Source organism: Oryctolagus cuniculus, chromosome 9 (genome assembly GCF_051225735.1).
Source record: "Oryctolagus cuniculus isolate XC-2025 breed Fujian yellow rabbit chromosome 9, ASM5122573v1, whole genome shotgun sequence".
NCBI lineage: Eukaryota > Metazoa > Chordata > Mammalia > Lagomorpha > Leporidae > Oryctolagus > Oryctolagus cuniculus.
Window position 1 is genome coordinate 42,484,298 of NC_142875.1, and position 144,179 is coordinate 42,628,476.

Below are 144,179 nucleotides of genomic sequence, written 5' to 3' on the forward strand. Positions count from 1 at the left end.
TGTGATAGGATTTTAAAACAAAATAGAAAAACCAAAAATGCATTAAAAACCTAGTTTCAAAATGATATTTGCCTTTTGGGCGAATCAATAAATTATTAGGTTAGGATATTTTCATAATATTTGCACATATTTCATTTTGTCTGATTTGTGTTGTTAATCACCAAACAAAAATTTACTACTTAATAAAACCAATTACATACAATTGGCTTTGCATAATTGTCTTAAAGGTAGTTAAGTTATATTTCTTGACTTTGCTTACTTGTTTTCAGGATAAGTAACTAAGTTGTAACTGTAATTTATAAATTATAAAATACATTTTGTCCACTTAAATAATATAATGAAGAATGAAATATATATTGAAATATAATGGAGAGCATGCTTTGCATTGAACTATGTATTAAAATTTACTTATCTAGGCTCTGCCACTATGCTGAGCTAATTATGAGTGTCATTTCCATAATTATGCACCATATTCATTTCACAGAGCAACACTTAGGATGGAAATGACACAATTTAGCATATCCACTTCAGTAAACTGTACAGTTGAAAATATGCATGAATAAATGCTAGGGTGTATGACTTCTTGGATCAGCAGCATCACAAAATGCCTAGGAAATAAACATTAATATCAAAAAATTAGTTATTTCAAACAACCTAGAGCTTATGGTTTTACATAAACCTTTTTTAAATTCAAAGCACCTAAATATGATTAATGCAAATTTCCCTACTTTGAAATCTGTGTGATTATAGAGATAAAAATTTGTTTTAATGTTGTTCTATCAAGAAGATACTGATTTAAATATAAACATGGTCTGCATTTCAAGAAGAATGCTTTTTTGATAAAGTATTTAAAGCACTTATTAAAAGGTTGATAGGAATGATTTTTTTTGTGACAAAAAACCAAATAATTTAGTATGACATTTAGTAAGCAACATGGTAGGTCAGAAACAATCATTTCCTGAACTGGAGATTTATGAGCATAACTTACAGAGGAAAAAGTATGCATTTACATTTATCATATTATTTATTCCAAGAAAGAATCTTGAGGCATAGGAATGGATATCATTATTTCAAAAAGAAAAAATAATAAATCAAGTACTGGTGAGTTTATTTCATTTGTAAAAATGACCCAGAGAATAAGTGCTAAAGAATACCACCTTGGACTTTATGGTTCCAAATCTTGTGAGTACATCAACTTGACATAACCCTATCATTTCATTAAATGTTTTCCTTGATAAAAAGCACATTAATTTTTTATTTTACAATTAGCACAAATTAAGAGCATGGCAGAGGCTCACAGAAAAAGTGAATAACTATTTTGGGAAATAAAGTTTGAGAATAACTAAGTTTCTTCTCTATTGTAAGCTCACCAAGATGTTGCAAGCCATTATTACAGCTTTTTATCTCATGACCATGAAGAATGAGGAGCACAGACAAAGAACAGTGTGTAAAGCAGAAATGATTTATTGAAAGAAAGCAGAGAAGTTAAAACAAAAATAGAAGAAAAATCTTCCAACAATGCCAAGAGGGGTCCTTGAAGGACAGAACCCTTGGGAGGTGGTTGTCTATTAGTTTCTATAAGCATAAAAAGGAGCCGTTTTCATGACTGGTCCAGAAGAGGGGTGGTTTTAATTGATTATTTGGATGATAGTTCCAATTAGGACTCAATGAAAACAACAGAACACATGTGACACTTTCCCACAAGATGCAGAGAATTCTCATTACCTACATCAGTTACAGCAGCACAGAAAATCCTTGATTACAAGGGCTAGCACATGACATCAAGGTCCTGCACAGAAGCTAGTTTCTTGACTTTTCACAGGTTCTTCTAATCTCCAAATAATGGAGGAGGTACCCTGTTGTTCTTGTCTACCTAGTCAGGAGTCTATCTCTTGATCAATTCCTCCCTCTTAAGAGGTACCCTCTAACTGCCATTAAGAAGGGACAGTGACTGCTCTGGCTGCCTTAAGCTGTAGAGGGACAACATTGGAGACAGCAGCCAGGGTTCCTCTTCAGGTCTCACCATGGGTACCTAGTAGAAGGTCAGCATCTGTGGTCCCATTTGCAAGACCATCTAGAATCTGATAGCCTCTACACAAGAAGAGACAAGCCATTCAGAATGTAAGAGGGGATTGTCAATGGCATGCTCCCAGAAATAAAGGGAACACTTGTAAGCTCTCATTGTGCTACATACAGTCAACAGTGTTGAAGCCAAATAAAATCTACACAGGCCACTGTAACATTAGTGGAGTTAAGCAGGTGACTACTCAGATGAAAAGAGCTAGTACCCTGAGTAGCAAGGCTATTCCCAAAATAACTGCAGCTTGAGGGATAATGGGATTGAGGGATGAAGGCTGAGGAGGAGTATGCATGACCAGTTTACTTATATTTTTGAAGATGAATTTGAGGCCTTCAGTGTCTTGATAGGAGTATCCATCTTCTGGGATCAAATCTGAAACTTGTTCAGAAACCCAGGCCTTCACTCAGGAATGGTGGATCCAGAAATCCAATCTTGGCACTATTAGCACAGTGGGAGCACACAAAAATTTAGACCATAGTACAGGGGAGGAGTATTTTAATTTTGAAATCAAAATACATTCCCAAAATAATATTGCAGTCTATGGGACTCAAATGATTCTATATATGGCTGATCTGTAATCAATTCAAAATATGAATGAAAATGTTTAGCAATTAATCAAATTCCATAAAATAAAATTTGTACTTCTTCACTTCCCTGTGTTAGAATTATTATTTTAAACTTACTTGAAATTTTTTAAAATGTTATTTAAGGTATACAATTTTCATGCATTTCATATTTACAGATTTATGAACATACTGATACTTCCCATCCCACCTTCCCTCCCACCCATGCTCCTACACTTCTTCCTTCTCTCTCTCCTATTCCCACTCTTAATTTTTACAAAGAACTATTTTCAGTTTACTTCATGCTCCTAAGAATAACCCTATGGTAAATAAAGACTTCAAGAAATAGTATGTGGAAAAACAAAACACTGTTTCTCAGCAGTAGAGACAAGATCTTTACACAATCAACAAATCTCAAAATGTCAATTTAATTCCTATATATTATATTTTATATACTCTATTGTTTACCACAGATCAGGGAAAGCATATGATATTTTGTCTTTTTGGGACTTGCTTATTTCACTAAGTATAATGGTTTCCAGTTGAATCGATTTTGTTGCAAATGACAGTTTTCCCAGCACCATTCGTTGAAAAGATTGTCCTTGCTCCAGGGATTGATTTTTAGCTCCTTTGTCAAAGATAAATTGATTATAGATGCATGGATTGATTTCTGGAGTTTCTATTCTGTTCCATTGGTCTACCCATTATTATTATTATTATTTTGCCATATCAAGCTGTTTTTGATTATAACTGCCTTGTGTAAGTATAGTCCTGGAAGTTTTTGCCAGAGTCATTGGCAAGAAAAAAATAAAAGGGGTACAAATTGAAAAGGGGGATGTCAAACTATCCCTATTTGTCACATGATATGATTCTAAATATACAGGAACCAAAAGACTCCACTAAGAGACTTGGAACTCATAAAAGAGTTTGGTAAAGTGTCAGGATATAAAATTAACATACAAAAATCAATAGCCTTTGTTTACTTGACATTTTGAGTTGGAAGGATAGTGATTAGTTGTTGAGGTTTGCAATTTGGATGTAACCTTTGAAATTTATGTTAGTAAATATCATATTTAAGACATTTAAATGATAAGTTTCAGCGAAAGAAAACCAAGTTTTTGAAGAATTCAAGGAACAGCAAATGCTGCTTCTCCATTACTCTTCAAGTGATATAATCTAAGCTATATATTTCAGTTTTTCAGTCTAAGTGTTAAAGATGGATATATTTGTTTTACCCATATCAACTAGATGCTATTAATGGAACACATTCCATTGTCTAAGTCCTTATACCTCTATGACTGCATTAATATTAACCAGTCATTAACAAAGTCATTTTCTCAATGGAGTAGTTAATTTTGTTTGTAGTCAGATCATTCTGCAGTTAGAAAGTTTGGATTATTGGATGTAGATGGAGAACAGTTAGTGAGCTATCTATTTTCAAATTGTTGGGGTTATGAGCAGAATAAAACCAATCAGAGCCTGCAGTCTTTATTACTAGCCTGGCTAGCTAGCTTTCTTTTCTTTTCTTTCCTTTTTTTTTTCCATTGACTTAACAAATGATGGCTGGCTTTCTTTAAGAATAAATTCCATTATCTCTAACTACCTCCTAGTTGCAGCTCTCAAAACATCTTTTAGTCCGAATTTCCTAATTTTATAACTGACCATATTTCATACATATTTAAGGTTTATTTTTTCAGTGTCTTTCTTTTTTCAATTAGCCCTCTGCAAAAGAGAAATTCTTCCATTGTTCTTTCCAAACTCCCCCTGTTTCACAACTGTAATCAATGCAGTAGTATGAATGACAGATTTAGATAAAAGACATGCACTCTGAAATTTTACATTAACTCTCTAATACCTAATACATGTGAGTAGGAAAAACTGTGTTACTTGACAGTATAATTTCCTAAAGAATTGTATTTTTAAGCTTCCTAAATTAAACGATTTTGAACAAAACTCAAATGTTCAATTTGCCAATGGCACAATTATTGTATCAGTGTCTTAAATATCTATATACTATGAGGACATAACAAAAATATTTGCCCTTTAATGCAAATATGAAAAGTTTATATTCTCAGAGGAGATAAAAACATATATGGGCCGGTGCCGTGGCTCAATAGGCTAATCCTCCTCCTTCAGCATGGGCACCTCGGGTTCTAGTCCTGGTCGGGGCACAGCATTCTGTCCCAGTTTCTCCTCTTCCATTCCAGCTCTCTGCTATGGCCCTGGAAGGCAGTGGAGGATGGCCTAAGTGCTTGGGCCCTGCACCCGCAAGGGAGACCAGGAGAAACACCTGACTCCTGGCTACGGATCAGCGCGGTGTGCTGGCGGCAGCGGGCCAGCCGCAGAGGCCATTGGGGAGTCAACCAACGGAAAAAGAAAGACCTTTCTCTCTCTCTCTCTTTCTCTCACTGTCCACTCTGCCTGTCAAAAAATAAAAAAAAATATATGAACTAGAAATATGTAGACTATTGTGTGGATTTAAATGTGATACATTTTGTTAAGAACATTTAATTTTATTTTTCTATCCATTGATTATTCATCTAGGTTTAGTATATTTGTAATCCAATTCAGGTATGAAGTGAATCCCAAAGACAAAATATACAGGAAAACACAAACAATGTGTCAGTAATCAATTTGAGAGGCAGAGTTACAGAGAGAGGGAGTGACAGAGAGAGAGAGAGAGAGAGAGAGGGATCTTTCACCACTGGTTGACTCCCCAAACAGCCACAATGGTTGTAGATAGGCTCATCAGAAGCCGGGAGCTGGGAGCTTCTTCTGGATCTCCCACGCAGGTGTAGGGGCCCAAACATGCATGCCATCTTCTACTGCTTTCCCAGGCCACAGAAGAGAGCTGAATCAGGATAGGAGCCACTGGATATGAACCAGAGTCCAAATGGAATGCCACCACTGCAGGTGGAGGTTTAGCCCACTATGCCACAGTGCTGGCCCCACTCCTAATAATTATTAACAAAACCAGTTATTGGTTCAAGATCAAAGTTATATAGCTCACATCACCACCAACCAAAATGTTCTTTTTTGTTTGTTTTTTATTTATTTTTCTTTCGAAATGTTTTTTGTTCCTAATCTTTGTAGTGGCCAGAACCAAGACAATTTTTGCTTCAACTTTTTTTATGGTAGTTATTATTTATCTACCATTGCTATAGAAGACTCATAATGCAATCTTTCAATGTGCTGTTTTGAGAAATAAAATTTTCTAGATATTTGCAATGATCCTAAAATGTGCTGATTTAAAAAACAATACCATACTAAAATACACAAAAATCTTACAATACAGGGGGATTATAGTTGGGCTACACTTTGGAGTCGATTTTTTTTTTTTTTTTTTTTTTGATAGGCAGAGTTAGACAGTGAAAGAGAGACAGAGAAAAAGGTCTTCCTTCTGTTGGTTCACTCCCCTAATGGCCGCTATGGCCGGCGCTGCGCTGATCCATAGCCAGGAGTCAAGTGCTTCCTCCTGGTCTCCCATGCAGGTGCAGGGACCCAAGCACTTGGGCCATCCTCCACTGCCTTCCCGAGCCACAGCAGAGAGCTGGACTGGAAGAGGAGCAACTGGGACAGAATCCAGTGCCCCAACCGGGACTAGAACCTGGGGTGCCGGCGCTGCATGGCAGAGGATTAGCCTAGTGAGCCGTGGTGCTGGCCTGGAGTAGATTTTTAAAGATAATTATTCTTTATTATTATAATATACAGTGTTATAAATCTTTTTCAAGTATTGTAGCCTGCGATTCATTTTATTTTGCAATGACTTAATTCATGAATATAAAGTCTTATGTACATATGGAATCAAAAGAGATGTTAAATAATATGAACAAAAGTGAAATAGATTGCTGGAATGTTGATCTCTCCACTAAGATTTCTATTTGCTTTTTTCAGGATTGGAAAAGAAGAGCATTATTCTATCATCCCTTGCTCTCAAAGTATTTTTAAAATTCAAGTCAAGACATGCAGTATTGGGCAGAATTTTATATTGAGTTAGTATAGATTAGGCAGTAACTAGTTTCTGCCCACAGAGTCAAAAGCCAATGAGAAATCAATAAAAGTCTCAATTACCCTTATATTATCCTTGATGAAATTTTCCAGAAATTGAGTGTACAGCCTGCTTAAATAGTTGAGGTTGTGTCTGAAGTCCCACTAAATTTTATTATAAAATGGTTGCATAAAATATCTGAGTGTTTTTTTTTTAAATTGGCATCATTTCTTGGTGAACTTTAATGTAAACAATGTGTAAATACATTTTGAGGAGTAGTAAAATTTCTCCTTTTCAAACAGAAAATAGACATGGTCTATGCTTTTAATTTATCTCTTTGACAATATAGTCACAGAATAATTTTAAAAGGGAGTTTAAATTCTTTCATGTTCTCTTAATATCTAAACTTAAGAGTTCTCATATCCATTCCTGCAAGTAAAATGGCTAGTGAGAGAAAAGCACCTTGGAAATACGTATTTTACAGTGATTCTCAGCATATTTGAAAGAACTCTCCATCCCCCTACCTCCCTTGTAAAACACTGTCCTAAAGAAATGAGGCATCTATATAACAATTGAACAGGAAAATTCAGCACAGAGGTATTTTAAAACAATGTCACAGAAATAAAAAAACAAATGTTTGAGTAAAAGATGATACAGGGGGCTGGCATTGTGGCACAGCAAGTCAAATCCCTACTTGCCACACAACAGCAACCCAATGGAGTGCCAATAGAGTCCTGGCTGCTCCATTTCCAACTCAGCTTCTTGTTAATGTTCTTGGGAAAGCAGAGGAAGAAGGCCCAAGTAATTGGACCCCGACACTCACTTGGGGGTCCGAATGAATTTCCTGGTTCCTGTCTTCAGCCTCCCCAACTCTTGCTATTGTGACCACTTAGATAGTGAACCAGCAAATGAAAAATCTCTTAGTTTCTCCCTCTCTTTCTCTTTCTTGTTCTTTTCAAGAAAATCTTTTAAATAATGAGCAGGATATATTAAGGGATAGCATGGAAACTGTTATCTGAAAGAAGAAGTGGAAAATGTTGATTTATTCAGCAAGAAAAAAAAAAAAAAAACACAACAACTATGGAACAAAGCATGAGTTTCCAGTCTTCTGTTGAGCTGTAGTAGGAGTCTTCTGTGTGGTCCAAAAGACATAGTCCAGAGAGTCTTTTATTTACAAACGTATTGTGCTTATCTATGTGGATTTACTTTTATGTAACATTTTCATATTCTAAGGTAGAGGATTGCTTGCCTTAAGCAGGCTCAGACCCTTAACAATTAAAAGGAAAAGATAAAATGAATGTTGGGCTTTGGCATCAAAAACAAATTTCTCAGCCTACAGAATGCAATGGTCATGAAAGTACACATTGTTTAGCGGGAAAAGAATTTACTGTTAAAATATTATCACTTTAGGAATCAAAAAGGGAACTTGGACAATTTAGGAATGATATAATTTGAAATCAATTCTTAAATTAGAAGGACAGGTGGGGACTGGATCCATGGCTCACTTGGTTAATCCTCCGCCTGGGGCGCCAGCATCCTATTTGGGTGCCGGGTTCTAGTCCCGGCTGCTCCTCTTCCTGTCCAGCTCTCTGCTGTGGCCCAGGAGGGCAGTGGAGGATGGCCCAAGTGCTGGGGCACCTGCACCTGTGTGGGAGACCAGGAAGAGGCACCTGGCTTCTGGCTTTGGATCGGCGCAGTGCACCTGCTGTCATGGCCATTTGGGGAGTGAACCAATGGAAGGAAGACCTTTCTCTCTGTCTCTCTCTCTCTCACTGTCCTCTATCTGTCAAATAAAAAAAAAAGGAAGGACAGGTGGATATGTCATGTAGAGAGTTTATAAAAATAGGAAAAAATTAGTTTTTTTTCTGATTCTGAGGGTAAGTAGAATATTATAATGTTCATATGAGATAGTATTGAAGTTCTTTGATGTATGCTCTGAATGTTTAATGAGTGTCAAATTATGGATTTGAAGAAATATGCTTAATATTTCAACGACTGATCTGTGGGTGGGCATTTGTTTCAGCCATTAGATACTTGATGGTACTCCCATCTCATACTCAAGTGTCTAGGTTTAACTGATTCCAGTTTTTTGCTAAGACACCTAGGAGACAGCAGGTGATGGCTCAAGCCCTTGGATCTTAGCCACTCACATAGGAAGATTGAGTTTATTTATTTATTTTTTCAGATTTATTTATTTATTTTAAAGGCAGTTATAGAGAGAGGGAGAAATAGAGAGATCCTCCATCTGCTGGTTCACTCTCCAAATGGCTCCAGCTTCCAGAGCTGAGCCGATTTGAAGCCTGGAGCTGAAGTGGGCAGGCATACAGGCATACAGGCATACAGGCATACAGGCCCTGGCCTCTTGCCAGGAGGGGGCTTGCTGTAGCCCTGCACTTCCAGGGCTTATGGCCTTTGGGCCACCTGTCCTAGGCTTCCTGGCCTAGATGCTTCTCCATGTGGCTAGTTCCTGGTGCTCGGTATGAACCCAGATTTACCTCTCTCTCTTAAATAAAGCTCTCACTCACCTATGCATCTTTCTCACTAAATAAAAGCCTAAAATGTACCATGCTGCCTCATTTATCTGAGCCGATATTTAAAATTTTTCTCTAAATATTAGGCAAGAACCCTCTTGGGCTTATTAATAATGGGGATTTATTAATAAGCATATGGTGATATTGCATGACACCCCAAATTCTGGTAGCATATGTGGCATCCTAGATGGCGCTTCTGGGGAATTTTAAAGGGCCACATTTGCGTATAGATTTTAGGGGGTCAATCCCGATTTCAGAGCCACGAGCTTTTTCCAGCTTTCCCAGGTGGGTGCACAGGCCCAAGCACTTGGGCCATCCTCCGCTGATTTCCCAGGCACATCATCAAGGAGCTGGAATTGGAAGTGGAGCAGCTGGGCCTTGAACCAGCACCCATGTGGGATGCTGACACTGCAGGTAGCAGCTTTACCTGCTAAGCCACATGCCAGCCCTGGCAACCTGGGTTTAAAACTGCTCCTGGATTCAGCCTGCCTGGGCACTGACTATTATGGAAATTTGGGGAATGAATGAACAGATGGAAATTTCTTCCCTCCCCCAATTAAATACAGTCAATCAATAAATAAAAGCTTTAAAAATGAGTGGCCTGCCTAATAAATCTAAAAACACGGGGGTGAAAGAACTGATTGCCTATCCTAGAGAAAAGGGAAAGCTTTGAGTGGAAATCTACATCTCACTCAATTTCCCTTCCAGAGTGTGACAGCAAAACTGTATCATTTCTGGCCAGCGCCGTGGCTCACTAGGCTAATACTCTGCCTGCGGCACCAGTATCCCGGGTTCTAGTCCCGGTTGGGGCGGTGGATTCTGTCCCGGTTGCTTCTCTTCCAGTCCAGCTCTCTGCTGTGGTCTGGGAAGGCAGTGGAGAATGGCCTAAGTCCTTGGGCCCTACACCTGCATGGAAGACCAGGAGGAAGCACCTGGCTCCTGGCTTTGAATCAGCACAGCACACCAGCCGTAGCAGCCATTTAGGGGGGTGAAGCAATGGAAGAAAGACCTTTCTCTCTGTCTCTCTCTCTATTTCTGCCTGTCAAAAAAAAATGTATCATCTGAAAATTTTCACTTATTTAGCCTAATACAGCCAACAGTTGCACATAGTTCTCAGATTTTCCACTCCTTGGGAATGGGCAAAGTTCTGAGAGAAGGGGCAAAACATCAAGCATTTGGAAGATAGATCTCTTGAACGTTGAGAACTTTACAATCTTTAGGTTATTCATATTCAGTAGGAGCAAAGGTCAGAAAATACATAAAGAACTTGTGAAGTCAATTACATTACCAAGAGATTCAGTTTGGTCAGAGATCAATTCAGAGGGAAAAAATAGGAAGAAATGTCAATAAAAAATGGACAATATCAATCAAAAGGCCAGTGTATGTTACTGTCAAGTGAAAGTACATAATATTGCAAGTTATGTAACTGGTAAAATGTCAGAGGGGAGAGGATAACAGCTATAAAAATTATATCAAAGCATTGGGAATGTTTTTAACAAGATACCTACTAACAATAAAGGGAAGTGAAACAGTAAGCGATTTTAAAAAATATTCGTTTATCTGGTTTATTTAGAATGGAGCAACAGATTTGGTGAAACAACTCAATAATATCATTGAAGTTCTATCAAGGATATAAGCATTTTCTCTTTCCTGTTTGGCTGCTCTGAATGTGTTGTCATGACATCTGATGACATCAAGATGTCCATGAGTCAACAGGCACAGTGTCATATTCAAGGCAGGAAGGAAAGCAACAAGTAATTGAAGGAAGTATTCATTGGGCAAATGTCTCTTTGTTTAGGAGTTTCTCCCCCAGAAGCTAGACACACAAACAAACACACACACACACACACACACACAGAACAAACTTCCTTTTCTTTCCTCAAATAAAAGCAAGAAAGTCTGTCAAAGTAAGTTTCTAGATACGGAGAATAGAGTTGAAAATGTTTAGCTTAAGTCCATCATGATTTACACTTTAAAGCTAAATATATTGTTACCCACCCTTCATATGGGAACTTTAGTAGCTTTAAAGAGAACATTTGGCTTTTGAGTAGCCCGTGGCTGAATATGATACAATCAGCATTTTCTCAAAAGCTCTGTGGATATTTTGTATTAAATAAACTACATTTCCCTTAAAATATTAGCAGATTTTCCCACTTGCACAATCTATGGCTGCTTCTATGAGAGATGAAACCCAGGATAATGAAACATTCTCTTCACATTTATGTGTCACCTGTGACCTCTGACATCATTCTCAGCCAAAGGTCACATATCTGTACTTCCATATGAGTTTATATTTTGCTGCCATGCAATTTTTAATTAGTTTCTGTTTTTTTTTTTGTTTTTTTTTACTTTGGGCCAAGTTATATGTGATGATCGATATTATATCATTTTCTATCAATATATGAATACCAAGGGTCTAAAAAGTCTGAATACTAAGAAACTGCTAGAAGCGAATAACTTCATGGTTTTTATATGGAACAGAGCTTACAGTGAGAGGAGATGCTTTATCTACTGCAAGAAGTAAAGTAAGATTAGGATGAGAATTAATAGTTAATGTGGGCAGTTCAAGATAATGCATTTACCAGAATACATAGAACATGATAGAAGGAACCGGCCAAGGGGGAGGTAGAGAAGAATTGTGGCTGGATAGGCAAAATCTTAGAGCAGGGGCAAGGCAGATTTTGTGGTCCATTGGGCTAGACCACTGACTGGGATATCTATATCCTATACTGAGTAGCTTTTGAAATAATATTTTAATTTACATTACAGTCAAGGGCTTAATGCTCCAGTAAACAAAGAGCTCAATAAGGAAAAACAACCCCAGTTCAGTGGAAATATAGGCAAGGGCTTTAAGCAATAGTCAAATGAGAAGATGGCCATTTCACTCATGTACAGTGAATTTTAAAACAAGCTTAGATCATTGTAATTGTTTTTAAGTTAATCACTATTTTGTGCACAATTGTAAATGCTGAAGCAAACAAACTAACATGCAGATTATCATTCTTTTAGAACTGGAAGCCAGGCTTCTTAGTCTGTCTATTCTATCATGTCAGTCAATTATCTCCTGAAAATCTGCTGTGCTCTGAGTCAGTTTGGTAAATATCCTTATTTTTCTACTTTTCAAAAAAAATCCTCTAATTTCAAATGCTGGAAAGAGTGAGCACTGCATTTCTTTAGATTAACCAGTGTCTGTCCTTTAATAAAAATTTTAAATAGATTTTTTTTCTTATTTTTTTCCCTACAAGAAAAAATATTGCCTTGTGAGATATGGGAAGCAAGAGTGGCAAAAAAATGTAAAGAATGGTGTTGAGAAAGCATCACCATTTGCCAGTGGCCTTTTGTCAGTATCCAGTGTCTTGAACTGAAGTTAGGCTGCTGCTCAACTTTGTTTCACCAAGCGTGCTTCCAACCATGAATCATTTTCAACTTGACCTGAAAGTCTGCAAAATATTCTTCTATGCATTTGCATGGTGTCTTGGAAATAATACTGTAATAGGAAGGAGTTTTACTTTGAGGTATAAAACTTTATAGCTCTGTAGCTTTCAGCAAGTTACTCAACTTCTTTAAATTTGTTTCCCCATGGATGCTGATATTTGCTTCTAATTTTCTTTCAAGATTGTTTGAATAAAGAACATCATCATTTCTTGCAAAGTGTTTTTTTTTTTTTGGTCACTATTAAAGACATTGCAATTTGTTATGTATCTTCTATGTATTCATTTTCTATTACCTTTGAATATTATTACTCTAATATCTCAGGGACTGATTATGCTGTTTACTTCCAAAGGCAATGGCTGATATTATTTCACTAGAGACTGTATCAGAATTGTAAGTGAATCATTTTTGTAAATTACGTTTTAGTAATATGCTGGAGGTTCTCAATTACTTGAAAATATAAAAAATTTAAAAATCACTTGATATTTTTTCAGGTAATTGCCCAAAGACTAACTTAAATTTTTAAAGATAACTGTGTTGAAAACATGCTATAAGATGCATAGAAAGATGCATAGAAAGCATAGCAACATGTTCAAATTATAGCAATTTATTTGGAGGTATTTGTTAAATATTTTACCTATGAAAATAAGTTCATTTCACAGCTACATAATTACATTCAGGCTTTCAGAATGTAAATTCTGCTGTAATAGTGATAAAATAACTGTATAGTATTTTCTTTCTTTCTTTTTTTTTTTTTTTTTTTTGACAGGCAGAGTGGATAGTGAGAGAGACAGAGAGAAAGGTCTTCCTTTGCCGTTGGTTCACCCTCCAATGGCCACCGCAGCCGGCGCATCACGCTGATCCGAAGGCAGGAGCCAGGTACTTATCCTGGTCTCCCATGGGGTGCAGGGCCCAAGGACTTGGGCCATCCTCCACTGCACTCCCGGGCCGCAGCAGAGAGCTAGTCTGGAAGAGGGGCAACCAGGACAGAATCTGGCGCCCCGACTGGGACTAGAACCCGGTGTGTTGGCGCCGCAAGGCAGAGGATTAGCCTAGTGAGCCGCAGAGCCAGCTAGTATTTTCTTTACATATACACTAAATATAGAATTAAATAAATGACCCCTAAATAGATTATTTTAGAAAAAAATCTTAAATGAAAATTTATACTTAAAGCTAAGCTTTTAAAACATATATGAACTCACTTCTTTAATATTATGCCTACTTTATTGGAAATAAAAAGTATTACCTAAGAATATCAGTTAGACTCCTTATAAGACAGGTATGTCAAGCAGTATACTCATATAATCCATCCAAATTGTATAATTAGCAAGGAAAACATTCACGTTTACTTATGATTGTTACCTGACTTGGTAAACTCATCTATTTCAAATAAAACTCAGAGTTTGTTTGTGATTAAGGTTGAATATTTCAAGTAGCAATTTCTCCAAGTATTTTCTATTGCTATTATTACAGGTTTATAAAATTTTATCTTTATTTTGGAAATCATAAGGATGCTAATAAATCTTTAGTTGTTAAATATAAAGAATTGAATATATTCATATAAGCATACACATCAATTCTTATAATTATTTGAACTTTTTCTCATTCAGGGTTTTTTTAAACTATATTTTAAAAATTTAAAAGACATAAAATTGTATATATTTATGGTATACAACGTACCATGTGCTATTTCAATACATGAATACATTGTGTAATGCCCAATCAAGGTACATATATCTATGTCTTCAGTTAAATTTTTTTTTTTAAATTTATTTATTTGAAAGTCAGAGTGGGCTGGCGCTGTGGCTCACTTGGTTAATCCTCCTCCTGCAGCGCCGTTATCCCAAATGGGCACTGGTTTTAGTCTCGGCTGTTCCTCTTCCAGTTCAGCTCTCTGTTGTGGCCCGGGCAGGCAGTGGAGGATGGTCCAAGTGCTTGGGCGCCTGCACCAGCATGGGAGAGTAGGAGGAAGCACCTGTCTCCTGGCTGCAGATCAGTGTAGTTCCAGTTGTAGAGGACATTTGGGGGGTGAACCAATGGAAGGAAGACCTTTCTCTCTGTCTCTCTCTGTCTCTCACTGTCTAAATCTATCTGTCAAATAAAAAAAAAAAAAAAGAAAAAGAAAGAAAGAGTTACACAGAGAGAGGAGAAGCAGAGAGAGAGAGAGAGAGAGAGAGAGAGAGGTCTTGCATCTGAAGGTTCACTCCCCAACTGGCTTCAACGGCCGGAGCCCCGCCGATCCGAAGCCAGGAGGCAGGAGCTTCTTCCGTGTCTCCCATGCGGGTGCAGGGGCCTTCTTCTACTGCTTTCCCAGGCCACAGCAGAGAGCTGGATTGGAAGCAGGGCTGCCAGTTCTGGAACCGGTGCCCATATGGAATGCCAACTCTTCAGGCCAGGGCGTTAACATGCTACACCATAGTGCATGTCCCTTCAGTTCACTTTTCTGATGAAGACATTAAAAATCCTATCTTATTAGTTTTTTAAAATACAGTACTATATGGTATATTAACATATACTATACTATAATATATATAACATAAATATACTGTACTATATAGTATATTAACATTATGTGTAATCAGCCTACTGGGCAATAGAATAGCAGAATTTCTTATTCCTATTTAACTGTAACTTTATGCCTGTTAATCTACCTTTATCTATCCCTCCTTCTCCTCATCCCTCCTCTCCTCTGGTAATGACCATATAATTTTTAGTTCTATGAGATCACCATTTTATCCACATATGAGTGAGATATTTTGGTACTCATTTTTCTGTATTTTGCTTTTTCACTTAACAAAATGGCTTCAAATTCTATGTGTGGTGTTGCAAATGACAAAATTTTGTGACTGAATAGTATGCATTTGTGTATATTTGCTACATTTTCTTCATACACCAATCACTGGATAGATATTTAAATCATTTGCATTGCTTGGCTATTGTGAATTGTGTCACAATAAACCTGGCAGTGCACTTGTCTCTTTGACAGACTGACTGATTCCATTTCACAGAATGATTGCTAGATTATATAGTAATTCTATCTTTAGTTTTTTTTTTTTTTTGGGGGGGGCGGGGAGGAACTCCATACTGTTTTCCGAAATGACTGCACTTTATTTTATTTACTAATACATACCAAGTAACCATGGAGTTAAAAAATGGAAAAGCAAAAACATGCTTATTAGGTTAGGCCCACCTGGAAAATATTTCCATTTTTCGTCCAACTATTCTGCATAATATAACCAAGGGAGTAATTATAAATGAATAAGGGAAACGTGGAAAATCTTGAGAGTTATTTTAGAATTCTGTCTACCATAATTGTTACTACACCAGTCCAAGGAGTCTTCTTGCCACACTATTTTGGCCCTTGAAACTAGGCTGTTTTGTTGGATCCATCTTTCCAGACCATCTGCAGTGTGGCAAGGAATTTATTTTTTTACAAATGCTAAAAGGCATTGAACTGTTAAGGCAAACATTTACTTAATCATTTATTTGCAGAGAGAGACACACAACAAAGAGATATAGAGACAGAGATGGTGTGGGGAGATAGAGATAGAGGAAAAGGAGAGAGAGAAGGAGAGAGAGAGAAGGAGAGAGAGAGAGAGAGAGAGAGAGAGAATAAGTATGGTAGAAAATTCCCATCTGCTGGTTCACTTCCTAAATGCTTGCAACAGCCAGAACCAGGCCAGGTCAAAGGTAGGACCCAGACACTCAACTCAATTTAGGTCTCCCAGTTAGTTACAGGGTCCTGTAACTGTTCACCCTGAGTTGCAGGGTCTAAAGTAACTTGAGCCATCACCTGTTGTTTTCCTGGTTGCACATTGTCAAGAAGCTGGAATCAGGAGTAGAATTGGGATTCAACCTTAGGCTCTTTGATACGGATGCAGGTGTTGGCCAAATGTCAATCTCTTTAGAAGCTGAGTTTTCTCTGATTGGTGGGAGAAGAAGAATTCAGAGATGTAAAGCATGGAGATACCATATCCTTTCTGGCTTGAAGGTGGAAGAGGTCAGGAGTCCAGGAATGTGGACCAGAGGAGCTGAGAGTAGTCTCAATCTAGGATAAGGAAAGGAAAGAGGAACATCAGTGCTACAAACACCAGGAACGTTTGTATCAAAGAAGAATAGGAATAGAAGTAGTTTTTCTTCAAAATGTCCAGGTAAGAAGTGAACCTGTCTTATATCTTGATTTCATACTTGAAACATCTTAAGAGAGACTTCTATAATGCCAAGGCAGATTTGTGAATTACAGAACTTTGAACTAATGAATTACTAATGCATTGTAATGTTTTATTTGTGGTGATTTGTTAGATAGCATCTAGAAACAAATACAACTGTGAAGACTGAAAAAGTGCCCAAACTTGGAGGCAGTTATTATGGCCCCAGGTATGGATAGCCATGATCTGGGCAGTGAAGATTTGAAAAACAGTTTGATTCCAGTTAGTATCATCAGAGAGAGATCTTCAGTTTGGCTGTCTATTTGAGTGACCCAGAAAATCCATTCAGCAGCTTTATGTTTTCTTGTTAACTTACAGTCCCAAATAGAATATGTTTAAGCTACCATTGTGTGATCTTTCAAGTGGCAGCCCAATCGGCTAGGCCATTAGCAATAATCCAAGATTAGTACAAATGTAACCATTTGTGAATGGTAATACTTGCCAGAGGTGTGAAAATAATCTTTAGCTCTGACTCGTGGCCAGAATAATTGTGTCCAAATTTGTTTTAGATCATTGGCTCTAGGGTTGAATAACAGATGTAACATATCACTGTCAAATTTTAATATAGCCAAACCAGCAGTGAATTATGGTCAGGCATTTAGGGAAATCTCTGTCATTCAAGGCCTATGTAGTCAGTGGCTTTGCTTCTAGCAGTGGAATGCGACATGAAGTTGCCTTCAAAATGCTAGCTACCACCAACTTAAACAAAATTAAGATGATTCTAGGAGCAGGACATATGAACTGTTGGATTTTTATTTGAAAGGTGAGGCTATTTGTCTCTTTTCATCTTAAAAACCTTTAGTCAGAGTTTATCTATCTCAGACTAGTGAATTAGTCTAGAGAGCCACAAGGTCTTCATGGGTCAAATGCACAGTTTCACCAAGAGACCAGTAACAGCCAATAGCTGCTTTGTAACAAGAAGTTTTCCTGGTAGCTGTCTTAGGGAAGTGGGGTATACAAAATCCCAAGGAATGCCTGTGGGAGAGGTTGCCTACTTTTGCCAGAGGTATCAGTCAGCACTGTAGCTTTAAGAGGAGCTTCTGGAGTGTAAGACCCAAAGTTAAAGAGCAGGCCACAAGTTTCAGGTTGGATCTGATACAGTCTGTCAGTGCCAGCACCAAAGGGAAAAAGCTGAGGCATGTACCATCTCTAATACTTAAATTATTCTATAGGATGCTAAACGTCTTTTTGGTACTGGGAATGTCAATGTTATAACAGAGGTATTGAGACATTCTCCACAACTATACATGATCAGCAGAAACCTGCATTTTATCAGGTTTTATCAGCGACCCTCATGGGTGGAGATGTGACCATACTGATCCCAAAGCTAAGTAAGGCTTCTGACTAGTCATCTATGTGTACCTCTTCAACATGGTAAAAACTTTATACCACATCTTGAACCCCTCTGCTAGTGGCAAAAGTTAGGGAAGTTTAAGTGTCCTTAGATGTGGTGGAATGAGAAGGCCATGCCAGGATGGTCGCTGGCAAGTGAGCATCAGTTACTCAGGAATGGCTTCAAACCCACCTGCAAAGGAACCTACCTGGCAAAAGGCAGTAATTGGTTAGGGCATAAACTGCCCCTTGACCAGATTGTCTGCCTCAGCTATATATGATGCTGTACCAACTGAAATAAATGAGTCTGCAAGCTGCTCGCCTCTGGCCTGATTTCACCTGACTCCGGGCTCTGTGTGGTGACTCCATGCCTCTCGCCCCCACCACACTCCTCCTCTCAGAAGGAATCCACAGCAACATCTGGCACCCAGCATGACAGAAGAGACAGCATGTCGGACTTGGCAAGGTTCCCTCTTGATTTCAGCAAGTAGGCCCCTTAGTGTTTTGTGTGCTGTTCGATTCTGTGAGGGTGAGCACAGAACCCCCTCCTACACCCCTTTCCTTTTCCTTGTCCTCAAAGTGACCCCAGGTTAGGCACACACCACCCAGAAGCTTAACGCCGCTTCACGGCCCCTCCTTTTACTTTTGGTTCGCCAGGCGAATTCACCTAAGGGACTGATCATCTCAGAATTCAGAACCAAGTCATCTTCCCTCACTCAAGAGAGGTGATGCTCTGGAGACATCGTGTGGACATATGGCCTTGACCTAACAAATCAAGGAAGTCCCCTGCTAAGCACAGGACATACGTATGATCTGATACACCACTGTCTATTTGTCTAATGTAGGAAACCCCTGCATAATGCCATCAGCCGCTGAGTTGCTAGGAATTTGCTTTGTTATGGCAGCAGTGCTGTGAGTGCCTTTCCTTTGGCTAGAGTTGGTGTGGCGTGCTGCTCTTAAGCTCTCAAACATGGGAAAGATACCCCCTCTCAGAAGCCCACACAGATTACCTAACATAATGAATCTGTGAGTGATAAGAGGCTGCTGCCTCAGAGGTAACAGTTGGTGACTTAGGGAGAGAGCTCTGACACTGAAAATGATGACAGCAGACAATGCAGCAATGCCTAGACATCCACCCCCCAAATATCCGTGGGATCAAGTTAGATGACCTCAAGGCAATAGCCTATGGAAGGTCATCCCATCCCCACCAGTGAGGACCCCCATGTTTGTGGCAGTCCCTGGGCACCCCAGGCTCTCAGGGCAGCCGCTAGAGACCCCATCCCACCTGCATGTTTGCCATTAATGTCAGAGTGGACGCAGAATTCAGGCCCTGGATTCCAACAGCTGTAAAAAGGCTTCTGCTAACCAAGGGCTGAGGATATGTTTGTGTCTTTCCAGAGAATGCAGGACAGCCCATTTTGGTACCAGCCAGAAACATCAAGCCTGCAACTGACAGTCAACCAGAATCAGCTGAACAAGACTGAGAGTCCACCTTGTTAGCGGACACAGCTGCTACTGATTATCAAGCTGCTGCCCTATCATCCTGCCTGAGGAACTGGCTATAGCCATATCTGCTACTGCTTTATACCCCACTTAGCTGCAGTCAGCCATTCAAACAGCCAGCAGCCTACGTGCGGTCACACCGTTCCTGATTACCCTTGTTCCTCATTCCTACCCCCATCTGAGCAAGCACACCTGTGATCTCCCATTTTTGAGGGCTGGTTATTCAACGATGGGTAAGATCCCCTGTGGAACAACCTAAGACAGGCACAGCTGCATGAGGAGACCACATGGAAACGTGGTCAACAATGGTATGGCCAAGGATCATGCCTCCCATTGCTCAAAAATAAATGAAAAGGGGGAAATGTGGTGGAATGAGTAGGCTGTGCCAAGATTGCTGCTGCCAGGCAAGCATGTTACTCAGGAATGGCTTCAAACCCACCTGGCAAAGGAACCTGCCTGGCAACATGCAGTGATTGGTTAGGGCATAAACTGCCCCTTGACCAGATTGGCTGCCTTGGCTATATAAGCTACTGTACCAACTGAAATAAACGAGTCTGTGGGCTGCTCGCCTCTGGCCTGCTTTCACCCGACTCCCGGTATCTGTGTCATGACTCTGCGCTTCTTGCCCGCACCACACTCCTCCTCTCAGAACGAATCCACAGCAACACTTACAGGTACATTGCAGACTTTACTGGCATTATTTTTAATAACCAGCATTATTCTCTTGACAACTATATATATATATATATAACATGGCCTAGAACAGCTTGAGGAAACATGAGTCAAAACAGAATTCATCTGATGGTATTCCACCATCAGCAGTGCATCTCTTATTATTGCTGTTACCTTCAATTTCTTAATCCAGACTATGGTTATCCTTTTATTCTCTACATTGTTTCTGCTCCCCTGAATTCATCTCTACACGTGCATCAGGCACTAAATGGGAGACTCTTTGGCACATTATGAGAACATAGCACTACCCAAAACATATAAATGCCAATTACATATTTCCATGACAGTACACTGTGTTTGACACTGAAAATGCTCTTTATGTAACATTTGAGTTGAGTGGAAGTGTGTGTGTGTGTGTGTGTGTGTTACCCTACAAGAGCACAAATTGTAAACCTCTACTACAAGAGACTGGGAAACAGGAAGTCACGGGAGTTTAATTTGTGGAAAACAATTAGAGAGCCTTTTTATCTTTTGAGTTCTTGCTTTGGAGACCATGCTGCCTTTTCTGATGAGTATTCGAGGGTTTCTGCCAGCACTCACACCTAAGGACTCATTTTGCCCTCACTTCTTTTGATTCCTGCTTTTAACAGTTCTGCACATGGGTTCTCATTAGTCCCAATTGTATTGACTCAGCTGGGGAGTGAAGTTCGCTGTCCTACTGTCCTTGTAATTTCTTTTCATCTTCCCATACCGAGGATAGTGAGCAAAAATCAAAGCACCATTCTGCGATTTGCTTTGTCCTAACTCACATTGTGGAGCCTTTAAAACTTCATTCACAGGTAGAGCTGGGGACATCTGTTCTTCAGCTGAGTCTTGTGGGGTAAGAAAAGAGTTGGTCTGGTGTTCCATCTCCAGGTGTACTTCATGAGAAAGTCATATTGAAGCGGACATTTACTTACACCTGAGAAATAGAGCTGCAGTTATCTAGAGCAACTTATTTTCTGCCTCTGGGTGTATTTCAAAACCCACGGGTTCTACTGATTGATAGGATGTGAAGTGTAAGAACAAGCATGGGGAAGGAAAGAACTGCAAGCTTTTTATATTTGTGCTAACAGGGTAGCGTTGACTTTTCTCCTGATTTTTCTTCTAATTGTTTAAAAATTTGATTTAATTTTTATTTTAACATACATAAATTAAGCACATTTATGTTGTACTATATGATGTTCTGATACAAGTATACATCGTAATGTTTAAATCAGGGTCTACATAGTCATCTCTTCTACCACTTATCATTTCTATATAGTGAAAACATTCAAAATCCTTTCTTCTCATTGTTTAAGAAAACATTTACATTATTTTATCATTATCTGTAGTCACTGTACTGTGAACTATGGGGTTGTTTTCGTTTAATTGATAGGCAGAAATAGAGACAGATAGACATAGAGAAAGTTCACTTCTTCATTCCCCATATGCCTGCAAAGGCCTGGGCTAGGTTGGGCCCACAAAAATTTGGAGGTGGAAATCCCATCTAGGTCCTCCAATTTAATTTGAGAGTACATTTACAGGAAGATAGTCAGGACTGGGGCCTACACTTGAACCCAGGTATTCCAGTGTATGACATGGGCATTTTAATTGGCATGTTAATAGCTAGCCTCTGAAGATGTTTTTAAAAGTTGGCAAACATTATGGAAGCATTTCATTTATAGGAATTTGATTTTTTTTTTTGTTTTTCCTCAGACTTCTCTTTTAACTTCCCCCTAGTCATACTAGGTATAATAGATAAAAATGTAAATATTTACAGTGTATATTTTAATATAGGTCAGGATTGATATTGAGAGTGGCTCAAGAAAATTGAGGGAGATTTGTGGCTATAAAGATTAGTTGTGGAACCCAAATGAACAGAGAAGGGGAGAATCTGAAGATTTTGAAGAATGAAGAGATTAGAAACAACAGTTTGCAGATTGTGTTAGAACTGAAGAATTATAGGTCATGGAATGGCAGAGGAAATTATCTAGAATGAGTGCTGTTAATTAGGACGGAATGACTAAAAATGTGTCTTCAGAGTAGTTTCAGTAATGACAATGACTAGGATATTTGTGTCCCGCTACAATCATTTTTTTTTTTTTTAAATTGATCCACAACAATCACCACAAAGGTAATGGCTTACAAACAAAGCCACGTTTCTTAACTGAGTTGCCACAGATCAAGAACCCGGGCATGGCCTTGCTGGGTCCTCTGCTCAGGGTCTCGCAGGGCTGAAATTGAGGAGTAGAGTGGGTTATGGTCTCATGTGGAAGCTCAGCATGGGGATAATCTGCTTCCAATTTACTCAGGTCATTGGCAGACTTTATTCTCTTATGGTTAAATGACTAAAGGATTCAGCTTTTTACTGTCTTGTTTTGAAGGCTGCCCCAGGTGACCTACTCTATAGGTAGATTGCACCATGACTGTTAGCTTCTTTGAAGCTATCAAAAGGTTCTCTCATGGCAATCTACAAAATGGAGTTCTATATAATAAAATGTGATCATGAAAGTGACATGCACTCACCTTTGCCGTTTTCTATTACTTAGAAGCAAGTCTCAGTTTCCACACGCATTCTAGGAGAAAGGATCCTTATGTATCACACTAGAGGACATGATGCTACATAACATGGAGATTTTATTTATTTTTAATTAATTGATGGTTGATAGAAAGATGAGATATCATCAGACATTTAAGTCTTCGATTTTTCCTTCAAACACTAGGAATAGTATATATTTTTCTCATTGTTATTAAATTTTTATATTTACTCTTCACTAATACTAGTGTGTAATCAATTGATATCATATCTACACATGAGATTCTTAGTCTATCAAGTGGATAAGGTAAACCTAACTATTATTCTGTTATAAAAATTTTGATTTTGTGTCTATAAATAAATTTATGATTCTAATTTGCAGAATTATATATTGGAGACTGATGTGAACATATACCTTAAGAGTAAGAATAAGGTTGTGGGCCAAGCCTTCATAAGGCTTTCCTTTTGTGGGAACAGTCTGAAAAGGAAATCTCTACCTAAATTTGACTTAAGAAAATGCCCTAATTTTTCAGAAAATTTCAGAAATCTGACTTTATTTAGAACTGTAATATATTTAAATATTTTTCTTGTATACTTAGATGTCTATCAATACTATATTGCAAGATACTTAAAATCCTCAAATTAATTCATCTTAAAATATTTCCAGATTTTCAGATCCTGGTCCTAAAATTTCTTTCTAGTTTCCTCATTTTCACTTAAGTGAATAAATGCTTCAGAGGAACATTAAATAATAAACTATAATTTTACTTTAGACATCTCTGTAACGTGTGCAGTAAATTAATCATTTAGCACTTAGGCCATATATTCAAAATATACATACAAATTACATCAGTCAAGTTATACTGATGATTGCCTTTCTTAATGAAAATGAAGTCATTTTTCTACAATTAATCTAATCACTTTTTGGAACAAAATGTTGAGTTCTGTTAGTATGTCCATTTTATAGATACAGAAACTGATTCTGGGAGGTTAAGAAATGTGCACAAACAGACAAATAAGTGATGGTGAATGTTTGAACATCAGTAGTATGATTCTAAAGGCTGTATTCTTAACACACTGCATAGAAAAACCAAAAATTATCAATAAACTCTTTTTACTGTCATCAACTATCAGGAGCTAGCATTGAGTGTTGCTGACAGCTAGTGTCTAGATTATTAGTGGCTAGATTTGTACTTAGTTTAATTATATTGTTCAGTTACATGCATGAATGCATACACATTGCATTTAATTTTACTGAATATGAAATTGAAAAAGGCTAGAATTTTAAATTTTCTTTTAGTAAGTACTTCTGTATTTGATTTCTTATTTAACATTGAATAAGAATGGAATGCCCAAACCCCTCACACCACTTAAAATCTGGATAAATTTGTTATTACTTGCACAAGACAAGTTTACGAAAAGTAGATTTTAGGTTGGCGCTGCAGCTCACTTGGCTAATCCTTCGCCTGTGGTGCCGGCACCCCGGGTTCTAGTCCCAGTTGGGGTGCCAGTTCTGTCCTGGTTGCTCCTCTTCCAGTCCAGCTCTCTGCTGTGGCCCGGGAAGGCAGTGGAGGATGGCCCAAGTGCTTGGACCCTGCACCCGCATGGGAGACCAAGAAGAAGCACCTGGCTTCTGGCTTCAGATCTGTGCAGTGTGCCGTCTGTAGCGGCCATTTTGGGGGTAAACCAACAGAAGGAAGACCTTTCTGTCTCTCTCACTGTCTAACTCTGCCAGGCAAAAAAAAAAGCATATTTTAACTATTAAGTAAATATAATGTTAACAATAAAGAATTATTAATAGAAATCCATCCAGAAAAATGCTGAGAATATGTCTATGAAGAGCTATAGGATATGTGGAGAATACAAGAAGCTAAGATGTTTCAGAAAACAAAAAGCAGCTGAATGCAAAGACAGATCTCACAAATTAAGAAAGGATTGGAAAAAGCATATTTCTTATATAAATATATGTGACTATTAATTAAAATATATGCAGATTCATACATAGTAAAGCAAAATATCCACATATTGTGTGAACCGGAAATTGGTTTCCTCCAAAAAGATCCCAGAATTTATGACAACCTGAAGTTCCTTATGAACTGAAAACTGCAGTACTTTCTTCATATATATTCAACAACTGTCTAGAGTTCAATAGATTCATATGACCCAAGAAAGAAGTGAGGCTAATAAAACAGGAAACTCATTGAGTTTTGAAAGGTGATGACCATGGAAATAGAAGTGCAGTGTTTCAAACTGACAGGATAGTGTAAATCTAAGCTACTACCTCTGGATATAGACTTGTCACAAGATAAAGCTGGGGGCCTAGAGACTGCCCGCAGTAGTCTCATCAAGGGAAAATGAAAGGAAGGCAAAGAGAATTGTGTGAAAAGGAATTCCTTTTCTTTTAAAGTAAGGATGCACACATTTATTATTAAATCAGTAAAGGAAAAACAGTCATTTGATTTTACTATAGATTTTACCATTGCCTAATTAACCTACTTATATAATTGTTTATTTGAAAGTTCGTTTTATTAGTTTCAGGCTAAGTTAAAAGTTAATTTAATGCTATCTGAATTTCAGGTAGAAATATATACCTTTGCTTGTATTTCCTGAGCTAAAAACATATTGATTTTAAAAATAGATTTTGAATACTTGATTTTCTTTTTTAAATTTTCTTTCAGAGCAAGCATGTAGCCTAGGAGTTAAAATGATGATTGAGGCACCTGCATTCCATTGGATATATCTGATAACCAGCTCCAGCTCCTAACTGCAGCTCCCTCCTAATGTAGATTCCAGGAGGAAGCGGGTGAAGGTTCAAGTAACTGGAGTCCTGCCACTCACGGTGGAGAGTTTTGGCTCCCAATTTCTGCTAGACCAGCCAAGTCCCAACTGTTGGGACACTTAGGGAGTAGACCAGCAAATGGGAGCACTTTCTCTCTCTCTCTCTCTCTCTCTCTCTGTGTATGTGTGTGTGTGTGTGTTTATCTGTCTCATTTTTTTTGTTTCTCTGCCTCACAGATTAACAAAATTCTTTTACCTTTCTGTAGTCAGCAAGTAATATATAGAAAAATTATATGATTTTGTACATGTACTAATTCTTAACATAGTAGTTTTATTTAAATCTGACAGTGTGTATCTGTGTTTATACTTAATAAGAGAGAAAGGAGAAAGAGAGAAGGAAGAAAGGATACTCTAGTTCTAATTATCACAAAAATTATATCATGAAATGACTACAATTTCATATTGTAAAATGTTCCACATTAGAAAGTATTACTAGCCAGCGCCGCGGCTCACTAGGCAAATCCTCCACCTTGCGGCACCAGCACACCAGGTTCTAGTCCCGGTCGGGGCACCAGATTCTTTCCCGGTTGCCCCTCTTCCAGGCCAGCCCTCTGCTGTGGCCAGGGAGTGCAGTGGAGGATGGCCCAAGTCCTTGGGCCCTGCACCCCATGGGAGACCAGGAGAAGCACCTGGCTCCTGCCATCGGATCAGCATGGTGCACCGGCCATTGGAGGGTGAACCAACGGCAAACGGAAGACCTTTCTCTCTGTCTCTCTCTCTCTCACTGTCCACTCTGCCTGTCAAAAAAAAAAAAAGTATTACATATGCTTAGTTTTAGTAAAATATTCCAGAAGAACAAATGCTATGTATAGGACTTCAGTTTGTGTTATGGAAGAGTGTGTATTAGTTTCCTGCTATCATCATAGCAAATTATAGCACAAAGGGACTGGCGCTGTGGTGTAGCAGGTAAAGCCATGGGCTACTGTGCCAGCATCCTATATGAGCACCGGTTCAAGTCCCGGCTGCTCCACTTCCGATCCAGGTCTCTGCCATGGCCTGGGAAAGCAATGGAAATGGCCCAAGAGCTGGGGCTCTTGCACCTGCATGGGAGACCAGAGAAAGCTCCTGGCTCCTGGCTTCAGATCAGCCTAGCTCCGGCCATTGTGACCATTTGGGGAGTGAACCATCAGATGGAAGACCCCTCTTTCTCTCTGCCTCTGCCTCTCTGTAACTGCTTTTCAAATAAATAAATATATAAATCTTAAAACACCAAAAATATTATCTTAGCTTCTGGGGGTCAGAAGTCCAACTAAGGTTTCACTGGGCTGAAAAAAGACTATCCTGATAAGATAGAGAAAAATCCATCTGCCTGCTCTCTAGAGCTATATCGCTTGCGTTCCTTGATCAAGGTCTTTTCCTCCATCTTCAGTGTCAGGAGTGTAGCATCTTCACATGTTTCTCTGCTTTTGCCTTCTCGATGGCTGCTCTATCACACAAATTCCCTGTGGTTACATCATGCCACCCAGGTCACTTAGAAAATCTTTTCATGAATGCACATATTCATCGTCTTAATCTTCAACATATTGGAATCTACAGTGTCCCTTTCATAATTTTGTAATACAAGGAATTCAAGGTTCTGGGGATGACAGCATGGGTGTCTTGCAGTGGGTGTGTAGGGGGTGTTAATTCAATTTACAACACAGTGTTATATATAAATTAGATATGTTTCTAGTGTGACTAACATTTAATTTACTAGGTCTATAACTTTTAAAGAATTATAATTAGGTGCTTAACAGAATGCTCTTTTCTTATTTCATGTAGATTGTAAGAGCTAATATTTGCCTGTTAAATTTCTTTTCAATCTTAAAAGAGTTTTTGCTTTCACTTTAAGTATTTATAGAAAATATTTTACTCCTAGAAGCATTTCAACAAAAACAGATTAACATGATAATAAAAAGTATATGAAAGGGCCGGCACCACAGCTCACTAGGCTAATCCTCTGCCTGCGGCGCCAGCACCCCGGTTCTAGTCCTGGTTGGGGCGCCGGATTCTGTCCCGGTTGCTCCTCTTCCAGTCCAGATCTCTGCTGTGGCCCAGGAGTATAGTGGAGGATGACCCAAGTCCTTGGGCCCTGCACCCGCATGGGAGACCAGGAGAAGCACCTGGCTTCTGGCTTCGGATCAGTGCGATGTGCTGGCCGCAGCACGCCGGCCGTGGCGGCCATTGGAGGGTGAACCAATGGCAAAAGGATGACCTTTCTCTCTCTCACTGCCCACTCTGCCTGTCAAAAAAAGTATATGACAGAAGAAAGATTGGAATGAACTTGTTTTTATATTATCATTTTGTAAGTAATAAGCCAAATTTGTGACTGCATGAAAATATAAGTACATAAATTTTTCAAAGTATAGCCTTCAATGGAATTATCACAAAGTTATTCTCAAGCCTTTCCATAATTAACAATTATACTAATTATGGAAATCCTATTCAATTGCATGCCAGTATCACATATATTCATGCATGAAGGGAATATAACTATTAGAAACATATGAATACAAGGCACAAAGCAAAAGTTTCAGAACTAACAGAAACCTGTATCTTCCAAAGTAAGATGTACTTATTTAAACATTTAGTGTTTAAGAATAGCCAATGTGCATACAAAATTTAATTCATTTGTCTAGGAGTTTCACTTAGGGAGTACATGATAGGCATAGCAGTTAATACATTTACAACTCATATAGGAATGTCTGGTTCCAGTCCTGGCTCCTCCACTTTCAATCCATATTCCTGCTAATGTACATTCTGGGAGTCAGAAATGGATGATTCAATTCCTTGGGTTCTTGTCACCGCCGGGAAGAAATGCAGATTGAGATGCTGGCTTCTGGCTTCAGCTTGGCCCAGTTCTTGCTGATGCAGGCATTTGGGGAGTAAACCAGTGGATGTAAGATTTCTCTCCGTCTGTCTCTGTGTCTCTCTATCTTTCAAATAAAATGAAAATTCAACAAAATTAAAAGTTTCATTTGAGGCACAGCATAGTCAGAATTCAAACATTATAGGCTGGTGAGGTATCAATATAACAACGAAACTGTGATAGAAATATGACTCTTTAAAAGTTATTTGTTTATTTTCATTTAATTTGAAAGAAAGAGACAGACAGATGAAGAGATCCTCCATGTTCTGGTTCACTCTCTATTTAGGCATTTGCCCACAACAGCCAGGGATGGGATGAGGCTGAAGCCAGGAATCCATAACTCCATCAGGTCTACCATTAGTATGAAAGGGACCAAAGTAATTGAGCCATCACCTTCTTCCTTCTAGGAAATTCATCAGCAGGGAGATGAATCAGAAGAGGAGAAGTTGAAACTTGAGCCAGATACTCTAATATGTGACATGTGCATCTCAGGCGGTAACTTAATCGCTGCGTCACCAGCCTGCCCCTACAAATACCAATCTTATTTGAAAAAAAGTGAATTAGTCTATTAGCATAATTTGTAGAGTAAAATACCTCAAGTTCAAAATCAGTACAGGGATGAAAAGGCAAGTTTATAATCTTTCTGGCATCAAAGGCATCCAATGGAGATTCATAATACACTTTATTTTCTTACAAAATACTTTCGTGAGCATATTATTAGTAAAATCACAATCAACTTTACAATTTAGGAACCTAAATTCATATTTTTATGACAATGAATTTCATACTTAGCATATTTCTTTGTTTTACAGAACCACGTTCTGTCTTAATGCAGCAATAAATTGCAAGGTCCCTGGAAAAGAAAACCTCTAACTTGCATGGTGTTTCCACTAAGAAGATGGTGAGTCAATGCTAGATGAACTACACTGAAGTGATGCAAGTGATCAAGTTAGCTCAGATTTCATGATGAAAATCAATTTAAAAATTTCTGCCTAATTCTATTTTCTAGATTTAAAAGTAAACAAATCTCCACAGGACACTAATAGTTTTTAAATCTTCAGCAAGTATAGATATACCCTATTTTAAAACTGTATCATATTAGAAATATAATTTTAATAGTATTTCCTTAACAACAGAGGTTTTCCAAGTTTTCTAGTTCATAACAAAATAAAAGCTGAGTTATATGTGCTGAATTATTTTCCCCCTTGTTCAAATTCAAATCAATAACTTTACTTGTCATCTTCATATTTATTGGTTCCATCAGTATCTTTTGAATAATACTCTTGTAAAGAAAATTTTAAAATGCCTCAAAATACATAATTGAAATAAACCCTAAAAAGCCCTATACAGGCTTTCAAGAATGAAAGATTTAGAGATAAAAATAAACACTAGATTATGTCAACACCATACATAAAAGACATTCATTTACTCAACAGAAAATTATTAAGTCCAATACTTATAATTTGAAAAAATGCAAACCCAGATCACAAGAGCAAAAATGCAAAATTACTCAAGTAAGAGACAATATTTCTAATGAGTTTATTACGTAATATTATATAACTTATAATAAGTATGCATTTATAGGTATGTATCCATATTTAATATATTTATTAAATGGTGTGTATACATGTAAGATTGTGGATCCAGTTGTGAGTGTAGGCGTGTGTGTGTGTGTCTGTGTTTGTGTTTATACTTGTATCTATGTAGAAGATGTAGATACGAGTGAGTATATTTGGATGCTTAGATGGCTGTGGAAATTAGTGATATTGCATGTGTGCATGTGTGTATTCACACGTGTATGTAAGTGTGTCTGCTGTGAGGAGTAGTTTTGTGTCACTGGGTTTCAGCCAGGAGCAATTTTGTCCCTCAGAGTATATCTGGTAGTATCGGTATTTGTTTTTCATTATCAAAACTGGAGGGAAGGTGGGCAAGTGATTACTAGTGAGTAGAAATTAAGTAGCTACTCATTAGGTCTGCTTAAAGATGTGCAATATGCAATGAAACTCAACACAACAAATCCTGCAGAGCTAAATACAAATAGTGCTGAACTATGAAACATTGCTATGTGTGGTGGTGATTTTAACAAGGGTGTTATAAAGCTTGCACAGAGTGAAAACTCAGTAACTTTGTGATTCTGTATTTCATGTCGTAGAAGAAACTTGAGGGCATATCATCATGCTTCTTTTCATTATTGTTATACAACGTCCCTGAGAAAGTTCTTGTTAGTCTTGCTTGACAAACTATCTGCTTAGGAACATTTAGCATCTCTTTAATGCATGAACTATTTCTTCTAAACAACACACAAATGTTTTCTAACAAAGTTTTCTTTAAGAGACCATCAGAGAAGCAGCTTCTTATTTTTTAATTAAAGAGACACCTTTGGATTATGTTACCAAAACAGTCATGTGTGGCTAAATAAGAATTCTGGCATGTGTAAGAGTCTCTATGGGGCCGGCGCCCGCGGCTCAGTAGGCTAATCCTCCGCCTTGCGGCCTCGGCACACCAGGTTCTAGTCCCAGTCGGGACACCAGATTCTGTCCCAGTTGCCCCTCTTCCAGGCCAGCTCTCTGCTGTGGCCAGGGAGTGCAGTGGAGGATGGCCCGAGTGCTTGAGCCCTGTACCCCATGGGAGACCAGGAGAAGCACCTGGCTCCTGCCTTCGGATAGGTGGGGTGCGCTGGCCACAGCGTGCCGGCTGCGGTGGCCATTGGAGGGTGAACCAACGGCAAAGGAAGACCTTTCTCTCTGTCTCTCTCTCATTGTATAACTCTGCCTGTCAAAAAAAAAAAAAAAAAAAAAAAAAAAAGAGTCTCTATGGGAATGGTTGATTTATTATTAGTATTTGATTTATTACGACATGGATAATTTAATTTCTGAGTTATTCAAAAAGTTCATAGAACATGCATATTATGAAAAAATTATGCATGGATTTCAAAATTTTTATACCAAATCAAATATCTTTTTTTTAATTAAATTTTCATTTATTTCACGGGTAGGAAAACAGAGAGAGTGAGAGCAACAGAAAGAGACATAGCTCACATCCTTTGATTCGTTACTCATGCACTGACAACAACCGACCCCAAAATGAGGTTGTAGCAGGAGTCAGAAGCTCAATCTAGAACTCCCGTATGAGTTGCAGGAATTCAATTATTTGAGCCATTACTGCTACTCATAAGGTCTGTTACTAGCAGGAAAGTGGAGTCAGGAGATAGGTTCAGATATAGAACTGTGATATGAGACATGGACCAGACCGATGTCAGGAGCCCAAAACTCTATCCAGGCCTTCCACATGGATGAACACTAGGGTACTTCCTGCTACTTTCCCAGCTGCATTAACAAACAGCTGGATAGGAAATGGAGCTGCTGGGGCACCAACTGATGCTCATATGGGATGCTGGCATCACAAACAGCAACTTAACACACTTTTAACACAACATAGATCCCCTGTTTTATTTTTAATCGATAAATAATAATTGTACATATTTATGGAGTATGTTGTGATACATGTATACATTGTAAAATATCAAATTGGTAATTTACATGTCTATCATCTCAGATGTGTGTCAGTTCTTTAAGAGATAAAACTCAAAATCCTCTCTTTTAACTATCTTGAAATATATAATGTGTTACAGTCCATGAAATATTTTCTAGTATTCAAAATAGTACCATTCATTCTAAGCTATGAAGCAGTTAGATGATTTAACGCCACCCTTTTGTTATGATATCTATTTTTTCATTTTCTGGATTTTTCAGACTCATCCTAGTAGAAGAAATGACGGAGATGCTGTCTCCAATATATCACCACTTTTGTCTGGGGGCATTTTTCTGATTGAAATGGCACTAAATCCACTGGGAAGAGAAGCTATGGATTTGATGAGGATGTCACCCACACATCCCTGATTAAACCTTTGACTCTGTTACTATAGCTGTCAAAATAAACTGATGTGAAATATGGAGGGAAAAACTTCTTTTTTAACTGCCAAATGCACTCATATCACTCTCAAAAATTTTTCTGTTCATTTTATACAAAAGCATAATTCTGTCATAAAATTGTAAAATGCATACAATATGGAGATTGTGTGTGTGTCATAGCCAAGGTTAATATCAAAGGACATGCATCCAGCAATTTCATACATATGTTTGTTTCTGGCAGCCTACATACGATTAATTTAAAATATATTTATAGTAGCTAGAGGCTGTAATTTTTCCCCAATAGTAATATAAAATGTCAAAGTTAATATTTAAATATTTTTGCTACACACTTTATATATATATACACATATTATATATATAGTACATATTTATAGAGTATATACACATATATATACACATGTGTATATATACATATATTACACACACACACATATATATGTATACTCCTTGAGTTTTGAAGAACACTAAATATATGCTTTTTGGAAGCTCAGAGGAAAGCTGTATCAGTTTAGTCAATTTGCACTTCATCTTCCATTTTTAATGAGATCAAAGTGGAAATACAACACACAGCCATTGGGTTAGTCTTCCTTCTTTGTTCTAAGAAAATTACTGTTATCTAAAATAAGCCAGCTAACACTTTAATATACTGAGTTTGAGTGTTTGGTCTACCTAAAATGTTGAATTTTTTTTCACTTTTTATAAAAACATTTTACAATTGTGTTCAATAGCAACCAGCACCAATGGACAGAAAAACTGGACTAATCTTTGGCCTGTGGACTCATCTGTTTTATATTATCTGTATAGTTTTTCATTTTGATAAAACAATCTAGAAAATGCCATTTACCTCTTTAGGCTACAACCAATACATAGTGTTTTCTGTGATGAGCAAACATACTCTCAGGAAGGAAAGACACACTGACATTTTAATTCAGGTTAAATAGGATTAGACAAAAGATATGAACTGTCAACCACCTATCATGGGGAATAAAAATATCCTGGTTTTATCTAGTAAAAGTTTCTGGACTTAGACTTGTTTAAAGGTTTTGAACTTTGGTATCAATATGGGATAGCAATCATCCTATTTTAGTGGGGATAATGTTCAGGGTTATGTAAATGAATATTGAAAAATAATGATGTAAGAAAAATGTTTTTTAGCTAGCAATTATCACATACAGAATTAGATAATTCTGGAGTTCCACTCTTATTCCCAAATACTTTTCATTTATTGTAACAAAGTATTAATTGTTGCTAAAGAAGTATGTAATTCATGTTTTATGTGGAAAGTTTCACAGACATTTTCTTCTTTCCTAGAATTAGTTTAAATAGAAAATTGGACATGCCAAGAAATTCCTTGAGGTTTAATTTCTTTTTTTTTTTTTGGCAGGCAGAGTGGACAGTGAGAGAGAGAGACAGAGAGAAAGGTCTTCCTTTGCCGTTTGTTCACCCTCCAATGGCCGCCGATGATCCGATGGCAGGAGCCAGGTACTTATCCTGGTCTTCCATGGGGTACAGGGCCCAAGCACTTGGGCCATCCTCCTCTGCACTCCCTGGCCACAGCAGAGAGCTGGCCTGGAAGAGGGGCAACCGGAACAGAATCCGGCGCCCCAACTGGGACTAGAACCCGGTGTGCCGGCGCTGCAAGGCGGAGGATTAGCCTACTGAGCCGCGGCGCGGGCCACCTTGAGGTTTAATTTAAAATGAGATACAAATATGAAAGGCGATAATTCCTTCCATATTAATAATGTATCTAGAGGCCGGCGCCGTGGCTCAATAGGCTAATCCTCCACCTTGCGGCGCCGGCACACCGGGTTCTAGTCCCGGTTGGGGCGCCGGATTCTGTCCCGGTCGCCCCTCTTCCAGGCCAGCTCTCTGCTATGGCCAGGGAGTGCAGTGGAGGATGGCCCAGGTGCTTGGGCCCTGCACCCCATGGGAGACCAGGAAAAGCACCTGGCTCCTGGCTCCTGCCAGGATCAGCGCGGTGCGCCGGCTGCAGCGGCGGCCATTGGAGGGTGAACCAACGGCAAAAGGAAGACCTTTCTCTCTGTCTCTCTCTCTCACTGTCCACTCTGCCTGTCAAAAAAAAAAAAAAAAAAATGTATCTAGATTAATATTGGAAAAAAGTATTATTAAAAGTAGCTTAATTGCACTTGGGATATATTTAAATATTTAATGAGAACAACAAGTTAAGAAAAGTATGAAGGTCAGTTTCATATATTTTTGGCAGGCAGAATAAATTGAAAGTGATTAAATTTTTTTATGATCACAATCAATATCATGAAGCTATTGGTAGTTATTTCAGTTAATATATATGTATATCATATTAATAATAGAAAGTCATTAATAATTGAATAAAGTTTATTGTGAAAATGTCTTAATGTTTAAATCTGTTGGTATGAATAATTATAATGGCTTAATTGCATACTTTTTGGATTTAGAAATGAAGAATGTGCATATTCTCAGTTATATGTCAGAGGTAGCATGAAAAAATAACTGATTATTTTAAAGTATAAAATAGCAGAATTTGTGGTAAACATTTTCAGGTACTGAAATACTTTGAATTTTAATGAGTATTTATTAAAGTCAATCTATGAAGCAGAAACCATGTGACACAGTGGGAGAAAACAGATGAATTACAAGTGGTTCTTACCTTTAAGTAAACTGATAATTGAGATATGCCTCTCTGTTTCCCAGAAGCAGTTGTTGCAGTTGATTTCAACTCTTTCCAAAGGTTCTTCAGCAAAGAAATACTATATTTTATTTTTTTAAACATTTTAAAAATGTATTAAATTTATTTATTTGAGAGAGGTTGAGGGGAGCAGGGAGAGATAACTTCTATCTGCTGATTCTCTCTCCATTTGCCTGCACAGACAGGGTGGGCCAGGCCCAGGGCAGGAGCCTGCGGTCATCATGGGTCTTTCCTGTGGGTGTCAGGGATATCACCTGCCGAGTCATCACCTGCTGCTTTCTAGGATGTGCAGTAGCAGGAAGCTGCATCAGAGGCAGAGTTGAGACTTAAGTAGGAATCAGACTCTCTTTTAAAGGACTACAATTGTCCCAAGTGATGCCTTAACCACTGGATCAATCCTCTGCCTCTTTGTGTCTTTGTTTTCATTTGTAATCTAAATTTTAATCATATGGCATGGTAGAGACTGTGGCCTGCCCTCAGGCTAGAAGTAATGAAAAGATAAACACTCCCTTCTTCCTATTCCCTTGTTCTCAGAATCTGCCTGTATTTGGATTCTTTCAGGAACATCAAATAGTTTCATGTTTTTAAAATGTTTGTAATAGCTTATAGTTGTTTGCAGTGTGCTTTGGCTAATAGTATCTTTTTTTTTTTTTTTTTTTTTTTTTTTTGACAGGCAGAGTTAGACAGTGAGCGAGAGAGAAAGAGAGAGAGACAGAAAGGTCTTCCTTCCTTTGGTTCACCCCCCAAGTGGCTGCTATGGCCAGCGCGCTTAGCCGATCCGAACCCAGGAGCCAGGTTCTTCCTCCTGGTTTCCCACGTGGGTGAGGGGTCCAAGGACCTACGCCATCCTCCACTGCACTCCCGGGCCATCGCAGAGAGCTGGACTGGAAGAGGAGCAACTGAGACAGAATCCGGCGCCCCAACCGGGACTAGAACCCCCAGGTGCTAGCTCTGCAGGCGGAGGATTAGCCTAGTGAGCCACGGCACTGGCCTAACAGTATCTTATGCAGACAAAATGGAATTAGAAATCCTTCAGCATCAATGTTAGAAATATTAATGTTTTGGGGCCAGCGTTGTGGCAGGGCAGTTAAAGCTGCTGCCTACAATGCAGGTATCCCATATGGGTGCCAGTTCATGTCTCAGCTGTTCTATTTCTGTGCCAGCTCCTGAGTGATGGCCTGGGAAAAACAGTGGAAGGCATTCCAAGTATTTGGGCCCATGCTACCCATGTGGGAGACCTGGAAGAAGCTCTTAGCTCCTGGCTTCTTCCTGGCCCAGTCCTGGCCATTGCAGTCATCTGGGTAGTACATCAGAAGATGAAAGATCTCTCACACTCTGTCTCTCCCTGTGTCTCTAAAACTTTCAAACAAATAAAAATCTTAAGTTAAAAAAAGATATTATTTTTTCATTTCAGAAGATATAAGTAAAATCTTCAATGTTACTTGGAAAGCATAAAATTAATATTTCTTTGCTGTGGAATGGAATGCCTCTTACATTCAACAAAATGCAGATCAAAAAAAATCAGATGCATTAGCAATTTCTTGACTCACTGTCCTCCAGAAAATTATAGTGTAACAACTACCATTACAAAAGAATACTCCTATCATCAACAAAAATTGTGAGGCATATCTGTCTCATCATGAAGCTTGGGTTAGCATGAAGACCTTAAGAGTTTACAGAGAGCTCTTTAAGGTTGTGAATGGTTCATTTGCTTTTTATTTGTTGATTTTTCCTGACTGAAGTATTATTACATTTGATACTTCTGAATAAGCCTCTTCATGCAAGCCAGAACTGATATTTTGTCATACACAATAGTGCGATTATATTGTATATTAAAATACTGAAGTGCTTCAGAAACTCCTGGTAACAGTATATTTGCTGTGGACCACAAGCTGCTTAGATAATGGTAAACTCTCCCATAATTATGTTTTTTGGTCTTGTCTTAAAAATTTACTGAAATGTAAAATGCAATAGGCTATAACGAATCACAAATTTAGAAATAAAGAAGCAATGTTAAAGTAAATGCATCTATGCAAAATCACTGGAATCTAGGAAATAACGGGCATTACTGGTGCTTCCTTCCCCAGTGCCAACCATTGTCCTGACTTCCAGGACAGATCAGACCAATGTCTGCAAATACTAATTGATAGAATTAAAAAGGAGAGAATAAGGAGAGAATGATCCTACATGGGAAGCAGGATACACAGCAGACTCATAGAATGGCAAATGCCCTAAACAGCACTTTGGCCTCAGAATCAGTCCTTAAGGCATCTGGATCTGGCTAAAAAGCCTCTGAGAGTTTTGCAGGCATGGAAAGCCAAGACACTGTGGGGGAAAAAACAAACAAACAAACAAAAAAACCTGCGAGTGAGATCCCAGCAGAAAGAAGGGGCCATCAAAGAAGGCAGTACCTTTCTCTGGAGGGAGGAGAAAACTTCCACTTTGACTGTGGCCTTGTCTAAATAAGATTGGAGTTTGTGAAATTCTTAGTTTTAATGATATTTAATTTATCAAACACTTCTGTGTGGATAGGATTTTTTTAAAAAAATATTTTATATGCAGAGTTACACAAAGAGATGGAGGGGGAAAGAGAGAGAGAAGGAGAGAGAGAGAGAGAAAGAGAGAACTTCCTTCCTCTGGTTCACTCCTCAATGGCTGCAACACTAGGGCTAGGCCGGGCCAAAGCAGGAGACAGGAGTGAACTGGTGCCCTTCTGAGATACTGGCATAGCAGGTGGTGGCTTAACCAGCAAAGCCACAATGCCATCCCCTGGACAGTATTTTTTTAAACTTTTACTAATGTAAATTTAAAATTAATTGTTTTCCATTGATTTATAGATTTTTACACTATATGGAACTTATTTTTGTTGTTGCTACGTTGTGAGTTCTATGTTTCCTAAAGAGCTAAACATTTAATTTACTTTACTATCTTATATAAATCTTAGAATGGGGAAGAAGTGTTTTTCAAGAATTCACAATATTCATAATTTTATACAGCATTTGGGTAGGCAAATTTCATCATACCAAGTGAATTTTCTTATACTCACAAAATAATAAAGTTTTTTTTTTTTTTGACAGGCAGAGTTAGAGAGAGAGAGACAGAGAGAAGGTCTTCCTTTTTCTGTTGGTTCACCCCCCAAATGGCCACTACGGCCGGCACCCTGTGCTGATCCGAAGCCAGGAGCCAGGTGCTTTCTCCAATGCAGGTGCAGGGCCCAAGGACCTGGGCCATCCTCCACTGCCCTCCCAGGCCACAGCAGAGAGCTGGACTGGAAGAGGAGCAACCGGGACAGAATCCAGCACCCCTACCAGGACTAGAGCCCGGGGTGCCGGCGCCGCAGGTGGAGGATTAGCCTAGTGATAGTGAGCCGCAAAGTTTTAAGTTGTGGGTTGATGTTGGATATTATCACAGGTTTTCTCTGCTTCCTTGGAGGTCATGAGACATTTTCCTTTAGTTATTTTGAGAGCTTTTTTTTTTTTAATATGTATTTGGTTTGTAGCAGGTTTTTCTGTTTGTATGTGTATTTGTTTTTGTTTATTCCAAGTTACTAGGTATGATTTTCTCTTTATTTTTTTCTGTTTTTAACTCATAAAAGCTTTTTAATCTGTGACTTAATTTATATATATATATAGATTTAAATTTCCTTAAATCTGTATTTAAAATATATGATTTAAAATTGTTAACTTGAAGTTTTAAATTAGCATTAGGAGTACATGTTTTCCTATATAGTAAACTATGTTATTTACTTTAAATGTGCTTTTTGTTATTTAAAAATGTATTTCTGGTAGTGGGGAAGAAGTTTGGCTGAGGGTTTGAGATCCCTGCATCCCTTTATTGGATTACCTGGGTTTGAGTCTCAGTTCTGCTTCTGATGATTCCAGCTTCCTGCTGAGACTCACCTGGGAGACAGCAGGTGATGGCACAAGTGTTTGGTCCCCTCCACCCACATGGGAGACTTGGGTTTAGTTCTAGTCTCTTTGCTTCTGCTTGGCCCAACCCTGGTTGTTGTGGGCATTTGGGGACTAAACAACCAGATGGAACATCTCTCTTTGTCTATCTCTCTCCATCTTGCTCTCTCTCTCTCCTTTCTAAATAAATAAAAAATGCATTTAAAAAAGTATTGCTATGATGTTTAAGCTTAAAACTTAATCCACTCATTCTTGCTTTATAGAAAGACAGATGGATCTGCAGGAGGAGCAGGATTCCTGTCTAATGTTTCTGATCCTCCCTTCACATACTTTGTACCACCCTCATCAGACAGCCATCTAGTGGGGCTGCCCCATCTTGGCTTGTGAACCTCCGAAACTGTAAGTGAAAAAAGGTCTTCTTTTAAAAGAAGCTTCTCTTAGACATTTGTTATAGTGTTGAAAATCTGACTGATAAGCAATTTTAATTTCTAAGTGATTATTTTCCTACTTATCTATATCCCTCTCAGAGCTTATTATTTTCTGTGTATTTGATGGCTATTGGTATCAGACTATTTAAGGAATTAAAGCTTGAAAACTTTAAATAAATTGCTCAAAACTATACAAAGAATATCCTAAAACCAGGCCTTGAAAATTCTTTTGCATGTTGTTTATATTACATATTATTTCTCTAATTAATATAAAAGTGCATATCTTTAGGTAATGTAGCACAACCTAAATTAACATTGATTTAGGTAACATTAGAAACTCTTGAAAGTATAGTATTGTGAAAAATGTAAAAATAAATTAATATTTACGAGGCTTTTTTTAGAATTTTTAAAATCTATTTTTACATCACCACCTCTTTTTTAAATTTATTTTATTTATTTGAATACAGAGTTACAGAGAGATGTAGAGCCAGAGAGAGACACAGAAAAAGGTCTTCCATCCACTGGTTCACTCCCCCTATGGCTGCAATGGCCAGAGCTGAGCTGTTCCAAAGCCAGGAGCCAGGAACTTCTTCCAGGTCTTCCACATTGGTGCAAGGGCCCTAAGACTTGGGTCATCTTCTACTCCTTTCCCAGGCCATAGCAGAAAGCTGGATTATAAGTGAAGCAGCCAGGACTTGAGAACCGGCACCCATGTGGGACGCTGGCACTGAAGGCCAGGGCTTTTAACCTGCTGCGCCAGAGCACTGGCCCCTATGAGGCACTTTGATAAGATATTTTCAACTATATAGTCTCATAATTACAAGAAAAACTTTTAGAAATAGTAATTATCATCCCAATTTTAATGAACTGGTGCCCATATGGGATGCTGGCATTGCAGACAGCAGGTTTACCTGCTACATCACAACAGCCCCAATCATGAGGTCTTATAGAACTTATTTTTGTGTTGTTCCAATTGCTCTTCCTTTTAATATGATGTTGAAGCAAATATTTATGTGGCCTGGCAAGCATTTTAGGAAACTCAATGATAGTTTGCACACAGATGATCTTGCCAATTTTATTTTTTTCAAAATTGGGGAAAAGTAAAATCAAATATCCGTTAGAGAAAATAAAATGTAATTCATGAGCATCAAATGACAGAAATAATTTAGAGGTAACAAGCAAAAATTTGCAGCCATCTGAAACAATACTTACAAAGAACTTAATTTCATGTAAGAGATTTTTAAAAAAATTTTTAAAAGTGTATTATAAACAATGGGAGTAACAGAACGGTTTGGTGAAGAGAAAAAGCTCTACTAATGGGAATATAAAATAACATTTTAAACATTTAGCCGGGGGAACAGCTTACAGAAATCCCTCTCTTATTATCCCTGTTTTTTTTTTTTTTTTTTTTAACATCTTTTCTAGTTTGTGTTCTTCTTTTCCCTTTGCTTAAATTAAGACTTTCCATCATCCTCTCACTCACAAAACCCAGACCAGCAACAGATTTCAAGCTGTCCCCCTCTGGCTTGATCATTCCTAGGAAATATTCTCTGGAGACACAGTAGATCATTTCTGTAGGAAAAATGAAGTGGATGTGTCATCTGGGACGAGGCTGTCAAACAGAAAGTGCAGAGAAGTCCCTTCTCTCAGTTTGATGTCAGTTATTTTTACTCCCTATGCGGGGTTTGTTTTAAGGTTTTCAGCAAGTATATTGTGAACAGTAAAAATGCAAACTGTTTTCTCTTATGTATGTTTTATTTTAGACTTTGTTACAGCAGATTGTGTCCTTGTAGTTAAACATTCATTTGTTTATTTCAGTGAGATGTTTTGATAGAACGTTTGCTGCATTCTGCCTCAGGCGATAGGTTATTATAGGGCAGTACTCTAAGGAGGGGGCTCTTTACTCAAGGAAATAGCTCACTAATTGACAAAGGATCTTTACCAAGCTTTAGTCAGGCTTCTTTGAGCATTCTTCCCAACATCAGTCTCAGGTTTGGACTCTAATGTTCCAAAGGCTTCACACAATTGTGCAATATGAGCACTCTTCTCACAAGACTCCTTTTAAGACATTTTAGCTATAATCTCGCTGCCTCAGAATCTTATCATCCCCAATGTATGGCCAAATTCCTTATGTCCCAGCCTTTCCAACGTGCTCACTGGCTACTTTGACCTGCCTTCAGCAAGAATTTCCTTTGATCAGTTTAACCAACACTTGTCCTTCCCACTTAGTCTTTTACCATTCGTTGACCCCAATTCCTGGCTCTTGTCTGTGACTTTCTGCTTTTCTTTTTTGTATTCAGAATTGAATCGAGTTCTATACCGAGGGCTCTTTAATTGCGGTAGTCCTGAATTAAATCTGCTTTTACTGTTTTAACTACTGTCCAGCTCTGGTTTTCTTTGACAAAGCTAATCACAAATCAGATATTTTAGTAGTGAGGAAAAAGTTGGAAATGTACATTTTCAGTTTTAATTGTTTTGTTATCGGGAATGACCCCCTAAAATCTATACAAAAATGTGGCCCCTAAACGTTCCCCAGAAGCGCCATTGGGATGCCACATATGCTACCAGAATTTGGGGTGCCATGCGATATCACCATATGCTTATTAATAAATCCCCAATGGTAATAAGCCCAAGAGGTCTCTTGCCTAATATTTAGAGAAGAATTCTAAATCCTGGCATCCATAAATGAGGCAGCATGCTACATTTTAAGCTTTTATTTAGTGTGAAAGCTGCATAGGAGAGTGAGAGCTTTATAAAGGGAGAGAGGGTAAATCTTGTTTCATACCAAGCACCAGGAACTAGCCACGTGGAGAAGCATCTAGACCAGGAAGCCTAGGGCGCAGGGCTACAGCAAGCCGCCTCCTGGCAAGAGGCCAGGGAAGAAGAGAAGGGTGGGACACACCTTGTCCCAGGTTTTTAACCCACTTCCAAAGGGGAGTGGTTAATTAACCTGATTGACTGGTGGGCACCCAGATGTGGCCAGGTAGGGGCATGAGGTCAGACAGGGGCGTGGCGAAGGCGTGGTCTTCCAGCTCAGAAACCTAATCAGTTTTAGCCTGTATGCCTGCCTACTTCAGTTTCGTGGTGCAGATAAAGCAACCTCACATCTCAAGTTTGTAAATCAACAAATAGTTATTTCTTGGTCATGTAACATGAAGTTTGTGGACAACTTCAAATCTGCTGTGTTCAACTGGGGTTTAGCTTGTCTTGTTTTGACTCCATATATCTACTCTATTCTCAAACCCAGGCTGCAGAAATAAGTGTAGAGATGAAAGAAATAAAAGTGTGATTTTTCTCACTTTTCAGAGTAAAGGACTGGAATCTGGAATAAAAGATTGAGGCTTAGAGAAAATAACTGAATAGATGAGGTTTCCCTTGAAATATGGGTTTATATCTCAAAGGATGGTATATGAAACCCAATCCAATGGAGATAGTTTTTTATATCTCAGAAGATTATAGGTGACTCAAGAGCAAATGTTTCTCTCCTCTTAGCAATGGAAAGGAGGTAACTGTAACACTATTATGCTAGCCACCAGGTTCAGAATTTCAGAGTTCAAACCCATGACAGGAAACCTACAGTTTACATGTTGATCTAGCCATGTGCTTTTCCTGCATTATTCCAGAAGGAGAGAAACTGGAGTGTGACAAACTTTTGCAATTATTGCTATAGGTGATAATTTGTTCTAATTCAGGAAACCTTCTGTGTACATTCAGGTTAATATGAACACATATGCATACATGTATACATGTTTAGACATTGTATATTATGTGCTATGTGTGTTACATATGTATATATAAAATGTATATAACGCAGTTGCATTGCTCTTATAATGAACAGAATGAGCATATATACAGCTGTCGCATCATTTACATTCCATTGGGCCAAGCTCGTCAAGTGTCTCAGCACAAAGTTATCAAGGCCAGAGAAGCATGGCAAAGACATAGAGGAATTGGGAATTGTGAGCAAATAGAGATTGTTAGTCTCAAATATTTGCCTCCTCCATTTATCCCGGATGTGTTCTTTTTGTTCTTTTCAACATTCTCCCTCCCCTCACAAGACTCATGTAATTTAGGCTGCTGCTAACATCATGCCTGGATCTAACTCAGCTCTGGATCTGATGTGTCTTGATCCAAAGAACCATAAAACAAAACAAACAAACAGTCTTTCCCTTTCCCCAACATCTGACAGATGGGATTAGAAACCTATGATGACAGTGAATTATCCTGTTACGAAAGGTGAGTAGTCGGAAGCACACAGGTAGTCCATGGTTCATGAACATTTTGAAATCCAGCTAGGGGACTACATGTAAAATGCTGTCTTGTTCTGTTGTTATAGTTTTCACTGGGCTCCTGTTCTGTCTCCTGAGTTTATGTATTTATTTCTCTGTTTTTCATCTGGAGGTTTTGGCTTCACGCATCCTTTCCATTGTCCTTCCTGACCAGGTTTGAAAAGGGATAGAAGAGTGTACCTTCCTAGGCAGGCAAGCTGCTGCTTCTGTCTGTCTCATGGCAAAAATAGTGGATGGCCCAAGGGACATTTTGTATCAGTCTTTTTAAATCAAAACTGAAGACATTAATAAGAGATTTTTGTAAAACGCACATTGATGCTGTTTTCAGTCTACTCAGAATCATATGAAGATGGGCAAACCTATAATTTATTTGAAGATCTCTCTTGAGTTTATGATGATTTTGTGGGATGACACTTTATATCTATTTTATTTGAATCAATTATTCAACTGAAAATATGTACCATGGTCACTTTATATCAAATATATTTTAATACTTGAAGATCAGATCCTTGTTTTGGCCCGTGTTTTGGAGTGCTGGAAAAATAATCTTCAAGTAGACAAATATAGTACAATATTTGGACCCGGATATGCATGAAAGTATATAGATCACTAAAATACATTTATATTAGCATATTTCACTTTGTTAATCATTAATCTAGAAAGATAAACTCTTCTTTTGAGTTTTCAGGTGTTCTTTATGCCAAAGTCTGTAGGCATACATTTTTATAACAGTTTTGCGTTTCATTATAATTCAGAGAATTCTTAGATACATAATTATTCCAATTGTTCTTCATGTTGATATGGTAATGAAGCAAATCTTTGCATTACCTGATGATCATTTTAGGAAATTCAAAAATAGTTTTGGGCCAGAAGATCCTAGCAGTTTAAAATAACCATTAGAGAAAATAAAATGTAACTAATATATATTAAAGGGCAGAATTAATTTAGAGGTAACATGATGAAAATTGACAGCAAATAAAAACAATGATTATAAGGAAAATAACCATTTTAATGAAAGAGATATTTAAAAAAATGTTTTCAAAGCATACTGAAAGCAAAAAATTTCTGTTAAGAATTATTATAACTTTATATGTTTGTTTAGGCAAGTTCAGACACATAAACACAGAGTTCCATGCTTTTGTCAGCAAATAATGTAGAAGACTCCATATGAGTTGAATTAATTATCATAGCAATTTTAATAAATAAATTTTAAGTACATCCATTTCCTTACTTTTAGATTCATGCATATTCTGGCGTTATTATTGTCATACTTCATATAATTAATAATTTTTGGTAATTATCAGGTTTAAACAAACACTTCTATTGTACAGACACAAGTGAAAACTAGGCAGAAAATGAAAAATAACCCTTTATTCACTATGAACTTTGCTTTATATCATTATTAATATTTGATGATTCAAAAATAAAATGTTTAGGCAGATGAAAGCTGGTTTCTGCTCTACCAAACAGTTCTTGGCACAGGCACATTCTAAAAAGCAAGTATAACTGTCCAGGACTAGGCTAAAGCAAAATAAAACAAAAACAGAAACTTTACTTCCTAAAATGGATTTATTTTAATTCTAGAGCATATGCTCATTACTTGGTCTTTATTATCTAAGTTCTGGCTTCAAGACTTGTTGGAGAAACTAACAACAATTTTGTTGTTGTTTCTGTATAATGCAGTTGACCAGCACACTATATGCAGAGTTTTAAATCTGCAGCCATTGATACATTAGAAGATCAATCAACTCTCTAGAGGACAGATGATACCAGAAAAATTAATCCTAGTCCAGTCGCAGACAAAGTTCTTTGAACAAAGTCCTGATTGGGATGATTAAACATGATGGGGGCGGGCACCATGGCTCACTTGGTTAATCCTCCTCCTGCGGCGCCGGCATCTCATATGGGCGCCAGGTTCTAGTCCCGGTTGCTCCTCTTCCTGTCCAGCTCTCTGCTGTGGCCTGGAAGGCAGTGGAGGATGGCCCAAGTGCTTGTGCCCTGTACCCACGTGGGAGACCAGGATGAAGCACCTGGCTTCGGGTTGGCGCAGCACCAGCTGTAGCAGCCATTTGGGGAGGTGAACCAAGGTAAGGAAGACCTTTCTCTCTGTCTCTCTCTCTCTCACTGTCTATAGCTCTACCTGTCAAATTAAAAAACAAAAACAAAAACATGATGAAAATCTGGATTTCATGGCTAAATTCATGATGCCTAACTTCATCTACCCTTGGGGTGGGGTGGGAAGCAGGAACCAAGGAGGGAGAGTGACAGGGATTCAGAAAAATTCAGCAGTCTCTGACATCCAGGAACTAGCTAGGGGCCTTCTGCCTTTAGACACCCGCATTTGTTTAAAACTGAATCAGATTTGAATATGAATTCACATTTACACCAATAAAAATAGTTCTTAGTTTATATTGTTCTAGGATTAAGAAAGTCCAAATCTTCATGGGCTTTGTAGGTTAAGTGGCCACTTGGGATGCCCCTATTCCAAGTCTAGTGCTGGTTCAAGTCCCAGCTACTCCATGCTTCCAATCCACCTTTCTTATAATATATTTGGGACATAGCACCTGCCAACCATGTGAGGTCCGTGGAACTCCTGGCTCCTGGCCACAGCCCTGTATAGCAATTTTGGGAAGTGAAACAGGATAGAAGATCTGTGTCTCTGTTTCTTTGTCTCTTTTTTCTTTCTCTCTGCTTTTCAAACAAACAAATAAATATTTTTAAAAATTTAATACTAAAGAAAAAGTCCAGACATATTAAGAATTGAGTAACATGGATATTTGAGAATCAAACTCATACTTAAAAAAAAAAAACAGTAAGGAATATAAAAGCTATTGTAAATGATTTAGACCCAAATTATAAACTTAAAATGGCCCAGTTCTTAATTTTATAATATTGTAGATTTGTAATATTGGCAATACTGAAGCACATTCCAGTTAATCACTCTGTTACATATGTGACCTACTATATTTGTCTAATAGGAAGATATTTACAACATGGAATTACCATGATTGAGATAAAGATACAACGGTGGTAGCAACAGTGTTTATTTTCACTGCTCCATCGTTTCTCCTCACATCCTATTGAGCAGATATTTGTGTAAGTGGCAGGGTAATGGAGATCTTTAATTTGAACCTTTCATATAGGTGTTCTAGCAAGAATAGGCACAGCTTGATTGTGTGCATCCTTGTTTCATGTCGTAATATAGAAAACAAAGATGAATGAACACTGTGGGATGTGCTCTTTGTGACCACCCCACTTTATTCCCACCTGTTTTCACTATTAGTGCTCAAGAAAGACTACAGCATAGACTAAGAATTCCACATCCCAAGTTTAGAAGAAAGTATATGGAACAAGACTCTGTTCCTGTCCCTTCTTTCTAGAAGGGATGTCCTGCAACACTATCGTCCCATGAATTCTGTCGCTCATAAGGTATGAACCACAGAATGGGGTGTGTTGATAGTCCCTCAGCTGCAGTGTGCTATGAGGAGTGCACAGGTGAGACTCCATCCATCTGTGTAGATTTCGTGATCCTTGGTAATTAGATCATTCTGAATCCTAGGCTTCGAATACGCCTTGCTCTCTCCCTATAACTATCTCTGTGTCTCACTGGATTCACGCAAGTGGATTAACACTGGTATACACTGTTTACAAGGTATTCTTACAAAAGCTGATTCATTGTAAGTGGCGTTTTATTATTTTTGACCAAAAATTTTCTGTGTAATCATTTCTGTAATATATTTCTTTCTTTTTATTATTATTTCATATTGCAAATGTTTCCCATGTGATAAGATTATTGGTTTAGGGAAAACATTTCTGGGTTTGACTCTAGAAAATTTTCAGTGTTGAGGAGCCATCAAAAAGAATAAAATAATTATTTTACATTGAAAACCATAAGGGGCTGGTGTAGCAGGTAAATCTCACATCTGCAGTGCCAGCATCACATTTAAGCACTGGTTCATGTCCTGGCTGCCCTACTTCCAATGCAGTTCCCTGGTACTGTGCCTGGGAAAGCAAAGGAAAATGGTCCAAGTCCTTGGACCCCTGCACCCACAGGGGAGACCCAACGAAATTCCTGGTTCCTGACTTCAGGTTGGCCCAGCTCTGGCTGTTGTGGCCATTTGGGGAGCAAGCCACTGAATGGAGAATCTCTCCCTTTCTTTCTCTCTCTCTACTTCTGCATTTTTCTCTCTCTCTGCCTCTCTTTGTAATTCTGCCTTTCAAATAAATAACATAATCTTAAAAATACAAGTTCCGAAATACTTTTGAAAAATTATATATTATAGAACAAATTTTAAATCTGAGTAGTTATTAAAATCATGACAAAGCAGAGACAAAATGGTGTAATTAATATATTCTCTTTTTATAATTTCACACAAAATCAAAAAAACACTTTCACATGCTTACTAAAATGATAGTGTTGCTTTGTAGTTAACAATTTAAGGATTATATTAATTCATTTGTCAATATCAAGAATTTGATTTAACATTGAAAGTATTAGATTTTTCTCATAACTACTTTGGGGGTTGTTTAGCAATGCTCTTTGGCACAGAATGAGAGATTTCAACAAAGATTACAAGTGCTTTCAGGTGTGAGGCATGAGAACCAGACACATGCCCCCTGCCAGGGGTAGGACACATCCAGCCACTGTGCCATGTAATACCTGTGAAATCCTTTGCTCTGGCTCTGCCGAGACGACTTCAAGTGGGATTCACAATTCAATAGATCTGTATATAGCAGACTCATTTTTAAGTTGGTGAGTCTTCCAACCCATGACATGGGAAACTGACATAATGCCAACAGTATAATGTAACCCGGTGTTTGAAGTGTTTTGCTCCTCTCCACAAAATGAAGTGTTGAACAGGTCATGAAAGTCAATCCTTTGTGTATTGTGTAATGTATGAAAGGATATATTGGCCCAATATTCTGTTTATAGGACAGCTAACTTACATGTAAAACATACAATATTGTCCCAATGTTCTGTTTGTAGGACAATGTTTTTGGTTCTTAATGCTAATGAAGAATATGTAAGCTCTAAAAGGTAACAGGGATTAAACCAATAAATTTTCTGGGTACATATTATATCTATGATTAAGATTAATAAAATACATATATTTTGATGAGGATATCCCACCAAAATTACGCAGAAAGATGGACCCTTTTTTTTTTTTCCTTAAAAAAAGGATTTATCTATTTATTTGAAAGTCAGAGTTACAGAGAAGAAGAGATGGAGAGAGAGATCATCCATCTGCTGGTTCACTCCCCAGATGGCCATGACAGCCAGAGTTGGCTGAAACCAGGAGCCACAAGATTCATCTAGGACTCCAGCATGGGTGACAGGCAACTAAATGCTTGGGTCATCTCCTGCTGTTTTTTTCCCCAGGCTCTTAGCAGGGAGCTGGATTGGAAGTGGAGTAGTTAAGAAACGAACTGGCACACTTATGTGATGCCAGTGTCACAGGTGATGGCTTTGCTACTATGCAATAATGCTAGTCCCAAAGTGCCTTTGTCCTTTGGCTAATTAGCAAAACTATGGTTAACTGCAGTATAGAAGTTCTAAAAAGTACGTTTCAAGCTTCTATAAAGCTTCAATACTGCAGTTAATCTCTGTTACTTACATTATTATTTTTATGAGAAATTATCAATAATATTTCCTAACATATTTTGGCTGTTCAATGTAATTCAAGTGCTATTTTGACCATTTAATCCCTGCAACTCTGAGACAAATTTTATTATCTCCACTTAGAATAACATAAGTGAGAAACAGAAAGATGATATAATAAATTCAAATTAATGAAGAAAGTGAATTGCACAGCAGGTATTCAAAAGCAACCAGTTTACCTCTATATCCCTTATTAAATTCATGTTACCTTTATTAGAACTTCGGTCTAGTAGGTAAGGCATAGACTTTAAAAACTAAAGTATTATTACTTCCATTGTTTAGTATACTTAAGTAAAATTTATACTTCTTATTGAATAGCACAGCATTTTAAGATTTAGGATTTTAATTCAGAGTACAAAGAAGCAATGCAGTTAAACCATTATTTTTGTACTGCTTATAAGTGGCCTGAGTACAAGAGACACTTAATACTTTTCCTAAAATCATGCAATCTTAGGGTGACCAAGTCTCTCTCTCTCTTTTTTTTTTTTTTTTTTTGACAGGCAGAGTAGACAGTGAGAGTGAGAGAGACAGAGAGAGAAAGGTCTTCCTTTGCCATTGGTTCACCCTCCAATGGCTGCCGCGGCCGGCGTGCTGCGACCTGCGCACCACGCTGATCCGATGGCAGGAGCCAGGTGCTTCTCCTGGTCTCCCATGGGGTGCCGGGCCCAAGGACTTGGGCCATCCTCCACTGCACTCCCTGGCCACAGCAGAGAGCTGGCTTGGAAGAGGGGCAACCAGGACAGAATCCGGCGCCCCAACCGGGACTAGAACCCGGTGTGCTGGTGCCGCAAGGCGGAGGATTAGCCTATTGAGCAGTGGCACCAGCCGTGACCAAGTCTCTTAATGATTCATGTCATCCTAATTTCCTTATTAGGAACACTGAACTGCACATTGGTCATGGATAAGAAGTCATATATCTTTCTGAGAAGACATGAACTTGAAAACAATGCTGAGCATTCTTCATAGACATAGAGATTACATAGTAGCAAAAACATTCTAATTGTTAGAACCTTTCTGTCTTAAATATCAACTGGTCAGAGAAAGCGGATTTATCGACCCAAGATAGTTCCTGATAACAGACTGTATCACAGTTCAGCCTCAGTCTACTTTCCAAATTTACTCTTAATATTATCATTTTCTCTAGTTTCTTTTGTTACAATCCTGAGCATCTTTCTCTGTGGTCCATTTTACTTGCATAGAAGTTTATTATTGCCCCAAAGATTTTTCCTATTTATGAAATATCCACCTATCTATTATTTATCTATCATCTATTACATTTGTCTCTGTCAGTCCATTCAGACTATCATAAGAAAATACCACAAATGGGTAGCTTATATACAACAGAAGTTTATTCCTCACTGTTCTGAAGACTTGGAAGTCTAGGATCAGCTGAGTTGGTGCTTGATCAGAGGTCAGTCTTTGGTTCACAGATGGTGTTTCGAGCTGTGTCCTCACAGGGTAGAAAGGACAAACAACTCCCTGGGGTCTCTTTAATATGAGCACTCATTCCATTCATGAATCCATCCTCATGACCTAGTTCCTTCCCAAAGGCTCTGATGTCTTAATGCTATTGAATTGAAGATTAGGTTTTGACTTATGAATTTGGGCATAGCATTTGGGAGCACTAACATTAGGAACACAGCTATATACATATATGCAAAAATCGCACCAAGTGATGTTAAAGTCCAGGAAGACTTTATTACATGCTATTGCAATAAGGGAAGAAGAGCAGATTGCAGCCTGGACTCACCTCCACTGAAACAAAAGAACTGAAATGCTAGAGGGCCCTGAAGAATTTTATATGCTAGAGCAGAGAGATTGATCAATGGATGTGCCAAGCATGTTGAGTTGTTCCTGAGTGTGCAAATGTTTTCCCCTGTGATTAGCAAGTCTGTGTCTGCTAATTGGTTGTCATGGAAGTTAAGCTCCTAGAAACAGGGAGATAGGGACATTATCTTTCTTAATGAATACATTTTGAAGGTGTTGTCCCTGGGTCCTTGAGAAAGATGTTCTGGATTTGTGAAACCAGCAAGAGTCTTTAAAAGGATTTACAGCTTTTTCTGGACTGTAGTTCACAATAACCCATTATATATTTTATGAGCAAGTGCAAGAAAGGAGCTCCAAGGCTACAGTCATAAAGTAATGTCATAGAAGGGGAAATGTTGATTACCATGATTTGATCACTACACATTGTATGCATGGATTGAAATGTCACTCTGTAGCCCATAAATTAAATTAAAAATTGTTGTTAAAATTTTTAAAGAGTTACAGCTAGCTCTAAGGGGCAAATAAAGAATTTATAATGACACTTTTCTAAAGCTAAATATTCTACAGGAAGTCAAAGCATAGAATCAGGAAGAAGTTTATCTAATTTTAATCAAGCTAAGATTATCTGCCCTTACATACATACAGCTTGACTAACATTTATAACTTATAATGAAAGTTGATAAGCTTTCTTTTAAAGGTGAAAAACACACTACTCTACTTTCCTTCACATAAGAGTATTAAGTATTTTTCTGAAACACAAGTATATTTTAGCACAGTAGTTTCTGTGAATAAATAGGTGTATTCAACTCATTTTTATTTCATCACCTCCAATTTATGATGTAGTAGTCATTTCTCTTTTGCTCCCACATATCCTGTAGAGCTACTCTTGTCTTTACTCTTCCCTAATTTTCTAGGAGATGGATTCCTGGAACTCCATTATCCAAGCTGTGTTTAATCTAACCACTTTCTGTGGTTAGATTCAGTCATCCAGAGTTATGGACAGAGATCAAAGGTGGAGAGGGAGAGGGAGAGAGAGAGAAATGGGGTATTATGTTTGCCTCTCTGCATGCCTTTTCACTATTCTGACTTGTATTTTGAGCTTCCTCGTACTTCTTCACTCACTCTTCCCTCCCTTTTTTCCTTCAGTCCCCCTGCAGGATCAATTCCTAGCTCTTGCTAGATACTAGCTATCTCACAACCATTCTTGGTTGTCCTTAATTGTAATTACTCCTCTATGCCTTGTGAATAGTCACTTTATTAAATTCTCACAGGTTAGAAACTTGGAGTGATTCATATACCTCTTCTCAAACCCTAAGCAGATATTAATCACCTTTTCAGAAAAACATCCTTATTCCTAATATTTATTCCATTTCTTAATTGATATTAATAGCTAATAGATTTTGTTAGAGTCAATACAAATGTTTGATTGCACTTTCCTACCCTGTGTTTTAGAACACAGTTGTGAACATAGGGAATGCTTGACAGTGCTACTTTTGTTAGCTTGTTAAAATCTCTTTTAATTAATCATTCTAATTCTTTCCTAAAAACTGTCATAACTTTTTTATGAATGAAATTATAGTATAATTTATTTAATTAGAAGCCTTACCCCAAAGAATAAAAATTAAAGCTTAATTAGAATAATTTAATATCTGCATTTTATGGAATGCAAGCGCTATACAACTGTAGTGCTACATGAGCTTTTAGAGATCACCTGTTTCAACAGTTCCTGAAGACTCCTAGGGTTGCCATTCTTGGAATGCCTTTGTGGAGCAATCAGAGAAATTGCAATTCATTGTGGCTCCTGGCATAATTTTGGAACTGCCATTACTCTTAACCTCATACATTGATTCTCTCAGCTTTTGACTTGAGTATGAGGTTGGGTTTGCAGGGAACAGATTGTGATTTTGAGAATTGTTTACATAAGTTTACTGTAAATATTATATAAAGAAATGAGGAAAAGCAAGAATGGCAAAACAAAGAATCTGTCTTATCATACAATTTTAACTGAGGCTGTTGCTGATTTATGCAGAACTTTAGGGCTATCCAGGGATAGCCTGGTTTTTACACTCCTGCATCAGCTTGTTGTTAGTCATACTCTACCTCCATGATGGAAACCTAATCTTGGCAAGACAGCTTCCTAAGTGCAGGAGCAGTTTTCACTGAGGAGCATAGCTATGATAATTCACAAACACTGTAGCAAGCATTCAAGAGATGGGAGTTGTGCTCACTTGGTATAACATAACAGTATTCACTACTGGCATGTTTTCATAATTATTCTCTACAATGATATTTCTGTTGTAAAAATGGTTCACCTGTATGTAACCTCAGATTTTATTTATGTTCCTACTTTTGTGAATTTATATTAATACATGATTGCAGCCTTATATTCATGGTGTGAACAATGCTAAAATCATTTAATTTAAAATAGTGGTGTTTTCTTATAATTTGAGGCTCAACAGAATAGATAGGGTTTGCCATTGGGTAGTGAAAAGGAAAAGTTCTTGCCAATGGATACTGAGAAGGAAAATTGCTGATAAAATCCTGAATGAGACAGAGAACCAAGGAAAGTTTTAAGCTAGCAGGTCCAAGGAAATAAATATAAAACAAATTTCAGGTTAAATCTCAGAGATGTCAAAATGGAGGAGACATCCTCAGATTTGTCTTTGAGAACTTGAGGTAGACATTTATAATGGTATAAATATGTTAAAAATGGACGGCCCAAGGAGATCTTGAGCAGGAATGAAACTTTCTAAACCATAATAGTTGTTCAGATTGCATTTCTGCCTATGCTGTATTTCATTCATTACTCATTAAGACCATTTGGATGATTCATTTTATGAAGAAATAAATGAAAAACCACATACAAAATGTAATTTTTCTCAGGAGTAGATCTCTCTCCATGTGGATTGTCACTAAAATTGATCTCCTTGCTCTCAATGCCAAGGTCTAGTTATTCCTGCACCTTCACAAAGTTTAACAGATATCTTTCTATGATGGTCTTCATTTCCTGTACTTCTGTTAACTTAGCTGGTTTGGTAGGTTTCCAAGAGTATTACATTAGGAAGGGAGAGTGGAAACGCCCCCTCCCCGCCAACTTCACTATAGCTAATGTCAGCATCCAGAAATCTCACTAGTAGCAACTTGTTTAACATTGTTATCATATTCTTTCTTCCAAATCTTGTTATAAGTAAAAGTTCCTGGTAGAAATGGTAGACCAAAATAGCCTTCAGAAGAGCAATGTTTAATCACTAGATGAATATGTAGTCAGAAGTGGAACCAGCACAGATGGTATAGTAGCAATGAATAAATCACTTGTCTCAGAAGGAGGCAGTTTTTACTAAGTAGCAGAAAGTGATGTTTTTTGCAATGCCACTTATTTCAAGAGAACATGTTGATAAATAGAGTACAAATTTCATATAGTAGACATATTTCACATGTGAAGCTGGCTTTTGAGTAATATTGGGATATGTGTGAGCTGAAATTCATACTTCACTGATCTGCCCTTTATTAGTGATCCACACAAAAACTTCTGATCACCTAAGTTCCTATGTTCCAATGATCTTTTGTTCCAAAATTATATAACATTTCATGTTTTAGATCTCTCATATAAAAATCCTTACTACAAAACAGACAGAATGAAGATTAGCTATAAAATATTACAGCAGGTTTTATCCCCTTAGCAAAATATGCTATTTTTATTTCAAAACAATTTTTCCAGTGTAGTACAATAAGTCAATTAATATTGAGACCCAATCTTCTTACAATTCCAGTGTAGATTCTAGAAGTCTTCTTTCTGGCTTGGAGAATCAGTCTTAATTGTTACCATTATTTCAGTAAAAATAATCCTCTCACAGTGTTACCAAGAGGAAACCCTCATGATGCGCCCTTTTTTTTTTTTTTTTTTTGAATCTGTACCTTTAAGCATCCTCCAAAAACTCTTAACAACCCTATCTGTCTTAACAATTGTCAATAAACTCCCATTAGCTCAAGGATTTCCAAAACTTTCGATTTGTCTTTTAAGGTATCATGGCCCATGAAATTTGACCAGAACAACTTTTTGCTACTTTTGCAATCTTTCCTACAACCATAAATTTTGGATCACAGTGGTGCCTGGTTCCACAGAGGGGAGAATATGGTTACTTTATCCTTGATGGAAAGGTAAAAATTTACTTTAGCCAGAAGACAGTGTAATAGCATCTTCAAAGTCTTGATGAAAAATAATTGTTTGCCTTTTATGTAGCAGAAAATAATCTAGTGTATAAAAAGAGAGCAGAGATGTTTGCGTAACAGAAGAAAATAGATTTCTTTTTTCGTTTTTTTTTTAACTTTTATTTAATGAATATAAATTTCCAAAGTACAGCTTATGGATTACAATGACCCCCCCCATAACTTCCCTCCCACCCGCAAAACTCCCCTTTCCCTCTCCCTCCCCCCTTCCATTCACATCAAGATTCATTTTCAATTCTCTTTATATACAGAAGATCAGTTTAGCATATATTAAGTAAATATTTCAACTGTTTGCACCCACATAGAAACACAAAGTGAAAAATACTGTTTGAGTACTAGTTATAGCATTAAATCACAATGTACAGCACATTAAGGACAGAGATCCTACATGAGGAGTAAGTGTACAGTCACCCTGTTGTTGACTTAACAAATCGACACTCTTGTTTATGGCATCAGTAATCACCCTAGGTTCTTGTCATGAGTCGCCAAGGCTATGGAAGCCTTTTGAGTTCACCAACTCTGATCATATTTAGACAAGGTTGTAGTCAAAGTGGAAGTTCTCTTCTCGCTTCAGAGAAAGTTCTCTTCTCGCTTCTTTGATGACCTGTTCTTTTCACTGGGATCTCACTAGCAGAGATCTTTCATTTAGGTTTTTTTTTTTTTTCTTTTTTTTTTGCCAGAGTGTTTTGGCTTTCCATGCCTGTAATACTCTCATGGGCTTTTCAGCCACATCCGCGTGCCTTAAGGGATGATGCTGAGGCCAGAGTGCTATTTAGGACATCTGCCATTCTATGGGTCTGCTGTGTATCTCGCTTCGCATGTTGGATCATTCTCTCCCTTTTTGATTCTATCAACTAGTATTTGCACACACTAGTCTTGTTTATGTGCTCCCTTTGGCTCTTAGTCCTATCATTATGTTCAATTGTGAACAGAAATTGATCACTGGGACTAGTGAGATGGCATTGGTACATGCCACCTTGATGGGATTGAATTGGAATCCCCTGGTATGTTTCTAACTCTACCGTTTGAGGTAAGTCAGCTTGAGCATGTCCCAAATTGCACATCTCTTCCTTCTCTTATTCCCACTCTTATATTTAACAGCAATCACTTTTCAGTTAAGTTTCAACACTTAGTAATGACTGTGTATTTATTACAGTATTCAACCAAAAGTATTAAGTAGAACAAATAAACAAAAAAAGTACTAAGAAGGATAATGTATTAAGTTGTTCATCAACAGTCAGGGCAAGGGCTGATCAAGTCACCATTTCTCCTAGTGTTCATTTCACTTTAACAGGTTTCCTTTTTGGTGCTCAGTTAGTTGTCACCGATCAGGGAGAACAAATGGTATTTGTCCCTTTGGGACTGGCTTATTACACTCAGCAAATAGATTTCTTACTACCAGATTCCTTCTAAAGGGCCACTCAGAACGTGATCTCAGAAAGAATGAACTCTTAGCAAATTTTCTCAGAAAAGTATAAAGGGTGAATCTACAGATGTAAAAACAACAGCATTTTATTTGATAATTTAAAATATTACTTGTTTCTAGTTTCACATAAATCAGGAAATCTGGAGTCATATTTGTAACTCATCTTACCAATATTCTTGTGATCCTCTATAACAGGTATTGACAAATCTGCCATATTGCCCATTTTATATGCCCTACAAACTAAGAATTGTGTTTGAATTTTTGTATGATTAGCCAGAAACCAAAACAAGAATAACATTTTGTGATATATAAAATTACATACCAATCTAGTAGATAAACACTGACTGAAGGGAGCACTCTCATATTCATGTGTGATCTATGATTCTTTTGTGTAATAACAACCAAGAGCAGGATTATGTTAGAATAAAGTGAATGTAAAACTTTATTATATAATAATTTACAGAAAAGCTTATCATCCCTTATTATATATCCCAGCTTAACTTGCTGGTGTTTGTGATCAAGCTGTAAAATATGGCCATTTCAGAATCACTTATCATTGATGTTCCACGTTGGTTTTGAACCCCATTAAAGATGTGTATTTGTTTCAAGATTTAAAGAAACATAAGAATTGCAGAATCCATGGAATAAGATGACATATCACAGTCTTCAGCCTGTTTCCAGGTATCTTGTACAACATCCTAGTCTCTGTCTCCCTTGCCATGATTAGGGAGTGGAGGCAGAGAAGCAAACAAGATGGTAGAAACATTCTCACATAAAAAGAGACACAGACCTGTTATACCAAAGCTTTCTGATCTATACTGTTCTTTTATGGTAGCAAAAACAAACAAACAAAAAAAGCCATAATTGTATTAGGCTAAATGTTGTTTCATTTTGATGTCTGTTGATACAACAGCTAACAAACAATTATATCTCAAAAATTCATGGAAATTGGAATAAAATATACGTTTATTTTGGTGCAAAATATTTGAAATCTGAATAGTTTTTTCAAAGCACACATTTTTCCATGAATATTTTTAACATACCTCATTGCATGAATTTATATTTTGCATGAAAATTTCTATTTTGCCTCTAGGAAATAGATTAACTATAGTTTTTGTTAAAATTAAAGCTTGTCCAATAGTTATTCAAATAGTAATAATAATAACAGCAAAGACATAAATAACTCACCATGTTCCAGACATCATTCTAAAGGAACCTGTTTTAAGTGTGAATTTGCAATGTAGCTCAATAGGCAAAAAATAAACTATTAAAATTAGTGATCAAGATGATGGAATAGGGAGGGAGCTTACTGCTCTAGTCTACGGGAAGATAGTTTAAAAAAAGTGGAGAGAGTGCAGTCTCAGGGGAGAATTAGAGATGAAACTGCATTTGAAATTCCACGGAAATTAGACGGGCACTGTGAGTCTGCATGGAGGGTGTGGTTATGCGGCACAACATGGACAAAACACTGGACACCAACAGCCCCAGCACCAGCATTGGAGAGTGAGATGAGATTAGAATCCAGCAGCCCAAGCCACTGATGGTAAATTTGCGGGGAAAGCCTGTCATGAATCCAGCCTTGAGCCCTGTAGGGAACAGTGTACCTGCCAATTTGTAGGAAAAAAGGGTCACATTTCTCTCTCCCCAGCCCCTCGACAATGGCACGCTGCAACTAGCTGAGAGGGGGCACCATTTTGGGCATAAATAACAACTGCACCAGCTAGTGTCCACCACACCCAGCAACCTGCTGAGAGGAAACTTCTGTGGTCTGGCTTGGAGGACTGACAGGGGCCTGCACACCCACTGACTATAAGGTGCCCCCAGCCTCCCATCGTATCACAGGCTCTGGGGCTTAGGCTGTCTGGGCAGAGTACCCATAGGCAGCTGGCTCTGGGATTGTCTACACCTCTGTGGATGAGACAGACTGGCAGGACAGAGTGGAGCTTTGGTGCCCCATGACCTTGGGAACCTTGTGTGCTGGGACTGTGGAAACACTGTGGCTGCGTGGGAGGATGCAGGATGTGGCTGGTTCTCAGGACAGTTGCTGTAGACAACTCCACGTACTTGGGGCTCTTTGCCTGGGGTAGATCATTGCTGTGGGAGCCTTGCTCACACTGAAGATGGCACAGATCCTTTGTGTGGCTCTTTTGGCAATGCACATGAATATTGTACCTACTGCGGCTAGAACCCCAGCATTGATCAACTTGGAGGATAGGAGGTGAGGGTGAGACTACACCAACACAGATGATCAAAGCCTCCTCTCTGATAAAAATAAAGATATCTACTATGCCCAACTTGGGTGTCACCTTGGACACTCTCCTTACCCTAGAACACTGAACAAAGCTCATTGGCCACATCCAGCATACGCTTCTGGTTACTCACTGAAAGAGCAGACGCTCACTAAGCCACAGAGACATAGTCCAAAGATAAAAGCCATCAGATGAAAAAAAAAAAAAAAGTATCTCCACAAATGCTTAAAAGTAAATGCAGGAATTCAAGAAACAAGAATAAGGGAGGCAACATGCACCCACAAAGGAACACAACAACACTTCAATACTAGAATGTGAAGATGAACAGAATGATGAAATGCTGAAAATGGAATTCAAAAAATTAATCATAGGATAACTTAAAAGTAATCAGAAGCAAATCCATGAATTAAGGAAATCTATACATGACGTGAAAGAAAACTTTCCCATAAAATTGAGATTCTGAAGAGAAATCAAAGTGAAATATTACAAATGAAGAATGCAATAGGTCAAATAAAATATGTGGTGGAAACCCCTAATAACAGACTCAGTGAGGTAGAAGAAAGAATATCTGAATTAGAAGATGAATTCCTAGAAATTTAATACTCAGACCAAAAAAAAAGAGAAAGAAACTAGAAAAATTAAAAACAGTGTTGGAGATTTTATTGGGTACTACCAAATGAACCAACATATGGGTCGTAGGAGTTCCTGAAGGCATGGGAAAATGGAATGAATTAAAAGGACATTTTAGTGAAATGATTATGGAAAACTTCCCAGTTTGGAGAAAGAAAGGGATGTCCAAGTATAGGAATCATGTAGAATTCCTAAAAGACATGAGCAGAAAAAATCTTCACCGTAACACATTGTAGTCAAACTTTCCATAGTTAGACATAAAGAAAAGATTCTAAAATGTGCATGAGAGAAACACTAGCTTACTTTCAGAAGATCTCCTATTTCAATCATGCCTGATATCAGAAACCATACAAGCTTGGATAAAATGTTAAGATATAGTCCAACACTTAAGAGAAAAAAATTGTCAACCCAGAATACTGTACCCTACAAAGCTCTCATTTATGAATGAAGGTGAAATAAAGACCTTCCATAACAAGCAGAATTAAAAGTATTTGTCACCACTCATCCAGCCTTAGAAAACAGAAACATAGTTATCACTATGAAAGTAGGTGAAGGCAGAAACTCTCCCAGTAAAAGCACAAAGGTAATCCAGAGTAAACAATAAGTAAGGACAAGGCCTAATCCTTATTTATCAGTAATGATCTTGAATGTAAATGGCTTCAACTCTCCAGTTAAAAGATATAGACTGGCTGAATGGATAAAAAAAAAAGACCCATCTGTTTGCAGCCTACAAGAAACACAATTCACCAACAAAGAAACCCACAGACTGAAAGTGAAAGGATGCAAAAAGTTTTCCATGCTAATGGAAACCAAAAAAGAGCTTATATAGCCATCCTAATATCAGACAAAATAGACTTCAATACAAAAACTGTTAAAAGAGACAATGAACAGCACTATGTAATGATTAAGGGATCAATTAAACAGGAAGACATGATTATAAAAAAACATTATCCACCCAATTACAGGGCACATGGCTATTTAAAAGAAATGTTAATAGAACCAAAGTGAGACAAGACTCCAATACAATAGTAATGGATTACTTCAATATCCCACTTTCAGCAATGGACAGATATCAACATGACTGAGAATTGCAAAGAAGCAGCACAGTTAACACTATAAACCAGATTGAAATAATGGATATTGGCCTAGCACTGTGGCTCACTTGGTTAATCCTCCGCCTGTGGTGCCAGCATCCCATATGGGTGCTAGGTTCTAATCCTAGTTGCTCCTCTTCCAATCCAGCTTTCTGCTGTGGCCCAGGAGAGCAGTGGAGGATAGCCCAAGTGCTTGGGCCCCTGCACCCACATGGGAGACCTGGAGGAAACACCTGGCTCCTGGCTTCGGATTGGTGCAGTGCTCCCCATGGCGGCCATCTCACTGTCTAGAATTCTGTCAAAAAATGAAATAATGGCTATATACAGAACGTTTCATCTTACAATTGCAGAATTCACATCCTTTTCACCACTGCATGGACCTTTCTTTAGAATAGAACACATGCAAGGACATTAAGCAAGTTTCAGAAAATAAAAATCCTACCATATATCTTCTCTTACCACAATGGAATTTACCTGGAAATCAGCAACTCAAGAATCTCTAGAACGTATGCAAACAAATGTAGACTGTACAACATGCTCTTGAATGAACAGTGGGTCATGAAAGAAATAAAAATATTCTGAAAATGAATGAAAATGACAGTGCAAACTTATGGGATACAGAAAAAAGCAGTGCTAAAGGGAAGTTTATAGCAACAGGTGCCTACATCAAAATTGGAAAGGCACCAAATAAATCAGCTATCAATGAATCTCAAGGATCTAGAAAAATAAAAACAAAACAAACCCCAAATTAGTAAAAGAAAAGAAATAATTAAGGTGAGAGAAGAAATAAACAAAAAATGAAACCAAAATCACATTATAAAATATCAGTGAAACAAAAAGCTGGTATTTTGAAAAAATGAACAAAACTGATATACCATTGGCCTAACTAACCAAAAAAGAGGGATAGACCCAAATCAATAAAATCAGGGATAAAAGGATATGTAACAACAGATACCACAGAAATAAAAAGAATTATCAGGAATTTCTATGAAGAGCTGTATACAAACAAATCAGGAAACCTATAAGAAATGTATAGATTCCTAGACACATTCAACCTACCAAAATTGAGCCATGAAGACATGGAACACCTAAACAGATCAGTAAACAAGAGGAGACTGAAACAGTGATAAAGGGGCCAGTGCTGTGGCATAGTAGGTAAAACCGCCGCCTGCAGTGCTGGCAGCCTATATGGGCGCCAGTTCGAGTCCTGGCTATTCCACTTCTTATCCAGCTCTCTGCTATGGCCTGGGAAAGCAGTAGAAGATAGCTCTACTCCTTGGGTTCCTGCACCCGTGTAGGAGACCTGAAAGAATACTCCTGGGCACCAGATCCCATATGGGCACTGGTTCTAGTCCCAACTGGTCCTCTTCCAATCCAGCTCTCTGCTATAGCCTGGGAAAGCAGTAGAAGATGGCCCAAGTGCTTGGACCCCTGCAACCGCATGGGAGACCTGGAAGAAGCTCCTGGCTCCTGGCTTTGGATCAGTGCAGCTCTGGCTGTTGCAGCCATTTGGGGAGTGAATCAATGGAAGGAAGACCTCTCTCTCTGTCTCTCTTCCTTACTGTCTAAAACTCTACCTCTCAAATAAATAAATAAAATCTTTAAAAAAAAAAAAAACTCCTGGCTTCAGATCGGCATAACTCCAGCTGTTGGAGCCAATTGGGGAGTGAAGCAGCAGATGGAAGACTTCTCTCTCCCTCTCTCTCCCTCTCTGCCTCTCCTTCTCTCTGTGTATAACTCTGAATTTCAAATAAATAAATAATTTTTTTAAAAAAAGAAACAGTGGTAAAGACCCTCCCAACAATGACAAGCCCTTCAATGCTTCACCACTACACACCTTCACTGCTGAATTCTACCACTACCAGATACTTTAAGAAGAACTAATTCTAATACTTCTCAAGCTATTCAAAACAACTGAAAGGGAAGAAATCATCCAAGACTCCTTCTATCAAGCCTGATTCTCCTTATTTTCTAAACCAGAAAAAGATACAAAAGATAAAGGAAACTATAAACTAATACTCCTGATGAACATAAACACAAAAATTCTCAACAAAATACTAGCAGTCAAATACAACAACACATAAGAAAGATTATTCACCCAACCCAAGTGGGATTTATCTCAGGTATGCAGGGATGGTTCAACATTCAGAAATCAATAAATGTGAGACATCATATTTACAAACTGGAACACAAAAAACATATGATTATCACAATAGATGCAGAGAAAGCATTTGATAAAATGCAATATCATTTCATGATGAAAACCCTAAGCAAATTGGGTATAGAAGGAACATTCCTCAACACAATCAAGAAATTAATGACAAACTCATGGCCAACATCTTATTGAATGCAGAAAAGTTGGACGCATTCCCACTAAGATCCAGAACCAGAAACAGACAAAGATGCCCACTCTCACCATTGCTATTCAATATAGTCCTGAAAGTTTTATCCAGAGCCATTAGCAAGAAAAAGAAATCAAAGGGATACAAATTGGGAAGGAAGAAGTCAAACTATTTCTATTTGCAGATGACATGATTGTATATATATATATAGAGGATCCAAAGGACTCATATAGATCTCATAAAAGAGTTTGTAAATTGACAGGATATAAAATTAGCACCAAAAAATCAATAGCCTTTGTACACACAGACAATGCTATTACTGAGAAAGAACTTCTAAGATCAGTCCCATTCACAATAGCTGGAAATTAACCCTAAATTGCTTGGAGTAAATTTATTTTTTTATTTTTTATTTTTTAACTTTTATTTAATGAATATAAATTTCCAAAGTACAGCTTATGGATTACAACGGCTTCCCCCCCCCCATAACGTCCCTCCCACCCGCAACCCTCCCCTTTCCCACACCCTCTCCTCTTCCATTCACATCGAGATTCATTTTTGTTTCTCCTTATATACAGAAGATCAGTTTAGCATACATTAAGTAAAGATTTCAACAGTTTGCTCCCACACAGAAACATAAAGTGAAAAATACTGTTGGAGTACTAGTTATAGCATTAAATCACAATGGATGCAACTGGAAAACATTATACTTAGTTAAATAAGCCAGTCCAAAAAAACAAATACCATATGCTTTCCCTGATATGTGATAACTAATGAAGTATCTAAAAGTAATCTTTGTAAGTGAAATTGACACTTCCAGATGCCATGATTTTGAATAGCCCTTGTCTCGACTGTTAATGAACAGTTTTTTTTTTTTTCATACTATTTGTTGAACTCTTTACTTAATGTAGGGTTAATCTTATGTGTAGAATGTTAATTGAAAATAGATATTAGTAAAAAAGAAGAATGGGAATAGGAAAGGGAGGAGGAAAAAGGGTGGGAGTACTGATGGGAGGCAGAATAGGGTGGTTAGAATCACTTGTGTTCCTAAATTTGTATATTTGAAATGTGTGAAGTTTGTATACTTAAATAAAAGTTTCTAGGTAAAATAAAGTAAAATAAAAGTAGTGATCAAATGGTTGGTATTTGATATATTTTCAAAAAGGAAAGAAAAGAAATTGGATACTTAAAAAACATATTCTCATGCCTTCAAATTACCTGTTTAAGTGCTTATATCTGAAAAAGCAAAACTACTGTTTTAGAAATAAAATTATCAGTATGAACTCAAGGCAAGAAAAAATAAACATGACTTGAGAAGTTCAAAAGAAAATCACCAATAAAACATGCATTAAGAACTTAATTGGCATAAAATGCTAAAAAATTCAGCTGCAATCCTGATTTTCTTGACTATGATTTTTATGGCTAAAGAAAAAAGGCAAATAAGTGATAAAGAGAAGATATGAAGATTCACATTCTTTCACATACTTAGTAATGATCCATTTTCAAAGATTTAAAGAGATATTAATATTGATATTAATGTTGATATTAATATATGGTAATAGTTACTTGAGTTTCTGCTACCCATTGAGAGATGGAGCTGACATTCCTGTTTTTTCCTTTATTCTGGTCTAACTGGCTATTGCAGCCATTTGGGAAATGGGGGAAGATACTCTCTCTGCATTTAAAATCAATCAATCTTTTTTTTAAAAGTTCATAGAAAATGACATTGAAAGCATGAGTTAATCTTACTGTTTATCAAATGATACTGATTAAATAAATCATCATGGTTCATATGCATAATGGAGTACTAGTCAGTCCAAAAATGATGAAATATTGTCATTCACAATAATATAGATAAAATAGAGTGTCATTATATTAAAGGAAATAAGCCAAGCAGAGATAAACAATAATCACATGATCCCATTCAGATCTGGACTGTAAAATGTTGAAACCAGAAGCCTATGTTTTAGTGTAGCTGGTAAAACTACCACCTGCAATGCTGGCATCCCATATGGAAACTAGTTTGGGGTCCCTCCTACTCCACTTCCATCCCAGCTCCCTGATAATTTCCTGGGAAAAGCAGTGGAGCATTGCCCAAGTGTTTGGGCCCCTGTCATCCATTAAGAGATATCCCAAAGGGACAAATACCACTTGTTCTCCTTGATAGGTGACAACTAACTGAGCACCAAAAAGGAAACCTGTTAAAGTGAAATGAACACTATGAGAAACAGTGACTTGATCAGCCCTCACGCTGTTGATGAGCAACTTAATATGTTATCCCTCTTAGTATTTTTTTGTTTGTTTGTTCTACTTAATACTTTTGGTTGAATACTGTAATCAATACACAATTCTTCTTAAGTGCTGAAACTTAACTGAAAAGTGATTGCTGTTAAATATAAGAGTGGGAATAAGAGAGGGAAGAGATGTGCAATTCGGGACATGCTCAAGCTGACTTACCTCAAACAGTACAGTTAGAAACATACCAGGGGATTCCAATTCAATCCCATCAAGGTGGCATGTACAATGCCATCTCACTAATCCCAGTGATCAACTTCTGTTCACAATTGAACATAATGATAGGACTAAGAACCAAAGGGATCACATAAACAAGAATAGTGTCTGCAAATACTAGCTGATAGAATCAAAAAGGGAGAGAATGATCCAACATGGGAAGTGAGATACACAGCAGACCCATTGAATGGCAGATGTCCTAAACAGCACTCTGGCCTCATAATCAGCCCTTAAGGCATGTGGATCTGGCTGAAATGCCCATGAGAGTATTTCAGGCATGGAAAGCCAAGACACTCTGGGGAAAAAAAAAAAAAAAAAAAAAAGCTAAATGAAAGATCTCCGCGAGTGAGATCCCAGTGGAAAGAACAGGTCATCAAAGAAGGAGGTACCTTTCTCTGAAGGGAGGACACCATGGCCTTGTCTAAATATGATCAGAGTCGGTGAACTCAGGGGGCTTCCATAGCCTTGGCAGCTCATGGCAAGAGCCTAGGGTGATTACTGAGGCCATAAACAAGAGTGTCAACAACAGGAGTCACTGTGCACTTACTCCTCATGTAGGATCTTTGTCCTTAGTGTGCTGTACATTGAGATTTAATGCTATAACTAGTACTCAAACAGTATTTTTCACTTTATGTTTCTGTGTGGGAGCAAACTGTTGAAATCTTTACTTAATGTATGCTAAACTGATCTTCTGTATATAAAGAGAAATGAAAATGAATCCTCATGTGAATGGAAGGGGAGAGGGAGTGGATAAGGGGAGGGTTGCGGGTTGGAGGGACATTATGGGGGGGAAGCCATTGTAATCCATAAGCTGTACTTTGGAAATTTATATTCATTAAATAAAAGTTTAAAAAAAAGAAAAGAGATATCCGGAAGAAGCCCCTGGTTCCTGGCTTCAGCCTGGCCCAGTCCTTGCCATTGTTTCCATCTGGGGAATGAATTAGAGGAAGGAGGATCTGACTTTCAAGTAAAAAATAGATATTTTTAAGAATTTGATCTCATAGAAATTAAGAGTAAAATGGTCATTATTCAGGCTGAGGATGGTGGGGATAGGGATTGGTAAATGTTGAGTAAAGGGTATTAAGTTACAGTTACATAGGAGTAAGAAGTTCTGATTATATATTGGACAGTAGAGTGGCCATTGATAATGATAATGTATATTATCTCCAAAAAATCTAGCAGGAAGAATTTTGAATGTTTGCCCTATAACTAAATGTTTAATTATTGAGAAGAGATTTGTTTACACTGATTGCACATTATGGACATTACTCAATTATACATGTACCAGAATATCACATGATATGCCATAAATATGTATTAGTGTTTGTGTCAGTAAAAATTAAAAAAAAGTAGAGTATGAATTTATTTTCACTGTTTTTGAAGTCCTAGCATAGTTTTTTCATAATACTCATTTTCCAGATATCATATTGCACCTCCAGTGGTTTTTCACAATAATGAACTCATACTTTTAAATCCAGTTTCCATGAGTGTTTAGACGTATATTTATACTGGAGAATAAATATCTCTGTGGAAAAAATTATAAAATAAATTTTGTTTATGTAATTTACTTCCAGTAAGTAGACTGTTAATCTCTGCTTCTTAGGTGTGGATTATGTCCTTTGACTTCCTTTCTTCTTCTTCTTTTTTTTTTTGTTTTTCGGTTTTTTTTTTGTTTTGTTTTGTTTGTTTTTTTGTTTTTTTGTTTTTTTTTTTGACAGAGAGAGAGACAGAGAGAAAGGTCTTCCTTATCTTGGTTCACCCCGCAAATGGCCGCTATGGCCGGTGCACTGAGCCGATCCAAAGCCAGGAGCCAGGTGCTTCCTCCTGGTCTCCCTTGTGGGTGCAGGGGCCTAGCACTTGGGCCATCCTCCACTGCACTCCCGGGCCACAGCAGAGAGCTGGACTGGAAGAGGAGCAACCGGGACAGAATCCAGCACCCCAACCGGGACTCGAACCCGGGGTGCTTGCGCTGCAGGCGGAGGATTAGCCTCGTGAGCCGTGGCACTGGCCTGTGACTTCCTTTCAAAGAGTACAGTATGGAAAGGGGCTGAGGAAATAACTTTATACTAGAGAAATTTGACAAATACTTCTTCAACAAGGTAACCAAGGTTAATACAACTACTTATGTATACGCTTAATATGATGAAAATGGTGTTCTTTCTACCACAAACTCTTTGCCATAATCTTATAAAATATCATTAAAGTTCCAAATGATGGATGATTTTCAAAACACATAACCAGTACTTCTGGAAATTAGCAAGGTCATCAAACACAAAGGAAGTCTGAGAAAGTGTCACAGTCTAGAGGACCCTAAGGAGACATGGTGAATAAATATAATGCTGTGCCCCTGGTTGAATTCTGAAATAGAATAGGCATGATAGATTAAATTTAAGGAGATATGAATAAATTGTGGACTTCAGCTGGTAGTAATGAAATAATGTTGGTACATTCATTATTATAAATGTATCATACTGTTGAAAGATGTAAATAAAATGGAAGCTGGATGTGGTATATGTAGGAACTCTACACATTTTTTTGTGAATTAATATTTCAAAAGTCAAAATACATTTATTTAAAATATCCACAATCATCAACTAAACATAAATATATTATGCATATGATGTGCCAAATTGCTAGCACATATATTTATTCTTACTACTGATTATTTTATTTAATGAAATCCATTGTTCGTTTCTGAGTTCGATGCTTGCATGTTTTTGACTAATATGTAACTTTTCTTAGTTACTGCAATGTTTTCACCTCACATTAATAATTCAGCTTTATGGAAATGTATATTACACTGACAATTAAATGTGTATGATGGATGTCTGTCTGAAATTACTCATGAGCTTTAAATTATGAATTTCACACCTGATGTGTTCCAGTGTGTGTTGATAACAAATGGAGAACACCTCTGTATCACAGCAGCTAAATGATCTCTATTAAATTGATGGTAAATATCCCTTCATGCTGTGTTTGCACAAAGCACAGCATACATCACAGATCAGGTGTATGAGAAATATTTAATTGGATATTAGTGAGATTGACATGCACATGAAAAACACATCATTAACTTAGAAGATAATTTGAAGGTTATGTACAAGGAGTTTCTATGAATTAAAAACACTTTTGTATTTATAGTTGTATAATGCTCAAAATTTCGTGTTTAAATTTAAAACATAAATGACATGAGGAAATTATTACCTGTTATTCAACTCAGATACAGAAATATCATCAATAGATGTATATTATTGGTCACTACAATTAAACACCTGAACCAGTTGTTATTAGCAACTCTAGAGTACTTAATTAATCGTTCCTGTATACAAATATATATGTTAATTATTAAATTAATCAATATTATAAATGTAGGAGCTTATTAGAAAAGTGAAAGTTTAAAGTACATTGTAAAGTTGGGCCGGAGCCACGGCTCAATAGGCTAATCCTCCGCCTGTGGCGCCGGCACCCCAGGTTCTAGTCCCGGCCGGGGGGCTGGATTCTGTCCTGGTTGCTCATCTTCCAGTCCAGCTCTCTGCTGTGGCCCGGGAGTGCAGTGGAGGATGGCCCAAGTGCTTGGGCCCTGCACCCGCATGGGAGACTGGGAGAAGCACCTGGCTCCTGGCTTTGGATCAGTGCGGTGTGCCGGCCGCAGGGCGCAGGCTGCAGTGGCCATTGCGGGGTGAACCAACAGAAAAGGAAGACCTTTCTCTCTGTCTCTCTCACTCTGCCTGTCAAAAAAATAAATTAATCAATTAATTAAAAAGAATATTTTATAAAAAATAAAGTATATTGTAGAGTTGAAAAAATATGTGTATATTTAGTAATGGATCTCATTTCATAGCAGTCTCTTATTTTGTGGAGTTATAAAAATTCTTTTAAAATTATTGTAATATTAAATTCCAGGTGAAATGCTTTTCAAGGCCTATGATTTTCTCATAATAGCAATATTTTCCAATAATTAGCAAACAGAAAGATCTGAAAGATCTGTTAATATCTGATCCTTTAGTCCTTCAGAAAGTGCAGAGTAAGGACTAAAGAGCTCAGGAGTCAGCACAGCCGATGGGAATGAGCTGTAGTAGAATCTGCCAAGCTTTTCCAGGTCTCCAAATCCTTCCAGTTTTGTTTAAAATGTTATCTGGGATTATATCTCCTCTCTCTGCTTCCATTATCTTAGTGAGATATGGAAAAAATAAGACAACATGATAAACCTATTAGGAGACAGAGTAATGTTGGAAATTGAAAGTCTGCTCTCAAAGTATAGCTTTTGCTGGGTGATTTTTTGGTGTAGTTGAATGAGAGAAGAATTGTAGTAACAAACCAAGCATTTACATATCAAAAATCTTGCCATTATTTAATAACCTGGTTGTGTGGGTCCCTGCCCTCTTCCTGGGCATAACTTAGGGGAATCACATTTGCCCTTTAACAAAGTGGCTGTTATGAAGTACTGGGAGGAATTCCATGCCCATAAAGTCCTCCATCCAGTAATATTCCAGCAAGGGTTTAGGGGAGGAGAAATGAAGGGCCCATACACACATCCCATTAAAAACTTCAGTTTGAATGCAGACTGCTCTCAGTTCTTTACTGAGAAGCCTACCTGGTCTGTTAGGTATACTCTCTTTATGGTTTCCCTTCATAAAACTTTGCTAGCATTAAAGAAAAATGGAGGTAAAAAGTCTATGGCATTGTTTTCTAAATTTATCATATAATAAGAATCAATTGAAATATTATATATGCCAGGTTTCTGGATATGATCCAAAACTTCCTTATGAGTGTACTACAGGGAAAAGATCTGAGAATTCAGAAACATTCTAAAGCCTTGACCAAAATTTCCGAAAGGGAGCATTTTGGACTAACAGCTCCTCATGCGTCTTTCTGATAATACAGACCTGGGAGACAGTGGTGATGGCTCAAATAATTGGTTTCCTACAATCTGCATGAGGGACCTGGATTGAGTTCTTGGTTCCCAGCTTTGACTTGACCAACCTTGACTGCTGCAGGCATTTGGAGAGTGAACTAATAGATTGGTATGCTCTCTCCTTCTCTCACTCTCTGTCTTTCTCTCTGCCTCTCAAATTTAAAAAAAGGCATCCAATCAGATAATATAGATCTTTAGCAAAGAATAAAAAAATTGTTCTGGAACTAAATCTTATCCTTCTTTAAATCAAGTGGAATTCAATTTATTTTTAGAGGCCAGCATTGTGGTACATCCTCTGCTGCTTTCTTAGGCTCATTAGCAGGGAGCTGGATGGGAAGTGAAGCAGCCAGGCCTGGAACAAGCACCTATATGGGATGTGAGCACTGCAGGTGATGGCTTTACTTGTGCCAGAGTACTGGTCTTAAATCTACCTTTCTAGACAGTATGTTTTTAATCTGCCAAAATTTTATTCTTACAGTATGCCTATAAATGATACATTTTTAAGTCACCAGGAGTTTCATAGGTTACAGAATAATTTCTAAAGGAATTAATGATAAGGAATTTCTCTCTCTCTCTTGGATATAAACAAAATCAGCTTTATATTGTTTAATAAACTCTTGTGTGTTATAGGTCAATAAAATTCATCCACTTTAGGTATAGTAGTGTGTTGAAAGATGCATGCCATTTTGTACTATGATCAAGATATACATTTCCATTTATCTCAAAAGTCTCTTGATTACATTCCAGCTTTACAATGAAATATTAAAATAAACTTACATGTCCTACATTAAAAGTAAGTACAATTGAATGAGGGGCTTCCTCAGTCTCATCTTTGGGTATCAACAATAACATTATTTATTGAAGCATTAGAAATCACCCTGTTTATCCTTTTTGCCTTATTGTTAAGCTCTGGGTAGAACTGAGATTCAGCCATACAGCTTTACCATTTTTATGGTAAAGCACATGCCTTGAAAAATGTCTGAGTACTGCAGTATCTTTCATTTTTTTTAACCATAGTTAATAAGTGCACTTTCCCCATATTGAGCATCCCTGGGGATGAGATTAATGCGCATTACTACACATAGAGTGGTTTAATGGTGAAACTATAAGTGGCTCTCTGTAAAAATAAAGCCCTGATTTTGAAGTCCCAGAAAATTTCCATGGAATGGAAACTCTTGGCTGTGGCTAAATTCAGACTAACCACATAAAAACACTGAACAATGATTTTGAAACAATTGGCACCAAGGGCTGTCACAACCTTGTATAAGGCAGCTCCACCAACAAACCACTGCACACAAACACTTTTGTTTCTGAAGTAATGCATTTTTTGTTTCTGAAGTAATACATTTAAAAAGGAAGTGAGAATAATGAAAGAATAATGTTTAGAATTGAGGTCACCTGTTTCCACAGAGCTTAACCATTTGGAAAGAGAATTGAGACCCTTATAATTGTGTTACTAATATTTTTTCTTTTTAAACCATAGTGTTAAGGCTATAAACAGTAAATAATTCCATTGTTCTATCAGGAAAATCACACAAATGAATTGTCCAGGAAAACAATTTGGCCCATCTGAACAAATTTAATCTCTCCAATTAGGAATATATGTACCTTATGTGGATATAGAGCTCGCTATTAGATAACAGTTTATGTATCATGGCCCGCATCAAGGTTCTCACCTCAGAGTGTCCAATAATCTTAAACTCTCATGTTACAGTCATTTTTGCCTAAAGCTAATCACTCCCCTGATGCTAATATTTACATTAAATCTCACAGTCTAGACACCAAAACTTTATAAATTATCTTCTTTTTAAAGTTAATTTGCTTATTTTTATTAATTGAAAAGGCACAGCAGCAGAGAAAGCGAGAGAGAGAGAGAGAGAGAGAGAGAGGGAGGGGGAGAGAGAAAGAGATCGAGATCGAGAGCGAGAGAGAGAGAGAGAGAGAGATCTTCTGTCTGCTCATTAATTCCCCAAATGCCTACAACTTGCTGGGTTGTGCCAGGCCTAAGCCAAGAGCTGGGAAACACATCTGTTTCTCCTGTCTGTGTGGCAGGGACCCAAATATTTGAAGCATCATTGTCTGCCTCCCAGGTTGCACATAAGCAGAAAGCTGGATTGTTAGTAGAGGTGGAACTTGATCCCAGGCACTCTGATATGAGATGCAAGCATCTCAAGTGGTGGCTTCACCCACTGTACCACAATACCTGCCCCATAAACAATTTTCTTTGTCCAGCCCCTCCCATAATGCTTCTAAGATTTTGTCACTCTGGTGTGCAGAAAGGAATTTATCTATTACATTTAGACATATTTGGTAAAAAAGTCTTCTACTTATTGTCTTGGAGTCAATTGTTCAGAATTAAGTTTTCTCAGGTCCTGAAGTATCACAAGTTTACAGCGATACAATTCTTGTACTCGCCAATATGAAGAGCCTGGTTGCCATATGAGTGAGAAGTCTTCATTGTAGAATTTCTCCTTTCTATTCTGATTCCTGTTTCTGCTGTCATTGATGCAGAAACTGAGCATTATCACTTGCTTGAGTTTGGGGAAACTGTGAAGATGAGACATCATTTATTTACCAATACATGATTTCTGACTTTATACTTGTCCAATTGTTTCAAGTTTTGAGGTGCACTAATTTCTTTTATCACCATAGCTCCTGAAATTTTATTCTTTCATTAAAATTAGACTTGTCCAAAAATAAATCACATTGTATTGACTAGGAAACCAAGTGTTTCAGATATCTTTTAGAGTGAAACATCTTAAGGAATAAGACCTCTTTCAGGATGCTAATAATGTGCAACAAAGTTGATCGCCAACCTGCTTTTAGAGCCAGAACCAATGAGCTCATGAGTTATTGACCAATAGGTCAAAGATGAGGATTCTTATCTCCTTTAGTGCTCATCAAGAATTCTATATATTTGTTCTCAGATTCTATAACTTAATCTTGGCATCACATCAACACATGGGATAATTTCAATTTTAAAAAGAAGGTATTGGGGCTGGTGTTATAGCAATGTGCCTGTGATGCTGACATCCCATATGGGTGCCAATTATTGTCCTGGCTGCTCTACTTCCAATCCACCTCCATGCTTATGGCCTGGGTAAAGCAGTGAAGATGACCCAAGTGCTTAGGTCCCTGCTACCTATGTGGGAGATGTGGAAGAAATTCCTGACACCTGGCTTCAGCCATGCCAAGACCCAGCCATTGTAGCCATCTGGAGAGTGAACCAGCAGATAGAAGATCTCTCTCTCTGTTTTTCCCTCTCTCTGTTTTTCCTCCTCTCTGTGTAACACTGACTTTCAAATAAATAAATATTAAAAAAGGTGTTATATTAATATTCCCATCCTAAGAGATAAAGCTATGGATGAAAATATTTTAATAAATAAAATAGCTACATATAACCCCTCATTTACCAGTGTGTGTGTATACATGTATGAATGTTTCTGTCAGTGTGATGCAAGGTCCCTATATATCTACACATTACCACTCTATATGTTTGTGTGTAACTGTGTGTATGTCAGGGGGTGCATTAGAGATGTGAGGCTGGTGAATCCTAGAGCCAAATAGTTCAACTTCCTTTTTTTTTTTCAATTGAAATTGAATGTGTAGTAGCAAAGTGACCACCAACCATCAGCCTATGGTAAGATTAATACTACAAGAAATTCAGAGAAAGATAAAAAATAAAATAATTTAATTTCTTTCAATAGCATATTATTTTCTGTAAAACTGTAGAAATTGGATATATGAATGGTGGAGATGTTTTAAGTACATATCATGGAAATGAAAGGTTGTTTTAGGAATATACACAAATTTGGAAAATGAGACTTTTTCCACTCAAACATGTTGCTAGACATGGCTCTTTTTGTGGAGTCTTCTCCTGTGGACAACCCATTACTATTTATCTTGGCATCAAAAGATATTGGTGACACATTTTGGAAGAGCAGTACACCCATAGAGTGTAACCACCCCCCATAGTAACGGATAATCAGGAAAGCAGTTGGCTACCAATCATTACTTTGTTTATATTCATTAGCAGCTGATAATTTACTTTTTGTAACATGTCTTTCATTCTTATCAATCTTACATGTCTATTTGGTTTGAATGTTTCTCTGAGTAAACTAGTTTCTCAAATTGTGTCATGTTTACACATTCTCCTAATTTTTCCTCATTTAAATAAATTCCTAATGCTTATTTTTCACTAATATCATTAGCCTAATCAAATAAAGTAAACTTTTTGAACATTCAGGATAGGAAGTCCTGGAGGTAGATTTAAGGACCTTTGAATAGAATATTGTCATAGCACAAAGCATTTCATTTTGCACATGCACTGCTTCCACCTAAATTCATGGAGATGCTTGAGGGAGTAATTTCAATAATATGTATAAGCAAAATGTGCTTCTAAACTTATTTAATTCACCCCTGAAGGTGTTATAAACTAATACTCTTGATTGTGTGCAGATGCAATTACTTTTCCCATGGCAAAAATAATGTTTACTTATGACTGGATGAAAGCAAAATGAATGAAAACTAACAGTCATTCAAATTCCTGGGGACTATCCACCTGATTTACTAGTCACAATATTTGGTCTTGACAAATAAATGGAATGTAATAGAGATAAAGTGATTATTTTCACTTTTTTTCATTGGTATCATGCAAATGGAGAGAATCCAGGTTATGTTCTAAGGACAATAAGCCAAAACTCTCAGGGACTTTCTATAATACAGATTTGCCTTTTGCTCGTGGTTTATATCCTTTTCAGTTCAATATATATGGTGGACGGGGTAGAACACAGGATGCCCATCTTACCCTGTTCTCATTCAGTAACCCAGGCTGATCTGCCCTCTGCAAGGAACACAGTTTGACAATGGAAAGTGCCAAATGGAGAGAGGATGTCAAGTCACACACTGGGACTTGATGGCTTCTCGCTATTGTTATCTGTGCCCTCTACTTCATTTATGAAACAAGTCAGTACCCATCTTTAAACAAAAAGTGTAACTCTAGAGAATGGATTATGCTTTTGCTAGACCTAATGAAGTCCCTTGGTACTGTGCAAAATTGTATATGAAAATAAGACTTAGTTCAAGTTTACTGAAGGCACTTTCACTTGGAGATGGTTAAAGATTTTATATTCTAAGTGAATCCTGTGGATACAATTTCCATATTTCTAAGTATGTGACAGATTCAATAGTAATATACTGAATAATTCCAAGCAGTGAACAAATTAGGAATATTAGTCCATGACTCACAAACTCACAAACTAAGAGTCCTAATTACTTGTAGGAATCCATCATGCAACTGGGGCTGTTTGTTATATAAGGAGATGGTGATGAAAGAATAAGAAAAAGTCCAGCAGGGGGAACCACTAACTCAGTCACCGGCTCTGATGTGAATTATGTTTATAAACCAATCTCCTGCATCTACCACAGCAGATAGTAATTAGATGGGGCAGGAGGTAGAGTGTCTTTATCCACCTGGATATACCACAGTACAATATCAAAGGCCGCTAAAATGATCCACTCTACTATTCCAAATATACTTTGTGGTGGAATGAGAAGGCCATGCCAAGGTGGCCACTGGCAAGTGAGCATCAGTTACTCAGGGATGGCTTTGGAAACCGCCTGGCAACAGGCTGTGATTGGATGGCTTTGGAAACTACCTGGCAACAGGCTGTGATTGGTTGGGGCATAGACTACCCCTTGACCAGATTGGCTGGTCTTGGCTGTATAAGATGTTGTACCAACTGAAATAAACGAGTCTGCGGACTGCTTGCCTCAAGCCTGCTTTCACCTGACTCCCGGGGTCTGTGTGGTGACTCCCGGGGTCTGTGTGGTGACTCCGCGCCTCTTGCCCCCACCACGCTGCTCCTCTCAGAAACGAATCCACTGTAACATTGTTGAGAAATCAACAGCAACAATACTTGGCTCTCAAGCCGTATTCCTGACCTTCACTATATCATACCCATTTATTTGTCTCCATACCTAATATAACTTCATTTGATAATTTTAACTATTGCATGTAATATATTAGTTGCTGTGTTTCTGAAGTAAAGAAAGAAAGATGAAGTATTCATGATTTCAGGCCTGGAGGAGTTTGCTGTGAGAGGTGAAGGAGAAATGCAAATAAATTACAAATTACAGCACCATATGCTAAGTGTAGTAACAGCTCAAACCTTTCCCACTGTGACAAAGAACAATTCACCCTGCATTCTGGAGTTCAAGTTTTCCAAGTGAAAATGTGGAGGAGGTTTTTAACAGCCCCAGGCTGTAAAGATACATTGTAGCAAAGTAGTAGTGTTACAGACCAAGGAGTAATGAACTGGTTGCAATGAGGAATGAACAGAGGTGGTGTTTTTATTTGTTTGTTTGTTTGTTTGTTTTGACAGGCAGATTTAGACAGTGAAAGAGAGAGACAGAGAGAAAGGTCTTCCTTTCCGTTGGTTTTTGTTTTATTTTTTTTTCACTGTGGCTTCTGTTAGTATTGTAGTTTTTTAAATTAAAGGATTCAGATTACCAGATTTGTTTCTAAAGAAACTAATGCCCTGGCAAAACAATTCCTGTGGCAGTTCCCCTTTCTTTTAATTGTATCATTGACTCAATGCTGCTGCTTTCCCTTTCCAAAAGAAACTACATTATCTCCATTTCATCCTGCTAGTCCGGCGGGCCATTGTCCTGTATGCAGTTGTGTATTTTCTTCCTTGGTAATGTTGTTTAACAAATATTACAGCTGATTTCCTTCTCATTTCCCTAGACTTTCTTGGCCTCTGTTCTGTCTTAATATCTCATTCCTCATTTCATTCCCCTTTCTTCTCCTTCCCTTTGACTGACAGCTTTGAGACCACAGGTGTTTTGCTTTTCCTTGATTAAAGCTACCCTTGCGGATTATTTTGTCTAGGTTGTTATCTCAATAAAAGTGTTATGTAGAATGTAAGGTGAGTAATATTGTTCCTGTTGTTTTTGAAACCACCAAGGTCGGTTTTGAAATACCACAACCTCCTTTGGAAGGTTGTCTCTCAAATAATTAACTGCTTAGTATGTTTACTTTATGAAAATCCAAAAGAGTTATTTCCATTTCCAACAGCACATGACATGTTAAACAGGATTCTTATGTTAAAAATATGAGAGGAAGTCATAAAAAGTGGCCAATTAACAGACTCTTATCTCATACATAGAGGGCATCACACTTCTACAGCCCTCCAAACCATGACAATTTTAGTTTTATATGTGATTGAAAGCAAGTGCAGTGTGTAGTTATGTAACTGATAACTTATCACTGCAAACATGTTAATAAAAAATAAGCCACTATATCTTATTGCTAGTTTTTTTTTCTTCTCTAATACTACATAGGGTAGTAAGTCATAATTTATCCTCTCAGGAAGTCAGAATTTAATCCATAAATGGAGAAGGTAATGGAGATAAGATAGTGTCTGCCCTTGAATCTTCACATGCCTAATGTGAAGATGTATTCTCAAATGTAATAAATATTTATTTGTTTAACAGTGTATGAGGTATATTGTTATATTTGGATTGAATGGCAGGGTTACCACAGCTTGTTGTCTTATTCACAACCAGATAGGACATTAAATAATTCACCTGAGAAATACTATTAGATGTGGAGTTATACTTTATATGCTAATACAGGTTATCTCCATGACCCATTCTCAATACAGGCCTCTGTCCATTGACAGCTTTCTCCAAGATTTGAAATGTTATAGAATCTTCGAACACAACCCTGTGATCTGACCCCTCACATGAATGAATCAAATGCTGTACAATGCTTTGAAATGGAATTAGTCCTTGACTTATAGCAGACCATTGTGTTGACTTCATCCCTCCCTTACGAAATAAATTGAGCTAATGCCATTTTTGGTGTTGCTATGAAAGTCATCAAGGAAATAAACATAATGAAAATGCTCTTCCCAGTAAGAGAGCACAGCCATTCCCAGGGTCATCGTCAGTATGAATTTGATAAAGGCTATGTAAATCAGTTCCGAAACTTTGGAATTCTTTCCCAAACATTAAAAATGTGATGCTTCCTTCTTTTTCCTAACAGCAATTCTATACCATCCTGGTTAATAGTCTGCTAAACTGGAACTCAGGGGACACAAACAAAAATTGGCTTCTGTAACCAGGTTTCTCTTATTGGACAGATGTACTTTTAGACCCTAAGTATGATCACCACTTGATTTAGTATACTGCTATTTCATTCTCCAAGCAGTAGCCCATACAGGCTAAAGTGAGGGCATAGTAGTTACCTTTAAATTTATAAAACTTCCCTTGTAGTCTTTCTATCTGGCTATATCAACTAAAAGTTTGATGTGATCAAGATATGATTTAAAGTTAAATGAAACCATAGCTATTGGAATGAAGCACACTGATTTTGTGCTAATGAAATATGGACCTTAATGTGAAAGGAATATTTTTTTAAAGTTCTATTTATTTGGAAGGCAGAGTTACAGAGAGGCAAAGGCAGAGAAAGAGAGAGAGAGAGAGTGAGAGAGAGAGAGAGAATCTTCCATCTGCTGGTTCACTCCGCAAATGGCTGCAACTACTGGATCTGGGCCAATCTAAAGCCAGGAGCCAGGAGCCAGGAGCTTATTCCAGATCTCCCATGCAAATGCACAAGCACTTGGGTCACCTTCAACAGCTGTTCCAGGCCATAGTAGAGAGCTGGATCAGGAGTGGAGCATCTGGGTCTTGAACCAATGCCCATATGGGATGCTGGTAATACAGGAGGTGGCTTTATGCACTACATCACAGCACCAGCCCCAGAATAATTTAAGCCACAAGAAGTGCTAGGAATGAAGAGACCATAATGGTTTTTGAATTTGAAAATCATCCCTGAAGCAATCCTCATAAAGAAAATTCCTTGGTGCAGATCTCCCAAGTATTGTAATTACTTTAATTTTTATTAACTATTGAATTGGGTCATATCCTTTCAGAAGGCTCTGATTTTGTATTGCCACCCCCTTTATTTGTACTGAGAAGCTCATAAGAAAATGCAGGGCAGGACCCAACTCCTGCATGTATCTTAAAACACATGGGTTGAATAGCATGGACAAACATGACAATTTGGATTAATTTCCCTCAGCAGTTTCTCTCCACAAACAAACAAAAAAAACCCTCAAAACTATACTTATCTATTTGAAATGATCATGATCAAGCCCACTTAGACATTCCAGGCAGCCAATGGGCCATATTGTAGGTGCTCACTGATGAACACCCTACTTAAGGGCTCTCCAACAATTTTGAACATGATAGATAGAGGGCTGTTTTGCCCACTGGCCATACTTCTTGGGTGGAAGATCAGATGGTAAGTTGACTTACACATTAGAGGTTATCATTAGAGATCTGTAAGTGTTGAAGAAAACACTACTAAAAGATCATTTAACACTCGAGCAACTGTAGAGACCTCTCCAAAACATAAATACCTTGATTTCTCTGGGGGAATTTCCAAAAGAGATACCTTTCTCTTTATGTCCACCCTGAAGTCTCTTTTTCCTGAAATAGAAAGGATCTAATACGCAAATGTAGTAAAAATATTTTCTTGACTTTAGCTGTAATGATCAATGTCACAATTTCAGCCCAGGGAAGGATCTCTAACTTAGCATCAACTGAACAGCACTGCTATGGATGATAAAAATGCCACATATTCCTTCTTTGCAAATAGTAGTAAGGTCCAAGAAAATGATAATAGATCCAGCTCTACCTTGATTAATGTTTCAGGCAAGTAAAAATATCAATTCCCAAATATAAGTAGAAAGTATATTGGCTTTCTAATGAATAATCGTTCTTTTTCTTTCTTGCTTGCTTCACAACTTTTGAGGCCTGGGCCCTTGGGGGTCATAGTTGAAGTGAGTACTGCAGATTGGTCTTATCTTGCTGCTTAGAGTCCTACTGATAGTATCCTTAATTAAATATGAGATGAGACAAATGGAACAGATTTGGTCCCAGCCTGTCAGGCAGATTAGTCCGAATGACCTATGTCGCAGTGCACTCATGGGAAAATTTGCCAGATGCCAGCCAGGACAAGGTAGACCAGAGAGTTACATATTATTGGAGGACAATTCTCCATGTGTATCTCAAGCTTCTGCACATACTGTAGCAGTGACATTGACTGTCCCCTCACTTTTTTTAGCTTATCTTTTCAATGATGTATATATTATACACTACCCACAAAAATAGAAAAAATAGAAAAAAAAATCTCTCTCTGGTACAAAGAGCCAAGCTGTTTATGAGTTTGATGATATACATGGTATCTTCCCCTAGAACCAAAGACAGATGTGATTACTGCTCACTAAAAAAAATGCTGAGTTCCCTAAGTTCATGGATCCTCTCCTGTGAAATGCATTGTTGCCAATCCAAGAGACACCTGGACCTCTTCATGTCCCTGTGTAGGAAGTAGAGGTCTGGCAACTGATATGAGGAAATACTGACTTTCTGGCCACTGACAATTCTGGAAGCAATAATGTCTTGCCTCTGACTTAGAATTCTTATGTCCTCTGTTAGCATCAATGAAGCTAACAGGCTAAATTTTAAGTTTTCAGGTTGAAAAAAAATTTCAGATCCTTTACAGTTTTGACATGGGCCAATATAAAAGTGCAAGGACACTTTATCTTCCTCCGAAACGTGTATCAATTCTATCCGCTGTTTTCCTCTTTGCTGCTACTTCCTTTTCGAAACTTCCATTTCATCTCTAATGAGCTGCAAAAATTTTCTTTTCTCATTTTTTTTATTTTAAAAATATTTATTTATTTGAAAGGCAGACAGATAGAGGAAGACAGACAGACAGAGCTTCCATCTGTTGGTCAACTCCATTTACATATATCACATCTGGGGCTTGGACAGGCCAAAACTGGGAACCACTAACTTAATTTAGGTCTGCTACTTAAAGGACAGTGACACAAGTAATTGAGCCATTACTTGCTGCCTCCCAGAATCCCCATTAGCAGAAGCTGGAATTGTGAGTGGGACTGGAACTTGAACCTGAGCACTTTGATAAGGGATGTGAGTATCCTATGCAGTGTCTTCACGTCTATGCCTAATGCTTATCCCTGTTTCTTATTTTATGACTGACCTTATTTTTACTCAATAGAGAAAAGTAAAAGTTTAAAACATAAGTCAACTCCTGCTGAAATGAAAGTCTATTACTGCAATTGAATAACATTTCCGGTATTGTTTTTCAAACCTCTATCATAACATTTGCACTTCTGCCAGTCTTCAAAAATGTATAGCTCTCTTCCTCACTTCGTGTATTATAGCAATATAATCCCAAATGAATGTTTTTTAATATGTGCAAGTTTTCCTCATCTGAAGGTTTTTTCACATGATGCTATTACACTGGATAGCAACAGCTCATCTTATGTCATCATCTATATGATATATCACCTCCTTGGAGAGACATCAACTTCACCCTACTGAAGCATACAAGTATGTTTTTGATTATTTCTTTAGTGATTTTTAATAACAAATAGTAATGTTTATATGTTGTCCTGAATAATTAAACCCTGACCCCATTAAAAACTTAAGTACCATCAAAACTGGGATGATATTGTTTTACTCACAGCAATATCTCCTGAGATTAGCACTGTTATATGCTCATTACTGCCCAACTCCTAGCCCCAAGATTCATCTGTTGAAGTCCTAACACCTAGTGCTTAATAATGTGACTGTACTTGTATTTATAGGGCCATCAAAGAGGCATTGCAGTTAAAATGAAACATTTAGAGTATTTTATAAGCCTATATGACTGATGTCCTTATAACAACAGGAAAGCTAATCACAGAGAGACTAGAAATCCATACTCAAGAAAGGCCTCTGAAGCAGTGAGAAGTTTGCCATATGCAAGCAAAATAGAGAACTCAGGAGAAGCCAAACCTTGATCTTGTAGTACCTAGAACTGTGAGAATATATATTTCCATTTTTTAAGCTACCTAATTTGTGGCACTTTGTTATGACAGCTCCAGAAAATAATAAACCACAATATTTTAACATAATGCATGCTGAATTTTCACTCATTCAACAAAATATTAACAGCAAACAAAGGTAGATACGAATCTCATGGCATACCTTCCACAAGGTTTATGGCTGAGCTACCTAGGAATGTTCTTTTACTCTTCATCACTGCTGAGTGAGAACATAACTCTTCATTCAACAGTGTTACAGAGGCAGCTTTACTAAAAAGAAAAAACAGACAAAAAAGATTGATGATGTACTCTGTGTTGCTGACAATGCTAAAGATGAAGTCTATGATATAGTACAGCTCCTGATAAATGATGATACTACTCTGTCCATAGGATTTTTGAATGAAGAGGCCTATAGTCAGTAATATCGGAATACTTTCCTTAAGATATTTCATAGAACTAAATTTAAATGTTATCGGAACAAATAATGTCTAAGTGAATAGAATGCCAGAGCACATCTTTCTCTGGGATATTATATTGAAAGCAATATTTTTAGGTTTCTATTGTTTATTTAGGGTAGCAAAATTCATGCTAGATCAGTATGGATTTGTTCTTAAATCTTTTCTTTCAAGAAACTATTTCCTCATGTTTGTAAAAATCCAGTCCCCTCTGCTTTGCTTTGGTCAAATGTGCATTCTGAAAGGAATCAAGTGTAGATATTCATTCTTTATTATGAATAACTATTGAACTGCTCAGGGGATGTTTCTATGTTAAGCCACATCTTTAATTCCACAATTAAAAACCATTATTAGGGGCCAATGCTGTGGTGTAGCAGGTAAAGCCATTGCCTGCAGTGCTGGCATCCCATAAGGGTGACGGTTCAAGTCCTGGCTACTCCACTTCCAATCCAGCTCTCTGCTATGGCCTGAGAAAGCAGTAGAAGATGGCCCAAGTCCTTGGGCCCCTGCTCCCACATGGGAGACCCAGAAGAAGCTCCTGGCTCCTGGCTTCAGATCCTCTCAGCTCTAGCCATTGCGGCCACTTGGGGAGTGAGCCAGCAGATGGAAGACCTCTCTCTTTCTCTCTTTCTGCCTCTACCTCTCTGTAACTTTGCCTTTCAAATAATTAAAAATCTTTAAAAAATAACAACAAAAACAAAAAACTTGTTACTAAATAAATGGAGACATTAGATTCTGGGAGATGGGGAGTCTTCCTTGGGAACCTGGAAAACATGTAAATCCACCTTTGCTTCTTTAAATACCAGGCTTAAGTCCAGTGTATTATAACAACAAATAGAGGTCCTGCTAAGATACCAGGACTTGTTTTTAGGCTTGGTATCTGTCATGGACCAGTTTATCCTTGGCACACGTGATGAGAGTCATTCTTCCATCATGGCCCACAACTAATTAGACCAGGCATAGAAAACAAATTGGAAGATAATTTTCATTTCCTAAGATTGTTGCAAAGCAGATTTTTTTCCTCAATAGATAAATTGTTTACTGAGTTTCCATTAGTAAACCAAGAATGTTCTCTTTCTGAGGCTGTATTTAAAATATGAATGGGTAATGGAAGGACAGATAAGGAAGCAGAGAGTGAGACACTAACTCCAATATTAATTTAGTTCATCTTCAGCAGACACTTATTGAGTACATATAGCTGGCTGTGGTAGTTAATAAACGTCAAGAAGAAAATAAGTCAATTAGCACTTGGCCTAAGTAGGAGAGATTGTAACCTGCTGTTCCTTTTCTGTTCTGTTAGTCATAATCTGTCTTTAGACTCCTTTTGACTGTGGTAGCCTCCCAGGGTCACCTTGGTTCTGATGACCTTGATGCTTTTGAAGATTACTGGCTAGGTATTTTGTAGACTGTCTTTAATTGGGATTTGTCTGTTGTTTTTCTCATAATAAGAGTGATCTTATGGCTTTAGAGAGATAAGGTGGTATTTTTATTTTATTGTGTAAATGATATATACTGTCAACATGATTTGTCCCTACTGATTTTGGTCTTGATTACCTGGATGAAGCAGTATTTTCTAGATTCCTCCCCTGAAAATTCACCTTTAAATTAATCCCACACACTACTCTTTGGAAATAAGTCACTATGCTCAGTTAATTCTTAGGGGCTAAGAAGTTTTGTTTTACTCTGCGAGAGTAGAGGAAATAGTTATTTTATATTCTTCTATGTAGAAAATCTGTTTATTTGACCCTATTCATTTAGTTATTCAATATTAAATATCAATTTCATGTGTGTTTTTTTGGTTTTATTGCTTTTATTTGTTTGATTTGGTTTTGGATCCAAACATTGTAGTTGGTTAATATGTAGTTTAACTATCCTGTAATTCATAGATACTTCTCTGATATTAGCTGAATTGTATGTTGCACTTCTAACCTGTAGTACCTTATTTATAAAATTGACTCTCCTTTGTATGGTCTTGTATGCTATTGTTTTAGCACTTTAATCACCTTTGTTACTGTATTAGTAAAAATAACAAAAGTGGGAAAAGGAAAATAAAGACATATTACTCTTATGCTGACAGTTTTTATTTCATGAATATGCTGGAAGAATTTTTGTAAATTGCAAGGTCTCTGGGCCATGCTTTGAGAACTAATGATTTCAAATACACATGTGTTTAAAAGATGTATGTATTTGAAATGCAGAAAGAGAGAGAGAGACAGAGAGAGAGAGAGACAGAGAGAGAGAGAGAGAGACAGAGAGAGAGATACAGAGAGAGAGAGAGAGAGAGAGAGAGAGAGAAATCTTCTGTCTGCTGGTTTGCTCCTGAAATGTTCACAACAGCTGAGACTGGGCCACACTTAAGCAAATTTCTAAGAACACCATCTGGGTCTCCTATGAGGGTGGCAGGTAACTAAGTACCTGGGGCATCATCCATCATCTTCTGCCTCCTAGGCACATTATCAACAAGCTGGATCAGAGCAGAGATGGGGTTCAATCCCAAGTACTCTGATAAGGGATGCAGGCATTCCAAGTGTTGGCTTAATCCACTATATCTCCTGCCCATGATATTGTTTTATTACATTTATTTGTTTTTATTTTAGATTGGGTACAAACATTGTGGTTAGTTAATATGTACTTGAAATCTTATCTAATTCATAGATTCACATCTGTTTTAAGCTGAATTGTGTTTTCCCCCAAATCATGTTGAAGTTCTTATTCATAGCTTAGAAAACTGTGACTGTTTGAAGAAAGGTCTTTAAACAGGTAGTTAAATTAACATGAGATCATATGACAGGGTTCTAAAACAATGTAATCATTTTTAAGAGATGAGGAGCAAGCTGCATACAAGGACTATGTGCTGACCAAGGGAGAAGACAACTATCTATAAACCAAGGAAGAAGCCTTAAAATGAAATTTGTCAACACTTTGATCTTGGACTGCTGTGCTTCACATCTCTGAGAAAATAAACTTCTATTGGTGAAGCCACCCAATCTGTGATACTTTGTCCTTGCAATTCTAGCACAATAATGTGCTCTCTATTTATGCACCCACATACACACTTACTGACAAAAAAGTTTTGATTATTACTGCTATAGCTAATGTTTTTATTTAAAGTCAATTAACTATAGTACATACTTTGGCTTAAGTAAACAAACATTTGTAGAATGGTAGTGACTGAGCTAACATTTCTTTGAAGTAGATGCAGCTAAAACTATTATGTTCAAAGGTGTCATAATTATTTCACCATTTTTTCTCTTCATATGACTATGAAAACCTCATTGGCTTCACATATTGAGATGTTATGCCCAAAATAGATTCCTAACTCTTTCTGACCTAGAAAAGATAGGTCAAATCATGGATTTTTGCAATTTTAAGATGGGAAAATTAGGAGTTTGCTTCAATGGGACATGAGAAATGCAAACTATAAATCTGTGTTTTATTCAAAACTTTCTCCCATACTTCAAAATCATATAATGGCAAAATCTCCAATGTTAATTGCATCAACAAATGACATTTCCTTCAAAATAACTTACCCAAGTAGGATTTCAGAGATAATTCTTGATAGTTTTTTCTCCTTAATACCACTCCTTGCTAAGTTTTCTATGTTCTTTCCTATTTACGTGCTGAATACACAGCTATATTTACAGCTCTGTGTTCTTTGCTTATATATGATAGATCTCATCTCAAATTGAGGTCACTAACAAAGCTGACTAATTTCCCTGTCTTCATTCATATCTCCCTTAATCCACGTGCCACGGTGTAGCAAGTACATGCTTCTTTGTAAATAGCAAAACTAATCATGCTATGACCATGCTTACAACCCTCACTGACTTGTCATATACCTCATTTTAAATAAATTTAAATATATACTTTTAAAACACAGAAAAACGGGGTCAGCACTTTGGCATTGCAAGTAAAACCGCTGCCTGTAATGCTGATATCCCATATGGGCGTTGGTTCTAGTCCCGGCTGCTCAACTTCTGATCCAGCTCTCTGCAACGGCCTGGGAAAGCACCAGAGGATGGCCCAAGTCCTTGGGCCCCTGCATCCATATGGAAGACCCAAAGGAAGCTACTGGCTCCTGGCTTCAGATCAGTGCAGCTCTGGCCATTGTGGTCAATTGGGGAATAAACCAGCATATAGAACACTTCTCTCTCTCTGTCTCTCCTTCTCTCTCTTTGTAACTCTGACTTTCAGATAAATAAATAAATATTAAAAAAACACACAAGAAACATTTTCTTGCTTATTGAAGTGTTGCAAGAATGGTACAAATTGTTCTTGTCTTGAATCACATAAGTTCCAATATTGATGACCTAGTACTGTCACCCTAGGTACTTCAATTTGTTTCCTCCAACCAAGGATTTTTTTTTTTTAATTTTTTGCATCAAGATGAACTTATTTTTTAAAGATTTATTTATTTACTTGAAAGACAGAGTTACACAGAGAAAGAAGGAGAGGCAGAGAGAGAGAGAGAGAGGTCTTCCATCTGCTGGTTCACTCTCCAGATGGCCGCAATGGCCGGAGCTGTGCCAATCTGAAGTCAGGAGCTTCTGGGGCTCCCACATGGGTGCAGGGACCTAAGGACTTGGGCCATCTTCTACTGCTTTCCCAGGCCATAGCAGAGAGCTGGATCAGAAGTGAAGCAGTCAGGACCCGAACCAGCATCCATATGGGATGCCAACACTGCAGGTGGCAGCTTTACCCTATACCCCACAGCGCCTGTCCCCAAAAATAGTTTTGTACATAGTATTTGTGAAAATATTCAGGTCAGAGTCAAGTGTTTGGTTTATTGTAATGTTATTTTAGATACTTGTCATAAGTGTTCAGTTTCCATCATTAGCTTGAGATTTTTGATCAAGCTCGATCAATTTATTTTGGAGACGTTTGTTCAGTTAAAGTTTGCGTGAATTCTTGGGGTCAGTGCTGTGGCATAGGCAGTAAAGCCTCTGCCTACAGTGCTGGCATCCCATATTGGCGCTGATTCAAGTTCAAACTGTCCCATTTCTGATCCAGCTCCCTGCTAATGCACCTGGTAATGCAGCATAGGATGGCCCAAGTGTACGGGCTCCTGCACACACGTGAAAGACCTGGAAGAAGCTCCTGGCTCCTGGCTTTGAACTGGCTCAGCTCCAGCTATTGCTGCCATTTGGGGAGTGAACCAGTTGATAGAAGACTCTCCCGGGGCCAACTAATCCTCCACCTGCGGCACCAGCATCCCATAAGGACACAGGTTCTAGTCCTGGCTGCTCCTCTTCCAATCCAGCTCTCTGCTATGGCCTGGGAAAGCAGTAGAAGATGGCCCAAGTGCTTGGGCCCCTGCACCCACGTCGGAGACAGGGAAGGGTCACCTGGCTCCTAGCTTCAGATTGGCGCAGCTAGGGCCATTGCAGCCATTTGGGAAGCTAGGGCCCTTTCAGCAATTTGGGGAGTGAATCAACAGACGGGAGACTTTTCTCTCTGTCTCTCCCTCTCACTGTCTGTAACTCTAACTCTCAAATAAATAGATAAAATCTTAAAAAAAGTCTCTCTCTCTCTTCTCTCTCTCTCTTTCTGTGTCTATGTGTAACTCCGCCTTTCAAGTAAATAAGATAAATATTAAAAAACGGTTTGCGAGAGTTTCCTCATGAATAGATTCAAGTGTTGTATCATTGGGAAAAACACTACAAAAGTGATGCCGTGTTCTCACTGCATCAAATAAAATGTGACATGATTTAAATTTACCCCAAAAGTGATGATGTTTTCTTTGATCATTGGTTTACATTGAGCTCTTTTAGATTTCTCCTCTGTGAGTTAACATCTTTGTTCCCTGAAATTCCCAAATATTTCATGAAAAGTTTGTGGGGAAAATGGTTTGATCTTTGCAAAATCATAAGTCTCATTAAATCTTCAATTGGCTCATTATTTGAATATATCATTATTTCATTATTTTATTCAATGGGTTATAAGTAATTCTCATCATTATTCTCATTTATCTGATGTTGTCCATATTTTGCCAATAGAATTCCCTTTGCACTGCCTTCTGTGACAACCTGGACATATCTCTATCATTATTTGAACAATGCTTTGCGTTCTCTTTAAGAATATGTTCCAGGCTTAAGTGTTGCTTTCCTCCTCCAACTCTCCTTGTAATCAGCTATTTCTTTAAGGATCTATGTATTTCTAGTTGGCTGAGATTTTTAAAAAATGATATCAGTGCTATGTGTGTTTATTATTATTGGGTTGTCACTGCTTCCAAATTAAGCAGATTTAGCAAGCATACACACACACATACAATACACACACACTTAAATACATGCTTATCTGTGTATCTATATATGAAAACAATGGATTCAACATTGATAAGTCTGACTTGTATCTATAAACTACAGCATTTATTTTAGTTTACTCTGTTTATAGCTTTACATACTCTTTCTCAAATAGTGAGAAATTTGACTCTCTTACATCCTTAATCAATTAATTAAATCAATGATCATATAAGTAACTGATGTTCCACTGCTGTTGCCAGCTTCTCCTTACAAGGATGCCAGCCAGCTTCACCTTGTTCAAACTATGGGTTACTGCCATTCATCCTTCTGCACTCTGTGTTGATTTCCTGCTCCCTATCTAATTTTTCCATACCCTGTTAAGAAAAAAATCTGTAATAGGAAAGTCCATTTTACCCTATCTTTCCCTGACACTCCACATTACTTCTACTCCATGAACATTCTCATCATACTAGCTGTCATTCTGCATAAATTTGGTAATTATGATGAAAATGCATGAGTTTTTCTCATTGAGACATTTTTTCAAGATTTATATTTACCAAACATTATCCTTAACACTACACATGTGTTTATTAGATCCATACAACAGCATAAATCAATTTTTACTGACATCATTGTATTAAAATAAGAAAGCAGATTCATATGAAAGTGGAGTAGATTGCAAAGATTGTTTTGTTTATGAGTAGTAGATCCTTGATAGAGTTCAAACCTTTTAACTTAGTGGACAGTGTCTGTTATTATCTAGCTTCAGGCTTTATATTTCAGTAGTGAGTTAGTTAAATAACATTAAAGTACCTAATTCTAAAAATTCTTCTAACTACAAAATAAACATTTCTCATATTTCCTCCTATTATATTATTCTCATGTTTCTTCCTATTATTTTTCTTCCTACTGCTTTGTAAACTACAACCTGTGGAATTATTTTAAATTTCACTAATATATACTGGTGACACACAACTAAATCCTTGAGGAGATGCTTCACTAAGAGCATGTTTTATATTTGTCTTGGGTGCTGTTTATTCTCTGTGGAGCAAATTTACTTATTTCTGGCTCTGAGAATTTTGCCTTTATCTCTCAGACAGTATTAGGCATCTACAAACACTATCTTAATGAGCATATTTTTCTATCATTGCTGGTATCACTCTACATTGTCAATTAACTGTTATTTTTGAATCCTCTTATGCTGTTTCTTTCTAAAAAAAAAGGATGATATGTGCTTCCCTATGTCTCAATGATTTTTTGAATGTTTTCGACTTTTGTTTTGAATGTTGTGAAAATATATTTTACCTATGGACTTCAGACCTTGGTCCTTCCTTTGTTTTGTTCTTCTTAAGTAGGAATATAATTTCTTCTCTTGTGTAGCCTTCTGCTTTATCTTCTATTTCTAGTCATAACCCAGTTTCTGTTCCAAAAGTTGACTGACAGTTCATATTTACTAAAACTAGATTTCTCACTCTTGAAGGAAATGTAAATATAAAGACATTTACATATGTCCTTATTTCCTCCAAGGGAACAGATGGATGGAGAGATCGTAGAGTAACTTGCATTTAGCTAACAATCAATGTCCTGCACCTAAAACTATCTGTGGATTATTACACACAGCACTTCTCATATGATTTGACTTCTAGTGCTCACTTCTTACATACAATTTATCCATGAAGATTGAGTGCAGCCTTTTACCATCACATTTGGCAAATGGGTAGATGAGAAATCATGCCTACTCTATAAAAAATACTGTTACCAGAACCACTTGTCAATGAGAGTAATGATGCTTTTGTATCAATCTGTCAGCATAACTTTCTTAGTGTGCTTGTAACTTTACTCATCTGTCTTTATCTGTTACGGATCTTCATGTTGTATTATTTCTATGGCACAATAAAACAAATGGATTCTTTATGGCTTGCGATTGAAAATAAATATTTCATGAGAAACATTTTTCTCTTCTGTGAACAAGCTGAAATACAAGCTTATGATTACTTTTCTTTGTGTCAACAAACTTTTAAGAGGAAAACAATTCCACAAAACAAGTTTGGTAACTGTTATAAAGAAACTATATTATTTTGCTAAAGTGTTAAAGTGTATTCTTTTTTTTTTTTTTTTTGACAGAGTTATACAATGAGAGAGAGAGAGACAGAGAGAAAGGTCTTCCTTTTTCCGTTGGTTCACCCCCCAAGTGGCCGCCATGGCTGGCACGCTGTGCCAATCTGAAGCCAAGAGCCAGGTGCTTTCTCCTGGTCTCCCATGCGGGTACAGGGCCCAAGCACTTGGGCCATCCTACACTGTACTCCCAGGCCACAGCAGAGAGCTGGACTGGAAGAGGAGCAACCGGGACAGAATCCAGCACCCTGACTGGGACTAAAACCTGGTGTGCTGGCGCCGCAGGCGGAGGATTAGCCTAGTGAGTTGTGGCGCCTGCCTAAAGTGTATTCTTTTCAGATTGGTTTTACACTGGTGAGTCCTTGGAGTGGGCATTACAGTCTGTGGGAAATTTGCAGTTGAAGATGAAGGGTTGAAGATGAAGGATAGCATTAGATTTGTGCAGGATCCGAGGATCATGGGCTTTGTCTGATAATCTAAATAATGCAAATACTCCTTCCTAGTTCAAGCTAATTATCCCTTTCCTTTTTTTGATAACTCCATCCTTATTTAGTTAAGAATCAGAGAGAGAGAGAGAGAGGGAGAGAGAGAGAGAGAGACTGCCTCCTATTCACCTGTTCCCTCCAAAAATACCAGCCAAGAACTAGGAATGTAATCCAGGTCTTCCGTGTGGGTGGTAGAAACTCAATTACTTGGGCCATTATGACTGCCTACCAGAGTCTGCATTAGCAGGAAGCTAGAAAAAGGAGTCAAAATGAGGAATATAAATCAGTACTCTGATGTGGAATGCAGGCATCTTAATGAGCACCATAACTGTTAGGCTAAATGTTCATAGATATATTAAGTATATTTTAATGTACAACTTTGGACTTTTACTTCCATCTAGTGTTTAGCAAATCAATTTTGAATAAGTAAATAAATGATAAGGTATATTTGAATAAAGAATGTAAGAGCATTTTGATTAACATAATTTTACATGTGTTATTTTCAATTTATTATAATAAGTATTTATGTAAAGGGCAACATCTGGTTACTGTTTATTGTTTTATTATACATAAATATTTAGTTATATATATTTGAATATCAAATTCTAATGAATTCAATACTCATATACTTGGTAGTCGTTTCCAATTTTCCAAATCAACCCAAAATGGATTAAAATCCTAAATATAATTACTGAAATTGTAAAAACCATAACAGAATAATATTTACCTTTTTTTTTTTGACAGGCAGAATTAGACAGTGAGAGAGAGAGAGAGACATTGGTTCACCCCCCATATAGCTGCCACAGCCTGTGCGCTGCGGCCGGCATGCTGAGCCTATCCTATCCGAAGCCAGGAGCCAGGTGCCTCCTCCTGGTCTCCCATGCAGGTGCAGGGCCCAAGCACTTGGGCCATCCTCCACTGCACTCCCAGCCACAGCAGAGAGCTAGACTGGAAGAGGAGCAACCGGGACAGAATCTGGCGCCCCGACCGGGACTAGAACCTGGGGTGCTGGCGCTGCAAGCGGAGGATTAGCCAAGTGAGCCGCAGTGCCAGCCACTATTTAGCTTTAAAAATGAAGGAAATTTGGTCATTGACAACAACATATGTGTACCTGGAGGATATTATGTGAAGTGAAATCAGCTATGCACAAAAAGCAAATATTATCTGATCTTACTTTTATATAAATTCTAAAAAAATTACAATCTGCAAACAAAGGGAATAGTGATTTCTGGGATTCAAGTGGTTATGATGGTGTTAAGTCAGTCAAAATATCTAAAATTTCTGTTATGTAGTATGAATAAGTTCAAGAGATATGTTAGGCCGGCGCTGCAGCTCACTAGGCTAATCCTCCGCCTGTGGCACCAGCAACCCAGGTTCTAGTCCCCATTGGGGTGCCGGGTACTAGTCCCAGTTGCTCCTCTTCCAGTCCAGCTCTCTGCTGTGGCCTGGGAGTGCAGTGGAGGATGGCCCAAGTGCTTGGGCCCTGCATCCTCCTGGGAGACCAGGAGGAAGTGCCTGGCTCCTGGCTTCGGATCGGTGCAGTGCACCGCCACAGTGCACTGGCCATAGCAGCCATTTGGGGGATGAACTAACGGAAGGAAGACCTTTTTCTCTGTCTCCCTCACTGTCTAACTCTGTCTGTCAAAAATAAATAAATAAAAAAGAGATATGTTGTACAATATGACAACTATTGTTAGTAAAATATATTCTTGAAAATTGCTGAGAAGAGGTTAAGTGTTCTCACTATTAGAAATGATAAGCCTGAAAGGATAGCCATGCATGTTAGCTCAGCTTGGTCACTCTAAAATATTTACATATTTCAAAACAATGTGTTGTATATGATAAATAAATACAATTTTAATTTATCAATTAAATGCATAAGTAACAGTTTGCATTTAAACTCATGGAAGATACAATATGGAGAATAAACCTAATCTGAGCAATGGAATTTCATTAACAACGTATCATTATTGTAACCATATACCAAACTAATGCAATATGCTAATAATAGGGGAATCCAGGAGAGAAGGGATTAAGATGTATTTGGGAAATATACTTTCTACTAAATTTTTATGTAAACCTGAAACTGCCCTCCCAAAAACTATTAATTTGAAAGAATACTTCTAAGGTTTTATAGAATAGAAGTATTATCTAAATGGCAAAGAAAACTATATTATCCATATTAGACAAATTTGTGAAACAGAACTCTTATTGCTAAGACTAAGTTAACAATTGCTCCATATTTGCTATTGCTTTGTCAGAACCTTCATCTTTTTCAGATAGCATTTTGAAAATAGAGTAATAAAATATTAGAAATGCTTGCTCTTTATTGAAATGATTTTCATTAATATTTAATAAATTAATTAATATGGCTTAATAACAAAATCAGGAATTTTATTACAGTGAAGCAGTAGAACATTATAATTTGGCTCAGCACAATAAAATTATTAATAAGCTTTTGTGGAGGCAATCTAAAAAAGTGGAGTAACACTAATTTTACAAGTACATCACTAAATAAGACATGGGAAGGCTACCCAAAGATTGCAGTTTGCATTCTGTAAGTTCAATCTAAACAAAACCTTCAATAAGAGTAAATAATGAATGATGAAACATTGGGTAATATAATGCTGAGATTAAATGCTTGGAAAAATGGAATTAAAATAAGATATGTTCTAAAAATAAACATGCTGTCTTTTAACTGTTAATATTGAATTGAAATATGAAAGTTAATAAATCACATACTTTGACATCACTTTCAAGACTTGCTTGTGCCTTAAAACACTTATATTACAATGACACTCTATTCATGATAGCATCCTCTGTTTATTCTGTGTTAGTAGACCTCACATAGTAATCCTCAATTTTATAATAATTTAGTCAGTTCTGTCATAAGCTATTTCAAATTTTATTTAGGGCATATAATTGGCTTACATTAAACATAAATGCTAAAGTAAAATCTAGTAAAATTCATATTGATACTTAATAACATACTATTCAAAACACTACTATTAGAAATATATATGTTTATATCAAGTTTTAATTGTAATCAAAGTTTTTTAGTTTGAAGAATCATAGTATTGATGTAAAGTTTAATATTCAGTTAAAGAGGGATCCATGACTGAGTAGTTCAAAATAAAATAATTCATTATAAAATGTGTATGCACATACACACACACTGCATTTGCATTAATAGAAATAAAATGTGGGCAAGACAGATTGAAAATATTCAAAATAACATCAATTGACATAACTAATAATACTTATTTCTTAATATTATTTCTGTCAGGTTACTTTAAAATCTAAGTAACAGAATATCCTGTTAAACATGCCTTGAAAATATAGCTATATGACTTCAGCCAGATTTCCAAAATAGTCCACAATTTGTATAGAAGCTTAAAATGTCAGGTTTTGCTAATTTAGTTAGCCATCTCTACTACATTTTTTATTTATTTATTTTTATTTTTTTTAACTTTTATTTAATGAATATAAATTTCCAAAGTATGGCTTATGGATTACAATGGCTTCCCCCCCATAACCTTTTTTAAAGGTTTATTTATTTGAAAGTCAGAGTTACACAGAGAGAGGAGAGGCAGAGAGAGACAGAGGTCTCCCATCTGCTGGTTCACTCCTCAGTTGGCCACAATGGCTGGAGCTGCGCCAATCCAAAGCCAGGAGCTTCCTCCGGGTCTCCCACCCAGGTGCAGGGGCCCAAGGACTTGAGCCATCCTCTACTGCTTTCCCAGGCCACATAGCAGAGAGCTGGATCAGAAGAGGAGCAGCCTGGTCTCGAACTGGTGCCCATATAGGATGACAGTACGGCAGGCCAGGGCATTAACCCCCTGCGCCACAGCCTCAGTCCCTACTATATTTTTTATCCCTGTTTTTATTTCTTCACAAGAAAGCTGCAGAGGCTGGCGCCGTGGCTCACTAGGCTAATCCTCAGCCTGTGGCGCCGGCACACCGGGTTCTAGTCCCGGTCGGGGCACCGGATTCTGTCGCAGTTGCCCCTCTTCCAATCCAGCTCTCTGTTGTGGCCCGGGAGTGCAGTGGAGGATGGCCCAAGTGCTTGGGCCCTGCACCCCATGAGAGACCAGGAGAAGCACCTGGCTCCTGCCATCTGATCAGCGCGGTGCGCTGGCCGCAGCATGCTGGCCGTGGCGGCCATTGGAGGGTGAACCAACGGCAAAAGGAAGACCTTTCTCTCTGTCTCTCTCTCTCCCTGTCCACTCTGCCTGTCAAAAAAAATAAATAAAATAAAATAAAATAAAATAAAATAAAATAAAATAAGCAGGAAAAAAAAAAGAAAAAAAGAAAGCTGCAGAATCTGAAGACATCATGTAGTCCTAGAATTTTATTGAAAAACATTAAGATTTTCCCCATCTCTGTTTTTATTATGGAAACTTGTATTTCCTAATAATCTCTTCAATTTCTTCTCTTTATACCTGATTAATTAGAATTTAGATGTATGTGTGCCCCTATGCCAATTGAGTCAGAGATCAGTGGTATTATGATTGCCTAATATTTGGTTAAGATTCAACTTCCAAAGCCTTGGATAAGACAGTCCTTCATTCTGACATATTGTAGTGTAATGCCTGGGGAAACTCAGCAAGAAGGAAATTGTATGGTAGATGTTGAGTGATGTGCCAGTTAGTGTTTAAGAAGTCAGATAAATCCATATATCTGCTATGAAATCAAAAATTGATTGCCATGGACCTTCCATAAAAATATTTGGGGAGAGATGACAAATGAGGCAGTTTGTGAATCTAAGAATTGCTGAATTGGCCAAAATTTTGTAGCATGGAGGGCAAATTCAAATTGAGATTCTCTATTTCGATAGGGATGAAACACATCTACTGAATAAAAGGAATAGTTCTATGATACAAATCTACCACTAAGAACTGTGAATTCTCAGAAATTTTAACTGACTTCAGAACTGAAAAATTGGCCTTGCACAGTTTAGTGAATATTGGTCAAAGGTTAGGAACACAACATTCACAGTATTAGGAAAAGTCAATTAGTATTTTTGTGCTTACACTCTGAATTTCATATATTACTGGGAGATGCCAAAAGGACTAGATGATGCTTACACATATACTAGATCATGTTAAAGTAAAGTAAATCTGGATTTAAAAACTTAAATCATTTATAATGAGCAATAAGCAAACCTGGCCTTTACTCCAGTATCTAACATCTAATGACATAAACAAGCTTTCTTGTTGGTTGTTCTGTGATGATATCTGTAATTACCAAGGCTGTTCACTATGAAAGCAATCATGAAAAAATAGTGCTGATAAATTGGCAATCCATTCCTTATTTACAATACAGAACTGTGAGAAATCTGTATAGAATATTCGGCCAATAATATTTACCCCTCAGTTCTAGAGCATGTTGACCCCTGGTCATTTTTCATATATATATTCCACAGTGCTAGGCAATCTGATTATCTTACTGTCTCATCATTTAACACACTACCAACATGGCAGTGAATAGCACAATGAAGCCAACAAAAGTAATTTTCTTAACCATTCTTCCAGGGTCCTAGAAACAAGGAGCTGTATAATTCCAAAGAAACTCTCTGGGTCTGCCTTAGAAGTCCGGCAAGTGATCTCCTTAAGTTTCTGAACAGGGTTTTCCACTTGTCCTAAGACACAAGTGTAGTTAGACAAGAAATTCTTAGCAATTTTAAAGACTACACCTTGACTCAAAAGGAAAAAGACTCATACCATTCCATAACCCATTAAAAAACAACTGAGTTGTAGCTGTCAGCTATGATCTCTAAGATTGTGATAATACCAAGGTCACTTCAGATGTAGTTAGAGACAAATATTATATTTCCACTTATAGGACCTGCATTATGAAAATAACTACCTAAATTATGCACAAAATAATGTTTCAGATATTCTTCCACTGAGTTCCTGTAAGTAACCAAGGAAAGGTTAAATTGGAAAAATCTCTGTTGTCATCTAAAGTTGACATGATTTATTTGAGAACACTTGAAATTTTGAACTCCTTTAATATATAAGACGATGTATATTCAGGAAGAAGTTAATGCCTTCCTTCTGCACAAGAAATGCATCTTCAAGAGTTCACATGGCAGCCCTGCAATTACATAGCTATTAAGAAGATATGTATGACTTATCCATAACTAAGTTTGAGTTCCCTGGTTGCTCACCTCCTGCCATTTAACTATGCTGACAATTCTAGGTTCTATCAACCAGGTTGGTATGAGGTGCTGCCAAAGAATTGGGAAAAAATCATTGAATTTCCCAGAAATAGTAAGGGCAAATTCCTAAAAATTCTAAACTCTTTATAACTCTGCATCCCTTTTGTCTCATAGCCAAACAGAAAGTGGACAAGAAGAGATGATTCGTTTCTTGGGACAGTCATTTAATGATCAAACTTTCTACTATAAGTAGAGGAAGAGGAGGAGATAGGGCCAGAGATAGAAATGTTTATTAGCTTATTTTTCAGAAGCTTTATGATATTGGATACCTATGGAGTATGCCTAAGGAGTGTGAAAGCCAGTTTAGTACCTTGACTGTAAACCTTTTTTTTTCCTTTTGTTGAGTGAGTTTTATGAAAATTGTTGTGAAGAAATTCAAGGATTAAAATGACATGGTAAGAGTTGCCTGATTGGACTGAAAGAACAATTTTGTTGAATTTTATGTTTCAGAGCACGTGATTCCTTAATATGGAATCTCCTTTGAACCAGTATGATCTATCATGTAAAAGGAACGTTTAGAATTTAGATTCAGGAGCCAGCATTGTGGTATACCTCACGTCATAGTGGAATGTTGATATTCGTATTAGAGTGCTAGTTCCAATCCAGCTCCACTTCCAATCCAGCTCCCTGGTAATGTGCTTGCAAAGGCAGCAGAAGATGGCCCAAGTACTTGGGCTCCTGCTATCCATGCAGGAGAGCAGGATGGATTGCCTGGCTCCTGATTTGGCCTGGCAAAGCCCTGGTTATTGCAGACATTTGGGAGATGAACCAGCAGATGTAAGATCTCTCTCTCTCTCCCTCTCTCTCTCCCTCCCTCCTTTTCCCCCTCCCTCCCTCCCTCCCTTCCTCTGTCACTCCATCTCCCAAATACATAAATAAATATTTAAAAATTAAATTTGTATGCAAAACTTTATTGAACACTAAGCACTTGTTTATAATACTCCAGAGTATAAATATTCAACTCTATTAAGTTTAACTATTTGTTTTTTTTTTAAATTTGACATAAATATTACATATATTAATATGTGTCATGTGATGTTTCATCACATGTATACATTCTGTAATGTCCAATCAGGGTAATATATTTTTCTGTCCAAGAATTTTACATTTCCTTATGGTGAATATCCAAAACAGATGCCTTCTAATATTTTAGAGAGAAATATACAGTGAATTAACAGTGTCTGTGTTCACCCTACTGTGCAGTAGAACCACAGAACTTCTTTCCCTTATCTAATTGCAACCTAGTACCCATCAAACAGCCTTTTCCCATACTACCCTACTTCCTTTTTTCCCCAACTTTTGGTAACCACTATTATATTTTAAAATTCTGTGATATCAGTTTTTATTTTTGATTCCACATATGAGTGAGATAATGTGATATTTGTCTTTCTGTGCTTCACTTATTTCACTTAACATGATGACTTCCTGTTCCATCTATGTTGGTTCAAATGACAAGATTTCATCCTTTTTATGACTCAGTTGTATTCCGTTGTGTATATGAATCACGTTTTCTTTATCCATTTATCAGTTGATGGACACTTAGGTTGTTTCCATTTCCTGGCTATTGTAAATACTGCTACAATAAACATGGGAGTACTACAGGTGTCTCTTTGACAGATGGTTTTCATTTCCTTTGGATATATACTCAGAAATGGAATTGCTAGGTCATATGGTAGTTCTATTTTCATTTTAGAGAAGTCTCCATACGTTTTCCATAGTTGCTATACTAATTTACACTCCCACTAACAGCGTGCAAAGATTCCTTTTTCTATATAGTCTCACCAACACTTGTTATCTTTTGTGTTTTTGATAATAGCCACTCTTACTGTAGTGAAGTCATATCTCATTGTGGTTTTCATTTGTATTTGTGATGGTATTGAGTATATTTTCATGTACAAATTGCCTATTTGTATGTCTTCCTTTGAAAATTGTTTATATCCATTGCCATTTTTTTTTTGCTTTTGAGTTGTTTGAATTCTTTATATATTCTGAATATTAAGCCCATGTCATATAAATAGCTTGAAAATATATTATCCCATTCCATGGGTTGTCTCTTTGTCTCTTGACTATTTCCTTTGCTGTTCAATGGCTCATTAGTTTGAGAAATTCTATTTGTTTCTATTTGTTTTTATTTCCTATGTGTTAGGGGTCTGATACAGAAAACGTTTTTCTCTTTCAGTGACCAAAATTGTTATGCCTATGGATTCTACTAAAAGTCTCAAAGTTTCAGGTCTCATGTTTAGATCTTTAATCCAATTTTAGCTGATGTTTATAAATGCTGAGCTTTATGGGGTATAGTTTCATTCTTTGGTGTTTGTGTGTATGTGTGTGTATCTCATTTTTACAGAATCTGTTTTTAAAATTTCATATTCTCAGCCCCTTTGGCATATCCCAGTACAAATTATCAGCCTCTTTGGAAAAGAGCAGTTGATTGTAGACACATAGGTTTACTTCTAATGTCTCTATTCTGTTTCATTGGTCTACAGATCTGTTTTCTGTTAATGTCATGCTGTTTTAATTACTGTAGCTTTCAAATACTTTTTGATGTCAGGTAGTATAATGCCACTTGATTACTTCTTTTTTTTCAACTTTTTTATTTTTAAAAAAATTTTATTTAAGTTATATGAATTTCGTGTATTTCATATATACAGATTTAGGAACATAGTGATACTTCCTACCCTACCCTCCCTCCTGCCCATGCTCCAAACCTTCTTCCTCCTCCCTCTCCCATTCCTACTCATAATTTTTTCAAAGATCTACTTTCATGCTTAATTATTGTAAAGTTAACCCTATACTAAGTAAAAGAGCTAAACAATTAGTATGAAGGAAAAACCACTGTTCCTCAACAGAGGAGACAGGGGATGTAAATAATTATCTAATCTCAAAATGTCCATTTCATTCCGCTTGATTACTTCTTTTGCTCAAGATTGATTTCGCTGGGCTGGCATTGTGGTTTAGCAGGTACAGCTGCCACCTTTGACACAAGAATCCCATACAGGTGCCAGTTCAAGTCCCCACTGCTCCACTTCTGGCCCAGCTCCCTGCTGATGTGCCAGGGAAAGCAGCAGAAGATGGCCCAAGTACTTGGACCCCTGCACCAACATGGGAGACCTAGAAGAAGCTCCTGGCTCCTGGCTTTAGCCTGGCCCAGGTCTTGTCATTTTGGCCACTTGGAGAGTAAAGCAGTGAATGGAAGACTCTCTCTCTCTTTCTCTCCCTCCCTCTCCCTCTCCCGCTCCTTCTCCCTCCCTCCCTCTCTCTCTGTAGCTATACTTTTCTTTTGTGGTTCCCTATAAATTTTTGTACTGTTTTCTAGTTGCATGAAAAATTTCATTGGGATTTTTTTTTTTTACTTTTTTCTTTGGGATTTTGATAGAGATTGCATTGAGTCTATAAATTGCTCTGGGTAGTATACTAATTTTAATGATATTGATTCTTCCACTTCAGGAATACAGATTGAATGTCTTTCCATTTCTTTGTATTCTCTTCAGTTTCTCTCATTAATGATTTATAGTTTCCAAAGCTGAGATCTTGATAAAATTTATCCTCTCTTCATGATAGAAAGTCTGCCCAATTCAATATAGAAGGCTCATAACTCAACCTAATAAAGCCTATCTACAGCAAGCCAACAGCTAATGTCATATTGAATGGGGAAAAGTAATCTTTTTATCCAACATAGTACTGAAGGTCTTAGCAATTAGGCAAGAGGAAGAAAGAAATCATCAAATTGTAAGTGGAAAATTCAAACCATCATTATTTGCAGATGACATAATCCTATACATAGAAAACCCAAAAGATTCCACCAAAAGTTGTTAGATCTAAAAGCAATTCAGCAAAATTACAGGATACAAAGTCAATGCACAAAAATCAGTAACATTGTTATACACCATAGTGAATCATCTGAAAAGGAAATCAAGAAAGCAATCCATTTCCAACAGCTACAAAAAATAAAATACATGGAAATAAGTGAAACTATTATAAGTAATATATTCAGAGGCTATATGAAAATATTTTACAACTGTATTATAAAGCAGAGAATGTTATGAATGAGCACACTATTCAATCAAAATGAATAGCAGCTGTGGAAAAAATTGGCTTTACTGGTGTGTACTCTCTTATATGTATTCATTATGGGCATAGAAATATTTATGTAGACACAGACTTCTAGTAACTTGAAAAGATGATTCATTTCACTGGAGAACCTTTAAACCCAATCAGATGGAAACTAATTTTAGCATCTATCATATGCATGTTAAAATATTGGGATGATGCACTTGATAACACTGAAATTTAGGAGCTTCATGACACAGAAAATGACACTTCGGTGGCATTTTAATTATTACTAATGATCTAGTATGACCACAGCATAGTTACTTTTTAGCTCAATTTTATTGTATCTTAGACTCCTGCTTAGAATGTGTGTCTCACTTGAAATTGTGTGTGTCCATGACTCATCTGTGTGTGTGTGTGTGTGTGTGTGTGTGACAGTTTACAACATAGAGGAATTACTGGATACATTCAAATCACAGAATTTATACCACAATATTATCCACATAATGAAAAAGGTATCTAAACAGAGTAAAATACTAATAACTAAAATTATAAGTATTTTCAATTTAGGCCTAAAAATGGGCATGAAAATAATTCACCATATATAAAGATGGAAAAACTTTGCTACAGATCATTACAATGACTTAAATATACTGTAAGTTTACATTGTAGGGATGGTACTGTGACAGTATGCAAGCATCATATTTTTATTACACTTGAATTGAAAAATGGGTTTAACTAATCACAAAATACTAATATTAAAATAATATATAACATAAATCATATCTTACAATATTTATGATAAGACCTAGGTTGAAAAGATCGTAATTTATTTTTCTCTGACTCTAACATTAAGTAGTAAGTCACACTAAACATGTGTAAATAATCTAATAAATTCTTATATGTAAAGTGGAGATAAATTCAGAGAACTATAAAAATTATTCAGGAAATATATATATGAAGTTGGATAAAGTGCTCTGAATATTATTATCTAGATACTGTGGGTTTACTAGTGTGAATCAATGAGATTTTATAATTGTGAGAAAAAATCATTTTTCTCCGTAGATTTGTATATAGTAATATCTGTATAACCAGAAATTCATTCTTAAATGCTTGCTTATGTTTTTTTAATATTTATTTATTTATTTGGAAGTTAGAATTCCAAAGAAAGAAGGAGCGAGGGAGGGAAGGAGGGAGGAAGGGAGGGAGGGAGAGAGAGAGAGAGAGAGAGGTACTCTGTCCCCCAGGTCATTCTCCAGATGGCCACAACAAGTCAAGAGCCAGGAGTTTCTTCCAGATCCCCCACTTGGTAGCAGGAACCTAAACACTTGAGCTGTCTTCTGCTTCTCTTCCCAGGACATTAACAGGGAGCTGGAGCAGAAGTGGAGCATCTGGGACACAAACCAACGCCCATATGGGATGCCCACACTGTAGATGGTGACTTCATCCACTATGCCACAATACTAGCTCCTTTTTTTTAAAAAAAGGAAAATATAGTTATTTTAAAAACTATTTGCAATGCTAAAGCACTATTATGTTAATGTAATTTCACTATTAAATTTAGAATTACAGAAACTTATTTTAAATGCATTATTTAATATGCTGTACTTCATATTCTTTGACAAATAAAATAGTTTAATAATTTGTGGTAAGATTTATTTGAGATAATTTCCCATAAATATTTGGTAAATGAGTTATTTGAATCAGTCCTGAGAAGCAGGTCCAATGGAAGCTGTTAATAAGATTAAATGTTATGAAGTTGGGTTAAAACATCTGTCCTAGACCGATGAAGTACATGGTTACATTGAGCAAAACACTGAATTGATATTTTTCTGAATTTTGTCACTTTCAATATGAGAGAACATACTATAACCTTTCTAAGCTTTTACCATTTTTAGTTTAAATCAAGTATGGATGTCAAATGTTTGAAAGTCTTTATAGATTGATAATTTAAATATATCAGGATTTTATTAAAACTTCAATTCCCTTAAGTGGCTGAAATACATTTGAATTATGTAAAATAGCGAGTTAATATGTAAGTTGATTATTCCACCTTGCATTTGCCTAGCCAGTGTTTTCTATTATGTAAGGATGGAGAAATTACCTATAGAACTCCATGTTGGGAAACCAGTCACATTTCCACGTGATTGAAAACTTTCACCCTTTAGGCTAGTTGTAACTATGATCTCCCTCATTCCTACATGCTACAGTTTGAATATTTTTTTGTTCTCCAAAATACATCTTGACATTGAATTCCCAGTCCAATGTTACTGGACAGAGCAGACTTTGGGAGGTGATTGGTGGGATTAGGTTCCCTACAGACTCCTTGGAAGGAGTTTGCTCCTTTTGGTGCTCTCACTTTCTGTTACTTGAGGACTCAGTGCACCACTCTGGAGCATGTAGACATCAAGATGCCACATCGTAAGTCAAGACTGCTCCTTAGTCAGTCAGAGAACATACCAGCAACTGATCTTGGACGTCCCAGCCTGCAGAACTGTGAAACATACATACATTCTTTGTAAATTATATAGTCTGTATATTCTGTTATAGTACCACAAGCCCATTATGACTTTAGAGAATATATATACTCATATATTGAACTATGTAACTGCCATTGAATCTGACTCAACATATGCCCAGAATATTTTAGAGCAACTGATCTAGGATTCTCCCAGAATATTTCTGCCACAAGGTTTCTTTTGATATGTGAAGCAAATTGCCATGATTTTTTCTGAAAATTAGTTACTCATCCTGAGCTGAGTATTCTCTATCTCAACAAACCTTTATGGTTAACAAATATTATTTTAAAATTAATTATCTAATTTTGCTTGTTAAATTTTTGATTACCATGTAATACCTGTACAGTTTCATGGGATGCAGTGCAGTGTTTCAGTGTGTATACGTAGCATAAATGATTATACCAGACAATCATCCTTTGAGCTATAGTTATGCTTAGTCTTCTGTCAAGCAACATTGCATAATTATCATCACCAGTGGAATTTTGATGCCCAAAATCTAATCTTTCTTCTCCTACCTCCCACCCTCACTTCTCAGCCTCTAGTAATCACTACTTTAAAGTCACATTGAATATATATATAGATATGTGTGTGTGTGTGTATTTTTCTTTGCTTAAAAACTAAGTTTTTTGAGTATTTTCTTTCTGTGCCTGGTGTATTTTACTTAATATAATGCATTCCAGTTCTATGAAGCTAACATGATAAAACTTAGGGGCTATATTTCAAGACATTAGCATATACAACACTGTTTTGGATAACACTTAAAAAGCACAGGCAACAGAAGTAGAAATAGACAAATGGAATTATATCAAACTAAAACTTTTGCCCAACAAAAGAAACTATAAACAGGAGAGACTACCAATAGAGTTTTAGAAAATATTTTATCTGAGAAAATTGTTATCCACAATATGTAATGAACTAAAACAAATCAAACAACAAATAAAAAATCCAGTTAAGAAATGGGCAAAAGATATAAGCATTTTTCAAATGAAGAAATACAAATCACCAAAAATACATGAAAAATGTTCATTATTATTGGCTATCAAGAAAATGCAAACCAAGCCTGCATAGTTATTATCAAAAATAAAAAAATAGCAAATGCTGGTGAGAATGTGGATAAAAAAGAAACTTTCTAAGTAACAATGTTGGTAATGCTGATAATGTTAGTGGTATTTAAAAATAATGCAATCCCAATATTTGTAGTAAAACACTTTAGGGCCGGCGCCACGGCACAATAGGCTAATCCTCCACCTAGCGGCACTAGCACACTGGGTTCTAGTCCAGGTCGGGGCGCCGGATTCTTTCCTGGTTGCCCCTCTTCCAGGCCAGCTCTCTGCTGTGGCCCGGGAGTGCAGTGGAGGATGGCCCAAGTGCCTGGGCCCTGCACCCTCATGGGAGACCAGGAGAAGCACCTGGCTCCTGCCTTCAGATCAGCGTGGTTCGCCGGCCGCAGCATGCCAGCCGCAGCGGCCATTGGAGGGTGAACCACCAGCAAAAGGAAGACCTTTCTCTCTGTCTCTCTCTCTCACTATCCACTCTGCCTGTCAAAACAAACAAACAAACAAACAAAAAAAACAAAAACAAAAACAAAAATCACTTTAGGTCTTACATTTAGGTCTTTAGTCCATTTTGAGTTTATTTTTGTATTGGAGTGGGAGGAAGCAGGGTGGGTTGGTATTTAATGTTCTGCATATGAATATTCAGTTTTCAAGTACCATTTATTTTTGAGACTGTCTGACCTTTCTCCTTTGTGTATTTTTGGCAACTTTGTCAAAGATAAGTTGGCTGTAGCCATATGGATTTATTTCTGGGCTATCTACTGTGTTCCACTGGTCTGTGTGTCTGTTTCCGTGCCAGTGCCATACAGTTTGGGTTACAGTAGTTTTTTAGCATGTCTCGAAATCTGGTCCAGTTGTATTCTTTTATAGTCAACACATTTCTTGACCTTAGTTGACTATCTCCTATCATGCTTGACAGACATCATGTGACTAAAATGATACACCAAAGTTTCCTTGGGCAGAAGTTTTATTTCTTAAGGTTCTAAAGTTAGATATGAATGGGGGCTTTGATCTTCCTTGTTTATAGTTACTTATTCTGTGTTCATCCCTAAATTGGCCTGAAGCTTTTAGTGTGAAGTAAATATCATTTCATGTTTATACTGTCCTATCAGAACCTAAAATGGTGCAGGTGTTCTATAAAAATTTGTAAAATGAATGAATCAATACAGAGGAATAAATTTCAATAATAACCTACCCTTTAGATACTTTCTCCTTTTTTGGGGGAGGGTGAGTTAGTCACACACATAGAACTTTTTTTGACAGGCAGAGTGGATAGTGAGAGAGAGAGAGACAGAGAAAGGTCTTCCTTTTCCATTGGTTCACCCTCCAATGGCTGCCGCGGCTGGCGCGCTGCGGCCGGCGCACCGCGCTGATCCGATGGCAGGAGCCAGGTACTTATCCTGGTCTCCCATGGGGTGCAGGGCCCAAGGACTTGGGCCATCCTCCACTGTACTCCCTGGCCACAGCAGAGAGCTGGATTGGAAGAGGGGCAACCGCGACAGAATCCGGCGCCCCGACCGGGACTAGAACCCAGTGTGCCGGCGCCGCAAGGCGGAGAATTAGCCTAGTGAGCCGCAGCACCAACACATAGAACTTTTGTTGTTGTTGATGCCCATGCTGCTTTTTCAGTGTACTTTATTGCAAATCTCAAAATGTTAAAACTACAATGTAACCAACATTTTGGAAAATCTTTTATTTCTTAGTTACCAGTAGATAAAATTACAAAGTTAATAGGGCTAAATCAAAACTAAATGACATTTGTCTTATAAAATTATTAAACTGTCATCCAAATTATTTTGACGTGCATTACCTACATTAACTCATCACACTGGCAGTATATATTATCCCACTAATTTACTAAACAATATTCAAATTTGCAAATAATTTATTTTGATTACTAGCAAACTAAGATGTTAATGTTTATGTCTTGCTGATAAAACATTACATATTTGTATTAATTCTCCACAAACATAGCTTTATTTGATAAATACTTGCATACAAAAATTATTTTTACATGAGTAGAGTTGATAAGAAATTAGTAAATGATTTGAATGAGGGAAAATAATATGATATTGTGGAGGAATATTAATGACTGTGTGTAGTCAAACACCCTTACTTTAGGAAAATAATTAAGGTCCATTAGTTACACAGTCAGATGTTCACAAAATTGGGAATAAGACACACATATCTAAACAGTGTATTCTTCCTTGCTTTCAACAATCATAATATTTGCTAATAAGTTATTTTTGCAAGTTTCTGTGCTTATGTGTGGTGATAGTGTTATGGCAGGTTCTCTTTTTAGTAGGTGAAAAATAAAAAGTGTTTTGTTCAAATTTATGCTTTGTGTCAACATTTTCTATTGAATTTGTGAAGAAAGAGACCTGTGTTGCCTTTGTGGGAAAGGCAGTGAGTAAAGCTCACCACTGATATGTCCCAAGTTCAAGTGTCTGAGGGAATCTTTGTTCTTTGTCTATGTGCTACTGTAGCAAACTATAGAGGTTTGATCCTCATGTGGCCCAATTAACGATGTATTGTTGCATGACTGCTGGTGGTATATTTTGTTTTAATTCTTTTTAGGATAATATGTTACAGGAGTGAGATAATTAAAAAATATCTCTTATGCTGAGCTTTTTGTTCCAGAAATAAACGGTATTTAGAATGAACTGATTTTATATTAAAAGAATACCATGAAGTGTTATTATTATATAGTGAGTGAAGGAGAATCACATCATCTTAAACATTAGGCCAGTGTTCCTTGTGAAACCAGTCATGTGGATTTGAGGATGCTCTGTCATCTTTAAAGTTGGAATCATCACATATGAAACACATGCTAGCCAATAGAGAATTAGTAAAGAAATTGAAATGTTGATCATCAAATATGAACTTGAATGGGATGGTTTATTTCATTCTTCATGGCCAAAGTATTTTACATTTGTGTAGAATAAAATGAAATGACCATCCATAATGGGATTTTAATATGAATTATCTTGAAAATTTCATAAAAAGTAGACCAAAATTTAAATTTATTATTTAAGAGGATCATGTATATTTTGAGTTTAAAAATGCATTCTCAGTTGGGATATTCTATAGCATCTATGTTAGTCACATTTTAAAATATTAAGAATTTAAGCATTAGAGAGAAGGAAATAAATGTAATTAATAGAAGTAAAAAGATATTTATTTTATAAAATTGTTAATGTCAATCTATATTAATGTAGCTATTATTTTTAATTTTAGTCAGTTTATATCAGTAGTTCTGTGGAACACATTTCTTGATTTCAGAACTTTAGAGTGTAAGTCAGTGATCTTTTCCACAAAAAAAGATCATAGAAACTAATAACAATGTTAGACTATATACTATACAATTCTTAAAATACAAAGCATAGTATATTTGAATGTAGAGAGAATACACCCTTAAATTCAGATAGCTGTTTTACAGCACGTCCATTGGATCATACATCATGTATTAAAGTAAAAGCATCTAATTGCCACATTCTCTTATAAATTTAAAAGAGGTCTGCTATAAAAATTACATGTAATCAATATGGATGTAACTATAAAAGTCACTACATATGGCACCCTGCAATTTAATTTTCTCTTCATAATTACTGCTGGTACCAATTCTATATTTAGTATGTACATAAGAAATGAATACTTTGGTGCCAAGAAATCTCTCTAAATTATTATGATCTTAAGCAAATAGATAATTTCTCAAATCAGCAGGTTTCAGTAAGTGAGTTTCTTTTTTGAGAAAAATAAATAATACTGAATTTTTATTTAAACCTTGACATTTAAAAGAGGACATTTCCACTCTTACAAAGAAAAACTTCAATCTATTCAGAAGAAACTTCATGAAAATCATCCATGAACACTAAAAAACAATCAAATTAATGAAAAGTAAAATTTTTAAAAGTTAATTTGTGAAAATTATATCAGAATATACACACATATCAATATATCATTTTGGGCCAGCGCCTCGGCTCACTTGGCTAATCCTCCGCCTGTGTCTCCGGCACCCCGGGTTCTAGTCCCAATTGGGGCGCCAGATTCTGTCCCGGTTACTCCTCTTCCAGTCCAGCTCTCTGCTGTGGCCCGGGATTGCAGTGGAGGATGGACCAAGTGCCTGGGCCCTGCACCAGTATGGGAGACCAGGAGGAAGCACCTGGCTCCTGGCTTCGGATCAGCACAGCGCACCGGCCATAACGGCCATTTGGCAGGTGAACCAATGGAAAGGAAGACCTTTCTCCCTGTCTCTCTCTCTCTCTCACTGTCTATCTCTATTTTTGCCTGTCAAAAAAAATATCATTTTGCACACCTGGGTTATGTGCAATTTTTATCTTTCATATACCTCAGTAAGTCTGGAAAACTGAATAAAGACATGTATTTTAGAAGAAAAGTTTGTGTGGAGGGTTAATGTTGTGGTGCAGCAGGTTAAGCTGCCACCAGCATTTCATAATGTAGTGCCATCTTGAGCACCACCTGCTCTGCTTCCAATACAATTCCTAGAAGGCAGTGGAAGAAGGCCCAAGTACTTGGGGCTCTGCCACCCATGTGAGAGACCAGGATGAAGTTCCTGGCTTCTGTCTTGAGTCTGGTCCAGTCCTGGATGTGGAGGTATTTAGAAAATGAACAAGAGGATGGGATCTCTCTCTCTCTCTCTCTCTCTCTCTCTCTCTCTCTTTTTGTTTCTCTCTCTGTCACTCTGCCTTTCAAATACATAAATAAATAAATAAGGCTTAAAGCATTTTTAGAAAGTTTGTGGAAAAATAGTTTGATTCTCCTGAAAGATAACTGGAGCATGTAGATTTTATTTTCACATTGTAAATAAACTGGATTTTTGAATGATTAGTATAATATCATACTAATCATTTCACCAGAAATAATAACTTGCTTTCACAATGAATTACCAGTGAATTATCTGATAGTACATATGGTATAAAGTACAGTTTACTACTTGAGGCTTCTCTATACATTGTACTTATTAATTATTACTGACAATAGCGCCCATAAAGAAATTATCTTGAAACATTGAACACCCACCCTGTGTCAGGAATTGTGCTAAAACATTATCAATCCATGATATAGCTAGTATGATCTCCACATTTACATAGGAATATATGACAGATAAAATAAGATTTTCAAGATTAGAAAAAGAACTAAATGGAAAACCAACAACTCAGGTCAAGCAGTCTTATTGACTCAACCCACTGAACCCAGAGCTTCTTAATTAAATTTATATTCTGTTTCTATGTTTATAATTCAAAACAGTTACGAAGACTCATTTACATTGAACTAACTCAGAAATATATTTATTCAAAACAACAGTTTTCGTATTTTCAGAAACTATAAAAGCATTTAAATATCAAGTTGCATTTATTGGGCTCCTGCTGTGTGCTTAGAAAGAAAAAATATTTTCTACCTTTCAAATTTATAATCTCAGTTCCAACTGGGGCTCATTATTGAACATTAGTAATTAAAACGGAAATGTAATATTTACTTATCATTAAATCATATCATTAATATATTATTATAACCAGCTAAGCCTATTTTTTGAACATTAGCAGTTCTTAAACTAATTTATCCTTCCATTATAGTCATCCAAATTGAAAAAAAAAAGTTTCCTTCTCTTGGAGAATCAATCACTCCTCATACATTCAGACCCAACCTTACTTTATCATATGTATATATTTTGTTCATAGTTTCAGGATGTCTACTCTAACTTCAAATACTTTTTAAAACATTATGTAATCCAACAGAGATAGCACATTCATTATTTGCTGACCAAGTATTCTTAGAATCTTTGACTTTCATGAGATACATTCATCTGTGTCTTTTGAAATTTCTATTTCTTTCAAAAATCTCCCCTATCACTACGCTGGGAACTTAACCAAGTGTTCCTTGTCTATCATTTTTAAGTGTAGTGCTCACAGAAATTAGCTGATATTTTGCATTTTGCAATCTTTCTTATTGAAATAATTCCTAACTGGGTCATCTACAATATGATTCTGCAACCTACTGATAGAATTATTATTCTTTAACTAATACTTCCAAACCCTCACAAATATTGTGATTAAAAACTCAATATGTTCCATGCCTCATCTATCTGGTTATATGTTAAGGTTTAAAAGAAATTTATAAGAGCATGAGAGAAATTAGACAAAATGTTTAGAAGCTCACATTCCTCCCATTCATTTTTTTCAGAATGGCAGTATACTATTTGAGGAGTGGAACACATTGTCAATGTGAGTTCTGTGGAATTGTTTCAGGATAATTCATTTACTAAATTTTGTCCCACAATGACTTTCATGTCAAGTATCTTCCACCTATTTATGTTCATATTTTATTGGGACTGCTTGGAAAAGTAGCAGTTGGGTTGGGCTAATTTGAATTCCCTTTATAATTTTTTTTTAACTTTATTTAATGAATATAAATTTCCAAAGTACGATTTATGGATTACAATGGCTTCCCCCCATACCGTCCCTCCCACCCACAACCCTCCCCTTTCCCATTCCCTCTCCCCTTCCATTCACATCAAGATTCATTTTCGATTATCTTAATATACAGAAGATCAGCTTAGTATACATTAAGTAAGGATTTCAACAGTTTGCTCCCACACAGAAACATAAAGGGAAAAATAATAGATGATTTTTTTTAAATGATGATGAAATCAGATCAGACCTATTGTCATGTTTAATCCCAGTGAGAGTCAAGTTGGGAGTTGATAATTTCTTTTTTCTTTTTTTTTTTTTTACAGAGGATCAATTTAGTATGCATTAAGTAAAGATTTCAACAGTTTGCACCCCCATAGAAACACAAAGTGAAATATATTGTTTGAGTACTCATTATAGCATTAAATCTCAATGCACAGCACATTAAGGACAGAGATCCTACATGAGGAGTAAGTGCACAGTGACTCCTGTTGTTAACTTTACCAATTGACACTAAAAGTCAAAGGGAGCACATAAACATGTCTAGTACCTGCTAACACTAACCGATAGAATAAATAAAGGGGAGAGTGATCCAACATGGGAAGTGAGATACTCAGCAGACTCATAGAATGGCAGATGTCCTAAATAGCACTCTGGCCTCAGAATCAGCCCTAAAGGCATTCGGATCTGGCTGAAAAGCCCATGAGAGTATTTCAGGCATGGAAAGCCAAGACACTCTGGCAAAAGATCTCTGTGAGTGAGATCCCAGTGGAAAGAACAGGTCTTCAAAGAAGGAGGTACCTTTTTCTGAAGGGAGGAGAGAACCTCCACTTTGACTATGACCTTGTCTAAACAAGATAAGAGTCGGAGAACTCAGAGGGCTTCCATAGCCTTGGAAACTCATGACTGGAGCATAGGGAGATTACTGATGCCATAGACAGGAGTGTCAATTGAATTCCCTTTATAAATTTTTACAATTTAAATGAGCAGAGTTCTCTAATATGACAGTTCTGACAACAGAAGCAGCAATAAAATAGAGGAACCAATTTCTTTCCTTCGAAGTCCCTAAAATAGAAAAGCCTTGACCTTTAGGAATAGGTTTTTTAGTGGCAATTTATGAGAGGACATACATGAAAATCCAACTTGTCTTGGTATTTTTATATACTTTCTGATAAAAACCGCTATAATAAATGTATCCAGAGATGATAGAAAATAAAATTGACTATAGATGCAATAATCTCTGGTTTACTCATGATTTTCTTATGTATGTATGTTAATAACTACATCTGTCTATTCATTTAACAGGTTTAATTGAATTATCATTTGTTATTTGAATAAAAATCATCATCTAAAGTTATGGACTACAAGATTAAGCAACCTGTTTGAACGGTTAATGATTAAAAATTGAGCACATCTAACTTTAGGATGTGAAATTTGCATATGATCCTACCACACTATACTGGTTTTTTTTTGAATTCTTTTGATAACAAGTAACTTTTGATACAGCTCACTAGCCCATTTCCAATTAACCTGAAATAATTAACATCACAATGAGTTATTGATCACTCTCAATTGAAAGCATAGCAACATAAACTGACAGAGAATCCAAATGCCTTATAATGATATTTACTTTATAGTTGTGCAGAAGTTAACCCGATGCTTGAAATGGAATTTTCCACTTCACTCATATAAAGTACGCTTATTCTTTTTGAGACAATATTTTTTTAATATTTATTTATTTATTTGAAAGGCAAAGTTAGCAGAGAGGCAGAGCAGAGACAGAGAGGTCTTCCATCCACTGGTTCACTCCCCATATGGCCGCAATGGCCAGAGCTGCACCCATCCAAGCCAGGAGCCAGGAGCTTCCTCCAGGTATCCCACATGCGTGTAGGGGCCCAAGGACTTGGGCCATCTTCTGTTGCTTTCCCAGACCATAGCAGAGAGCTGTATCATAAGTGGAGTAGCTAGGACTCGAACTGGCACCCATATGGAATGCCGGCACTGCAAGCAGTGGCTTATGTGCTATGCCACAGCACTGGCCCCCTGAGATCACATTTCTATTTACATTATAGTCAAAAGCTTAATGCTCCACTAAATAATGAGTTCAGCAAATAAAAAGTAAATAGCTCATAGTTCAGCAGGAATATAGGCAAGGGATAAAAAGAGGAAAAATATCATTAGTATGTACTAAATTTTAAAATGATCACAGGTCATTGAAACTGTACAAACAATCTGCTTGACAAATATATAAAACTAAGTTTGACAAAACTGCATTTGCATCGATACTGTTACCATGTCACCTTGTTTTAGATTTCAATTATGTCTTGCTCAAGCAGTAGATAAACTAAAGTTATCTTTGGAATGAGAGATGACTACTCTGTGTGAGTACATGCTTTGAATCTAAAATGCAAAGATCTGAAAATATGAAATGGACTAAATGTCTGTAATCCTATTCCTTGAGAAGTTTGCACAGAAAGATAAACCCAGATTTTTCCATTGCCCTCCACATTCCCTAATTGTGTCTTCTCTGAGTTTCATTGATCCCCTTTCCTCTATTCTCATGAGGAAGGTGAGTAATGTGACCTTTGTCCTTTTGGTGATTTCTCATTTTTTGATTATTATTCTAGTGATGTAATGTTGGAATCATAAACTTTCTTTAGGGCTGCAGTTACCACCTGCTATTTTATTAGAATAGGTATGGAAATGTGGTAGACTTAATGATTTATTTGCTTCCAATCACAAAAGCAAGTACCAGAGCCAGAGGGATTATGTAGACAGATCATTTAACATTATGTAATCTTGCCTATTTCCTAAACTCGTGTTTCTCCCATATGCATCTCTCTGAAAATTGAGAAAGTCTGAACAATGAGAATGGACAGAAAAGCAACACCCTAAATTCTGTTGTTATAATGAGGTAACAATATTTCAGTATCCTGTTACTGTTAGATAGTTGTCATTGATCTATCACTCTATCTACCCATTTATATATCTCTCTATACCTATCAATTATCTTTAATCTACCATCTATCTATTATCCATCGATACTGCACTAACTAGTATACTACTAAAATTCATGGTCACATGAAACTTTAAAATATTGTTTTTGTATAAAAGGCTTTTGTACATTTACTTGGTTAAAATGAAGACATCCAGAATCAGAGCGGGCGCTAAATCTAGAGAAAGATTCATAAGAAGCCCAGGTAATGACAGAGAGAAAACAGGGGAAAAGTCTATGTGTCAACAGAAGCATAGAGTGGGGAGTTGGAGTTAAAAATGGCAAAGGCCACAGACCACCAGTAATCATTAAAAGTCTGAAGAAAGGCATGGAACAGAAGTTCTGTTTCCCAGGTTCCAGAGAATACTCACCTGGATGACACTGTGCTTTTACACTTCTAGCCTCTAAAACTAAGAGAAATAAATTTCTGTTGTTCCAAGCCACGAAGTTTGTTACCACAACCCTAGAAAACTGACTACCCGTATGCATCTATTTATCATCTATCGTATATTAAGTGTGTTCCTTTTTATTTCTATACTGAACATGCACACATTACCTCCTCTAGCACAAAAATGTTGCTATTGCTTTAAAGGTTTATTTATGTATTTGATAGACAAAGTGAAAGAGACAAAGGAAGAGAGAAAAAGAGGAGAGAGGGAAAGAGGAAGAAGAGAGAGAGAGAGATCCTCTATCTGCTGTCTTCCTCCACAGATGCCTGCAGCAGCCAGGACTGTGTCAGACTGAAGCCAGGAGCCTGGAATTCCATACTTGAGCCACTATGTGCTGCTTCGCAGGCAAACTACCAGGAACCTGGATCAGAAAGAACTGGGAACTCTGATATGAGATGCAAGGGTCCCAGAAGTGGCTTAACTTGCTGAGCTTTGGTGGCTGTCTTTGGTTGCCTTTTTAACCTGCAAACCCACAGTGTGAGGTTGTCCTACTTATGTCTGTTGATTTGTTTCTCTTGAGTCTCTCACTGCTTTTATTTGTTTGTTTGTTTGTTTGTTTTTAGCTATCACGGACTGTATGAATCTCTCTACAGTTCCACTGCTTGGTGTTAGCACTTTGGTCAGTGTGTCATCTACCTTTCAAAACATAGCATGTTACAGTTTGTCAAAACTGCTTTGACAGTGCAAAATAAAGGTATGGGCAGCTAACTTCTTGGTCTATTGTTGAGCATCTGGGTGCTTTGCTTAAATTGCATCTCTGCAATTAACAAGTGCACAGATCCAATCATCTTGACAGATTTATATGATTGTATGCACATTACAGCTAGCTGGTACTCAAAAAGTACAATGAGAAGGAACAGTACTTTATTAAGAAAGATTCTTGAAAGTATAATAAAATTGATATATCTCATTAACCAGATTTTAGTGGAATGGTCTAACCTAACAGCCAAGTAGCTTATGTTCGTTTGTCTTTCAGCTAGGCCCACTGCTGTTCTGAAAAAATAATTTTCTGCTAATAAGAAATACAGAAAATATCCATGGAATTGCAAAAAGTTGCCGAAGCAGCCATTAACATGGAAATTTAAAGCTGCCTCCCAGTTATAAGTAATGATAAAGTCATATAAATTGAGATGCAGATTTCCAAAGCAAATGACTGAAGGGGAAAAAAAGATGTAAAACAATCTGTGTAATACATAGAAAGCATGTATGTAAATGTACACAAACATTAATAATATGTATTAGCTACAGAGAAACAGAGAAAGTAACAGTATTAGGAATAAGTGTGGATAAAGGAGGGATTTTAAGCATTTTGATGCAATTAAATTCCCAGTGCACATGAAGGAATTCCTTAGACTCACATGTAAGAGGAGTTTAATAGATTTTAATCTTCAAATAAACACACACACATTCACAAACGTATGTCCACACATATCCCTAGCTTGTTTTAATTTCATGTTTTCTTTGTTCTATAAAATTTTAGATTAAATTTAGTTACAAGGGGCACTTCAAAATGTTCTTGGGAAAATGGATTAAAAAATAAGTCCACTTTTTGCAAAAAATTCTGAAGTTAATGCATAAGTAGTTTTTAAAGAGTTATTAATTTGAAAACCAGAGTTAGAGAGAGAGACAGAGAGAGAAAGAGAGAGAGGCAGTGACAGAGAAAGACTTTACATCTACCAGTTCACCATCACCCCCTCCCAAAATGGCCACAACTGCCTGAGCTGGGCTGATCCCAAGCCAGGAGCTTCTTCCAAGTCTGCTGTTTGGGTGCAGAGGCCCAAATATTTGGGACATCCTCTGCTGCTTTCCTAGGCACATTAGCTGGGAGTTGGGATTGGAAGTGGAGAAACCAGGACTCGAACTGGCTCACATATGGGATGTCAGTGCTGTAGGCAGCATCCTTTTTTTTTTTTTTTTTTTAAGATTTATTGATTTATTTGAAAGGCAGAGTTACACACAGAAAGAGAGGCAGAGAGAGAGAGAGAGAGAGGTCTTTCATTTGCTGGTTCACTCCCCAATTGGCCACAATGGCTAGAGCTGTCCAGAGCCAGGAGCCAGGAGCTTCCTCTAGGTCTTCGCACGTGGGTGCAGGCACCCAAGGACTTAGGCCATCTTTTGCTGCTTTCCCAGGTCATAGCAGAGAACTGGATCGGAAATGGAATAGCCGGACTTGAACTGGCGCCTATATCGGATGCTGGCACTGCAGGCAGCGGCTTTACTTGCTATGCCACAGTGCTGGCCCTGAGGTGGCATCTTTACTGGCTCTGCCACAGTGCCAGCCCTGATGCATAAGTCTTTAGAATTCTGATATTTATCATGTAATTCTACATTTATTCTGTTAGATTTCATGTTTAGGAAGAAACATCTTTTTTTTAACTTTTATTTAATGAATATAAATTTCCAAAGTACAGCTTATGGATTACAATGGTTCCCCCCCCCATAACTTCCCTCCCACCTGCCACCCTCCCCTTTCCCTCTCCCTCCCCCCTTCCATTCACATCAAGATTCATTTTCCATTCTCTTTATATACAGAAGATCAGTTTAGCATATATTAAGTAAAGATTTCAACAGTTTGCTCCCACACAGAAACACAAAGTGAAAAATACTGTTTGAGTACTAGTTATAGCATTAAATCACAATGTACAGCACATTAAGGACAGAGATCCTACATGAGGAGTAAGTGCACAGTGACTCCTGTTGTTGACTTAACAAATTGACACTCTTGTTTATGGCATCAGTAATCACCCGAGGTTCTTGTCATGAGTCGCCAAGGCTATGGAAGCCTTTTGAGTTCACCAACTCTGATCATATTTAGACAAGGTTGTAGTCAAAGTACAAGTTCTCTCCTCCCTTTGGAGAAAGGTGCTTTTCACTGGGATCTCACCCGTGGAGATCTTCATTTAGTTTTTTTTTTTTTTTTTTTTTCCCCAGAGTGTTTTGGCTTTCCATGCCTGTAATACTCTCATGGGCTTTTCAGCCAGATCCACATGCCTTAAGGACTGATTCTGAGGCCAGAGTGTTGTTTAGGACATCTGCCAGAAACATCTTAATGTCATCTGGGCTGGGCACATTCTTTATTGTCAAAAATAACAGAATTTTCTTCTGTTTTGAAAGGTGAATAGTATGCAAGTACTTTGAAAGTTTGTGGAAAATTGAATTTAAAGATAGGCTTGTTTTTGTGCAACAACTATATCTGCATATAAGTGGTATTCATAATTTGAATTTTCATGGAAAGTGGAAATTATGAAAAAGTAACCTTTTAATTTTGTCATCAAAATAAGTGCATTTTAATTTCCTTTTTCAGAGAAAATATCTTTATAAACCATTAACTATATGCATATCAAATTTTGAATCTATTCATCCAAATCATTCTTTTTTTTTTTTAAGATTTATTTATTTGAAAGTCAGTTATACAGAGATGCAGAGAAAGAGAGAGAGACAATGGCTGGAGCTGAGCAGATCTGAAGCCAGGAGCTTCTTCTGGGTCTCCCACATGGGTGCAGGGGCCCAAACGCTTAGGCCATCTTCTACTGCTTTCCCAGGCCATAGCAGAGAGCTGGATGGGAAGAGGAGCAGCTGGGACTAGCACAGGCACCCATATGGGATGCTGGTGCTTCAGGCCAGGGCTTTAATCCGCTGTGCCACCAATTCATTCTTTTCATTGTTTTCTTTTGCTATTTGGAATAGTTCTGCAACAGACATGGAAATGCAGAAATGTCTTTGATATATTGATTTCAATTCTTTTAGAATGTATTTTTATTTTTAACAGTTCCCTCTGGTTACTGAATACAAATTTCATGAGAAAGATTCAGTTAAAAAGATAGAAATCCCTGTGGTTTATGAGATATAAGATTGTAGATCGATTTGAGCTATATTTTGAGTTAATAGAAATTTCTAGTGTGTTAAGTGAGGGAGAAACATAAATATAATCATATTTTAGGGATGATTGTTGATAGAAATACGCACTAATGAGCACATTCATCTTTTCTGAGGTTTGGTGACAATTTAACCACTTTGGAAACTGCATTTATGAGGTTTGAATTTGAGAATTAAAACTATTCTGACAAATCTTTATCACCCTAAAAATTCACTTACCAATATTGCTTCTTATTAGTATGAAGAGAACAGATTTCATGTATTTTATAGATGGCAGTTTTAATAATATAACAATACTTTCCTCCGTCTCTCCTTCCCCACCTTTGCCTTCCTTTTCTTTTTTTTTTTTTTTTTTTGTGTGTGTGTGTGTGTGATATCATAATTTCAACTTAGTTTATAATCACAGGCTTAATCCTCCACTAAATAAAGAATTCAACAAGTAGAAAGACTACTGTTCCACATTGCTTTTTAATGAGTCATTTACTATGGAAAAACAAACAAATCGCGAGGGTGAGAGCAGGATAAACTCATTATTAAACCCTAACATTTCTGAAGAAATACTTGTATAAAGAAGCCAAGATTAAATAAATTTGCAAATTTACCAGAATCCCCACCTTACTGGTTAATATGGAATAGGCATAATTTCTTTTATTAAAAATGATTAACGATAAGTGTACATATTTATGGACTGCAGTAAGAAAATTCAATATACATACAAAACATGACTGATTATATTAGTGTGATCAACATTTCATTTCTTTTTTTTTTTAAAGATTTATTTATTTGCATGTCAGAGTAACACATAGAGAGAGGAGAGGCAGAGAGAGAAAGGTCTTCCATCCGATGGTTCACTCCTCAACTGGCCGCAATGGCCGGAGCTGCGCCGATCTGAAGCCAGGAGCCAGGAGTTTCTTCTGGTTCTCCCACGCGGGTGCAATGGCCCAAGCACTTCAGCCATCTTGTATTGCTTTCCCAGGCCACAGCATAAAGCTGGATCAGAAGTGGAGCAGCTGGGTTACGAACTGGCATCTGTATGGGATGCTGGTGCTTCAGGTCAGGGCATTAACCCGCTACACCACAGCTCCAGCCCCCATTTCCCCTTCTTTGACATCGCTTTATGATTGAAGCCTTAGAGTTGATTTCTTCTATTTGCTTATAAAATATGTACTAGGTTATAGTGAATTGTAGTCACTCTACTTTGTTGTACAACAGTAAGAACTTAATCTTTATGTCTAGCTTTGATTTATAACCTACTCTCCAAATCCTACTTTCCCCCACCTCTCCCAGGGGTTGAGGATATAACTGTAGTTACATGTGCTGCTGGATATGTGTTTTTGGAAGTTTTTTTTTAAAATTTTTTAAAGATTTGTTTATATATTTGAGAGGCAGAGTTACAGACAAAGAGAGGGAGAGACAGAGAGGAAGGCTCCATCTGCTGGCTCACTACCACAAATGGCTGCAAACGGCCAGAGCTGACCTGATACAAAGCCGTGAGTTTCTTCCAGTTCTCCCGTGAAGATACAGGGTCCCAAGCACTTGGGCCATCCTCTACTACTTTCCAAGGCCATAAGTAGGGAGCTAGATTGGAAGAGCAACAGCCAGGACATAAACTGCTGCTCATATGAGATGCCATCACCAAGGGTAGAAGCTTAGCTACTATGCCACAGCTCAGGCCCAGAAGTTTTTGTTTTTAATGAAAGGATTGGTATTCTACCTTGGAGTAATTACTGTTTTTAAATTTAATGTTTCAAAGTCTTAATTTAAAAAATATAAATAAGCCAGCAAATATTAAGCAAAAGCACAAAATTTCTGTAGAGACAAAGAACACAGAAATGTGGCTTCAGCTAGACTATGGTGATTTGCTTCATTTTGAACTGAGTGTGGAGAACTATAGACCTAAAGGATTGTCAAAAACTAGGGAAACTGTAAGGGAGAACATTAAAGAGGAAGCTGGTGGTGTCATGATACATGTAAAATAACAAGAGTCAGCTGTGGAACAGAACCAAGAAAAGAGCCAGTACAAAAGATCTAATCAACTTTGGGGATCAGAAAGACTATTAATTTACAGGCTTTGCATTGGACCCAACCAAGATTAATTCAAGAATGACATGAGACAGACTCTAAATCATTTACTAGGCCACACAAAGACTCATCAACACAAGATGGAAGCCCGCTGATGCAAGGCACTTAAATACTACCTCTGTGAAACACTGACTAAAACAATAAGATGCAGTAACCCAGAAGGATTCCATGAAATGAGAATTAAAAATACAATACACTAATCTCCTATGTTCATGACCAACACTGTGCCAGTTTAGAGGTGAACATCTCTTCTCCTAGTCTCTAAGGGGACATGGGGTGAGAATTAACAGCTGTCCCAGCTGTGATTACAACCTTCAAGCCACACACACACCTAATAGTAAAGAGTAAAAATTTAACGAGGTTGAGAGGCTCAATAACAACTTTTGGTCAATGTCAACTAAGGGTCAGTCTCTAGGTAATTGAAAAACATACAAAATAAGAGAAAAGGAAATCGAGCAGGTATATGAGAAGTAGAATATTGTGGGAAACACACATGTCAAAACTTAATGCAGCCAAATCTCTACACAAATAAATTGATGACCAAAGAAAAAGAAAAACAACTCCCAGAGTGAGATTATTATCTAGTGTTGTGATAATATCTTTGTAATATCCTATTTTCAACAAAGCAAGTATGAGAAATACAGAGAAACAGGAGAATGCCACCCATGTCCTGAAAAAAAAAAAAAAACAAAACAACCAAACAAGCAACAGAATTTTGAAGTAGGATAAGCTCAAAGAGTATCATATCAAGACACATCATGGTCAGCATAAATGCCAAAGAAATAAATAACAAAAATGAATTTGGTAAATTCATAGATATGTGAAAATTTAACTATAAATTCAAATAGCCAGTGTGTCCAAGAAAAGAAATCACAAAGTAAACTACAAAATATGATGATGATGAAAACAAAAACCCAAGATGTGAAAGTTCTTTTGAGGTGCATATGAAGCAGTGTTCAAACAGCAAACTTATAACTGTAAATGTCTGTATTCAAAAACAAGATAGATCTTAAATCAATAATCTAACACTGTACTTAAATAAACAAAAAAAAAGAGAATCAAATTAATCCCAAAGCAAACAGAGGAAAGGAAATCAATATTAAAATGTAGATAAATGAAATAGTTTAAAAACTTCTAGAGAAATTGAACAAAAGTAAAGATTGTTATCTAAATAGACTTTAAAATATTCAAACCTTTATAAGGATTGGCCAATAAAAAAGACAGAAGATTCCAGGGTCAGAGTTGTGGCACAGCATGTTGAGTTGCTGGCTGTGATGCCAGCATCCTATATGAGTGCAGGTTGGAGACCTGGAGGCAACGCATCCCATCTAGATCCCTGCTAATGAGTCTGTGAAAACAGCACAAGGTGACTCAAGTGTTTGGACCCCTGCACCCACTTGGGAGACCTGGATGAAGTTCCAGACTCCTGGCTTCATCCTGGTCCAGCCTCTGCCAGTGCAACCATGGGGAGTGAACAAGTGGATGGAAGCACTCACTATGTTTCTCCCTCTCTCTGGGTAACTCTGCCGCTCAAGTCAATAAATAAATCGATAAGGGGGAGAGAAAGATTCTAATTATTAAAATCCAATATGAGGCCGGTGCTGCGGCTCAATAGGCTAATCCTCCGCCTTGCAGCGCCGGCACACCGGGTTCTAGTCCCGGTCAGGGCGCCGGATTCTGTCCTAGTTGCCCCTCTTCCAGGCCAGCTCTCTGCTATGGCCCGGGAGTGCAGTGGAGGATGGCCCAAGTACTTGGGCCCTGCACCCACATGGGAGACCAGGAGAAGCACCTGGCTCCTGGCTTTGAATCAGTGCGGTGCTCCTGCTGCAGTGCGCTGGCCGCAGCTCGCCAGCCGCAGCGGCCATTGGAGGGTGAACCAACGGCAAAGGAAGACCTTTCTCTCTGTCTCTCTCTCTCACTGTCCACTCTGCCTGTAAAAAAAAAATATGAATGAAAGTATATAACTACAAAAGTAAAAAGGATTTTAGGGAAAATTTATGGAGAATCTTTTCAACCAAGCATGTAACTAACACTATATGTACAAATTTCAAAAATAAAAGATAAAAACAAATTATTAAACTGACTTAAGAAGGAGGAAAATAAGTGGGAACTTCAAAAAAAATTTTTTTAAATGTAATTAAAACATAAGATCACTTTGGAGATCAGCATTGTGGTTTAGTGGGTAAAGCTGACACCTGTGATGACATCCCTTATAGGTGCCATTCATGTCCGGGCTACTCCAGTTCTGATCCAGGTCCCTTCTAATGGTCGGGCAAAAGCGGCAGAGAATGGCTCAAGTGCTTGGGCCCCTGTTAAACATGTGGGAGACTTGGAGGAAACTCCTGGCTCCTTGCTTGGGCCTGGCACAGCCTTGGCCATTGTAGCCATCTGGGGAGTTGAACCAGCAGATGGAAGGAAGATTCTCACTCTCTCTGTATCTCCCTTTCTCTGTAACTCTGACATTCAGATAAATATTTTTAAAAAGGGTCATTTTGGTACAAAAATTTGAATTTCTTGCATGCTTCTTTGATAACAAATTTTCTGAATACATTTGAATAATCTTCATATAAATAGACAGATAACAGCTAAAGAGAATGAACTGTTATTTAAAAATTTACTGAAAATAAAAAAGCAGGTCCAAAATTATAGCAAAATACAAAGAATAATGAATAATGTCCTCCACAAACACTTCCAAAAATTAGAAAAGAATAAGGTATTTCCTACTTCATTTAAGAAATCAGTCTTACTCTGAAATGAAAGCAAAGATATAAAATACCCACTAAAACTACTGAATAGTCTTTATGAATACTAGCACAATATACTATCTCAAAATACTAGTAAATGTATCTTTCAGTTTATTAATAGAAGCATATACTGTAAACATGAGAAGCTATTTCCAAGAATGCAAGGATAGTTGAACATTTACATTCAATTAGCACATATCTGATTAGTTGCATAAAGAAGAAAACATCTGATTGTCTTGATTAATACAGAAAATTCTTTGGCATACTTCAATAATTCATGATAAAAACACAAAACTAGGTGCTGGAATTGGAATTGTAGCATAGCAGATTAAGCCACTGCCTGTGATACTGGCATCCCATAGGGGCACCAGTTTGATTCCCAGCCATTCCACTTCCAATCTGCCTCCTTGCTAATGTACCTGGGAAAGCAGCAGAAGATGGCCAAAGTACTTGAGCCCCTGCCACACACATGGAAGACCTAGATGAAATTCCTGGCTCCTGGCTCCTGGCTTCTGCCTTGCCTGGCTGAAACCATTAATGCCATTTGGAGAGTAAACTAGCGGATGGAAAATCTCCCTCTCCCTCTTTCCCTCTCTCCCCCTCTCCCTCTCTTCCTCCCTTCCCGCTACCCCTCCCTCTCCCCTTCCCCCTCCCTCTCTTTGTTAATCTGCCTTGCAAATAAAATAAGTAAATCTTTAAAAAATCAAGCACAACATAACTAAGAAAAGAAGTAAACTTCCTCACTATAACAAAAACATCTATAAAATCAACAGCTGGTATCAATATCATGATTAATAGTGTAAACTCAATTTTTTTCTTTTAAGATCAGAGAAAAAATGATCTCTACTAGTATCATTTATTTTTTTAAAGATTATTTATTTATTTATTTGACAAGTAGAGTTACAGACAGTGAGAGAGACAGACAGAGAGAAAGGTCTTCCTTCTGTTGGTTCACTCCCCAAATGGTCGCCGTGGCCCACGCTGTGCCAATCTGAAGCCAGGAGCCAGGTGCTGCTTCCTGGTCTCCCATGCGGGTGCAGGGCCCAAGCACTTGGCCATCCTCCACTGCCTTCCCAGGCCACAGCAGAGAGCTGGACTGAAAGAGGAGCAATGGGGACTAGAACCCGGCACCCAAGGAGAAAACTATTTCAAATCTTGTATTTGATAAGAGATTATAACCAGAATAGCTAATGACTGTACAACTGAATACTATAAAAGACAATCCCGTTAAAAAGTGAACAAATGATAGGCAGAACATTACTACCCAGGTGATATACAAATGACCAATAGGCATATGAAAAGATGCTCAACTTCATTAGTCATCATGAATATTCAAATAAAACCACAATAGCATTACATGTCACCCACTAGGATGATGTATTAGTCAATTTTCCATTCTTTAACTGAAATAGTTGAGAGAAATTGCTTGTGAAGGAAGAAAGCTTATTTTGGCACATGGTTTGCAGGTTCACAATCCACAATTGGGCAACCCCATTAGTCTGGCATCTGATGGAGGCTAGCAATGGCAAAGTGAGTATTGAGAAATTATCACATGATGATCTAAGAAACAGAGAGGGACAGAGACACTTGAAGGAGGTAAAGACCTCCACTCAGATCCTAGATGGCATAAGGACACTGAGTCTATATCTTTACACCATTAACCATTAACATGAGACTTTTAGGACAAATCCCCCAATATATGGGTCTTTGGGAGTCATCCAAAATACCATCTACAGTAAAAGATACAGCTTTTTAAAAGATTGGTTAATAAAAAATGCCTGCAAGGTTGTAGACAATTGAAATCCTCATATTTTGTTTGTAGGAATGTGAAATGGTACTGTTACTTTGGAAAACAGTCTTTCAGGTCTTCAAATGGTTAAACATAGAGTCGCCATATTATCCTTAAGTTCTACTTCTAAATGCATATTCAAGACATGAAAACATGTCCACACAAAACATGAACATAAAGTTGTAATAGTTGCATAAGTTGTAATGGAAAAAAATTTAAATAACTCATCTGTCTTTGAGTTGATGGATGCGTAAACAAAATGTTGTATCTCCACACAATGAAGAATCATTTGGTAACAAAATGAATTGTAGCTTAGTATGCTACAAAATAAGTCAGATACAAAGGGTGACATATTTATCGTTAATTTAAATGTCTAAAATAGGCAAACATGTTGAGAAAGAAAGTAGATTAGTAGCTGCTACCTATGGCTGGTGGAGAGAAGTCAGGGAATCATGGGGAGTGAATATTGATTTTACAGGATTCCTTTATGAGGAGACAAAAATGTTCTAAAATGAAATTGTGCTGATGACTGCACAACTCTGTGCATCCACTAAAAGCATTGAATCATATACGTTTGAAAGCTAGTTTATTTGAGAGGGGAGAAAGACAGAGAGGGAGGGAGGGAGAGAGAGAGAGAGAGAGAGATACAACACCCAATGGTTCACTCTACAAATGCCCAGGTACTCAATCTAGGTCTCTCATGTAGATGACAGGAATCAGAAATCCAACCACTTAAGCCATCATGTGCTGCCTCACAGGGTGCATGCTAGCAAGAAGCTATAATCAGAGTTGTAGGCTTGATACTCAAACTTAGGGGATATTAACATGCGTCCAATTCCCAAGCTTGAATTTTGTAGTTCAACAGGTTAATTGTGTATATTATGAATTATAGTGCAAAAGCCTCCTGAAGTTATAAATGACAGCATAAATTTGAGGTTATAATTATCACTCTTTTATCATACTTGCAGAAACTCTATAGTTTTCAAAACATTAAAGAAAACCCATGTGCATCATAATAGTCAATCCAGGGGTGGGTGTTTGACCCAGTGGCTTAGGGCTTCACTTGAAATGCCTACATCCCATATTGGAGTTCAAGTTCCTGCTATCCCACCTCCTACTTAGCATCCTACAAATGTACACATTGGAAGGCAACAAGTGGTGGCTCAAGTAATTAAGTCCCTGTGACCCACTTGGGCGACCTAAATGGGGTTCTAGGCTCCTGGTTCAACCTGGTCCAGATCTGTCTATTGAAGATATCTGGGGAGTGAACCAGGAGGTAGAAGTTCTCTCTTTTTTTCTGTCTCTGCCTTTCAAATAAAAGAAAAATGAAAATAAATAATCTTTTTAAAGTAAATCCATAATTCTGGATGACTTCTTTTTTTTTTTTTTTTTTTTTTTTTTTTTTTTTTTGTGGTCAAAACTGTTTTATTTTTAGAGGTATCTTCTTTGGAATTAAAAATGAGTATATTCATTTAAAAACTGTTTACAACACACATCTTAAAAACCTGTGAAACGTTATTGTCCTTTTTTTTTTTAGAACTATTGTTTTTTAAAAAATTTATTTATTCATTTGAAAGGCAGAGTTATAGAGGCAGAGAGAGGAGAGTCTTCACTTGCTGGTTCACTCCCCAAATGGCCGCAACGGCCAGAGCTGCGCTGATCCAAAGCCAGGAGCTTGGAGCTTCTCGGTCTCCCACGTGGTGCAGGGGCCAAGGACGTGGGCCATCCTCCTCTGCTTTCCCACAGCGGAGAGCTGGATCGGAAGTGGAGCAGCTGACTGGAACTGGTGCCCATATAGGATGCTGGCACTGCAGGCCATGGCTTTACCCGCTATACCACAGCGCTGGCCCCAGTGTTACCGATTTTTAAAATATATTTTCACAAAATAATTTTAAGAAACATGTGAAAGGTGAAGAAGCTGAATCACTATTTCAGAGCCTCCAGTGCTTTTGGTCCAGTCCAGGCCAGGCCAGCCAAGTAAGCAAAGAGGTTTGTAAGAAAAATTGATTTCTAACTTTGAAATGATTCTTAAGCAGATGGTTAAAGCTGTTTCAGTTTTTCTTTTTTAAACAGAAGAAAATGAAGCATGTTAAAGCTGAAGGACTCTCCCAAAGCCATCTAGCTGGTAGGTGGCAGAACTAGTCTGAATCCAAGTTTTTGTTTTATACCACATAGCACTTACTGTATAGAAAAATAGCTAAATAAACTGCTCTTATTATCTTAGTCAAATTCCATTTGAGGCCTACTACTCTGATATGGCAATATCTTTCTTGATTTTAATAAATAACATAAAAAAGCCAGAGTTTAGAAAACAAAGTGTTATCACAGATAACAGTAACAAGCTATTCTTGTCCTCAGTTCCAACAATGTGGAACCTGTAACTCACAAGAAGCCCTCCAATTCAAATCTGTAATGGGGTACTCTACCGAGTCACAAATACAAAGATCTGAAACCTCGTTTCTGAGCCACTGTGTACATTAAGAATCCAGCTTGCATTTGTCAGCGATGCCGTATTAAACATAGAAGTCCCTGACCAGGTCATGGTGCTTCACACAAAGACCACACACAAAGGAACAAAACTAGACCCTTCTCAGGGCCGGCTGTCCTGGCGAAGGCTTTTTAAGTCAGCGTTTCTTCATGCCGCACATACTCCCCAACGTCTGCTTGATGAAATACCACAATGGCCATGGGGTCTACTTTCCTGCAGTCTTGTGTAGACTTTGCTGCCACCCCAAAACCCAAAGGGATGTCGGCCATGGAGTAGACCACCACTCCCTGGTACTGAGCAGTGTTCTCAGTGATTCGCCCTAGACCAGACTTCAAAACGTGGTTCCCATACAGGAAGGACTGCTCGGCGCCGGGCTTTATCCACACTTTGTACTTGGCGTAGGGCGCCAGGTAATCCAGCGCCGTGATGTGCAACCGGAACTTGTGGGTCTTGGTGAACTTCCCGAAGCAGGTCCCCAGCGACACCAGCTTGTCCCCGGAGATGTTGGCGGCCAGTTTCAGGATCTTTTCACTCACGTAGTACACGCGGTCGTTGTGCAGCCTGAAACAGTAGGTGCCGTCGGGCCGGTCGACGAGCAGCTGCAGGTTCTCCCCGATGTATTTGGCCATCTTCTCAAACATGACCCGCGTCTCCTCTTCAGTCAAAGGCCGCATCTTTCCGCCGGGCTGCAGCCCCAGATCCGCGTGCCGCAGTAACCGGAAACGGAAGTCGGTCAATTCTGGATGACTTCTATCTGAACTAGTCTACATTAGCTTACATACACATCATTTTAAACAATTGATATATTTCATTTCATTTCATTAATTTTGTATATATAATGATATGTAATTTTTAAGATTTTCCTAAAATCTTAAACTGATTTTTATAAATACAAGCCATGCTTGCTTACAAAACTAATATTTACATATATATGCATTCATTACACTGATATCAATCAAAACTTTTTAGATACATATGTGAGAAACAGTTTTTTTTTTTTTCAGGTGTTTTCTAAAGCAATTTCATTTTATTTAAAAAATAATTTTACAAGCTTACTTTCCTGAAAAGGCAACTGACATTTTTTTTTTACACTTACATACTTAGAAACAAAAGACAGGTCTGTATTTTCCTGTGCTATGCTTTCCCAAGTGTTAGCATTTACTTCCACAGTAAAGCATGCCAAATACTTGCTTGCAGAATCTGCAAAATTGCTTGATTCATATTTTGGTATTATATTGTATTTGAGGTACCTCTCATAATAATAATAAATATTTAATGATTCCTAAGTCAAATTTTCAGGGGTTCATAAATGCTCTGAATAATTTTATGCTTCAATTATGTTAAATAATTTATGGTACTCAACATTCATATTACCAGGATTAAAGGTCACTCTGAAAAAATCTAGGAAAACTCTTCTGCTTGATTTTATTTCTGAGTGAATATTTCACACAATTACTGTTAAATAACATGTAAGGGTAGGGAACCATTTTTTCTGCCAACCACTATTTGGATATTTATAACATCATTCACAGGCCATAAAGAATTATCAACTTAAAAATTAGCCTGATGTGGATTTTGAATTCCAAGTCTTTCCTGCAGTTGCCTTGGCAGGCCAGACCAAATGATTTGGTGGTTCTTATAAGGCCCGTGGGCCAGACATTCCCCACCCTTGTTAAAGGAATGTGTGTACCAAGCACATATTCTTTCCATAATAATAAAGTGTTAAGATTCTGAGGGCTATACAAAAATTATGTGTGTGTATATGCATGTGTGTGTTGAGTGAGAGGGGCATACTGCCATGTATTTGTGCTTTCTGTATATAAATCAATTTCACTTTCTCTTAGCTGTTTTTAGAACTAAGGATTTACTATGTTAAATTCTATTTCCCACACTGTACTGAAATTAATTAAATTCCTTCTGTGAATTGCATAAAGGCCACATAAACACCTTTTGTTCACCAGTCATTCATGCAAGGAAATGGCACATTTAAGGGTCTGCATGTTGCATACAGTGTGAGAGCCCAATATATTAGCCAAAATTCAGTTTGATGTTTTATAAATGAGTTAAGACTTGCCTCCATTGATTATACTTTCAAATGGATTAAGAATGTCAATATAGTGTCCCAAAGCCATTTGGGGAAATGGGTAAATATAGTCTAATCAGAGAAAGCCTAAAGGAAGAAAGCAATGAAAATGACAGAAGGGATTCTTATTTCATGTAAATAGAATTCTATGAGAATCCAAGGAACACAAAGTTCCGGAGATGCACAGGCTGACGATTAAGCCTAAACAATATGAATTAACACTTAAGGAATAGCATGCTTTCTGATATATATTTTCATGCTGATTTAATGGGAAGCCACCGAATGTGGAAAGGGATCTCATGCTATAAAATTTTTATTTAGAATGATTAATATGGCAGGATGTTTATAATATCAAAAGTGAAATAGGTCAACAGACTGAAATATTTGTAAAGAAGAATGAGAAATAACCCAAATAAGAGATAAAGGCATCAACTGTCATGTGTTGATGGGATGGAAAGAGGAAATTCTTGGGGATATTTAAGAGATAAAATCAATACAATTATGAATTATGGTAGCTTCATTGATTATAAATTACAGATTCTCTTACACATAGAAGACTTACAGGGGAATTTTTTAATAATAGATTTATTTTATTTATTTGAAAGGCATAGTGAGGGATGAGAGAGAGGCAAAGACAGAGACAAAGATAAAGAAATCTATCCATTGGATTACTCCCCAAATATGGTTGGGGCTGGACCGTGCAAAATCCATGAGCAAGGAAATCCATTCGGGTCTCCCACAGATGCAGGAGCCCAAGAACTTGGGCCATCTTCTGCTGTTTTCCCAGGCACATTAGTAGGGAGCTGGATTGGGGGCACAGCAGCCAGGACAGAGAGTGATACTGGACCAGTGTTCAGCATTGGATCCTGTGTTGCAGGTGGTGACAACAACACTGGCCTGAGGGGATAATTTTTTTAAGGGAGTATAGTAAACAACAATGGAAATATCCAGCAGAGTTTGGATAAATAATCTGAATTTCAATGAAGCAATTGGGAATAAAAATATCAAGTAATCTAATACAGGTGACAGAAAAAAGATATGTTAAATAGAGATCACAAAAATTGTAGAAAATAATGGAATAAGTAAGCAAATTGAGATAATTCAGTTTAAGCTATCAAACTTCACCATAGTCAATTCTCATTCCTTATCTTGTAAATTGATCAGTCCATGTTGTTGACTCCTCCTTTCTTGAAATTTTTTCTGTTCACTGTATAATACATCCCTTCTTTGCATCTACATTTCTCACTTTCTAGAACTTCCTTCTCTTCCTGCAACAGAAAAAGTCCAAAGCTCAGTTCTCTGACCTCTGCCAAAGCTATTTAGTCTCTCTACTGAACCATACTCTCAATGTTTTTACCATAGGGCAATCAGAGTGATAGTTTTAAAGGACAAGTCAGATAATATCAAACCTCTGCTTAAAATTGCCAGGGGCTTCCAGACTTGTTTATAGTGAAAAATAAGAACTTACAGGCTGGCACTGTGGTGTAGTGGGCTAAAGCCATTGCCTGCAGTGCTGGCATCCCATAAGGGTGCTGGTTCAAATCCTGGCTGCTCCACTTCCAATCTAGTTCTCTGCTGTGGCCTGGGAAAGCAGTAACAGATGGCCCAAGTGTTGGGACCCCTGCACCCACGAGGGGGCTCCTGCACCCAAGTGGGAGACCCTGATGAAGCTCATGGCTCCTAGTTTCAGATAGGCCCAGCTCCAGCCACTGCGGCCATTTGGTAAGTGAGCCAGCAAATGGAAGACCTCTCTCTCTGTCTCTCCCTTTCACTGTCTGTAACTCTACTGCTCAATATAAATAAATTAAAACTTAGTATGTTATCCCTCTTAGTAATTTTTTTGTTTGTTCTACTTAATACTTTTGGTTGAATACTGTAATCAATACACAATTATTCTTAAGTGCTGAAACTTAACTGAAAAGTGATCGCTGTTAAATATAAGAGTGGGAATAAGAGAGGGAAGAGATGTGCAATTCGGGACATGCTCAAGCTGACTTACCTCAAACGGTAGAGTTAGAAACATACCAGGGGATTCCAATTCAATCCCATCAAGGTGGCATGTACCAATGCCATCTCACTAGTCCTGGTGATCAATTTCTGTTCACAATTGATCATAATGATAGGACTAAGAACCAAAGGGATCACATAAACAAGAATAGTGTCTGCAAATACTAGCTGATAGAATAAAAAAGGGAGAGAATGATTCAACATGGGAAATGAGATACACAGCAGACCCATAGAATGGCAGAGGTCCTAAACAGCACTCTGGCCTCAGAATCAGCCCTTAAGGCATGCGGATCTGGCTGAAAAGCCCATGAGAGTATTTCAGGCATGGAAAGCCAAGACACTCTGGGAAAAAAAAAAAACAAAAACAAAAACAAAAACACAAAACACCAAAAAACTAAAAATCCTAAATGAAAGATCTCCGCGAGTGAGATCCCAGTGGAAAGAACGGGTCATCAAAGAAGGAGGTACCTTTCTCTGAAGGGAGGAGACCATGGCCTTGTCTAAATATGATCAGAGTCAGTGAACTCAGGGGGCTTCCATAGCCTTGGCAGCTCATGACAAGAGCCTAGGGTGATTACTGAGGCCATAAACAAGAGTGTCAACAACAGGAGTCACTGTGCACTTACTCCTCATGTAGGACCTTTGTCCTTAGTGTGCTGTACCTTGAGATTTAATGCTATAACTAGTACTCAAACAGTATTTTTCACTTTATGTTTCTGTGTGGGAGCAAACTGTTGAAATCTTTACTTAATGTATGCTAAACTGATCTTCTGTATATAAAGAGAATGGAAAATGAATCTTGATGTGAATGGAAGTGGGGAGGGAGTGAGAAAAAGGAAGGTTGTGGGTGGGAGGGACGTTAGTGGGGGGAAGCCTTTGTAATCCGTAAGCTGTACTTTGGAAATTTATATTCATTAAATAAAAGTTAAAAATAAAAAAAGTGTTCCTTTAAAAAAAAAAACTTAAGAGTCCCTTGAAACTTGTATTATTTTCTCTCTGTAAAGCAAGTTAATTATAGAACAATTTCAAAAGAGTACTCTGACTGTGCGCAGGATGGCAGGGACCTCTATATGAACTACCACAAGCAGGGGTCCAAATACACTTGCCCACTGAATTTTGGATTGCTGTGTTACCAATACCTGGGTCTATAGAAATAGAACCCGCTCAGATGCAGCATGATATATGAAGTGATTTTATTGCTTAATATAAGCAGTAAGAGTCAAAAGAGTCCTAGAAAGATTTATTTATTTATTTGAAAGGCAGAGCACAGAGAGGTAGAGAGAGAGAGAGAGAGAGAGAGAGGACTTCTATCTGCTAGTTCACTCCCCAAATGGCCACAATGGCCACAGCTGAGCCAATCCGAAGCCAGGTGCCAGGAGCTTCTTCTGGGTCTCCCCCATGGGTGCAGGGGCCCAAGGACTTGAGTCATCTTCTACTGCTTTCCCAGGCCATAGCAGAGAGCTGGATCAGAAGTGGAGTAGCCAGGGCTCAAATGGGTGCCCATCTAGGATGCCAGCACTGCAGGCCACAGCTTTACCTGCTATGCCACAGCACTGGCCCCAAGAGTCCTTGAATTATTATGAGCTAGCCCCTCAAGTATCAAAAAAACTGCCCTGGGGTAGAATGAGGCTTGACTGTACATGTCCCACTTGTACCATTGATCAGGCCTGAGAGACCACCTGCCCTGGGTATGCTTCTGTTGTATATAACTCCTTAGAAGGACACTAATTCCAAAGGAGTGTGGGATAAAGCAGGGACTGGGCATTTCCTCCCTCGCTCAAGATGTTGTATTCTCTTCTAGGTAAAGGAAGAAAAAGCGCTGTTCTAAGTTAGTTCCTCTATATCTCAGACCCATATATACACAATGTATCCCACATCCCATGGCTGTTTTTGCAAATTAGAAGCTAGAAAGTGGGGAAGAATTGGGTCATTCCAAGGCTACCTGGAGAATTGTCCTGTGCCCTCAGTTAAATTTTTGCTCTCATCTCTTACTTCTCCCTCTTTGTTTTCAGTCACAATGAGACCCTTGTTTTCTTTTTGTTTTTCTCCCTGAAGTATATGATGCACACTGTCACTTCAGAAACTGTAACTTACTATTTTGTGTCTATGATGTGCTTCCTCTAAGAAATTCACAGTCTGTATTGGAGCTTTAGATTTCCCTGGATAATATTTCATAAATATCATTCTTGTACCACCATTTGCTGATTATTCACATACAGCATTTATTTTAATTTATTAATGGGAAAGAGAGAGAACTACTATTTGCTGGTTCATTGTCCAACTACTGATCATGGCTGGGCTTCGGCTAAAACTCAGAATTGGGAACCCAGTTCAGGTTTCTCGTATGGGTAGCAGAAATCCAGTAATTTGAAGTATCACTATTTTCTCCCATGATCTGAATTAGAAGGAAAACAGGAATCAGGAACTAGAGGTGTGTACTGAATCCAGATACCCCAATAACTGGCATGTTAACTTCTAGGCTCTACTCTATCTTAAATTACTCATGAAATATTATTTTCTGTCTCAGTCCAAAACAATAGCTGCATTGAGCAGAAATCATTTCTGTTTTGTCCACTGAAGATGTCCTGGCAGCTACTGCAGAACATGATATTTAAAGATACTCAATTTGTATTTCCTGAGCTACTAAATGAATGAATATAATCAAGACCGACGAATAGGGAGAATGGCTTGAAAAAACAAATTTAAGATAACAGGATCAGTCTTTCAAGCTCATAGGTGCACAAAACTACACACAAGTGAATGAATTTAAATAAAAAATGGATTTATTTAAAGACATCAGCTCAAAGGATCTCCTAGAAGGCTAATTTAGGTATGCATAATGCTCACAATACCCTGCAGGGACTCTGAGAACTCTCCTGTCATGACTGGGCACAACTTTTCCAGTTGATATGTTGGATTAAGAATCAGATAATAGAATCTCTGTATCGTTGTCCTAGAAAGCCTTCCATTAAGAATGGATTTCGTGTGTTACACATTTTTTTTTTTCAAATTGCTTTTCTGCTGCACTTAAATCTTACTCAGATGTACCTAATTGCTAGGTCTCCAGTAGTAAGATGTATCTGCATACAAGAGACCCAAGAAAAATGACATCACAAACTTCCTTAGAATGGCAGAATTTATAAGGTGGGAAAGTGGCAAGATACAGAAAAAGCATTGATAGTGTTTTGAAACACTTCTAATGAAGAATGAAGAAAGTAAAGTTAAAACAAAATCCTTGGGAATTATAGTACAAAAGAACTTATCATCAAAGGCACTTATAATTCTCTCAAGTAATATTTATTTGAGTATCTCTTAGCAAGCTCTAGATCCTATTCTACAAAGCTGGCAATTTGGAGGAAAGATACTCAGAAAGCCATCACCAGTGAGATGAAAATATTTTGCCAAGAAAACTTTTTTTTTTTTTTTTTGACGGGAAGAGTTAGTGAGAGAGAGACAGAGAGAAAGGTCTTCCTTCTGTTGGTTCACTCCCCAAATGGCCACAATGGCTGGCGCGCTGTGCCGATCCGAAACCAGGAGCCAGGTGCTTCTCCTGGTCTCCCATGCGGTTGCAGGGCCCAAGGACCTGGGCCATCCTTCACTGCCCTCCCAGGCCACAGCAGAGAGCTGGACTGGAAGAGGGGCAACAAGGACAGAATCTGGCGCCCCAACCAGGACTAGAACCCGGGGTGCTGGCACTGCAGGCAGAGGATTAGTCTAGTGAGCTGTGGCGCTGGCTGAAAACTGCCTTCTATAGGATCAGCAAACTATGTCTATAGGACAAGAGATTTTTTTTTTTTGAGAAAATAATATTTTAGCATATGATAAAAATGGTTTTTATTTGTCTGTAAATGGGAGAAAGGGAAGGAGAGCTGAAGAAGCAACAGTTGTGACATTAACATGAGATTCTGATGCAAGGATCCGTCCAAGTCCTGAGAGTGAGAAAAGCATGGTCATTGTGAATAAATTCTGAATTATTATGTGTAAAAGGTATTGGATTTTATAACTAAAATGGGCTTGATGACTTCTTTTCAAAGCAGTTTTAAAAGTAATCCAGGCTGGCGCCGTGGCTCACTAGGCTAATCCTCCGCCTTGCGGCACCGGCACACCGGGTTCTAGTCCCGGTCGGGGCACCGGATTCTGTCCTGGTTGCCCCTCTTCCAGGCCAGCTCTCTGCTATGGCCCAGGAGTGCAGTGGAGGATGGCCCAAGTACTTGGGCCCTGCACCCCATGGGAGACCAGGAGAAGCACCTGGCTCCTGCCATTGGATCATCACGATGCGCCGGCCGCAGCGCGCTGGCAGTGGTGGCCATTGGAGGGTGAACCAATGGCAAAGGATGATCTTTCTCGCTGTCTCTGTCTCTCACTGTCCACTCTGCCTGTCAAAAAAATAATAAAAAAAAAGAGTAATCCACCTGGAATGATCCAATAATTTTGAAACTAACCAGATAATAACAAAGCAAAGGGAAAATTCATTTTTTGTCTTATACATAATAAGTAGTCTGTATTTCTCTCCTGTTTTATGGGAGTTTATAGAAATACAATAATAAGAGTTTCTCCAAAACTATTGCTTTTATATTGTAAACAATTTAGGGATTTTTAAAAAAATATAAACTTCCTAGATAAACATATTAGGTACCACAACCTTACTGTATGGCAAACACCCTTATTTTATGAGAATTTTCCAAACTGATTTTAGTTGAAAGCTATTCAGATAAATTGACTGCAAAGGGTAGGATTATGGCCAACTCATTAACAAAATAGTACAGTGTGAGGGACAGGAGGCTGGTAGGCATTTAGCCATCTCAATGTGTGCTTCCATTAAGTACTATGCACACATCAAAACATTTCTTCCAATATATGGTCTATTTTCCTCTCGTTATCTTCCGAAGGTGCTTTTGATTATTTTTCTAAGCTATATCCCCTTAATAGAATGTTTACAGTATTGAGAACACAAAGTGGTTTATCATTTTCCTTATGCCTCTATACACATCTATTTCTCCTCATTCCAAAATTGTTATATTTGCTATGAAAACCTCACATGTATCTCATTTATATATGATGATACATAACATCGTTTCTTCTGTAGTTACATTTTAGGTAACAACACTTTTGTCAAATTATTTGCAAATGAAACATATAAGTGTATAAAGAAGAAGTTATTTGTACATGTATACTCTTACATCAGCCTAAATTCTTCCAAAGGCAATGCTCACTTCTAACTGTACATATTCATTAATTCACTTAAAAGATATTTATTATGAGCTGCTGCTATATATATAATAAGCTCTGTGTATGTCAACACAATGCAAACATGAGTAGAGTAAAGTATATATCAATACTTAAGGATCTTAATGTATATGGACATTAAGGGGAGAATTTACAACTTACAACTAAGAATTCTCAAATAACAGCATATTTAAAATGAAGAGAATTTGGATATCCCATTCTTGTGACTTTTTTAATCTTTGAATTTAATCTATATTCTCATTCAACAATACAAATTATAGTAGTAATTCACTTCATTGGCACTACTAGAAATTGAGAGCATTGCTAGCTAGTGTTTGCGTAAACAATATATGTTCTTAAAAATGAATATTTTTAAAATTAACTACAGTGACTCAACTTAATCTATTTTAAAGAAACTTAATGACTTAAAATAGGTAAATTAATTTTATATGTAATAGTTTGTATTGTAATTGATTAATATATCAGTATATATTACTATATTTCATTACATAGTTTGCACCAAAGGAAAAATATGTGTCTGGAATAAGGAATATATCATTTTTTCATGAAAGAGTTAAACTGTAATAATGCATCTTAACTGGATTGTAAACAGCATGTTCTATTTTAATTATATAGAGTATGGTTCTTTAGGTATGTTCACTGTTTCTTCAAGGATTTCTCCTTTATAAAATTGGTTATAAACACAGTAAAATAATAAATAATCCTATATGAAGCATTTATTAATACCATTAACCTTTTAAAAACATCTCAAAAATACTAAGATTTCCTGTAACTTACAGAACAAAGACTTTTATTTTAGATTTTCATGTGAAATATTCATTATTGTCTCCATATTTTCCTCCATCAAAATTATATAAAAATATTAATTTTTAAATGAATGGTATTTGTTAAATAAGAACTTGTGGACACATCAATTTTATTACCACTCACAACAGATCATTCTTTATCCAAGAGTCCTACCAGTATGTTATTTCCTAGATTTAATAACCTATTATACAATCTTTGTATCAATACTTTATCCCTGCAGAATGTATTCATCTTCAGTCCCTCCTGACTTTAGTCCTCCTAATTGGCAGCTTCTTAGCTTAATATCTGCCTGGCTTTAACTGTGCAGAAACATTCATTAGTAATGTGTAATCAAAAATGTGAAGTACCTGGAAAATGAATATATAAATGTGTATAAGTGTTTTATTTAGTGTTATAACACTGACTGAAAGTGAATGTAGTGTTTGTGATATGATCATGCAAACTAAATGGGTTGCCACCTTGAAATTAATTATTGTGGAAATAATACACATGTAAATATATTTAGTAGAAATCACATGCATTAATACAAATGTGAATGGAAATTCACATTTAATTATATCAAAGACATCTTTTCCATAAGATACTGTAATTAAAAAATTTTAATAACATTTCTTTGCTTGAAGGCAGAGTTTTCTTATAATCAAGACAGGTGAGGCTAAACTTTCAGTATTTTACATAAGGAGGTAAATAGATTCATTTTTAAAACAAAATTATAAACAATGCTAATGGATAGTGTAAAACTATGTTAAGAAAGGGAAATATAATTCACAGTACCTCTCATCTTTTCTGTTGTAAATGCATGCATGTGTCTGTGTGGGAGACAGTGTGTGTGTATACATGTGTGCTATGAAATGAGCTAATTTAGGTATTTGAGGAATATTACTCACCTCTCTACCAGTCAGTGAACTTTAAAATATTGCACTTATTTTTTTTAAATATACAGTTTTATATTAGACATCACTTTGCCCTTTAACTCACAAAGTGATTGCAAGTATCTAGCAAGATCTTTCTAACTGTCCCCACCTTTCAACTTTAAAGGACAGCAGGTCATTTTCAGTAGACCCCTATTCATCATTAAAATTCTACTTTTATGTTTTGAATGGGATTGGTGACTATTCTTAGTTTTCATTTTAGGTATATGTGGAAAGCAACTATTCAACAGATGAAGAGAACCACAACACAAGAGAATTTGTGTGTCTGGCTTTAGGAAACACTGTTCTTTGTGTCAGTGCTAGTGACATTTGAAGGCTTATTCTACTGTGCTCGCCAAATGCTTGATTCATCAAAAGGAAATAAAATCAGGACAGTAGGCAATCACTACTTCCCCACAATAGGTATATTATTTTTAGTAATTGAAATATAGGCAGCTTCCTTTGAGATTTTTTATCTTTCTTCTTATTAATTTTCATATTCAACTTGAGTAGAATTCTAAATATTTTCTCACTTATTTCCTACATAATTAATTTTTGTCACAGAAATGGGAGCTGAGGAATAACTCCTTTTCTTTTACTAATATTTTCCATATTACCACATTTAGAAATTTCACTATATCACTGAGAGAAAAATTATTCCATTTTGATAGATGGGAAAATAAAGTTGAAAATATTATGTGTTGGCTTCACCAGGTCATTAGAACAAGACCTCAAAAAACTAAGGCATTTGTTTCCAATATGTAAAATTCAATAAGCCAAATAGTTTTCTGAGTTTTTTCTTTTTGGGTCTTTGATTCACAAGTTGATATTTTAATCAATTTCAAAGTTCACATCTGGCATACCAGGACAGAGATCTCTGAAACATTGATTTTGCTGCATGAACTGACAACTATCGGCTTTGAATGGAGTATATAGTATGTCTTGAGGAAAGAAAGAACTTCTGAACCATAATAACTTTTTGAGGGAAAGACTGTATCACTACCCACCAGTGTTAGCTTCTATTTATTTCAAAGGTTATCCATGTGAGAAATATCTGAAAAGAAAAAGCAAAAAAAAAATGCATCTTAGGTTATGATTTGCTGCTCTTCTATAAAATATATCATAGATAACAGGCTGCAGAATTCCAAGAAACATCGTCTATGTTCATTAAATCACTTGAAAAAGTTCATCCTAGGTATCAATACCACTGTTTTAAATTTTTTCTTCCTTGTCTTCTCAAACTATAGGTGTGTGGTAACATAATAGGCATTTTTTTGTAGGAACAGAAAAATTTTTAAATATATATTCTATTTAAGTTATACAAGTTTCATGTATTTTCTTTATACTGTTACAGGGACATTAGTGATACTTCCCCCACCTAACCCCCCTCCATGCTAGAACTCTTCCTCCCCCTCCCTCTCATATTCTCACTCTTAATTTTTACAATGATCTGTTTTTAGTACACTTAATGCTTATATAGTTAATGCTACCCTAAGTAAAAGAGTTCAATAAATAGTATGTAGAGAAAACAAAACAAAACAAAATACTGAGGAACAGAAAAATTTTTAACAAAAAAAGTATATTTACAATAAATAATTTTTTTTTGACAGGCAGAGTGGACAGTGAGAGAGAGAGAGAGAAAGGTCTTCCTTTACCGTTGGTTCACCCTCCAATGGCCGCTGTGGCCAGCGCACTGTGCTGATCCCAAGCCAGGAGCCAGGTGCTTCTCCTGGTCTCCCATGCAGGTACAGGGCCCAAGGACTTGGGCCATCCTCCACTGTACTCCCGGGCCAATAATTTTTAAAAGATTTATTTATTTATTTTAAAGTCAGAGTTTCACAGAGAGAAAAGGAGAGGCAAAGAGAGAGAGGTCTTCCATCCGCTGGTTCACTCACCAACTGGCCCCAAGGGCCGGAGCTGCGCCAATCTAAAACCAGGAGCCAGGAGATTCTTCCAGGTCTTCCAGGCAGGTACAGGGGCTCAAGGACTTTGACCATCTTGTACTGCTTTCCCAGGCCATAGCAGAGAGCTGGATTGGAAGTGGAGTCGCCAGGACGTGAACCGGTGCCCATATGGGATGCCAGCACTGCAGGAGGCGGCTTTACCCACTATGCCATAAGCTCCGGCTCCTCCAATAAACATTTGATAATTAAAATTCAGTGTCTCAATATTTATATTGAGAAATACACTAAAATACCACAATGTCAAAATGCTGTACTCTTTTGGGAGATACCATAACTATGGTTTGTAATTCACTCATTAGAAGGAGAACTGGCGAAGTTACAAAGAAATCCGAGCAAATACAAACAAAGCTAATAAAGTAAAAAAAAAAAAAAAGATTTTAATAACACATTACAAAGTAGAATTATGGAATAATGCAGATTTTCTATAAAACGAAGCACACTTTTGGGGTTATATATAAATATTTTCTATATACATAGAAAGTCTTCACATGTCATTCAATATTACTTAACTTTTCAGCCTCCAGTCTTCTTTGTGGGATGTGCTATATATTTTAGCTACTAACCAAATACCCATTTTTTTCCACAAGTGCAATATTTATTATAAAAATAATGTATTTTGCTAATTTTGGGGTACTGACCACTCCATTTCAGTGTATTTCCATTGCATGTCTGCCTTCTGAAATTGTACATATTTCTCAATGGTAAACTCAAATGTGACCACTTTCAGGAAGGTTTTTATAATAATTCCTGCAGCAGAGATTCACAAGCTTGCAACTATCTACGTTTGAGCCAAATGTTTCTTTGTTGTAATGGCTGTCTTGTGCATGGAAGAATGCAAAACAGCATATCTGGATTCTATCTATTTTATGCCATACACTTTCTAGCTGTGAAATATGAAATGTGTCCAAATATTCATTGCCAAATATTTATTGTGCATGTGGAATGGAAGGGAGAGTTTTGGTGTGCAAAATTGCCCCTGATTGAGAACCACTGTTTAAATGAATCACAGTATTGCTCACTCTTTACTCTCCCATGACACTTTATTTGTGTCTCTCTGTAGTCATATATAATATTCTTGTCACAATTTAGTAAGCTGTACATTCAATGATCTTTCCTGTTTTGTGTGAAGAATTATTTTTAATAACTCTTTGGTAGACAAAATTATACAAATAGTATTTTTCTTCCAGTGAGAACATTGTTTATTAAGTATAATTATCCCAATGCTTAGACACTATGATTAATGATAAATTCAGATACAACAAATATGATAATATCTTGTGTTGTTTTTGTTGTTGTTGTTGTTTTGGGTGACTTTATTAATACATGTGTGTTTGTAATGTCAGGATTCTAAAGGTTGTTTGATATTATCTCTCTTGCCTGTATCCTTAATAACAGACCGCCAATGTTTGGCTCACTTTGATATAGTTTAGCCAACTAAAACATAGATTTCTTTACTCCATTCTAATCTTTAATGTTGCTTAATCTTACCCTTTTTTCTACAGTGTTGAAAATATTTCAAGTTTAACTGAATCTGTTGTTGTCAGAAACCATTTCATTGTATAAATAAGTCTTTGTTTCTAAGAACATAAAATAATCAAGCTGCCCATTTGAAAAGGCTGTTGTAACTTACTCCAAAATCCTTTATTCTGCTAAATATTGTTAGTAATTTAAAATATATTAAAATTTCTATTGTTTATTTTCCTAAATTAGAACATTGTTGATATGTTAGAGCCAGGGACATTGGTAACAAGAAAAGTATCTTTTAACTGGAGAGTTAAGCCATTTACCTTCAAGGTAACTATTAATATGTGACTACTTGGCCCTATTTTTCTGTAAATATTCCTATCATTTACTTTGGATTTCTTTTGTACTTTTACAGGGCAATTTTCTGCCTCGACCTTCTTTCATGATGATGGCTTTCTTCCTGTGTTTCTGTGTGTAGCACGTCCTTTACCATCCTTTGTAAGGTTAAACAAGTGGTGACAAATTCTTTTAATTTCTGTTTATTCTGGAAAGTCTTTAGTTCACCTTCATTCATAAGTGAGAGCTTTCAAAGGTACAGTATTCTGGGTTGACAGTTTTTTTCTCTTAAGACTTGGGCTGTATCATGCCATTGTCTTCTAGCCTGCTGGTTTCTGATCACTCAGCTGTGAGTCTAATTAGAGATTCTCTGAAAGTAATCTGGGGTTTCTGTCGAGCACATTTTAGAATCTTTTCTTTATGCTTTACTGTGGAAGGTTTGACTACAATGTTCTGTGGTGAAGATCTTTTCTGGTCATGTCTATTAGAAATTCTATTTGTTTCCTGTACTTGGATGTCCCTTTATTTGTCCAAATTAGGTAAGTTTTTGGTAATAAAAAGGTCTTCTAGTCCCTTCTCTCTTTCCACACAGTCATCAACTCCTAAAACCCGTGTGTTGGATCTTTTGATAGGATCCCACAGATCTCCAACACCGTTTTAAAGTTTTCTAATTTCTTCCTGTTTGTTTGTTTGTTTGTTTTGATTTTGGTCTGACTGAATGATTTCTGGATATTTGTCTTCTAACTCAGATATTCTTTTTTCTGCCTCACCAAATCTGTTTTTAAGGCTTTCCATCACATTTTTAATTTGATCGTTTTACTTCTTCATATCTAATATTTCATTTGATTTC

The 144,179-nt window shown here is 37.3% G+C and overlaps 1 protein-coding gene and 1 long non-coding RNA gene across 4 annotated transcripts; one reads left to right on the top strand and one right to left on the bottom strand.

Annotated features, from left to right (window-relative positions):
• Nucleotides 1–20,184: 20,184 nt before the first annotated feature.
• LOC149124554 (uncharacterized) lies at nt 20,185–103,627 on the top strand. Of its 3 annotated transcripts, XR_016213733.1 has the most exons (4): nt 20,185–20,311; nt 29,365–29,453; nt 39,342–39,477; nt 103,442–103,627. It is a non-coding gene; the product is annotated as an uncharacterized LOC149124554 (long non-coding RNA). The 3 variants fall into 3 exon arrangements; XR_016213734.1 differs by lacking the exon at nt 29,365–29,453; XR_016213735.1 differs by lacking the exons at nt 39,342–39,477; nt 103,442–103,627 and adding an exon at nt 32,305–32,500.
• Nucleotides 103,628–128,284: 24,657 nt separating this feature from the next.
• Nucleotides 128,285–129,246, bottom strand: LOC138843690 (60S ribosome subunit biogenesis protein NIP7 homolog). Its single transcript, XM_070048405.2, has one exon. The coding sequence runs from the start codon at nt 129,182–129,184 to the stop codon at nt 128,642–128,644; it is 543 nt and encodes a 180-aa protein (XP_069904506.1). The 5' UTR covers nt 129,185–129,246; the 3' UTR covers nt 128,285–128,641.
• Between the last annotated feature and the right edge of the window lie 14,933 nt (nt 129,247–144,179).

Excerpts from the sequence above, each read along its gene's own strand:
- LOC138843690 (XM_070048405.2), bottom strand. The coding sequence starts at position 129,184 with ATGCGGCCTTTGACTGAAGAGGAGACGCGGGTCATGTTTGAGAAGATG.